We start from the raw sequence: 142,326 nt of genomic DNA on the forward strand, positions 1-142,326 counted from the left end.
AACGAAGAGTAGCCCCTAGAGAAAGCCCGCGCGCAGCAACGAAGACCCAATGCAGCCAAAAATAAAGAAATAAACAAATAAATTTATAAAAAAATAAAAATAACGAGTCCCTAAAAATCCATGAGGTACAACAACCCAATAGAAAATGGATAAAGGAAACAGAAAATTCCCAGAAAACAAGAACTGCAAATACCTTTAAATCTATGAAAAGATGCCCAAGTTCACGACTAATAAGAGAAATACACATTATAATTACACCCGATTGGCAAACATCCAAAGGCTTGACAATCTGCTCAGTGAGGCTGTGAACCAGCTGCACTCTCATACGTGGCCGGGGGCAATGCGAATGGTACAACTCTCACCCCCACTTGCCCTTTCTCCCTGCTTTCTTACCTCCACAGGCTTTTGTTCAAGCTGTTCCCTCCAACTGGGATGCCCTTCCCTCTCACTTGGGAAAGTCCAAAGTCCAAATCCTGCCTCAATTACTCCTACTGATCCTTTTGAAGGCAATCAATTCTTCAGAGAAGTCGGCCACACCCACGGCTTCAGTGGCCACACCCACGGCTTCAGTTGCCACCTCTGATGGCCCCCAAATCCATCCGCTGAAACTCAGATCTAGTCCCCAAACTGTTCACTCAAACAACACATACCAGACCGTGGATATCTAACAGGCATCAAAAATGTAACACATCTGGGGACTTCCCTGGTGGCGCAGTGGTTAAGAATCCGCCTGCCAGTGCAGGGGACACGGGTTCGATCCCTGGTCCGGGAAGATCCCACATGCCGCGGAGCAACTAAGCCCGTGCGCCACGACTACTGAGCCTGCGCTCTAGGGCCCGCGAGCCACAACTACTGAGCCCGTGCTCCGCAGCAAGAGAAGCCACTGCAATGAGAAGCCCATGCACCACAACAAAGAGTAGCCCCTGCTTGCCCAAACTAGAGAAAGCCCATGCGCAGCAATGAAGACCCAACACAGCCAAAAATAAATAAATAAATAAATAAATAGATAGATAGATAGATAGATAGATAGATAGATAGTGTAACATGTCTGAAAACCAACTCCTGATTTTGCCCCATGCCTGCTCCTAACGGAGTATTTCCCCTGTCAATGACAACTCCATCCTTCCAGCAGCTCAGGCTAGAAACCCACGGGTCAGCCAGGACTCCTCTCTATTTTTCATGCGCTGTATCCGATTTCTCAGCAAATCCTGGTGTCTTTACCTTCAAAATCAATTCAAAATAGAACCCCCCCCCCACTTCCTCTTTTACCACCTTGGTCTGACCCTCTCTCATCACTACCTGGACTCTTGCAGTAGCCTTTCCACTGGCTTTTCTGCTTCCTCTCTCCCACCCCCAACCCCCACACACAGTTTGTTCTCTCTCCACAGAGAGCAGCCGGATTCTAAAATATAATTTAAATAATGTGACTCCCCTACTTAAAATCCTTTTATGGCTCCCCATGGATCTTAGAATAAAAACCAAACATCTCAGCCTGGCTTACAATGCCCTGCTTGATATGGCCTCGGATCTCATCTCCCAGTGCTCTCCCTTCCTCACTCCTCTCCAACTACACAGACATCTGTGCTCTTCCCAAACATTTCAAGAACTTCCAGCCTCAAGGCTTTGCCCCTGATGTTCCCTTTGTCTGAAGCTTTCCCCTCATGTTACACATGGTTTGCTTCCTCACTTTTCACAGGCTACCTCCTCAGAGAGTCATTCCCTGACTACTTCACATGGGGTATCAGGGGAGGTCTCTCTGAGGTGAGGCAAACAATAAATCAGAAGGAAAAGATCTGATGGAAGAGCGTTCTTAACTATTGCAAGGGCAGTAGTCTCCTTGCTATGTTCTTTGCTATGTTCCCAGTGCCCTGCACTTAGTAGGCATTCAATAAATCTTTTTCAAATGAGCAAATTTGGAGGATTTGAGGACAGGATATGTGATACAGAATTTGGGATAAGGTGATAAAGGCATTTTGTGTTAAATACCTTTGCTGTAACATCACCTTCTCAGGGAGGCCTTCCTTGACCATACTATCTAAAAATGCAACCTGTCCCCAACGGATTTCCCTTTACCTTGTTCTATTTTTCTCCACAGCATTTAGCAGTTATCACATATATACGACATATTTACATATATATTTAATTGTATATTCACATATGAATATAGACTATACACAATGTATTTAATATGACATTTATTATATACAGATGTAACTTTTTTTTTTTTTTGGCCACAGCACATGGCTTGTGGGATCTTAGTTCCCCGACCAGGGATTGAACCCTGGCCCTTGTCAGTGAAAGCGTGGAGTCCTAACCACTGGACCGCCAGGGAATTCCCTACAGATGTAAATTATTTACATATTGACACTGGCTATCATGTTATGTAAACTATGTAGTATTAACATGTACATTTTATTAGACACAATTTATATTATATTCACATGTATCTAATATAATTTTTATTTATTTGTTACATTTATGGTCTTGTCTCTCGCTAGTCTGTCAGCTCCATGAGGGCAAGGAAGAATCCCTAGCACCTGGCCCACAGCTTGAGCTCCAAAATGTCAAATGAATGAACTCCTTTGGCCACCTGAGCCTCAGCTTTCCCCTCTGTAGGATGGGTGTGCCTTTCCATCTGGAGGTTACCCCCATGTTCCGATCCCTTTTCCTACACCTCCCCCCCGCCCCAGAGGGCTGCTCCCGGAACTCCACAGCCCAGGTTTACATTTTCCCATACCCTGGGCGTTCATGCCCACCACGTGCACTAGGCGCCGGCCCGACCGGACTACCACCCCCAGCATGCCTCGCGCGTTCGGGAAGTGCCACAACCCATAGGGGTATCTGGGTCTGACAAGGGCCCTGATGGCGCAGGAGCAAGGGGGCGAGCCCCTCTAGCTAAGCATCTGTGGTACGTCCCAAACAGGGGGCCCTCCAAGGCCCCGCGCTTCCGAGCTCCGCGGAAACTCTGGCTCTTCTTGTACGACGGAGGTGGTTTGCTCTTCCGTTGCCCCGTGGCTTCGGCTCATCTCCAGCAGGAAGGAGAGGCTTCCGCCCGGCACAGGGGGTGAGCTGGAGCACGGTACCCCCAACCCCCTGGACAGCATTTGAGGGAGGGGGCTCAATTTTGGGGATCCCCGAATGGGCATATTTAGAGGCTCTGAGCCCGGTGTGGCATTTAGAGGTGGCTGTTTTTGAGGGGACCCTTAGCAAGTGGCATTTAGGGACTCCGGGGTGGGACTTGGGAGTCTGTTTTAAGGAGCGTCCCTCGGAGGCAGGGTTTATACCCCTTGGAGGCCCCTTGGAGACAGGGTTTAGGGGGATGTTTGGGGAGACCCTTAGGGTTCGTGTATGAATACTCTGTCCACGAGGCAGGATTTGGTGTGCTTCCCCAGGGTAAAGGCAAAGTTTGAGGTTCCAGAACTCAAGGCGGAATTTTGGAATTCAGGAAAGGTCCTGGTGACGGTGGGAACGTTTGGGACCGACGTGGCATGTGGACGTATCGAATGGCCTTTGTGACCTCTGGTTCTATTATGATGTCTCACCGCGCTTGGGTATAAAAGGCGGAGAGACTAGACACATCTGGGCCCACAAGTTTTTTTAGGAAGCATGTGGGAGTAACACATCCTAGGTTCTAGGTTCTTCCCGAGGGGACAGTGTGCCACGGGGCCTTCATAGACCATGGATTTATTCGTCATTCGTGAGGAGGTGGGCTGTTGTGGAAGACCATTTTTTGCCTTTTTGTAAGTGTCAGCGTATGAATTATTCATGAGGGGGTGGATCAGCGTGCTGAGGGGGTGTGCTGAAAGGGGCGTTCTGCAGTCTGCCGGGCAAATTAGATCTCATTTATTAAGCGTAAAGGTGAGTAGCACCCCGAGTTTTCTGTGGCTTTTCTAGGGGCGTTGTGCATAATTCATGAGGAGCGTAGCTTTTACGGCTTCATCTGCATGATCCGCTGTTAGCTTTCCCTTAGAGGTTTCAGGATTTAAATTTTGCGTCTCAGCGAAGGGACGAGGCCTCGCTCATTGTTCATTCCTTACGGCCCAGTAATCCCAGATTATCAGCAAAGGCTCTAGATTCAAGTCCCATCGATCCTTGCCAGCTGTGTGATCTTTGGCAGATTTTTCTGTGAGCCTGAAAAAATGAGTAGGAGCATAATGATGATCAGATTAGTTTACACTCATTTAGCACTTTATTAGCCCGTTTAATCCCCACAACAATTATAGGTGGTAGGTTATTATCGTCCCATTTTATAGATGAGGAAACTGGGACACCGGGAGACTAAGTAATTTGCCTAAGGTTACTCAGTCAGTGAGTCTGAGTCTACAGTCCAGAGTCTGTAGTCTTAATCAAATGTCATAATGTCTGTCTCCCATCCACCCAATTCAATGGTACTACTACTACTGTTAGTCATATAGCACCGCGTGCCAGGCACTGTTCTGAGACCTTTCTACATATTTATTCATTTAAACTTCATCACAAGGTAGGTTACTATTGTTCTCATTTTATGGGTGGGGAAACAGTGGCTCAGAGAAGTGAAGTGTCTGGTCCCAAGTCACACAGCTAGCCATCGGTGGATGGAAATGATTTTTGTGAGGGTTTAAGAACTCTCTAAGGAGGTCACCTTTGAGCTGAGACCTGAACGACAAGAAGGAACCGATTTCCTGCTCTGCATTCCTGAGACCAGTGGCGCAGTGCATGGAAAGGACACACCACAGGAACCACCACATAGTGGGCGATCAGTTAATGTGATCTATTATTATTATTTGACAGAATCGTACTGGGTGCTTATCGTGTGCCTGGGGCTTTGGTATACAGTCGTATCTCTGGTGACCTGGTAGTCTGTCCTACCTATTTAATGGACATTGGTGGCCTTAGCACTCTGTTTTCCAGTGTAATTCTGGAAGGGTGTTTCAAGGCACTATTTTTTAGATAATGTCCGAAGTTGGGGGTTTCTCTAGTGGCTGGGTACACCCTCACCCATAAGTAATTTTATATTAATATAAAATATATTTACAAATCACCTTTAAATTAATATAATACTTAAAAATTTAACAGTGCCCTGTGCCAGCACTGCTCTGAGCTCATTCCATAGTTCATATTCTCTGGTTTTCACAGTGACACATTTTGCCTTTACGATGTAGATGGGTTCTACTACTATCCCCATTTTACAGTTGTAGAAACTGAGGCACCTGCCAACAGTATGTGGTAAACCTGGATTTGGTTGGACCAAGGCAGCCCTGGTTCACGTGCAGTTAGTTAAGGGTGGGGAGGAGGCAGCTGCACTTCCCTTGGGTTTCCCCTGTGTTTCTGCAGCACCTTTCATTATTCATGAACGGGAAGGGGTGACCAAGTTGCCTCGCCTGGAGTACCATAATCCCTACTTGCTGGAGAGGGCTGTCTTGAGTGTATCTGTCCATGCATCTCATGCATAATTCATGAGTAACTGGGTGGGACCTTTCTTGACCTCTCTGAGTTTCCAGGTTGGGCTGCTGCAGCATCACTATTCATTATTCATGAGCTGGGGGAGTGTGTTTTCCCTGTGTTAGCCCTATTTCCCTGCTTACTGGGTATTAGATGCAGTAATGGGCGGACCTGTCTCTTTTGTTCTTGCCCACTGGGCCTCATGCATTACTCATGATAGGATGTGGCCTCGGTCTCCTTGGCTTCCAGGCTGCTGCAAGGTCATTCATTATTCATGAGCATTGGGGTGTGGCTTCCATGTTTTAACATTGGCTTTCTGGTTGCAGGGTGTTAGTCAACCAGCTACCTGGCCTCGTGCATAATTCACGGTCAGGAAGTGTGGACTTGATGTCCTTTCTTGGTTTCCATGGTAGCCTGGCTGTAACAATGTATTCATTATTCACCTTCCATGGGCGTGCCCTCTATGTCGTTTTACCTGTTTTCCTAGTTACTGCCACAGTAGCCACCAGGTGGAGCTATTCGCCTTCGAAGGAGTCACAGACACGCAGGGCCCGTCATGTATGATTCATGAACGGGCGCGGCCTGCCTGCATCCGGGTTTCTGGGGGTGGGGCCCAAGGTTTTGTTCCGGCCCTGGGCTCAGCAGCAGCCATCTTGTGTCAGCGGCGGCTGAGGGGAAGGAGGTGGCAGGGACGAGCACAGCCACTACGGCCTGGGGAGGAGAAGGCGGCGACGGCGATCCTAGGCGGCCCAGGCGGCAGGGAGGAGGAGGAGGAGAAGGAGGAGGGTGGCGGCCGGGCTTGGCTTCGGCTCCTAGAGGAGTTGGCGGCGGCGCGACCCGGGGAACCGGCATTGGTAACAAACGGCCTTTCTAAGCGCCGGGGCAGGGGCTTCGGGAAGCATTGGAGGGTCTTGGGCCGGCGCAGGGCCAAGCTGACGTTGGGGCGGGCGGTGATGACTCGGACGCAGAGATCGTTGGAGAGAAGGGGGGGTAGATCTTGGGGCGGGGCCGACATTTCCCATCCGGGACCAGCCCAGTCCCTCGGGCTCCAAAATCTGACCTTAGGGTCAGACCCCCAGAATCTGCTTTTAGAGACTCAGGCCAGCGTTCCTAGTCAGTGACCTGACCCCATCCTGAGCTTTGCATCGCAGATCGGAACTTCCCCCAATCAGCAATAGAGACTTACGGGATCGACATTCCTGGTCAAAGCCTCCTACCAGTGTATGTCATTAAAGACCTTCCCCAGAATCTCTCTTCATTCACTCCTAGTTCCTCAGTATTTGCCGTCGCAGCTTTCAAGAGGGGCCAGACCTCAGGGAGGGTCCATTTGGCTTCATTTTAAGTCTTTTCTAGCATCTTCCTTCAGAACCTGCCCCCCCAACACACACACACACACACACACACACACACACACACACACACACACACACACACACACACACACACACACACTCTCTCTCTCTCTCTTTCTCTCTCTCTCTCTCCCCCCCCCCCCGCCCTTCTCTCTCTCTCTCTCTCTCTCTCTCTCTCTCTCTCTCTCTCTCTCTCTGCCTTCAGAGCTTTCAAGGGGTCTAGACCCTGTGAAAGGCCATTTGCGCTTGGCCTCCATGTCAGAGAGCACTCCCCCACATCTCAGAGGTCTCCCAACCCACCTTGGCCCAGCATCTTCCTTCCAAAACCCCTCCGGGCCAGCATTTCTATTCAGAGGTTTCCACTTAGCGCTCACCTTTAAAGACTCCTTTAATTCCTAGAATCTGCCCTTAGAGACTTCCTTTACTTTAAGAGAATGCACCCTTTTTTATGGTCCCAGTATTCTCTTCAGAGAGTACCTCTTGCAGGCCTCAGCATCTCCCCCATCAGACACTCATAACCCCCAGTATCTTCCCTCAGAGCCTCCCAGGGGACCAGACACCAGGGAGGAACTGTTTGGACATATAATCCTCCATCAGAGATCTCTCTGCCAGCATCTGCCCTTGAAGACCCTGTTGGCTCCTAGCCCCTTCCATCAGAGTCTTGCCTCTCAAATCCCACCCTTCACTCAGCCTCTGCCTTCAAAAGCCAACCAGGGTTCCAGCTTCTCTCACAGATCCCTTAACCTCACATCAGGCCTAAGAATCTGCCCTCGGAGCCTTTCAGGATTCCAGCATCTTCAGTCAGGCTTTCAGCTTCGTAGGACCCCAACATCATTGTCAGTTGTCCCTTCCCACAACAGGTCCAATTCTCCATCAGAGTAGGAAACCCCTTTCTCTGCATCTACTCTCCGAGCCTCCATGGGGTCCCACATAATTGGTCATAGAAACCCAACCCCACCTGGGGACCTAGCCAGTATCTGCTTACTGAAGTTTTTAGGGCCAGAACTGTCTGGGCTCAGCCTCCCCTTTCCACTCCTCAGAGCAGCTGCAGTACCTAGCACGTACCAATCAGAGATCAACACAAGACCTTTGTACTCCATTAGAAATCCCTCCACGACCCCACCCCGGGCCTCAGCGTCCACCCTCATAGCCTCCTGGGACTCTGACAGAAATGTCAGAGACACCTTTTCCCTGCAAGTCCCAGTTATTTTTGGTCAAAGATTTCCCTCTGCCACCAGTGGAGACCCCCCAGGGCCCCAGCATCGTCCTGATGGAGAACACCCCCACCCCCAGACCCCAGCGTCTTCCCACAGCCTCCTTGGGCTGCAGAGTCCCCCACCCATTCCCTGTGCAGCCGCTGGGGCCTCCGGTGCAACTTCCTGGCCCTTTCCTAAAAGCTCCTTTTCCAAGGACCCAGATATGAGTCTTAACAACCTTGCCCAGCACCACCCCTCCTGCCCCCCAGGGCTTCTAACATCCCCTTTCCCATCTCCCTCTGAGCCTCCAAGGGCTCAGACAACCATCTCCTGACTCTTTTATATTCCCAGGGACTTCTCAGTTAATCCCTCTTTGGAGGCTTGACAGGCCCCAGCATCCTGTGCCCTAGCTTCTCTCCATCCTGATAACTTGACCCTGTGTCTACCCTCTCTCAAACCTGCTCCAGGACTCCTACCTCAAACCTTCTTCTCTGGTTTGGGTGGTAGACAATGCTCAGGCTTCAAAATCAGCAGATTGGAGACCTCAGGCAAGTTCTGAAACTCTCTAAGCCTCAGTTCAACTTTGCTGAACAATTGATAGTATATGTGTTCTAATTGGGGCCTGAGCATGTGTTGACAGAGAAAGGTTTCGAATTTATGCTGGGGGAGGATCTTAGCTCCTCTCTGGGGTTTCTGCCCCAGACCCCTTCTGCTTGCCTTGAGACTGGCCTGTTCCAAATCTCTGCGATTGAAATCCACTCTCAGACCATCAACCAAAGCCTGCTTAGACCCTTGCTGCCAGCATTAGGGGTCCAGATGTCAAAGGTCCAGATAGCAGAGATCTCTCTGGTTCTGGATCATCTCTGATTTCGGAAGTGGGAAGATGGTGTGCCCCAAACAACCAAATCAGTGACAAGGCAAGGCGATAACTAAGTAGTGGAGGCCTCTGCAGGTGCCCAGGGAGGAGCTTATGTCCTTAAGTCGCTGAGTTCTGACCACAGACCTTGACTTTTTTAACCTCCCTAGCAGCCCCTTGAGGATATTTCCATTTGCCCCTGCTTTGGGGGAAAGAAAAAGGGGGGCTCAGAGGAAATGAGATACCTGTCGCGCATCAGGAAGTCAGTAAATGGAAAAATATGATTTGCCTTGGTCTCCCCACTAACTCACCAAGCCTCTTCTACCCAAGTTGGTTCTTAGCGTTCCCAGCAGTTCAGCTAGATGACTTGGACCTAGCCAGCCTCCTGCCTCCTGGGTACCCCTCCCTCAACCCTCATCTCTTAGCCCTGTGGGCTGGGCCCTGAGCTGGGTCCTGACTCTGTTCCCCCAGGAGGCATTGGCAAGCAGTCCAGCACCAGCTGCATGACTCTGGGCAAGTGACTGGAGTTCTCTGAGCCTTTGTTTTCTTATTTGTGACATGGGTATAAGGTTATCTGGTTCATGGGCATTGTTAGGATTATACAAAGCCCTTTACTCTGAGATTGACAGGCAGTAAGCTCTTGGTAGATGGTAGGGAGCTCCTGTCATCTTGTTTAGTGCTAGCATGTGACAAGCGCCAAGATGGAATCTTAGGTACAGTGGGGGTACTTGGTGTGATTGGGTGTCAGAAAAGGCTCAGTGTAGGAGAACAGAGGCTCAGAGGAGCATTGGGGGTGAGGGGGAGTGATTGGGGGCCCTGTCGTCTCCAGTGTCTGGATCCAGTCACCACCCCCCCCCAATTTCACTTCCACAGCAGCCTGCATTGTTCTGTCTCTGCGACCTAGTCCTCATGAGCTCAGGATTTTCCATTTGTCTGGCAAGGACACTCGGCCCTGCCTTGCAGGGTCAGGACCATTGAGGGGATGAAACGCCATAACATCAGGAAGCAGCCTGGGCCTCAGGGTCAGCAGATCCCCAGGTGGTTCCAGCTTGGCCACTCTCTTTGTGGGAACCTCGGTCAAGTCACCAAACTTCCCTGAGTGAACTTCTTTTCCTCCAGTATGAGTTGTGAGTGTTACTGATAGTAGTCCAAACCCCACAGGGGTGCCCTGAGGACAGAGTGAGGCACAGATCGTAAAGTGATCTGTGTTTGACATTTGGCCCAGGGAGGACTCCTAATAAATATTCGTTTATCATTATTGTTGACCTGTTTAAGGGACTCCACACGCAGACAAGGCTTGGGAAGTGTGTGTTTTCTCTCTCCCTGCGACCTCTTTTATTGGTCCTGGGTGTTTTCCCCTCCCAGAGCTGGGGGTGGTGGGGAGCGGGTTGGACTTTGTGAAACTCTGCTCCGTGAGCCCCTCTGGGAACTGAGTTCTCGGCACAGTATCTCCTGCCGTCATGCCACCCTGATGGATGTCCAAGCCGCGTTTCCCTCTCGAACCCCTGTCACTGGGGTTAAGGAGGTTAAGGGAGAGGAGAAGGGCTGCTTGCTATTGCCTACCTGCTCTGTAACAGGCTCTCTGGTCTGTGGTATATCCCGTCACCTCAGCAGCTCCATGGAGTAGGTAGGTGGTATTCTCACCCCTGTTTTACAGGCAAGGGAACCGAGCCCATAGGGGTTAAATGATGACTGTCAAGGAGTGGCAGGGTCTGACCTGAAGCTACATCCTTTCTCTGACTTCCCCACAAGTACATTCTTTTCACTCCTTTCCCCCCACAGGATTGGAGTCTCTCCCTCATTATGCTGGGCTGGGGAGAAAGGCGAATGGCCTAATGGTTAGCAGCATGGATTGCAAGCCAGACCACCTGGGTTCAGATCTTAGCTCTGACAGCTGTGTGACCCTGGGCAAGTCACCTCACCTCTCTGTACCTGTCTCCTTTTCTGTAAAATGGGGATATTAGCCCTTACGTCTTCCCTTTCCCCACAATTACCACTAACCAACAGGAACACCCACGTGCCCTAGGCTCACCTCTGATCTCTTTTTTTCCTTCCAGATGTCCGGCTCGCCGCTGTCCAAGAAACGTCGCGTGTCCGGGCCTGATCCAAAGCCGGGTTCTAACTGTTCCCCTGCCCACTCCGTGTTGTCCGAAGTGCCCTCGGTGCCAACCAACGTGAGTGTCTTCTTCCTGGAGACTGGCAGGCGGGGTGGTGGGTGGGAAAGTCTTCTGTATCGCTGTCCCATCTGTCCCTCCCCTCCTCCTGCATGTCTCCCTGAACCCGTTCTTCCCCTCCATCTCTAGGGAATGGCGAAGAACGGCAGTGAAGCAGACATAGATGAGGGACTTTACTCCCGGCAGCTGTAAGTGGGGCCGAGGTTGGACTGTGAGGTGGGAGGGGGCACTGAGTGGATGGGGTCAGAAGGGCCTGGCCCTGACCCGAGACGCCCCCTAACCTGGCAGGTATGTGTTGGGCCACGAGGCAATGAAGCGGCTCCAGACATCCAGCGTACTGGTATCAGGCCTGCGGGGCCTGGGCGTGGAGATTGCTAAGAACATCATCCTTGGTGGGGTCAAGGCCGTCACTCTGCATGACCAGGGCACTGCCCAGTGGGCCGACCTCTCCTCCCAGGTACCTCTTCCCATCGCCCTTCTCTGCCGAGACCCCATCCCCCGGGCTACACAGCCAGTTCATTTCTTTCCTCATTCCCCTTTGCAGTTCTACCTGCGGGAGGAGGACATTGGGAAAAACCGGGCTGAGGTCTCCCAGCCCCACCTGGCTGAGCTCAACAGCTACGTGCCTGTCAGCGCCTATACTGGACCCCTCGTAGAGGACTTCCTCAGTGACTTCCAGGTACCTTGGGCCACCGCCCGACCTTCTGCCCAGTTCTCTCAGAGCCCATCTCTGGTTTATTCATTTGATCAATATTTAATGGGCTAGCCCGGGTGCCAGGTTTCATGCTGAGGCTGCAGCTAGGGGATGCGGGCAGGCTTTAGACGCTGGACCTGCCTCTTCAGGGGGAAGATATGAGCCAGCAGACAGGACAGCATAGTGCATAGACTGGAGCCAAACTGCCTTGGCACAAGTCTCTCATTGTACTAGTGTGACCTTGGGCAGGTCACTGAGTCTCCTGTGCCTGCCTTTTGTCTGTTTGTAGACACGGGAATGGTAGTAATGCCGACTTCATAAAGATTTTGTGAGGGCTAAGCACTTAGAATAGCAGCTGTTTTTTTGTTAAATAAAAACCCTGGGCTGGAAAGATGAGCTGTGGGAGCTGAGATTGTGCCCTGGGGTGTCCCAGCAAGCCAGGACACTGCTGCCGAACCCTGATGTAGCTGTGGGAGCTCACCCTGATGGAATGGGTGGGCCTTCAGGCAGAGAGCAAAGTCCCAAGGATCATGGCTGAGCAGGTGTTGTCTTGAGAATTGGGAGCAAGTGGGTGTGGTAGGAGTGAGCTCAGACTTTGGCTGAGGACGAAGTTTTACTTCTGTGCCTCGCAGGGCATGGCAGGGTTGTAGGCAGGCAGCAGTGGGTGTTGGCAAATGAAGGAGTCAGCTGTTGTCCAAACTCTGTCCTCCCAGCTGCCTCTTTACCTTGCCTGCCATGATTTAGGGATTCACATTTCCCTTCACTGAGTTTCGCCTGGGCTGAATCTGATACATGGTAGATACTTTGTATTTGTGATAGAGAGCTGAACCAGCAAAGCCATAAGGACTCCCTGAGGCCTCGCACCAGCCTTCCTCCACCATCTCCCCCTTTCCCCTTTCCCCTGGTGCTGGGCCCTCGCCTGAGCTGCCACCTCTCCACAGGTGGTGGTCCTCACCAACACCCCCCTGGAGGACCAGCTGCGGGTGGGTGAGTTCTGTCACAGCCATGGCATCAAGCTGGTGGTGGCAGACACGCGGGGCCTGTTTGGGTGAGTGCCCCCACCCTTTTCCCCTGACCCCTGCCATGCCCAGGAAAAGACCCCCAACCTCTGACTGCCCTCAGCCCCCCTCAGCCCCTTGGGTTTTGGATATTGTGTCTTTACCTCACCCCATGTAGCATGAGTGCCATCTGATTCCCAGCAGTGATGGGCTGAACTTGCTCAGCAAGTACTTGCTGCATCTTGAGGGACACGTGGGGTCCCTGAGCGCATGGGACTCGAGCATCAGCCCTGTTGCTTCCCTCTACAGGCAGCTTTTCTGTGACTTTGGAGAGGAAATGATCCTCACAGATTCCAATGGGGAGCAGCCGCTCAGTGCTATGATTTCTATGGTCACCAAGGTGAGGAGGGCAGCCTCAGGGGTCCTGGCAGGCAGATGGGCAGCAGGCTTTCCTGTCTGCTCCTGGTACCCTGGGCCTGCCTCTGAGGTACTCCTCCTTTAACCAGGACAACCCCGGTGTGGTTACCTGTCTGGATGAGGCCCGGCATGGCTTTGAGAGTGGCGACTTTGTCTCCTTTTCGGAAGTACAGGGCATGATTGAACTCAACGGAAGTCAGCCCATGGAAATCAAAGTCCTGGGTGAGCTAGGGCCATGGGGAATCAGGGGAGATAGGAGGTGTTTCCCTGGACTCTGCGTGAGGAGAGACACATCCTGGGTGTCTGAGATGAACCAGAGACAGAGTCCCCTGTGGTCCACCCAGAGCTGGGGACATGGGGGAGAAGTGCTGTCTCGTGTTTGAGCTGTTCCTAGAAGAGGCTCCTGGTATCTGCACTGAGGGGGAAAAGATCTCTGGTGTTTGAACAAAGCAGATCAGAGGATCCACTCGTGTCTGACTGGATTCGGACAGGGAGCAGAGAATGTCTTCTAGTGTAGACTTGGGGTCAGGGACACAGGGTCCCATGGGCTCTAAGCTGGGCTAGAGGGTAGATGGTTTGTGAAGTTCGAGTGGAATCGATTACTCCTGGTGTCTGGGCTGGGTCAGGGATGGATTTTTCCTCATCTTGTGGGTGTTGTGGGTTTTAGGGAGGGTGGGTAGCCTGACAGTTTCCCTGCCTACCCTAGGTCCTTACACCTTTAGCATCTGTGACACCTCCAGCTTCTCTGATTATATCCGTGGAGGCATCGTCAGCCAGGTCAAAGTACCCAAGAAGATCAGCTTTGTGAGTGTGGGGAGTAGTGGGCTCTGGGGGTGGTGCCAGGCATTTCCAGGTCCTCCATTCTACTCTTCTGGTTCTGATGCTCTGCCCCCGACAGAAATCCTTGCTGGCCTCCCTGGCAGAGCCTGACTTCGTGATGACGGACTTCGCCAAGTTTTCCCGCCCCACCCAGCTGCACATTGGCTTCCAGGCCCTGCACCAGTTCTGTGCTCAGCATGGCCGGCCCCCTCGGCCCCGCAATGAGGTGGGTAGGTGGGTGAGCCAGCCAGGGCAGATGACCTTGGCATCGAAGGCCCACAGTGCCTCTCTACCTAGCCCCCCCCACCCCCCACAGTGGCCTCACAGGCACGCTCTTGGTTCCTTCTGCCTCACCAGGAGGATGCCACAGAGCTGGTGACCTTGGCCCAGGCTGTGAATGCTCAAGCCCTGCCAGCGGTGCAGCAGGACAGCCTGGATGAGGACCTCATTCGAAAGCTGGCATATGTGGCTGCTGGGGATCTGGCACCCATAAATGCCTTCATCGGGGGTCTAGCTGCCCAGGAGGTCATGAAGGTCAGCACAGATAGAGAAGGACAGGGTTGGGGTGGGCCAGACACCTCCCTGATTCCATCGCTTGTCCATCTGTGTCAGGCCCCAGTTAACCACTCACCACTTCCCCTGTCCTGCCCAATCCCCAGGCTTGCTCCGGGAAGTTTATGCCCATCATGCAGTGGCTGTACTTTGATGCACTGGAGTGTCTCCCCGAGGACAAAGAGGCTCTCACGGAGGACAAGTGCCTCCCGGTATGTGAGTGGGGCCCTGGGGGAGATGTCATTGGGGGCATTTCTGGTGAGGCCTCTCTCTGACCCTTCTCCCTTTGCATTCCTCAGTGCCAGAACCGTTATGATGGGCAGGTAGCTGTATTTGGCTCATACCTGCAAGAGAAGTTGGGCAAGCAGAAGTACTTCCTGGTGAGTGATCCACTGGGACAGCCACTTTCTTCATCTCCTGTGGCCTCTGGCTACCTCTTACGGGGTCTCCTTCTGCCTCCTGCGGGCGGGTCTTTTGGTTCTTATATTTCTACCGCATGACTTTTGCCATTTTCTTTTATCTTGAGGGAAAGCCTGGTGTGCCCTTCTGTTTCCACCATCTTGTGCCTCCTCCCTCAGATGCCTGAGTTATTTCTCATAGCCCTGGCACTTGAGGATGTGGCACTAGACACACCTCTCCCCTCTCTTGCTGTCTTCAATGGGAGTGAGAGTGAGGAGTGATGAGTGACTTCACACTGACCTGCATCACCCTGACTAGCCTCTGTCTCTCTTCTTGGCTGTCTTCTAGGTGGGTGCAGGGGCCATTGGCTGTGAACTGCTCAAGAACTTTGCCATGATTGGGCTGGGCTGTGGGGAGGGAGGAGAAATTGTCGTCACAGACATGGACACCATTGAGAAGTCAAATCTGAACAGACAGTTTCTGTTCCGGCCCTGGGACGTCACGGTGAGAGCGGTGGGGGTAGGAGGTGGGACTTTGTCATCTTGTTTTCCTCTTTTGTTCTCATTCTTCTTGGAAAAGGGGCTTTACCACCTTTTTCTTTCCTTCAGCTTCTCTCTGTCACTCGTTCAACAAACATTGAGTACCCTTCCATCGAATCTACCGTTTTTTATCTCCTTTTATTTTTTTCTTTTTCCTTGACTTCTTATGAGTGCTGGTTGGGACAGTGTGTTGGGGGTCCCAAGTTCAATGATTCACTAGCCCCCTAGAACTCAGCAGTACTCAGCATGTAGTTGTACTCACAGTTAACGATTTCTTCCGGCAAAAGGATGCATAACAAAATTAGCAAAGGGAAGTGGCTCATGGGGCGAAGTCTGGGGGAGACCAGGCACAAGTTTCCAAGACTCCTCTCCCAGTGGAGTCGCACAGGACATGCGTAATTCCCCTAGTAGCGAGTTGCAACAACACGTGAAATGTTGCCAACCAGGGAAGCTCGTTAGAGACACAGTACCCAGGGTTTTTACTGTGGGCTGGTCACATAGGCACCCTCTGCTGGGAATGTCCCCAAATTCCAGACTCCCAGAAGGAGAGCAGGAGTTCAGCATAAACCACAGGGTTTGCATAAGCAGTCTAGGCACAGTGAGCAGCCCTTACCAGGTACTGAATGGCAAGAACCCTCCAGAAATCCAGGTTCCCAGACTCCAGCCAAGGGCCAACCTGGCCAGCAGGCCTCTTTCCTAGGAGAGCACTTGTGCTAGGTTCACTCTTCTCTGCACAGATAGAAGCTGGGTTATACGGTGATCTAGTTAGGAAGCCTTCTGTAGGGAACTGTCATTGTTGCCTGGCCAGGATCGATTCCCCTTTTGTTCATTTATTCACCAAGTAGTTATTGAGTAGGTTCTGTTCTAGGTACTTGCAGTACACCAAGGAAACGAAGATTTTAGTGGGCGGGGACAGACAGTAAACAGTAAGCACAGTACAATAGCGAAGTTTATAGTTAACGTCCATAAGTGCTGTGCAGAGGGAACAACAAAAACAAGATGAAGGAAGTGGGCAGGCCAGGGAGATTGGTTTGCAGTTTTGATTACAGTGGTTAAGAAAGGGCTCATTTCTGCCGACTTGGAGGGCGTGAGGGAGTAGAGTCCCTTCTTCTGGGGAAGAGTGCTCCAGGCCAAGATCCTAAGGTGGGAGGGTAATAGGAGATGAGCTAGAGGAAATGGGGGCCAACTCATTTTGCCTTCAGTGGAGGTGGGAGCCAAGGGAGGGTTTTCAGCAGAGGAGGGACGTGACCTGATTTGGACTTTGAAAGGATCCTCCTTGTCTATGTGCTAAGATTCTGTTTTGTTTGGGGGGAATGTTCCCCAGCCCTGGGTGCCGTTAACTGAAAGAACAATGGAAGTTGGGTAGGCAGAAGAACATATGGCTGGCCTATTGTCTCCAGCCTGTCTGTGCACTGCTTCCCTTTTCACTGAGCCCCTGCCATATCCGTCACAGCCCTAGCCATGTGGTACTGTCACGGACTGTCTCCTGCCAAACCAGGGAGCCTCCTGAACTCAGGGCTTGGTTCTTCCCAGCATTAAATAAGCCAGCCTTCAGGAGGACAGCTCTGTGGAGGTTCGCTGGTGCATGCATAAATAACTGAGTTCTGTTCCCCCATTCCTACCCTTGCCCCCCGCAGAAGTTAAAGTCTGACACAGCTGCTGCAGCTGTGCGCCAGATGAATCCGCACATCCGAGTGACAAGCCACCAGAACCGTGTAGGCCCTGACACCGAGCGCATCTATGATGACGATTTCTTCCAAAACTTGGATGGTGTGGCCAATGCCCTGGATAATGTGGATGCCCGTGAGTTTGGAGGCGGGTGAGGAGGTCAAGGGCCAAGTTGCGTGGGTACATGTGTGTGTGTGTGTGTGTGTGTGTCTCTTGGAGGTGCCTGTCTTCCCGTCTCCTGATGTTCATTTCCTGGCACTCACGTTTTGTCGTGACCCCCCCACCCCCCAGGCATGTACATGGACCGCCGCTGCGTGTACTACCGTAAGCCACTGCTGGAGTCAGGCACACTGGGCACCAAGGGCAATGTGCAGGTGGTGATCCCCTTCCTGACAGAATCATACAGCTCCAGCCAGGACCCGCCTGAAAAGTCCATCCCCATCTGCACACTGAAGAACTTCCCCAATGCCATCGAGCACACCCTGCAGGTGATCAGCGTGAGGGGAGAGGGCAGGGGGCAGGCACCCGGCCTCGCGGCCGCTGGCCCCTGTGCTTTTTCTTTAAACCTTCCTCTCTTACTTTCTATCGTGCAACCTTGGTTTCTAGAATGATTCATTCTTTTTTTTTTTTTAACTTTTGTTTTGAAAACTTTTCACCGTTTAGACAGATACAGAGAATAGTGTGGGGAACACTCAAATACTCTTAGATTTAACATTTGTTAACGTTTTGCCACATTCTCTTCTTAGATTCATGTGGCTTTTTCTTCTTTGGGTGAAGTATATCGTGGCCATCACAATGCTTCACTCTCTGCTTCTTCAAAGGGAGGTTATATTTGCACGTAACAGGGTCGCAACCTCAGCACTGGTGACAGTTGGGGCCCGATATCTCTTTGTCATGGGGGCATCCTGAGCACTGTAGGATGTTTAGCAGAATCCCTGGCTTCTACCCACTAGATGCCAATAGCACCCCCTTCCATTTGTGGCAACTAAAAATGGTCTTCAGACATTGCTGGATGTCCCCTGGGGGCAAAATCTTTCCCAGGTGAGAACTGCCCCCAGGTAAGAACTGCCGTGTCTAACCAAAACACCACCTTCATGCTGAACAAAGTTAATGGTTATTCTTACTGTCTCTCCTAGTTACTTATTTGTCTCTAATACTCAGTCCATATACAGGTTTCCCCTGCTGTTGCTCAAAATGGGTTTAACAGCTGGTTTTCCAGGTTGATTTTGTTTGCGTGATGCATATACATACAGAATACAGAACAGTGCACATATTATCTGGCTGAGTTTTTTACAAAGGGAACATATCTAGGTTGTCCAGCACCTAGGCCTACAGACCAGAACCTAAGGATAACCATTGTGTTATCAGATGATTCTTATTACAGTCTTTGAGAGCAAACCATTCAGAATGTTTAGTAAAAGTATGGGGGGGTGGGAACAAAATAGGGAGGGGGAAAAAACCAGTTCCCTCTATCACTTTCCCTTCTGCCCCTGCAGTTCCAGACTGGGTGTCTTTGTATTTGTGCACCCACCACAGACTCACTAGGGCATGAGTGACCTTGGACTTAGCCTCTCCATGCCTCTGATGAAATGGAGGTGACCGTAGTATATACTTCATGGGGTTGTAAAGCATTTAGCATTCACTATGTATCTGGTGCTGTTTTAAATAAACTTTAAATATATACATACTTGCAACCCGTGAGGTACATATTACTGTTACAGTATCTGTTTCGGAAAGGAGGGCACAGAGTTAAGTGTTACTGTGTGTCCCTGAAGTCGCAAAGCTAGATACTGTGTAGCAGAGCTGGTTTTGATCTCTAACATCTATATGCTCCAAACCCCCTCACCAATGACAGCACTTACTGTTCTAGGAGTTCTCAGAGGGCAGAGCCTCTGTCCAGTTTGCTGCTGAGTCCTCAGGGCCTGTATAGGATCGTAATTTTAAATATGTAATGTAATTTAAAAATACACATAATTGAATTGTTTCTTTTTTATTGAGGCATGACATACCTCACGTAAGGTACACAGAACTTAATTTTTTTCACGCATTCACTAGTGTAACCGCTGTCCAGATCAAGTTCATTGGTTTTTCAAATTGAGGTGCTGGGGGTGGTGGAGTGGGGAAGGTTGGGAACAGTGGTTGCGGGGCTTACCTTCTCCCAGAGCAGCTTTGTTCATCCTGTTTGATTTGTTCACTGATGGTCTTTCTAATGCCTCCAGAAGCCCATTTTGTCAACCATCGCCCCCTGTAATCTGTTTGTTCTGTCTGCAGTGGGCTAGAGACGAGTTTGAAGGCCTCTTCAAGCAGCCGGCAGAAAACGTCAACCAGTACCTCACGTAAGTAACCAAATGCCCCCTCACCCCACCCCCTGCCCTCCAGCCAGGGCATCCTGTCTGCTTTCCTCACCAGTGTGACACCCAGCACCAGGCACACTTCGCAAATGAGTCAGTGAATGCTGGGGCCTCATTCCACTGGGGGTCAGGACTAGCTTTCCGTGGAGAAAGTAGGGTTGCCCTGGAGCCCACTCTTGGGGCCGCTGTGTAATCCTGCCCCTTTGACCCCTCCAATTCCTGATAGAGACCCCAAGTTTGTGGAGCGGACCCTGCGGCTGGCGGGCACCCAACCCCTGGAGGTGCTGGAGGCCGTGCAGCGCAGCCTGGTGCTGCAGCGGCCACAGACCTGGGCCGACTGTGTGGCCTGGGCCTGCCACCACTGGCACACCCAGTACTCTAACAACATCCGGCAGCTGCTGCACAACTTCCCTCCCGACCAGGTAACGCCCACTTGCCAGGTCCATTTGGCGGGATGCGTTTCCAAGAAACAGGAGCCTGCTGTGAGTTCTCCGTGTGGCTCCTCTCGGTCATTAGTCCAGCTGTGGCAGATGCCCCAAGGCATGGGGGTCTCACACGAATGATTAAACTTGACCTATTTTTGCTGTTCCCTTTCCTTTGAGCAAGAGACTTCATTTCTGTTTCCCTTACCTGTGGTGTGGGCTGACTCACCCACCTCCCAGGACTGTAAGGATCATAGTGGAGAAATTTTGGAGTTAAGAGCTCAGGAATCAGTGGGGGTTCAAGTCCCAGCTCCATTTGCACTTGGGCAAGTCACATACCTTCTGTCTGTACTTCAGTTTCCTTATCAGTAGAGATAACAATAATCTACCTCATGAGGGTTTTTGTGAGGATTTATTGGTATTTATTAATATTAACTTAGTACAGTGCCTAGCAATTCATAAGAGTTTGTTAAATGGCTGTGTGGCTTGCACAGAGTGAGTGCCAGGAGTTTTTTTCAGTGAGGCGCCCCTGTTTCATTCAGCCTGGCATCAGCACTTCCATCTACAGGACCCTACAGTCTGGGTTGTTCACGATCGATTCTAGCCCCTTGCGCATGCCGAGCCAGGAATAGTGAGTCAGGGCACATCCAGGGCCAAGGTGAGAAGTTAGAATTGTTAGAGAGGCCTCCAATCTCAGGTCCTGCTCCTCAAAATTCTCTCTACTTCCTTAGCTCACAAGCTCGGGAGCTCCATTCTGGTCTGGGCCCAAACGCTGTCCACACCCGCTCACCTTTGATGTCAACAATGTAAGTCTCCTCCTTGGGGCCTCCTAGGGTCAGGTGGAGGGTGCATGGGTGGGAAGGAGGCTGAGACTCCCCAGGCGAGGGTGGACGTGCTCACCCTTCTGGGCCCTGCCTTCTCCCAGCCTCTGCATCTGGACTACGTGATGGCTGCTGCCAACCTGTTTGCCCAGACCTACGGGCTGACAGGCTCTCAGGACCGAGCTGCCGTGGCAACAGTTCTACAGTCTGTGCAGGTCCCCGAGTTTACCCCCAAGTCCGGCGTCAAGATCCACGTCTCTGACCAGGAGCTACAGAGCGCCAATGCCTCTGTTGGTGAGGATGTTTGGCCAGTCGGCCAGGAGACACCACCCCAACTTGTCCCCTGCCCAGTCCAGCCTTCTCTGCCCCTGGCACTGCTCTGCAACCCCTGGCCTAAGGCTTCCCCACACCTTCCTTTGAGCCTCCCTTGCTCTGAAATGAGGGTCGGTTGGGTTAAATTCTATCCCTTCTGCCTCCTCCTCCCCACTCTCTGGCCCTCAGGAGAACTAGCTGTTTGTTTCTCTTGCTCTGTGTGTGTTTCCCTTGGAAAGAACAACTTTTCTCTGTTTCTTCTTGATCTGTTTATCTGGAGGGTGTGATTTCCACCAGTGGTCTCGCTCCCTTGGTATCTGCCCCATCTTCCCACCGCCATGTTCCTCTGTGTGCATCTTTGCCATGGTATTGCTCTCCACAGTTTTCCTCATCTCCCTCTCCATATCTCCGCCCCAGTTCCCCATCTCTCTCCATCTCTTTCCCCCAGCTCATGCTGTATATCAGGGGTAAAGGGCCAAACAGTGACTCTTCTAGGCTTGCAGGCCATATAGTGTCTGCAGTTATCACCTCTGCAATTGAAGCACAAAAGCAGCCATACACAACATACAAATGAATGAATGTGGCTGTTTTTATTTTCTCCCATGTCCCCATCTTCCTCCCCAAATATATATCCGTCATGTTCCTCTCTGTGTATTTCCTCCATCTTGTTCCTCATATACATGCACACGTATGTATCTGTGTGTAATATGTATAAAATGTATATAAAACGTATGCAAGGTGTATGTAAAATGTATATAAACATTGTGTGTGTATATATATATATATATATATATATACACACACACACACATACACATACACAGCGTATATAGGGTATATATAAGTTGTATCTATCATGTGTATAAAATTTTTTCTCACCTATCTCATCCTCTGTATATGCCCCTATTCTCCACTCTTCATATATTCTGTCCCCCAATATCTTAACCTCTATATCCACATCTGCATATTTCTCCCAACTTCCCCTCTATATATCTTCCCCTGCCTTTTTTCCCTGTATCCTCTTATGTCCCCCCACTTCTCTCTGCATCATTCTTCCTGAGATCTACAGCTCTCCCATCCTGATCTGTCCATCCCTACTTTCTCCTAATGTCTTCATTTTCAGTTCCTTAGAGTCTCTAGAGATACCTCTCTCTTGATATACCTGCCCCCTGCCCCCTGCCCCCCGTCTTACTCAGGTTTGTACTCTGTTGTCCTGCTCTCTCTCTCCCCATTGCTCCTCCTCTCTCCCAGGATGTCTTTCCTTTTCAAATCCTTTATCTACCTAAACACCTTTTGCCCCACCTGGGCTTCTGTTTCTACCTCAGACCCTGGCCTGGGGTCTAAAGGGTTGACGGTGTCCCTCTCTCCCTGCAGATGACAGTCGTCTGGAGGAGCTCAAGGCCACGCTGCCCAGTCCAGAAAAGCTCCCTGGGTTCAAGATGTACCCCATTGACTTCGAGAAGGTGCTGGGTGGGGGCCCTGGGCAGGCAGTGGGGATGGGCTAAGCACAGATGGGCTGGACAGAACAGGTTCTGGGGATCTAGAGGCAGCCCCAGGCCTTTGTGGGATTGGATCACAGGCCTGCTACGTGGCCCTGAACGAATAGATGTTCCCAGCCATGCCTTTGTGATCTGAGAGCCCAGCAGGTAATTGCAGTGGACGATACTTGTGTCCCCGGAGGCCAGGAATCCTCTTCCTCCTCTGATCCTCTCCTTATTGTCTCCCCACCCTCCTCCCTTAACCTCTCACTCATAAAAGGATGATGACAGCAACTTCCATATGGATTTCATTGTGGCTGCATCCAACCTCCGGGCAGAGAACTATGACATTCCCCCTTCAGACCGTCACAAGGTGAGGGAAATCTAGACTTGACGTTTCACCCCCTCCCAGGCTGCAGTTGCCCACATTCTATCCCTTCTGTAGAATATGAGCTTCTTCTACCCTTAACTTCCTTCCTTGATCCTTTCCTTCCTTACAGAGCAAGCTGATTGCAGGAAAGATCATCCCAGCCATTGCCACGACCACAGCAGCCGTGGTTGGCCTTGTGTGTCTAGAGCTGTACAAGGTGGTGCAGGGGCACCAACAGCTTGACTCCTATAAGAATGGTTTCCTCAATTTGGCCCTGCCTTTCTTTGGCTTCTCTGAACCCCTGGCAGCACCCCATCATCAGGTGAGGGCCTGCATCAGGGGAAGTGGATTTGTGGGTGGGTGTTTCTCTGTAGAGCTGGCTCTAGTTTGCTTCATAGCCTGTCACCAGGAGAGGGTTTCTGTCAGTGTGTACCTGTTCCTTTTGTGTATCCCCTTGTTCATTTATTCACTCATCATATTTTTTTTTTTTTAGTATTTTCTATGTGCTACGTACCGGTCTGATTCTGCTTGTGGAAGCCCTCAGAAAAGATATTTGAATATTAGATTATGATTAGTAACTGCACAATAGTAGCACCCAAAATTTATTGGGTGCTTAGTATGCTAAGTGCTTTTGCTTGCTTCTTCATTCACTCAGATATTTACTGAGCACCTACTGCGTGCTAGGTACTCTTACAGGTGCTAAGGTTATATTCTTGAAATAGAGTAACACAATAAATGATTTTGGAACCCCAGAAAAAGAACAGGATAAGGAGAACTTGAGAGTACCAGGTGGTGAGGGGATGGGTTTGTTTGGGATTTTAGATGTGGGATAATCAGGAGTGGCCTTACAGAGAAGATGACATGTGAGTCCAGACTTGGAGGAGGTGAGGAGACAGGCCATGAAGGATTTTCCAGGAAGGCATTCCAGACAGAGGGGCCAGTCTCTGCGAGGGTACTGAGGTAGGAGTGTGCCTGGCATGTTTGAGGAAGAAGTCGTTAGAGCAGAGTGAGTGAGAGGATGAGGGGATAGGAAATGAGGAGAAGAGAATAGGATTCCAGTGACTTAAGACCTTATCTCCATTATCATAAGGGTTTCAGTCTTTACTCAAGGCAAGACAAAAGGCATGAGAAAGTTTTGGACAGAAGAGGCTTGTGATCTGACTTAGCATGTCTGCATGAGTGGAGGGGGAGACTGATGGGGCTGCGCCCTCTGGTGGCCCCCATCCCATTGGCCTGCTCCTTGTTCCACAGTACTATAACCAAGAGTGGACGTTGTGGGATCGCTTTGAAGTACAGGGGCTGCAGTCTAATGGTGAGGAGATGACCCTCAAACAGTTCCTTCACTACTTCAAGGTGAGACCCCTTTCTCTCTCTCACCCCACTGGGGGCGGAGTGTGCAGGTGACTGGCTGGCCTGTCCACCCCCGTGACACTGCTGTCCTGCCCCTTCTCCTCCAGACAGAGCATAAGCTGGAGATCACCATGCTGTCCCAGGGCGTGTCTATGCTCTACTCCTTTTTCATGCCAGCCGCCAAGCTCAAGGAACGGTTGGATCAGCCGTGAGTTGGGTAGTGGGGAGCCTCAACTTGCAGCTGTCCCACTCCTGCTCACTGCCCTTCACCTCCTCTGCCCTCAGCTACCTGCCCCTCTTCACTTACTTTTTGCCTCCCTGACCCTCTGCTCCCCCGCCCCCAGGATGACAGAGATCGTAAGCCGTGTGTCGAAGCGAAAGCTGGGCCGCCATGTGCGGGCCCTGGTGCTTGAGCTGTGCTGCAACGACGAGAGCGGTGAGGACGTTGAGGTCCCCTATGTACGATACACCATCCGCTGACCCCTGTCCTCTCCTACAGACTGACCCCAGGCCCCCTCTCCAGACCCCTTCCAGCACAGGGCTCCCATTTGGCCTCTGTCATTCCCTCCTCGTCCCTCTATCTGAACCCCTCTTGCCACTGCTTCCTACCTTGTTTGGGACATGAATCCTAATAAAGCGTTATAAACCCAGATGTGACATAGCTGCTGGTTCCAGGGAAAGAAGGGACTTCCTGGAGCTGTCTGGTTCAGATAGTAACCAGAAGGGCTCAGCCTCACCCCAGTTGCCAGCTTCCTGGGCAGAGAAAATGTGGGAACTGTCATGTCTTCCTCCTGCCCTTCCTGCTTAGGAAGAAATGGAGGCAGTAGTGAAGCTGTGGAGAGCAGGTACCTAGGTCCTTGTGACTTCACTGGAGGTGGGTTCAAATTCACTTTCTCCATCTCTAGCTCCTAACTCCCTGCCATATTGATTTTGAAAGGTAGTTAAGAGTAGTGTTTGAGCAAGTCCTTTAACTTCTCTAACCTTGTCCCCCCTCTGTGAAGGGAAAAGTTATGGCAACCAGTCGGCCAGGGCTTGGTCACTGTGGCTTATGTCCTTGGGGCACATCCCTTCCCGCCTGGACCGAGGCACTCAGACCCTGGACAAGCCTTTAGCATCATGGTTCCCAGTGCTAGGAACGCCTGTGGTGCCCTTAGTTCAACTTCCCTGCTGCAGAGGGGCCTCAACAGCTCTGCTGGACTGAGGAATGCCAGTGTTTGTGCACACTTTGCAGTACTGATGAAAATATTTGGCTGAGAACATCTGTAAAGGAAAAGCCTCTTTCCTGTCCCTCGGGCCTGGTCTGCTTGTCCTGAGGCCTCCCACCTGTGAGAAGAGAGCGGCTGTGGGTTGTTGATTGGTTGGAGCAGGCAGTAGGAGGCTCACCACAAGCCCCACCAGGACGGCAGAACTGCCCGCACTGCGTCTTTGGTCTCGGCTGAGCACTTCAGACAGTTGAAAGCACCAATCGGACTGGCCACCTGGTGCCTGAGGAAGCCACTCATACCTCTGTCCTTCACCCAGCCAGACTCCAACTTTTTCCATTTAGAAACAGACCCCTCATTCCTTCACTCTAACCCAAGTATTGGGAATCACACAAACTGGCCTGACCCTGACCTGTCACCCATCACAGCCTGTTCCCACATCTGCTGCTTCCTGGGCCAGTTCCAGACTCCAGGCACAGCATATGCCCTTGCCCCACCTCCCTCTGGTTACTTTTTTTTTTTTTTTGGCCGCGTTGGGTCTTCGTTGCTGCGTGCGGTCTAGTTGCGGCGAGCGGGGGCTTCTCTTGTTGCGGAGCACAGGCTCCAGGCACGCGGGCTTCAGTAGTTGTGGCGCACAGGCTCAATAGTTGTGGCTCACAAGCTCTAGAGCAGGCTCAGTAGTTGTGGCGCACGGGCTTAGTTGCTCCGCGGCATGTGGGATCTTCCTGGACCAGGGCTCGAACCCGTGTCCCCTGCGTTGGCAGGTGGATTCTTAACCACTGAGCCACCAGGGAAGTCCTTTTCTGGTTACTTGTTTTTTCTTGGCCTATTCTGTTTGGGTGACCTCATCCTTCTATACTTCCTTTCATTCTCTGCCAGGACATTAGGGACTGAAGTGCTTTATCTCTGGCATCCATTTAGTGGTGATGCTAGCTATCTAGGTCAAGTGGAGAGGTTTTCCCACCACAGGTACTTTTTCCATTATTGCTGCTCTAGAGTACCCCCAAACTCTGCACCTCTGTCCACTGTTTCCACCATTTCCACCTCAGCATCTGAGGCTTGCACACAAACTTGATTTCTCTGCCTCTACTATCCTGGGGCCTTCATGGGTACTCTAGACCTTGTTCACTGTATCCCCCCGCCCCCCACCATTACACCTCCTGACTCCAGACATTGCTGTCCCTTTCTTCACCACCACAGCTCCTGGATCCCCTTGCTACCTAATTTGCATAAGGTTTGAGAACAGCTTCTTCATCAAGAACCCATGTTTTCTGGTTGCATCTTAGTTCCCCACACATGCCATTTTACTTCTCTATCATTTTTGTCTACCATTATAACACCAGGGCTCAGTGGGCAAGGGTTGGGTCACTGCACTGAGCCCCCTGCACACAGCAGGCACAAAGGACAGAGTGGAACAAGGTTGCTTCCTCTTGTTTCTGCCTAGAACTATTTACCATCAGGCATTCAACAAACATTTGTTGACTGCTTACTGTGTGTCAGGCTCTATTGTAGGTGTTGGAGACAGCAACAGATAAAAAAGATCCCTGTCCTGGGGTGGGTTGTGTGTGTGTGTGTGCATGCGCGTGTGCGCATACTTACGTTTTGCTAGGGCAAGACCCAGAATAGACAATAAACATAGTAAGTAAATTGTATGTTAGAAGTTGATCAGTGCAGTTCAGAAGATCTGTAAAGCCAGGTCTGGGGAATGATGGGGGGGGGTGCAGGTAGGCATTTTTAAATAGGGGAGTCAGGGAAGGCTTCATGAAGAAGGTGACATTGAAACAAGGACTTGGAAAAAGATGAGGCAAGTGGATATCTGGGGAAAGAGCATTCCAGGCAAAGGGAACAGCAAGTGCAAAGTCCCTGAGGCTGGACTGTGCCTGCTTTATTCAGGAACAGCTGGGATACTAGTACGACTGGAGCCGAGTGAGAAGGCTAAGAGATGAGCTTTGGGAAGTGATGGACGCGATCATCTATGACGAGGTGGACTCTTGTCTTTGTCAAATATTTCCACTCCCGACATGCTCCGGTAAATCCTCGTTAATATGAACTGGTATGACCAAGGGTACCATAAGGGGAAGCCCAGAAGAGGTGGGGAAGCTGTCTTTGGACTGGGGTGCCGTGTAAAGATGTTCCAGATGGCTTGCCGGACGGAGTCTGCTGCCATTTAAACTGGGCTTGGTGATAGTGTAGGAGTTTTGCAGGCAGAGACGGGTGAGGGATTAGGTCGGTTTGTCAGTGCTTGACACACAACAGGCGCCCAATAAATAAAATGAAAACCGGAGAGCCCAGGAGGTGGGGCAGGGGGAACCATGGGCGGGGCTCCGGCGGGCCAGAAGAGGTAGTTGAGAGGTGGCAGTAAAACCCAATTTAGGGTGCAAATCCTCGCGTGAGGCGGAAAAGAGCACCCCTTCCAACCCAAAGTCCCAAGCATGCGTAGTAATGCACTCGCCCCTGTAAAGGTCCGTCTTTCCCTTCAGCCTAGGCTCCACCCCGTGAGCTTCGCTGATGGAGATGGGAGGGGTTAAAGGCGAGACGAAATTCGATTGAACGATCTTTTGACCAATCACCTTGCGAGGCATTCGACCCATTGTAAGAGAACAAAAAGGAGGCCCCGCCCCCTCGACGGTGAAACCAATGAAAACCTGGCAGAGGCGTGGCCGGGACCGCGAAATCACGCCTCTCCAGCCAGGCCACGCCCTTTATTCTTGCTCTGCCTCACCCCAGGGAGCAAATCCGATTGGATGGGCGACAAACTCAAAGGGCGGGGCCGCACACATTCACAGTGGGAAAGAGCTCGCGGTCGGGGAGGAGCAGCTGGGCGGGGCTAGACTCTGTCCTATCTAAGGTGGTAGAGGCCAGTGATTCTCCAGGCCGCTTCTCCTAGAAAAGTCATCTTCTCGCGAACCTTTAAAGTCCCTGCCTCCGGAGGCACCTCAAGGGACTAGGACTGACTGCCTCATCTTTTTCCTCCTTCCAAAAGTCCCGTTTGCTATCATGGGGATGTACCAAGTGAGACGGAGTAGGGGGACCGAGTGGTGACCGGCACGCTGGTCACTGGCTGCTGCCCACTTCAGCGTTAGCAAACTTCTAGCAAGATCGGAACTGAGTACTAAACAACCTCTACACTTCCCCCCGGGCACCATTCCAGGGCCGGCACCACATTCCCCAGTGGGCGCGCAATGGCCGCGCCCCCTCCCGCTGCGGACGGGTCTTTTGGTACATGCAGTCCGAGGTGAGTCCCCTCCTTCCCACTTCACCCTTTCCAGCGCGTGCGTGCGCATGCGCGGAGCGCGGCGCGCGCAGCGGCTGGGCCGTTGGCTGTTCGGCTCTGGGATCCGCCGCGTCTCCGCGAGCAGTCGGCTCTGAACCGCGAGCCGCCGTGAGCTCTCGGATTCTAGCCGGCGCCAGCGAGCCCAGGGGCATCGCCCGCAGCGGCCAAGCTCATGGCCGGCTAAGCGGGACGCCGCCTCCGCCTCAGCCACCGCCGCCGCCGCCGCCTCCTCCTCCTCAGCCGGCGGCGGCCCGGGCCCAGCAGCCATGGCCGAAGACTACTGGGACGGGCGCCTGCGGCGAACAGGAGGAGAAGGAGGTCGCGCGGCCTCAGCCCGGGCCGCCGCCCCAGGCGCCGCCGCGCCGGCCCCGCGGCGTTGAGGTTGCTCGCGCGCCCCCGCCGGTGAGCGCGTCCACGAGGCGTGGGGTGGGGGCTGCCCTTCCTCCTACAGAACCAACCCAGACCCCGGGCGTTGCCGGGCTGCACTGCTGGCATGTGTCCCCTCCCCCAGCGAGTTTCCCAGAATGCGCCGGGCCGGGGGTCATTTGGGGCCTCCCTGACCTTGGCCCCGCCCTGGGCCTGGTCTGGGAGCTGGGGATGGGAAGTACTGTGGGTGCTAATGGGGAGCAGGGTAATCGAAGGACCAGAGGGTGTGTAAATGGGTGGCAGAGTGGTGAAAGACTCGAGGTTTGCTAACGGGGGCCTGAGCTGTGGAGGGGTCGGAGCATGTGGTAATAAGTCTTACCGCTGTGTAAGGTTTTGAGGCCCAGTGTGTGCTAACGGAGGGGCGGTGCAGGGCGATGGAGGGACCTGAGGATGTATAACAAGGGAGAGGACGTCGGAGGAGTGCTGAGATATGCAGATGGGGTTATAGCTGTAGAAAAGCCCCGTGTGTGTTACTCGGGGGATAAGGTGGTAGAGGTACCAGAAGGTGTGCCAGTAGGATCGGGGTTCTGAGGCCCTGTGTGTGGTAAGGGGGGGGGGGTCAGGATGGTGTTAATATTGTGTATTTGTCCATGACGGACTGCGGGGTGTGAGGGTCCAGAGTGTGCTCATGGAGGACAGGGTAGTGGAAGAACTCCAGTGTTGAGAGGGTACTAATGGGGGTCATAGCTCTCGAGGGTATGTGCATATGGTAATAAAGGTCTGGGTAGTATGAGGCCCAGTATGTGCTAATGGGGGCAGAGTAGTGGAAGACCTGAGCCTGTGCTAATGGGGGCAGAGTAGTGGAAGACCTGAGCCTGTGCTAATGGGTATCAGAGTTGTGGATATATGTGTGTGGGGGTTGGGGGGTTGGTGGTGAGGGAAGTATCTAAGCACTGTAAGAGGTTCAGTGTATTAAGCATCAAGATGGTGTGAGATCAGTGTGTGTGGGTCCATGAGGTCAAGGGATGTGAGACTCTAGGACACCCTAAGAAGGAGCAGGGTAATATATGAAGTTCTAGTGACTACTAATGTGGATTTAGAGGCATGGAGGCGCTTAAATGTGTGCCAGTGGGGGGAGAATCAGAGCAGTATGAGGTCTGGAATATACTAATGAGCGTCTGAACATTGTGAAGACAGTGTGTTCTTGGGGGACTGAGGTGCGTTGAGGTTCCAGGAATGCTAATGGAGGGTAGAGCTGTGGAGGGGATCTTGTGTACAATAAGGAAGATCAGGGCTGTGAAGGGATCCAGTTGTCAACCGACAGGGGTTATAGCTGTGGAGGAGTTGAAGCAAAGAGAAATGAAGGACAGGAACGTGTGACGGTCTAGGTGTGCTAAAGTGGATTAGCGCCATGGAGAGGTGAAGTGTGTTAATGGGGTTCTGGGCTGAATGAAGATCTGTGTGCGCTAATGAGGGTCAGGCCATTATAGAACAGCGTGTTTGTGTGTCCCTGGGGACTAGGGCTGAGTACAGGTTCAGGGTGTGGTAATGGGGAGGCACTGTGAGGCCCGGTGTGTGCTAATAGGGGTCAGGGTGAAGTGAAGGTCCAGCCTGTGCTGATGGGATATGGCGGGACAGGGTAGTGGGAGGACCAGAATATGTGTTAGTGATGATCATAGCTGTGGAGGGATCTGCGTGTGGGCAAAACCAGGTCAGGGATCTGCAAGATTCACTTTGTGTTCATGGGATTCAGGGTAGTGTGAAGGTCCAGTGAGTGCTAATGTGGGTTACCCTCTACTGCTGTAGAGGGTCCCAAGTGCATGTTAATAGGGGTCGGAATCATGTTGGGGGAACAGTGAGTGCTGTGGAGAAGATAACAGGCAGCATGTGGTGCTAAGAGTTAATTTAGAGGGGCCAGTGGTGTGCTAACAGAGCTTAGTGCTCTGTTGAGGCTTTGTGTGCTGATGGGGGTTAGAGATAAATAGGGAAATTGCGGTGCCGCTGGCAGTTACAATGCAGAGAAGCCTTCTTGAGGGTCCAGTGTGTACTGAAGGAAGCAGGACACTGTGAGAGTCCAGTGTGTGCTTATGAGATGTGCCTGAACAGAATGAGGATGGTATGTTCCTGTGGGAGTTAGTAGAGTGTGATGACTGTGTCCTCAGTGGTTGGTGTGATGTGAGGTGGTGAGTATTCTTGGGTGTGGAAGTATTCTGAGGATGGAAGCATCCCCTCAGGGGGTCAAGACGGACATGTGCCCTTTTCTGAGTGGGGTTGTGTATCCAGTTTCTTGCTCCTTCAGTATTCTAAAACCTAAAAATCTCAGAAAACTGAAATGATATTTAAAAGTTTTACTGCAGATTAATGTTCAAGTGTCTCTGTTCACAGGGCCTTGTCCAGGGTCCCCCTGCTGGGGGCGTTGCATGATACACAGATTTTGTACCCTATCTTCCTAAAATCCCCCCAAAACTGAACTCTGGAATATGTCCAGCCCTTGGGGTTACCACTTAGAGGTCATGGACCCATGGCTCCTTCGGGTTCCTTCCTCATCCTCCGTTCAGCCCTACTTACAGTCCCCCCAGCTCCCCCATTCCCTGCCACAACAGGCAAAGCGGCTGGGTATCCATGCCATATGGACGTATGGAAAACAGTCTTTGGGGGCTGGCCATGCTTCATCTTCCTCAGCCTCAGGTCCAGTGTTCAGCCTCCTGGGTCAGGATTTTTTTTGTTATTGTTATCTTGGGTTCTTTGGATGGACTTCATCCTCTTTACTGGGTCTTTCTGCTAGGCTGGCCCCTCTACCCCTTCTGGGGGTGATGAGCTCAGGCAGGCAGAAGTGGGGTATGGGGACCGCTAGGGTAGGCACCTGAATTAAAGGTAACAGATGACCCACTTCTCTCTTTCGAATCCAGCCCCAGCCTCATCCTCAACCTCCTATCTAGCTCCACTTCCCTTGGGCCCAGGGCCATCTTAGGCCCTGCTGTGAGTCCAGATGGTTCCTGGGCCAGGTCTTTCCCCCTCCTTGCTGGCCCAGAGCCCAGGAGGAAGCAGAAGAAGGCCGGCCTAAGCCTTTTGGTGGCCCCGTTCCCTCTAGCAGCCCCATCTTCTTGCTGATAACCAGTGTCCCTGGGCCACCTTGTCTGGGGTTGTTCATGAGTAGCAGGGACTCACCCTGCTCACCCTGACAGATGTTGGTCCTAGGCCCTTAGCCCCCTGCTTCATTAATTTCTGCTATAAGCACTTTTTGAGCATCTACTCTGTGTCAGTCACTGTTCCAGGTCCTCAGGATACAGCTGTGACCTAAACAGACATAAATCTACCCTGGCGGAGCTGATCTTCTAGTTATGGTGGTGAGGAGACAGACGGTAAAGAATAAAGAAACCAATAACTAGATGGTGTCATTTCTGAGGAGGTGATAAGTGCTGGGGGGGTAATTGGCAAGGTGAGGGGGCTCAGAATGGTTGCAATTTTAAATAGGGTTATTCATGGTTATCTGTGAAAAAGGTCATATTTGAGCAATGGCCTGAAGGGGATGAGGGAGTGAGCTATTTTGAAATCTAGGGGAAGGGTCTTCTAAGTACCAGGAACAGCCACTGCAAAGGCCCTGAGGTGGGGCTTTTGGGTGCGGTTGCAGAACAGCAACTAGCAACGAGGGGGCGGTGAGGCCAGAGAGGTAATGGTGTGAATGGGGGCCTTGTGGGCCACATTAAGGACTGAGACGTTTATTTGGGGTGATAAGGGACATGTGGTACGTTCTCAAGTAGAGGAGAAATGTGACTTGGCTTGTAAAAATCTGGTAAAATCTGGGTTCAACCTGATGGAACCTTTCCAGCAGCTCTCAGGACAGCTGGTAGACTCAGATCCCTTCACAACCCCACCCAGTGGTTGGGTCTGGGCAGGACTCTCCCTGCACCCCTCACCTGGGTAGCCCAGTGGGGTAGTCCTCTAGCCACCTTGACCATGGCTGCTGAGGGAGGCGGGAGGGTCCTTGTGGTCACGGGGAGCGTTCCACCTTGGCAGTTGGGGGTGATGTGGGCTGGTGCCAGTGGAACATGCCATTCTGTGGGCGTGCCCGGGGCCGTGTCAGTGGATCCGGCGTCCTGGGCGAGCCCCCCGCCACACCAGTGGCTGGGTCCATCAGTGCTGCTGCACCCGAGAATGCCTGCTGTGGAGCCCTCTGCTCCCACAGTGAGGGTACCCCCATAGAAGCCAACACGCCACCAGTTGGGCCCTTTCCCTCAGCCAGCCACCCAAGCCTCAGTACCCAGGTGGGCTCCTTAGGAGCAGGGTGCCCTGGGGCTGGTCATCGTAGGTGGCAGGCACTGACAAGGGTCTCCATCCATGCCAGGTTTCCAGGAATCCTGAGTGGTCCCAGGACTCCACAGTGGTTGGGTGGGCACTGACACAGGTTCATGTTAGTGCACCTCACTGGGTTGTCATGGGTTTTAGGGGGCCCATGGGTGTCAGGCAGATGCTAATGTGGGACCCATTCGCATCCATACCCCCTGCGCAGGTCGCCATGGATCGGATGAAGAAGATCAAACGGCAGCTGTCAATGACACTCCGAGGGGGCCGAGGTGTAGATAAGACCAATGGTGCCCCTGAACAGATAGGCCTGGATGAGAGTGGTGGTGGCGGCGGCAGTGACCTTGGAGAGGGCCCCACACATGCTGCCCCTGGGGAACCTCGCTCTGGACGGGGCCCACTCAGCTCTGCACCAGGTGGGTCCACTGACCATTCCCACTCCCAGACTGGTCCCAGGGGTGCTGCCTTCCAACCGAGTTCCTCTTAAACTTGCGTTATTTTCATTTTCCTTTCTCCATTTTCTCCCTCATCTCTGCCATCCTCTCTCAACACCCTCTCTCTATTGTCCATCTATGTCCCTTTCCTTGGCTTTGTGCCCAGGCCTCAGCGGGGAGGAAGGGTGCCCCGCCTGCCACAGCTGCCCCAAGCCTCCCTCTGCCCTTCTCCTGCGCTCTGTGACGGCCCCCTCAGGCCTCCTGGCACCTGCCTGCCCTAGGCCTGCCTTCCCAGGGCATTTGGCTACTTCTGCTGCTGCCTGCCCACTGGCTCTGGGCCAGCCGCAGTTTCAGCTCGCCGCTGACGCGGGGTGCTCCACTAGGTGACTATTGCCCTCCCAGTTCAACCTGTCTTGACCTGTGTGAACCTCCCTGGGCCTTCCCACCCTCTCCCTGAGGGACTCCAGGCTGCTCTGGGGGCCATGTGCATACGTGTGTGATGAGGGAATGTGTTACGGGAGGGTGGGCGGATTTGTCCTGGGGCTTTTGAGCCCACCCGGCCTGCCCTCCCCCTGTCCCCACTACCAGAGATTGTACATGAGGACTTGAAGATGGGGTCTGACGGGGAAAGTGACCAGGCTTCAGCCACGTCCTCGGATGAGGTGCAGTCACCAGTGAGGGTGCGCATGCGCAACCATCCCCCACGCAAGATCTCCACTGAGGTGCTGAACCCCCTGTCCGGGCAGTGGCGGGGCTGGAAAAGAGGGTCGGACCTGGGGTGTTGGAGCTCATGGTCCTGTTTCTCCCCCATCTTGCCTGCTAGGACATCAACAAGCGCCTATCACTACCAGCCGACATCCGGCTGCCCGAGGGCTACCTTGAGAAGCTGACCCTCAATAGCCCCATCTTCGACAAGCCCCTCAGCCGCCGCCTCCGCCGTGTCAGCCTGGTGAGCATCTTCTCTTCCTGTCTCCTCCTCTTCCTCCTCCCAGTCCCTTCCCCTGAGCTTACTTCAGCCTGCCTCCTTTGCCCCACAGTCTGAGATTGGCTTTGGGAAACTGGAGACCTACATCAAGCTGGACAAGCTGGGAGAGGTGAGAGACAGCCAGGAGGCCCATGGTAGGGCTGGGGGTCAGTGGGAACTCCCTGCAGCTTCATAGCTCGTCTCCTGTCACTCTTTCTCACATTCCAGGGTACCTATGCCACCGTCTACAAAGGCAAAAGCAAGCTCACAGACAACCTCGTGGCACTCAAGGAGATCAGACTGGAACACGAAGAGGGGGCACCCTGCACCGCCATCCGAGAAGGTACAGGCCCCATCCCATCTGCCCCAGGCTTCCCGGGCTCTCCCCATGGTGTGCGCGTGCACGCACACACACGCACACACATACCCATAGTGAGGACAGGGACTAGGGGTTCTGGGACTTCCCTCCTGATGTTCTGGGCTTCATGAGAAAGTGCCCATCACCCACATATCCAGATAATAAATCAGGGTAACCAGGAATCTTCCTGTGTGGAGAAGAGGCAGGTGAATTGTAAAGCAGGGTGCTTGCTTTGGTTCTGAGAATATCCCTGAAAGTGCTCACCAGTTTACTTGACACAATAGTTTCTAGTCAGAATTTCACATGGAATGAATCTGAATTGCATAGTAATTGAGTGTGCAAACTCATTTTCACACGAAGCTGCAGGTCTGTGTACTGAGGATTGGAGCAAGGGCGCTTTCCAGAAACCAAAAACTGGTTGTGAAAATCTAGTGTCACATAAGCCTGGGGCTGCAGTCCCAGGTTCTTGCTCTGTGCTCTTCTCTGAGCCTTAGTTTCCACATCTGGAACTTGGGGACACACCTTCTTCCTGGTATCAGGTGGGTTAGAGCCGGTGGCTGTGAGCCACCACCCCAAGCCACCTGGGCTCGACCCGGTCTAGTCCTCTTCCTTGCCTCTGTTCTGAGGGTGGGCCCTGACTCTTCCCCTGTCCCACCCCCCTGCTTCCTGCAGTGTCCCTGCTCAAGGACCTCAAACACGCCAACATCGTCACGCTACACGACATCATTCACACAGAGAAGTCCCTCACCCTTGTCTTTGAGTACCTGGTAAGGTTGGGTGGCAGTGGGTCCCGGGGGGAGGTGGGGAGATGGCCAGGAGCCACAGGATGTGACCCTCTTTCCTCTACCTGCTCTTTTTTCCTCAGGACAAGGACCTGAAGCAGTACCTGGATGACTGTGGGAACGTCATCAACATGCACAACGTGAAAGTGGGTGTGGGGCAGGAAGCAGGGGCACAAGGGGGCCCCCCACTCACCCACTCCATCCCACAAATCTCCCAGAAACAGACTTTTCCCGTTTGGCTTTTTTGCTGGGAGCCCTTGGAGGGCATTGGGACCCTATCCTCTTTTGTGAGACAAGGCTCTGGGCTCAGTGCCTGTCTTTGGGAGGGGGAGCAGTGCCTGCTGGGGGTCAGGCTGCTGGATACTCTTTGACCTCTGCCTGCCGTTCCTGGGTCCCCAGCTGTTCCTGTTCCAGCTGCTCCGTGGCCTGGCCTACTGCCACCGGCAGAAGGTGCTACACCGAGACCTCAAGCCCCAGAACCTGCTCATCAATGAGAGAGGAGAGCTCAAGCTGGCCGACTTTGGTACCCCTGGCCTCTGCCTTCTTCCCAGTGATCCCCCAGCCTTACTCTCCCAGCCTCCCCCTTCCCCACAACCACCTAGTCTCAGTCCCTCCCCTTCAGCCCCTCCAGGCTTTGCTTAGGATGCCCTCAGTCCTAACTGCATTCTCCCCCAGACTGCCCACAACCTCCTCAATCCCAGCTGCCCCTTCTCTCCACCTACCAGGCCTGGCCCGGGCCAAGTCAATTCCAACGAAGACCTACTCCAATGAGGTGGTAACACTGTGGTACCGGCCCCCCGACATCCTGCTCGGGTCCACAGACTACTCCACTCAGATTGACATGTGGTGAGGACAGGTCGAAGTGTGGCAGGGGCCATGCGGTGAAGGGGGGGTGGCTTGGTCACAACAGCCAACCGGCCAACTACCTCCGTATTCACTGTGCCCTCCCTGCCCAGGGGTGTGGGCTGCATCTTCTATGAGATGGCCACAGGCCGGCCCCTCTTCCCGGGCTCCACGGTGGAGGAACAGCTGCACTTCATCTTCCGCATCTTAGGTGAGGAGGCATGAGCCCTAGGAGCTGTGGGGACATGCAGGGAGGCCCTGTGAGATGTTTAGGATAACTCCACTTCCCCGCCAGGAACCCCAACTGAGGAGACATGGCCGGGCATCCTGTCCAATGAAGAGTTCAAGACATACAACTACCCCAAGTACCGAGCTGAGGCCCTTTTGAGCCATGCACCCCGGTGAGGCTGGTGGGTGGGTGGGTGTTAGGGACCAGAGTACCCAAACTGAGTTTAAAACAGGTCCCCTTGTCCTTGTGGTAGACTTGACAGCGACGGGGCTGACCTCCTCACCAAGCTGCTGCAGGTGAGACCATCTTCCTGGGCCAGCCTTGGGGCCTAGCGGATTCCAGGTGTGGGGAAACAGGGAGCTACAGGGGCAGGGTCTGGGGCGGGGAGGAAGAGAAGCCTACTTGTTTAAAGTGTCGGGGAAGAAGAGAAGCCTACTTGTTTAAAGTGTCAATACTCCCCCATCCCAACACACACACTCAGTTTGAAGGTCGCAATCGGATCTCCGCAGAAGATGCCATGAAACACCCATTCTTCCTCAGTCTGGGGGAACGGATCCACAAACTTCCTGACAGTGAGTGGAGCTGGGGAATGGACCGGCTGGTGGGGGGCTTCGGGGAAGAGGACTGCTGCAGATAGCTGGGCAGGTTGTGTTGGGCTCTGGCTCTGCCACCTCGGGTGGGGTGGGGTGGGGTGGGGGGTATGCCCTTGTTCACGTGTGTGATGTGTTGTTTATTACAGAAGAGTTTTTTAGTTTTCAGTTCCTTTTACCTTTCATGGAAATTTTCAAACGTACGTAAAAACCGATGGAACATCACTTTACCTTTTAAAAAAAAGTAAATGGGGGCTTCCCTGGTGGCGCAGTGGTTGAGAGTCTGCCTGCCAGTGCAGGGGACACGGGTTCGAGCCCTGGTCTGGGAGGATCCCACATGCCGCGGAGCAACTAGGCCCGTGAGCCACAATTACTGAGCCTGCGCGTCTGGAGCCTGTGCTCCGCAACGGGAGAGGCCGCAATAGTGGGAGGCCCGCGCACCGCGATGAGGAGTGGCCCCCACTTGCCACGGCTGGAGAGAGCCCTCACACAGAAACGAAGACCCAACACAGCCATAAAAAAAAAAAAAAAAAGTAAATGTTGTGAAATAGATACTGAGAAATGACAGATCATAAGCATATAGCACAATGAATTTTTACAAACTAAACACCCGTGTAACCGGCATACAGGTTGAGAAATAGGATGTGAGAAGCTCCCCTAAAGTGCCCTCTTTTCTCCTTCAGTTATTCCTGGCATCCCCTCTTAGAGTTGCCACTAGTTTGACTTCTAAAGCATAGATACGCTTTCCCTGTCCTTGTACCCTACAGAAATGGAGTCACATGGCGTGTTCCGTTATGTCTGACTTTTTAAAACTTTTTAATATGGACATTTTAAAGTTAGATATATTTATATATTAGACCAAATAATATGGTGAGTCCCCAGGTACTCCAACAAGTGATCAACTCATGGCCAGTCTGGTTTTATCTATAATCACTGATTATTTTGAATCAAGTCCCAGATACATCATTCATCTATAAACAATTTCAGCATGTATCTCTGAAATATTTTCTTAAGCATAACAATAATACCATTATCACGCTAAAATTTGATTGGATTAATCTCAATCAAATCCCAAACACCATCCATTGTCTAGACTTTACAGGTGGTAATCGCAATATCACTGTCGCACTTGACAAAGTTAATTTCTTGGTGTCATGTAATAGTCTGTATTCCATTTTCCCTGGTTGTAGCTGGTTTGTGTGTGGGATTATTTGACGGATGAAAGTCAAGGCTCGCAAAGAAAAGGCAACTTTTTCTAATTTCCCTGATGGGGCCACATGGGAGGTGGTCCTAGGTGGCCTCATGGGTCATGCTCCACTCCTGTCTCTCCTCCACCCACAGCTACTTCCATATTTGCACTAAAGGAGATCCAGCTACAAAAGGAGGCCAGCATTCGGTCTTCGTCAATGCCTGACTCAGGTAAGGGTACGTGTGGCCCTCACCCTCTTCCCTGCCCCGTCCACCTACCTGCTTGCTCACCAACAGCCATCTGCTCTGCTTTCCCCTGCAGGCAGGCCAGCTTTCCGAGTGGTGGACACCGAGTTCTAAGCCACAGACCGAGGCCCCAGCAGGCAGCAGCTGGAGGGATGCCATACCCCTCACAGGGCAGCCCCCAACTGCATCATCCTCCCTGCTTGCTGCCTGCCTACCTGCCTGACTCATGCTCGCCTGCCCACATGTCCCTTGCTGCCTGTCTGAACACCCGACCATTGGCCTGTCGGCCCACCCATTGGCCTGTCTGCTGGGTGCTAACAAAGTTCTCATCACTCCTTCGCCTGGTCTGTCTGTCTGTCTGTCTGTGTGTGTCTCTCTCTTTCTGTCTCGGTAGTTGCCGGCGGACAGCATGGCCATGCCAGCCTCCCACACTGAGGCCAGGCCTATACCCCTCCCCATCATACCCCCCCCATCCCCCCGCCGCAGGACCACTACCCCACGGCAAGCCAGGGGTCTGGAGCTAGCCCAGGCTGGGGATCTCGACTCAGACAAGACACGGTGATGCCTTGGGTCTGAGGCTCCCCTGTCTGCTTTCCTGCCTGCCCCACCTGCCTCATGTTGTGTGGGCCTTTTTCTTTTTGTTTGTTTCATTCATTGTTGTTTTTTAATTATTTTAAATGAGGTTTTCATTTTTTAAATGCAATATCTCTGTATACAGGCTGGCTGGGCCCCACCCACTGTGTGGCCCTCCCACAGTATTTTGTGCAATGAAGCCCCGCTCCCAGCCTTTCCATGGCAGGGACACAACCCCTATCCAAAAGCCTGACCATCACCAGACCCTGGGGTCAGCTAAGGGAAAGCATGCCTCAACCACTCGCCTTCCGACCCCCACCTGCCATCCCCAGCTGCAGGGGGACTTGGGGACTACTGGAGACTCTCTGGGAGATGGATGAGGTGGGGGGCCCCCACTCTTTCCCTCCTGCAGTCCCATAGCAGGGGCCTCCTTCTCAGGGTCTCCCTAGCCCAGCCCTCCTGCCTCCGTCCCACTCGGTGCTGTTGAGTAGGGGCCCTGCCAGGAACTGACCAACTCAGCGAGGAGCCATAGTGTGTATATGTGCACAGGCAGGGACAGAGGGGCACATGGGGGGGGTGCCCAGGCGTTACCCCCTAACCCCTGGGGAAGATGAGGCAGGGCAGGGACAGTCTCTGGGGTCAGTCTCCAGATGGGTGGTTACCTCCCCTTCACTCTAAACCCTGGGGCCCTCAAATGGGGTGGGAGGGCAGGGGCCTTCCTAGGGGGGTTTGGGAGGGGTGGGTTCTTGAATGCACCATAATCGCTGTATGAAATATTAAAAAGTCTAAAGTGAAAAACCTGATTGTAAATCCCTGTGGGGGTGGGCTCAACCCACGGTGAGTACTGGGACCTTGGAGAATTCATACCTGGTCCCCATCGTCTAGAAGAGCACTGGGAGTGGGCCAGAGACGCTTCAGGACTATGAAAAAGGCATCTGAGGGGTTGCAACGCAACGGTGGAACATCGAGTTGAAGCAGGCAGGGCGGGCTGTATAGAGCATAGGCTAACGATCAAGCGGAGAGAGGAGTTAGATTTACCTGAGAATATGCGGAAGCCAGATAGAGGGTAGACTGGTGGGTGTAGAGAGGCTGTTTGTTTGAAAGACACTTGGAAGGCCCAGTAAAACGAGTTGGGGAGGTGAGGCAGAGAGGCCCAGTATGACCAAGACATGTCTGGCTGGGAGCATGAGAAAGGCCAGTTGGAGAGGGAATATGAGAGGAGGGTAGGTTTTGAACCACTGAGTAGATAGGGGAATCCTTTTAATACATGGATCAAATTCAGGAGTAGGGCCATTGATGGAATTGGATGTTTAGATTACTGGTGTCTAGGAAGTAATGGAAACCATGGACATGTATGAGATTACCCTGGGAAGAATGCAGTGGTTTGTGAGAGGCTAGAGGTCAAGAGACACAGCCTGGGACTTGGTCTCAAGTCGAGGCTTCGATTTCCTCTGTCCTGGAAGTTCTAGCCCCTGTCCACCATCTTGGGCAAAGCCTAGGATAGACTTCCAGGCAGAAGAGGTGGGGTGGGCAGGGCCAGGCAAATGCTACAGGAGATGCAAGCTTAAGTGACTGGTTACTGAAGTCTAGCGGTGGCAGTGGCCGATGGACCTCTACTGTGTCCCTGTAAGCACCTTGGTGATAGCTTGCGGCCTTATAGTTCCATGATGGCTGCCATGTCCCCAAAGACGGGAAAGCAAGCAGGGAAAACATCACCCTCCCTACCTGACCGCTTCCTTGTAACAGGGCTGAAACTTCCACAAGTTCCTCAGCAGACTTCTTACGCCATCCTTTGGCTAGAATCAGTTGACATGGCCACCTCTGGCAGCAAGGGAGGTGGGGAAAACGAAGACCTTGCAAAAGGGGACAAGATTGCCAGGCCGGACTAGAATTCACCCAACTGCTCTGGGAAGTGGTAGGGTCCTTGGTGTGGGCAGATGTTGGTTTCTGGAAAATGGAGAAATCGAGTTTAGGCCTAGGGAGGGAGGCCTCTTGTTGGATTGTAGGAAGGACGGGCTACCAATTAAATGGGGAGGGGGAGTTTGCAGAGGGGCAATAAGAGGCAATTCAGAGAATCTGCCAAGCTTCAGCTGGGCCTGAAGAGCAGCTATCTGCCATGTGCCAGACTGAACTCGAATGCCACTTTGGGGATCCCCAGGTGAAAGGGCTGCTCCCTTTCCTCCCTCAAAGTTTGCACAACTGAGTTGTGACCCCCTCACCTGTGCCAGGTCTGAGCTGCAGGCTGGAATCACAGTAATATACAATCCCTGCCCTGCAGAAGTTAACCGAAAACAGGTAAATCATAAGATCATGTGTATGGGTGGTAGTGGCGTTTGAAATTGTGCAGGGAAAGGGTATTCTGGACCTGTGTGTGCCTGGGCCTAGAGGTGTGGAAAGGCAAGGTGTGTTTTTGCCTGTGGGTATGGGTGGTGATAGTGAAGGAAATCACTGAAACAGACCCAGAATCGTGAGCCTGTCTTGGGGAGTTTGTAATATGGTCAAGTGGGGACAGCCAATAGGCAGGTAGATGTAGAGAGCCAAAGAGGGAAATTTTAGTTATCACCAACATGTAGGGCTGGGAGCCCTAGCAGAGAAAAGGCTGGCATAGTCTAGTGCACTGGTTATCAGCAGGAGATAATCTCCCCCACCCCCAGAGGACGTCTGGCAGCGTCTGGAGACACTTTTGGTTGTGCCAACTGGTGGATGCTAGCGGGTAGAGGCCAGGGATGCAGCTAAACATCCTACAATGCTTCCTACAACAGAGAAATGTCAATAGTGCCTAAGTTGAAAAAACCCTGGCGTAGTGGACTGGTTCTCAAACTTCTGGTCTCAGGATCCCTTTATATTCTTAAGAATTGAGGACATCCAAAGAGCTTTTGCTTATGTCATGCAGCCTCTGGAAAATTCCACTGCACATGCAAGAGAGAATGACCATGAAAAAGTATTGTTGTGAATAGTTTTGACTTTGTGAACCCCCTGAAAGGGTTTCCTGAACCGGTAGAAAGCCTAGGACCACAGTTTGAGAATCTCTGGCCTGGTGGTTTAAGGTGCCAACTCTGGAACTGGAATTCCTGAGTTCGAACCACAGCTCCACTACTTACTAGGTGGGGCAAAGTGAATTAACGTTTCTGGTGCTCAGCATCCCCATTGTTGCCCATAGGCAATCTGCTGCCTAAGACTACTATTTACGTGCAATAAAACACCTAAATAGGGCCAACTATTATTAGTACTGCAACTCCAACAAATATACCTGGCCTGGGGCTGACTTGCCTTCAACACGTTTATCAAGAGAATAAATCTAGTTCACGCAGGGAGGAGGCCCGAAGGGCTGGGTGGCGCCCTGTAAGTGGTGACCTCTTTTGCATTAGGTTTTGATGGAGGAGAAGGGAAGGGTAGTGCAATGAAAGAAGGGTATTCTGGTCAGGCTAGCAAAAACGCCGCTCCCAGGATAGGGGCCCGTGGTCCCCAGCAGAGCATGGGACCGAGAAGACCTGGAACCTTTGCGTTCCCCTGAGCGCTCCCCAATACATGTCCTCGTCCACGCCGGGGACCTCTACCTGCACCTTCCACAGAACCGTCTGCCCCGACTCAACATGGCGTTAGAATCCCACAAGACACCTTTGTCTTTAGTTTCCAACTGGAGGCTTTACCCCGCCTATTCGTCACAGAGATCACCGCCCAAGGTCCGATGCCCGCCTAGCCCCTCGACGCGTCCGAGCGAGGGGTCCCTTTTCAAAATGGCAGTAGACCCCCGGCTGTTTGGGGGGCTCTGTTTCCGTTTCCGGGACCAGAAGCCGGAAGTAGCAGTTGAGGGGCCTCTACCTATCCCCAGCTGCGGTGACTGTGAGAGGAGGGCGAAAGGCCATGGCGGCGGTCGCAGAGAGTCCGGCGGCTGCGGCTGCGGCCGAGGACCGAGAGCCACAGCGTGAAGCGGTGCCGGGTCTGGAGAGCCAGCGGCGCCAGGTCGAGAACGGCGAGAATGGGCGAGGGCCTCCGCTGCGGGCGGGCGAAAGCTGGTGAGGCGGAGCTGCGAACGGAGCCTCGGCTTGGGGGGACGATGGGGGCGTTGGGGACGGTGGGGGACGGGGCGGCGAAGGTCCGCAGGAGAGGTGCCTTGGGGCGGGGGAGTGGCCTGTGAGACTGAGGACAAGAGAGGCGGGGAAGTGCCTTGTCTGGGAAAGAGGCGGGGCCTGGCCTGTGTGGCCCAGAGGCGGGGCCGGGCCTGTGTGGTGGAGCTTGCGGCCTGAGAACCGGAGGCGGTTTGTTGTGGAGAGGCAGGGGGGCGGATTTTTTTTTTTAAACATCTTCATTGGAGTATAATTGCTTTCAATGGTGTGTTAGTTTCTGCTTTATAACAAAGTGAATCAGCTATACGTATACATATATCCCCATATGTCCTCCCTCTTGCGTCTCCCTCCCACCCACCCTATCCCACCGCTCTAGGTGGTCACAAAGCACAGAGCTGATGTCCCTGTGCTATTCGGCTGCTTCCCACTAGCTACCTATTTTACGTTTGGTAGTGTATATATGTCCATGCCACTCTCTCACTTCGTCCCAGCTTACCCGTCCATTCTCTCGTAGGTCTGCGTCTTTATTGCCATCTTGCCCCTAGGTTCTTCATGACCATCTTTTTGTTTGTTTGTTTTTTAGATTCCATATATATGTGTTAGCATACAGTATTTGTTTTTCTCTTTCCGACTTACTTCACTCTGTATGACAGACTCTAGGTCCATCCACCTCACTACAAATAACTCAGTTTCATTTCTTTTTATGGCTGAGTAATATTCCATTGTATATATGTGCCACTTCTTCTTTATCCATTCATCTGTCTATGGACACTTAGGTTGCTTCCATGTCCTGGCTATTGTAAGTAGAGCTGCAGTGAACATTGGGGTGCATGTGCTTTTTTGAATTATGGCTTTCTCTGGGTATATGCCCAGTAGTGGGATTGCTGGGTTGTATGGTAGTTCTATTTTTAGTTTTTGGTTTTGTTTTTTATTTATTTTTGGCTGTGTTGGGTCTTCCTTTCTGTGCGAGGGCTTTCCTCTAGTTGCTGCAAGCGGGGGCCACTCTTCATCGCGGTGCGCAGGCCTCTCACTATCGTGGCCTCTCTTGTTGTGGAGCACAGGCTCCAGACGCGCAGGCTCAGTAGTTGTGGCTCACGGGCCCAGTTGCTCCGCGGCATGTGGGATCTTCCCACACCAGGGCTCGAACCCGTGTTCCCTGCATTGGCAGGCAGATTCTCAACCGCTGCGCCACCAGGGAAGCCCTATTTTTAGTTTTTTAAGGAACCTCCATACTGTTCTCCATAGTGGCTATATCAATTTACATTCAGGGGGCCGGGTCTTGAGAAGAAAGGGCCACGGCGGCGGGGTCAGGCTCGCGTGGTGGAACCAAGAACCTGGGAAGGAGGCTGTCTCAGCAACAGAGCGGGACAGCATGGTCTGCGCGACGTAACGTAGCATTTGGAGGCGGCCCGCAGTGCTCCGCTGCGCCTGACAACGGAGGCGAGGCGGGTGACGTCAGGCGGAAGAGCGAAATCGGAGCCGAAAGGCTGTGGGGGCGGGGGTAGTCGGAGCCTGCGTGATGGAGGGAGCTGGAGCCTGGGAACGAGGCTTGTGACGTAGGCCGAGGGGCGTGTCCTGGGGCCGAGGAAAGACTGCAGAGGGGAGGTGGTGCCTTGTGAAGCAGAAAATGGCGCCTGCGAATGAGCAAAGTTTGTGACGCGGCGAGGTTTTTGCCTCTGGCCGAGCCCTTCTTCCCAGGACGGGAGAAAGTGCAGGTGATTGGCACGGGAGGGGCCTTCGATGTTACATTTGTTTTCTGTTTTAGTACTGCTTTGTTTTTGTAATCAGGAACAAATAGCTTTTTAAAATGTCAATGCGTATCTTGATAAATCGGCTTGTTTAATTGATTTGCTAACCAGTGCTTGAAATGTACTGTTCCTGGGTTCATTTTATTTCTCGCCGAGTTGCATCTCGTTTTTTAAGTTGTGAAATACGTAAGACCTGTAAAGATTATATGAAACGTTTACGTAGCCCAGGTTGATGGACATTCTATAAAAATAAACGGCCTGTGCTCTTCAAAAATTTCAAGGTCGTGAGAGACAAAGGATGAAGAACTGTTCCAGACTGAAGAAATTAACGGGATTTAACGAGTCATGATAACTAAATGCAAAGTGTGATCCTGGGTTGGATCCCGGAGCAGAAAAAATAAATTATTTAAAAATCAGTTTTTTCTCATAAAATGAATTTTCTCTCTTTTACTGTAAAAGATATGAATGGGGAAATTGGTAAAATTTTACTAAGGTCTGAAGATTAGCTATTAGTACTGCTAATTTCTTGCTTTTGATAACTGTATTGTGAGTATGAAAGAGAATATCTTTGTTTTTAGGAAATACATGCCGAAATATTTAGGGGTAAAGAACCATCGTGTAAGCAAGCTTACTCTGAAATCGCTGAAAGAATGGCATATATAAAAACGTATTTAAAGAAATAATCGAGCAAATGGGTAAAATTTTAAATTTGAAGAATCTGGATGAAGGGCACACGGGAATTCTTTGTATTATTTTTGCGATTTTTCAGAGTCAATTTCAAAGTAAAAAATTTAAAGAATAATAAAAAAATTGTGAATTAACCAACTAGGTTAAGATTCAGACCGTTACCTTAAGAAATCCTTCTGTGCCCCTCCCAGATGAAGGTCCCCCTCCCTGCCACGGGAAGTTATTACCCTGAATTTTTAATTTCGTTAACGTTTCCCCACCATTGTATGCATCTCTAAATAGTATTTGTGGTCTCAGCTTTTATTTTATTGAGGATATATATGAAATCAGACTGGACGTACATGGTGTGCCCTTTGCATCATGTCAGGTGGGTACTCGGTATCCACATGACGTCATTGGTGACGTTAGCCTTGATCACTTGGTGAAGGTATCTGCTGGGTTTCTCCACTGCAGGTACTATTTTCCTCTTTCCGTACACAGTAATTCTTTTTAAAAATAATTTATGTCCATCCTTTCCTCAAAATGTTTTAACAGTCTTCCTATTTTATTCAATGTAAATGCTAAAATTCTTACAATGACTTGCAAGGCTTTAGGATTGCGAGGCTGGTCCCTGGCTCTGATCTTCTCCCATGCTCTTCTGATTTCCCTCCCCCTCACTTTCCCCATCCGGCCATATTGGACTCTTGCTGTTCCTCGAACGCCTCAAGCATGCTCTCACCTGAGAGCCTTTAGGAGTGAGGTTTGCTCATTTTACAGAGTTCTTTAATCACAGTACTCGCGAAATATATATTCCTGTTACTGGAGAGACAAGTTGAGATTCCCCAAATCGGAAATATGGAACTGAGCAATTTGTTTTACCATTACACTATAGCTCTCCAGCAAGGCAAAACCTCAATCCATCCTGAGAATAAACAACAATAACAGGAACATTTTTATAGCCCATTTGGAGGTGTTCAGAAGGGCGGGGGGGGACTTTGGTTTCTGCCCCATCCTACCTTTACAGCCTTGTGACAATACCCTTTAAAATTATTCCACCAGTACCAGGTTTCCTCTTGGGGTGTTGAAAATGTTTTGGAAGTAGATAGAGGTTGTGGTTGCACAACGCTGAATGTACTAAATGCCATTGAATTGTTCACTTTTTAAATGGTTAATTTTATGTCATGTGAATAAAAAATTATGCTCTGTCAATAAAAAAAATTTATCCCATCGATGTTGGTTCAGTATTGAAGCCAGTTTATCTCTGCTTTTGTGGATAATATCATGCAGCATTTTTCCTTAGCTCCATTTTTTAATGCTTATCTAGAGCAGAGCACCTCAAGATTCTTTAATTTGCTGTCTGTTTTATAGGGGTTTGCTGCAGTGGTCAGGAAATTTGTGCTTATAAAGCATTTCAAAGTCATGGACTAACCCCAAGTCATATACCTAATATCCATATTAATATTTGCACCTTCTATCTTTTGTCAGCTGGCAGATCTGGGTGGGGGCATTTAATTAATTTGGCCATCTAAACTGATTTAATTTCTAGGAGAAGCTTAAATTTTAAGAGAAAATTCAAATCTGTGATAGTTTAGCCTCCTCGGCAAATTTTCGAGGATGAACCATCTAAAACAATTAAATCTGGGATAGCTGAAGGAGTCTCTAGGTCTGTGCAGGGTGTGGATAGTTTCCTAACAGAGGTAAGCAAGCATGAGGTTCTCTTTGTTCAGGTTAAGGAAGGTGGGTGGCTGGGTTCAGTGTTGCAGAATCGACTGTGATGTGTGAAGGGGAAGCAACGTCTCACTGGAGCTTAAGAGACTAGCCTAGAAATGTTGAGGGTTTTCTGTCAATGGAGAAGTCTGCACAGCACGGGGAACCGTTACCTTTAATGAAGACCCTAGAACTAAACCGACTGAAATTTTCACACGTTTGGTTGGCGATTGCTGCTATAGCTCTTACACAAGGTAAATATGCTTTGGCCACTGGATCTAATGAAAGACTGAAATAAACAATAGGCCTCTGACAATTCCCCTGTAATTGAGTCGGCACCCCTAGTACCTGTTCAGACTTTTTGTGAACCAAAAAGGGAAAGGGGTTTGTGAGTCTAGCGTCCTGGAGGGGGGATCTTTTGGTAGACAGTTACTGTACTAGTCTTTGTTGCTTGAACATGAGTATGCTTTTTAGCTTGAAAAGTACGCAGTTATTGAAAGATATTTATATTAGTATATCTAATTATATATAATTAACAATAACTAATCTAGGAAGATAAACTTTCTTTTTGGTTTGTCATTTTTAAAAATATCAAGTTTGAAAAATGAAAGCTTTTCTGAAATTTTCAAGTTAATTAAAATTGGGGGAATTTTGGATAAACCTAATGATGCTATTGTCATTCCTTTTATAGGGCAAAGGAGCAGATCTTTGTGGTATCTCCCAGAGATAGTTTAGACAGAAAAGAACATCTTAACAGTGTTGTTATTCTGACTTTGGCCTGAATTTGCGAAAGACGAAGAATAGTTGTTTTTTAACAAGATACAAATTGAAGTAAAGACAAGAAATATTTATAGTCAACCTCGTAAAACACAGTGATAAACAACAAAGATTATTAGGAGCTTAACTTTTTTTTAAAGCAAGAATTCTTTTTAAAAAATGAGCTAAGGAGATGTCAGAAGGTACCAAGAGTTAACAGTAATTTGGTGACAGAAAAAGGAACTTCCAATCTGGGCATAAATTAATGTAGTCATTTTACAGAAAAGGGCCCAAATTCTAATTTTTCTCCTTTGGTACATTATTCATGTAACAATTTACAGAAAGGATTTATTTATATGCGTGCCTTCTTATTTATGTATGTAGGCTTATACAGATATATAAATAATGAATTTAGAACAAGGTAATAGCACATTTACCATCTGAATAAGCTAACAACCTTTTAATAAAACAAGTAGGAAACCATCTCTTAGTTTATATCCATATTTCTATTTCTCTGTAATTATTATACCTAGTGTAATGATTAACCAGAATAACCGATATTTTCTCCAGACACAAGAGAAATCTAGAGGACAGACAATATTTTTAGTAATTTCTTTCCGTAAGCACATATTTCATATCATTTTAACAAATTTGAGGAAACACAAACATAAGTGACTTTAGGAAGATCCATTTTATTTCTGTATACTAGCAACAAGAAATTAGAAAGTTAAAATTTAAAAGATACCATTTACAGTAGCAACCAAAAAAAATTGAAGTGTAGGAGTAAATGTAACAATGTGGGTGCTTTTTCATTAGACAGTGACAACTCTGTCATGACTGCCACCTGAGCTGACAGATTATGAACCATCCCAATTCAGAGATGTTAAAGTTTTTGTGTCTTTGAATTGAAAAAACATGGTAGTGATACTTTGTGAAAATTTATGTGAAACTTCAGTCTTCTATGACGGCTTTAGAAATCCAGGTTGTAGCCAGGTCTGGAGGTTTTGCTTACCACTCTAAAAAGTGATTTTAGTGTTAATCTTCCTTAAAAATCTGCTTTTAAAAAAACCCATTGAGCTGTGGCTCCTTTTGCTTCGAAGCTCCCATTAACAATAAACTAGCTTTACTGAGTGAATTAACCTCATAGACCATCAATGGAGGCAATTAAAACCTTGAAGGGGAGGTGAAGGTGCAAGTGGCAGAGGGTAAGGTCCGTGATGGGGTTTTCTAGATGAGTGATGGGAAGTGTCTGTGGCTTGAGCCACCGGGGTGGGGAGGGTGTGTGTCCCTGGCATGAATGAAATACGGGGTCTGGGGGGGGTGTCACTGCAACCCCCAAAATAAATAAATGAATAAAAAACAACCCACAGAAAAGTTTGCCTATTTGGGCAACATGTGACTATTCCAGGGTTCTTCTATCTCTCCATCCCCCTACCTTTCTGATCCTTTTTTAAACAAAGAAAAGTTGCCATTTTAAGGAATCCAATTTATAGAGTTAAATCGCTGGAAAACTAATGTTTACGTATTTTTCAGCAGTTTTGTAATTTTTTAAAAAAGTGTTTATTTGAGGCTGTTAAATACTTGGGACAGCCTTTTATGTGTCAAAAATTCCATAGCAGGGACTTCCCTGGCGGTCCAGTGATTAAGACTCCACACTTCCACTGCAGCGGGCAAGGTTCGATCCCTGGTCTGGGAACTAAGATCCTGTATGCCACTGGTGGGCGCAGCCAGAAAAAAAGAAAAAAAAAATTCCATAGCAGAGCAGGTTTGTGTTGGGGTTGGAGGGGGGAACGAGGATTATGTGTACATGAACTTTTTTGTCTAAGCCCTGGGATCGGAACAGTAACAGCTAATGTTCATTTAGCACTTATTATATGTCAAGTATTTTGCAGACTTCAGAATTTCTCATGACATTTTACAACGGCAGATTTCAACAGTCCTAAATGTTTATCCTAGTAGTGCATATAAAAGTCTCCTTTAAAAGAGAACAGGTCAAACTGCACTTAAAGGTGGTTCAGGTGGTAAATTTTATATGTTTTTCACCACAGTTTTACACAAAGAGTGAGCTAGTCACCATACACTTAGAAATTTACTCTAAAGCCAAAATAAATCCTAAATAAAAAATTATTTTAAAGATGGCAGTATACAGTTTTTGAAGGAAAACTTTATGATTCTTTTAGCAGTTGAAATTCTTTTTGATTTCTGAGCGGGTTTTCAGAATTTAACAATCCATTTCTTAGCTGAAGATTTTTGTATCCTTTACAAACACTGCACATTTAACAAATGGCTGAAGTCTTACAACATTAGCTGCAAATAGCAGTTATTTTGAACCTAATTTGACTGTGTTACCCCACAGACTAATACAAGTGAATGATTGTTTATTCCATAATAAAGTCTCCTGTTTTCTGGCACCATGGGTATGGGTATGGGTTTTTTTTTTCCCCCTTGGTTTTTTTTTTTTTTTTTTTTTTTGCCGTTATTGAGCACACTTTCTGTTTTTAATCAAATCTCTTTTAGTATCTTAAGAAGTTAAGCATTCTGTCCGAGTCTGGTTTTCACTGAATACATTTTGCTTCTAATTTATTTTTATATGATGCTGAAAATTTTTTTAAATGTTGAATTCTGGGAAGAATTTCTTTTTTTAATCGGAAAAATAGTTGGCGTATAGCGCTGTTATTAGTTTCAGGTGTTCATGAAACTTGTCATCTTGACTTGTAAACACGTGTTGATACTTTTAGTCTAATAACCGTGTGAAGTGGTACCACTAACCCCCAGATAGCTGTGTGACACCCCTGTCACCTGTCTGGTCCAGGTTCCTCGTGGAGCGGCACTGGTACAAGCAGTGGGAAGTACACGTGCAGGGAGGAGGCCGGGACCCCAGCACCTTCCCTGGCTGCATCAACAATGCTGAGCTCTTTGAAGGTACCAGGCTTCTGCCTCCCCACATCAGCCTAGCCTGGACTTCTTGTCATCTTTGTCCCAGCAAATGATCATGAGCCCCTTTTCTGTGCTAGGTCATTGGTGAGATGGCCAGAGTGACTCATCACTTTCCTTCCCTGATTGTTCCTCTGCCACCTCCCCCCGCCCTCCTGCAGACCAGGTAAACTGGCGCCTCAAGAAGGGACTGGTGGAAGGTGAGGACTATGTGCTGCTCCCAGCGGCTGCTTGGCATTACCTGGTCAGCTGGTATGGTCTAGAGCATGGCCAGCCTCCCATTGAACGCAAGGTATAGTGGGTGGAGAGGGTGCTGGGGGGCGGCTTTTATAGTGGGGGAGCGTAGGAGGAAGGCCTCATAGGCCCAGGATGGGTCCAGACCTGTGTGTTCACGTATGCTGTATCCATACACCTGGGTCTGCCCTCTCCTCCTCTCCCAGGTCATTAGACGGTATCTTGCTGTGTCCCCTGCATTTGCTCGCCTGTGCGTGCTCCCCTCACAGAGCCTCGTACGTGTGTCTATGCCATGTGTGTTTGTCTGTGTGGATGTTCCTCTGATCTCAGAGGTCGTCGTTCCTGTGTCCGTGTGTGTGTTGGGTGGGTACACCTGTGTGTGCATCCTTCCCTCCTTCCAGGTCGTGGAGCTGTCCAGCATCCAGAAGGTTGAAGTGTATCCAGTAGAACTGCTGCTCATCCAGCACAGTGATATGGACACAGCTCACACCGCTCAATTCAACCACTCAGATTCTATTGGTGAGTCTAAGGGTCGCGGAATAAGTTGGCATTCCCAGCCACGGTCACAGCTCGGTGACCTAAGGAGTCTGATGCCAAGATGGATGGATCCTCCAGGGTTCCAGGAAGACCTTGAATGTGCTCCATCACCCTCCACAGACCTAGTTCTGCGCACCGCTCAAGAGCAGTTTCTGGTGAGCCCCCAGGAAGAGACACGGCTGTGGATCAAGAACGCGGAGGGCTCTTTTGAGAGGTTGTGCAACACACGTGTCACGGTGCTTGACGCCGCTCTCCAGACTGGGCAGGTAAGGGTGGGGAGGGCTTCTTGGCCCACCACCCGTGCTCAGGTTGGGGGAAGTGAGGGCTAGGTGTCCGTGGGCCCTCCATGAATGCCTTTCCTGATCTTTACTCCTCTTCCTCCAACCCAGGTGGTCATCATGGAGACCCGAAACAAGGATGGCACTTGGCCCAGCGCACAGCTGCCCGCCACGTGAGCCCTTGGGGTTTCCAGTCCAGAGTGGGATCCCACAGTAGGCAGAACAACTGAGCCCAAGAGCACATTCCACCCACAAGTAGTAGGTCCTCAGCTGATAAGAGTTTCTCATCCGTCCCAGGAGCAGCGCGTCGGAGGAGGATGAGGACTTCCAGGGCCAGCCGGGCATCTGTGGTCTCACCAATCTGGGCAACACGTGCTTCATGAACTCGGCCCTGCAGGTTGAGCCATTAGGTCTAGGTCTGGCACTGCGCAGGGATGGATTTGAGCATTGGAGATTGGGGACAGAGCTAGGGGGGTACTGCAGGGCAAGGGGTCAGGTTGGAAGCTGGGGCCCCACAGTCTGGCTCGACATGCCCACGTTACTTTCTGAAACGTTAATGCCTCTTCCTTCCACTTGCTCCCTGCTTTCCCTTGTCTTCTCTCCTTCGTCACCACATTCTTCCTTCTCCTGAAATACTGCTCTCTTCTCTCCCCTACTCCCCTGCCCCTTCTCTTTCTTTCCCCTTCCTCCTCCCTCCTGTCTCCCTTTCCTCTGTCCCCACCTTGGTTACCTCTCTCTCCTCTTCATGCACCTGGCCCCTGCCTTCTGCAGTGCCTCAGCAATGTGCCACAGCTCACCAACTACTTCCTCAAAAACCGCTACCTGGAGGAGCTCAACTTCTGCAACCCGCTGGGCATGAAGGGGGAGATTGCAGAGGCCTATGCGGACCTGGTGAAGCAGGCGTGGTCCGGCCACCACCGCTCCATCGTGCCCCACGTGTTCAAGGTGTGGCTCAGCCCTGGCCGGCTCCTCTGCGCCCCCATCCCCCAACTCCCTCACGCTCTGACGGCCCTGCCCATCTTCTCAGACCAAGGTCGGCCACTTTGCGTCCCAGTTTCTGGGCTACCAGCAGCATGACTCACAGGAGCTGCTGTCGTTTCTCCTGGATGGGCTGCACGAGGACCTCAATCGTGTTAAGAAGAAGGAATATGTGGAACTGTGCGATGCTGCTGGGAGGCCAGATCAGGTGGGTGCTCCTGGAAGACCCCCATCCTGAGAGCCTCATTAAAGCCACTAGGGCCTCTGCCTCAGGAATTTTCTGGCCTCCCTGGAGTATCCCGCACACCACCATTTTCTATTAAGCTCCTCTTCCCTGACCTCAGTCCCAACCTTGGCTCCAACGCCACAACTGCCCTCACACCCAACCCAGAGTTAACCCCCACCTGGTCTCCTGCCCCAAATAACCCCTGGCCCTGACAGTGAACGCAGTCTCCAGATAGCCCTCGCTGTAACTCTGCCTCTGGACTTTACTGGTGGCCCTAACCTTAACTTTAATCCCATGCGCATCCACCCCACACCATGGTTCTCCCCGGCCCTGGGCAAGCCTCACCACCCACCACGGCACTCAACAGGAGGTTGCTCGGGAGGCCTGGCAGAACCACAGACGGCGGAACGATTCTGTGATTGTGGACACTTTCCATGGCCTCTTCAAGTCCACGGTGGTGTGCCCTGATTGTGGCAACGTGTCTGTGACCTTCGACCCCTTCTGCTACCTCAGTGTCCCACTGCCTGTGACCCACAAGAGGGTCATGGAGGTCTTCTTTGTCTCCATGGACCCCCGCCGCAAGCCAGAGCAGGTATGGGGGGAATGGGGACAGGGGACGTAATGAGGGACATGTAGTCAGAGTTCGTTTGATTACTCTGCCGTACCTCAGGGTTTCCTTCCCTAGCTCACCACACATCCTTCTGCTCTTTTGTGGATACCGTTCCTCCCTCAGCACCGGCTCGTGGTCCCCAAGAGAGGCAAGATCTCGGATCTGTGTGTGGCTCTGGCCAAACACACTGGTGTCTCGCCAGAAAGGGTGAGGCTCTGCAGATAGAAGGAGGGTGGGATTCAGGGGCAGGGGGGCAGAGAGAGGCAGAAGGGCCTGGGGGAGACCTGGCAGACTGACCGGTCCCCTCTCCGCATCCCATTCTCAGATGATGGTGGCCGATGTCTTCAGTCACCGCTTCTATAAGATCTACCAGCTGGAGGAGTCTCTGAGCAGCATCTTGGACCGAGATGATATCTTCATGTGAGTGAGAGGACCAGGGGAGATGAGGGCTTCTCAGCAACCTCCTCCATTAACCACCTTTCCTCTCCCTTCCTCGGCCTGATTCACAGGGCACCTGCGCAGCTCGGGGCTTCGGCCATGTGTCTTAGTGGGGCAGGGGGCTAGGGGCTGTCAGTGAGTGGGGCGACACATCCTTATACAGGGCGTCCTTGGGTGTTTTCCTCCTTGTTATGTGAGGGAGGCTCCTGTTTCTTTATTTTATTCAGCACTTAACTAGTACCTCGTATGTACCAGATGCTGATCTGCACTCCTTACTCACATTGCAGGCCTCAAAAACCAAGTGATTTTTGAAATGGGGAACACTAAGATGCTTTCTGAGCATAAGAACATTCAGAGCAAGTTTGAAATCTTCGGGTAACTAAAACAGAAGGTGCTTTATGAGTAGAAAAGTTTTTGTAAACCAAGCAGTTTAGTTTTCCAAAAAGAAAATGGTTTTAGATCCCTGTGTCACAAAAAATTTTTGTTAACTCCCTCAGTGCTCTGATAACACCGAAGTACTTCATCTAACATCACATAAACAAAGGGCTGTGTAAATCATCCAACAGTTTGTAAAATGCAGAACCCTGGGTGACTCTTTGGACCCTTTTAAAAATATTTTCAGGCTGTGAGTGGTGAGTGGCTGGAGCAACTGGGGTAGAGTCCTCGAATCCCTCCTGGGTGTCCTGATCAGGTGTGACCTGATGTCCATCCCCCACAGATACGAGGTGTCAGGCAGGGCTGCTATTGGCGAGAACTCCAGAGAGGACGTTGTGCTTCCTATCTACCTGCGGGAGCGCACCCCAGCCCGGGACTACAACAATTCTTACTATGGCCTGATGCTCTTTGGGCACCCGCTCCTGGTGTCGGTGCCCCGGGACCGGCTCTCCTGGGACGCCCTGTATCACATCCTGCTGTACCGCCTCTCGTGAGTCTGCCCTTTGGGATCAGGCAGGGAGGTGGGGTCAGAACTCAGACCCGGGCGTCTAGCTGCTTAGTTGCCACCTCCCGTCTGCATCCAGAAGACAGCTCAAACTTAACATGGCCAGAGAGGAACTTGTAGGCTTTTTTCTTTCTCTAAATTTCTGACTTTGCTACCACTTCTCCTAGGTGCTGGGGATACACAGAGGTGAACAAGACAGACAAAATACAGACTTCATCTTGTACTTAATTGTCTCTTCCTTGGAGAGGCTTGGTTGTTTGTGTTTTTACTGATAGATTTTCATCGTGCTTAAAATCCAGAGTCCTTACCAAGGCAAACAACAGTGCGCTATCTGGCTTCACCTCTCTCTCATGTTGCACTTACAAGTGCTCCTCAGAGGCCTTCCCTGATGGAAATTTACAGCTGATCGTGGGCCTGTTTACCAGTGGCTTATCATACTTAAGATCCACGCTCCTTAACTGTGGCGCACAAGATCCTACATTGTCAGGCCGCCTCTTCCCGTGTCCCTCTGGCATCTCCTGAGACCTTCCGGGCTCCTCCTTAAGAACTGTTAGTGTGTGGGTTTACCAGTGGCTTCCCATCATAAGCAAAGTAGGATTCTGGACTCTGTCCTCTCTGCCCTCGGGTCCCTCCTTGAGAGTCTCCTCTGCTCTGTCGGCAGACGCTATGTGACCAGACCCAGCTCGGATGACGAGGATGATGGGGATGAGAAAGGTGAGGAAGAGAAAGGAGAGAGGATCAGCAAGGATGAGGGTCTGTACAAGCAGTCCCATGGCCTGAGGAAGGGTCAGGGGGTCTGGGGTCGGTCTGGCCCACACAGGGTCCACATGGATGTGTATTGCAGCTCAACCCCCTGGGGCTCACACATTTCCACCTCTGACATCCTCTCCTGTCCCAGCAGACCTGGAGGATAAGGACAACCTCCCTAAGCCTGGACATGTGGCTGGGGGCAGCTCCCAAGACCCTGGGCCGGAGCAGGCTGGGCCCAGCTCTGGAGTCGCGGGCGGGAGCCGGGCCCCCGTGGACAACTCCCCTGGACCATCTCACTGGCCCCAGAGAGCACGGCGCAAGCACCTCTTCACCCTGCAGACAGTGAATTCCAATGGGACCAGCGACCGCTCGACCTTCAACGAGGATACCCATGGTGTCTCCTTCAGCTGTGAGCCAGGGTTGGGGAGGCGGGAGGGGGGGTTTCCTTGGCAGCAGGGCCCATGACCACCTCCCCTCGCCCCCAGCCCAGCCGTACATTGCCATCGACTGGGAGCCAGAGATGAAGAAGCGTTACTATGACGAGGTGGAGGCCGAGGTAAGCGAGATCCTGGGGATGGGAGGCACTTTCACCTTGTGCCACACACACCCTCCCCCACCTCCGCCGAGCCGAGCCGTGGCCGCAGAGCTCCCAGGGCCTCGGATTCCTAGCTTCAAAGTCCGTGCTCTTAACCACTCGGCATGCGTCTTCCACCCCCACTCCTTTTTATCTCCCCCCCAACCCCCGTCCTCATACCTGGCTGTCCACTCCCCCGACCTAGGGCTACGTGAAGCATGACTGCGTTGGGTACGTGCTGAAGAAGGCTCCGGTGCGGCTGCAGGAGTGCATCGAGCTCTTCACCACCACTGAGACCCTGGAGAAGGAAAACCCCTGGTGAGGGACCAGAACGGGGTCTCTGGGGGTGCAGTTGGGTGGGACCACCTCCCCCAGTCCGTCACCACTAAATACACCTCCTTCCCCCTCCCCCTCACTCGAAGCCTTCCTGCCACTCTGGCCACCAACACCCCAAGCCTATTCCTACCTCAGAGCCTTTGCCTGGGCTGTTCCTTCTCCCAGGGTCGTTCTTCCTCTTGTTATCTACAGGATTTGACCTCCATTTTGCTCAGGTCTCTGAGCAAATGTCACCTTATCAGAGAGACCTTCTCTTACTCTTCTGTTAAAAGCCACTCCTCCCCCAGCCATCAGCTCCCTCCATTCCCTCTCTCTAGCTCTGTAACGCCACTTGATGTCACATCCTAGATCCCCTTTTGCATCGTTTTTTGTCTTTTCTGTTAGAGTGAACCCCTTAAGGGGGAAGACTTTTAAGTTCACTGTGTGTCTCTTCTCACTGATTATAATGGTGTGGGCTGTGCAGTAGATACTCGTTAGATCCTTGCAGAATAAACAAAACAGAAAAAGAGAACCAAAAAAGACAAAACCAGTCTCAAAAATAAGAGCGGCATCTCCATGGAGCAGGAAGGGAATAGAAGTACAAAGTAGTGCCAAAGGACTCAACAGTAGACCGTCAGTAAATACCTGGCGAGTGAGTCAGTGAATAAAATAGAAGAGAGAAAACTGGAGTGAGAGAGGCAGGCTTTAAAAGAAGACTAGTGTCTCACAGACCGGAAGCCAAACAAAAACACACGCCAGTACAAAAGTGTATACAGTGGGGAGTTGGTAAGTACTTGGCAGGATTTTAACGTGTCAAGAGAGCAAACTGGAGTAACAGGCAGGCTAGGAGTAAGAGCAGCATCTCTGGACGAGACGTGGCCCACGAAGGCCGCACGGCACAAGGAGCATGCGGTAGGTGCTCAGAAAGTGTCTGTGTCCCGACTCGGGCTCCATCTCTAGGTACTGCCCCAATTGCAAGCAGCACCAGCTGGCCACCAAGAAGCTGGACCTGTGGATGCTGCCGGAGACGCTCATCATCCACCTGAAGCGCTTTTCCTACACCAAGTTCTCCCGCGAGAAGCTGGATACCCTTGTGGAGTTTCCTATCCGGTCCGGGGCCCAGGGAGGCTGGCTGTGGGGGGAAGGCAGGCAATGGGGAAGGGGGCGCCAGCAGTGTTATCCCTCTCCCCACCCACAGGGACCTGGACTTCTCCAAGTTTGTCATCAAGCCGCAGAACGAGTCGGCCCCAGAGCTGTACAAATATGATCTCATCGCAGTTTCCAACCATTACGGGGGCCTGCGGGATGGACACTGTATGTGCCAGGCCGTGGCAGGGCCGTGTGCCGGGGGGTCAGGATGTCCCCAGTGGGTGTCCCCAGATGTGTGAATGGGTGGCGAGGTCATCAGGGTGGGAGGAGTGAGAGAGCGAACGTGGTCGCCTCTTAGGGGCAGGAGGGTGGGTGAGGACAGCTTCCCCTCTCTTATAGATACGACATTTGCCTGCAACAAGGACAGCGGTCAATGGCACTATTTCGATGACAACAGTGTCTCACCTGTGACTGAGAATCAGATTGAGGTGTGATTTCCATCCTCCCTTCTCCCGACACCCTCCTCCCCGATCCACACTGACTCCTGTCCTCTCCTCGCAGTCCAAGGCAGCCTATGTCCTCTTCTACCAACGCCAGGATGTGGCACGTCGCCTGCAACCCCAGCCCAGCTTATCTGACTCCCCAGCATCCCCAGCCTGTGGTACCCCAGCCAACTTTGAGTTCATGGATATAAACTGAGGGGCCCTGGCCCTGCCACAGGGAAGGAAGCCATGTCTGCTCTCTTCCTTCCTGGCTCCAGCCCTGTCCTCTTACCTGTGTTAGGTGCCCCATGCCAGACGCCACAGGCTTAGTCGTGGCTACTGTTCTCCTGTGCTGCTATATTGCTTTCTCCTGGGGAAGAAGAGGTATGTCTCCTTCCGGCAGTGTGTTCCCGACCTGTGTTTGCCCCTTAGAGCATTAACCCTCCCTTCTATTCTCTATTTATGGTTGTCCCCTTCCCTCTTGTCCTCAACCTGGGGTGAACTGAGGGGGTGGTGGTGGGGTGCACCTGAACACAGAGTGTATTTTCTTATTGAGACTCTGTACTTTCCGCTGTGTACATATAAAAGTGCCAGTGTGTTCCTTGGCAGTGTGGGGTTTTTTCTTTTCACATGATTACCAAGCACCAGTTCTGTGCCTGTGTGCTTCCTGAATGCCAGGTGTGTGATGGTTGCTGCTCTGAGTGCACTATCTGTGTGCCAGGTACTATTCTAAGTGCTTCTGAAGCACCATCTGCGCACCAGACACGATTCTCAGCACCAACTGCATGCCCAGTGTTTTCCAAAGCATTTTGGAAATATTGACTCATAATCCTCACAACAGTCTCACACAGGAGTTGTCATCGCCAATTTCAGATGGGGAAACAGATACAGAGGTCAAGTAATTGCTTGAGTTAGGTCCAGAGGTCAGTACACCTTATCAGTTACACTGGAGTAGTCCCGGAGGGGACGTTTGACCTCCCTGGACCCAGGATGGAAATCTTTGTGGACATGACCTGCACTACAGGTGATGTGGGAAAGGTGTGCCTGGAACAGACAGGCATCCGTGTGGGCAAATGGGTGGTTTCCGGACATAAAAGATACTAACCAGACCACCTCGCAGGCCCCCAGTAGTGTCCTCTGAGGAGTGGGTACATCTGGCCCAAGCCAGCCAAACTGACAGGACAGATGTGCCGTGTTTGTGTCGCCCCTATGCCTAGCCTCCCGCCATGACTGCAGCTCCCCCACCAGGCAGGGTCCCTTCAGCCTCATGCCACAGAAGAGTGAGGTGGTGCACCTAGCACAGAATGGGTGCAGCCTAGTGTGTCTGAGCATAAGATGCCACCTAAGCACTGCACAGCCCCCACCTGAGCCGTCCCATAGGCACCAGCTCTCACCTCTGAGAAACAGGGCTCCTGTGGGGACAACCTTGGGGCAGCGTGGAGTGGACAGATGTGCAGTATCCGGACGTAGACAAGCACCCCAACCCTTCACACTGAGGAAGGGAATCCTGATCAGGACGGCTGAGAGACCAATCCCACGGGAAGGGCCTCCTCATTCCCCTCAGCCTGCTGCCTTTGCACTGGACCTGGCAGGCTCCCCCCGCCCCCACCTCCAGCTTTATCACCCACAAATCTCCGGTCGTGCTGTTGACACAGGCAAGAATCGAGGTAGTCGCTGTGAGCTCAAACTGACTTAAGCGCAAAGCACAGAAATACTAGTCAAAGGTATGACTGGATCCAGGAACTCATAAGCTGTTGTTTAATCCTCACGAAGACTATATGGTTTAAGCACTATTACCCCATTTTGCAGATGAGGAAGCAGGCGTAAAGAGCTGGTTCAAAATAAGACCTCATTAGCTATGAGTAATCAATCAGTCCTGGGCAAAAATTCACCTACAATGAATTCACTCAAAATAACTTACCGGGTTTAACCAAAGACGTTTCGAAAAGACAACACGCCTAAGAATCAGGAAAAGTAAGAGGCAACAGACACAGTTACATGGAGACACCTCATACTAGAATCCTCAGACATCAATGTAAAACAGTTTTGCTTGCTCTGGCCATGGAAATAGAGATGATTACACATGAACAAGAAATTTAAAACTTTTAAAAATGAAAATGAGTTGAGAAAGAACCAAGCAGAAGTGATAGATCTGAGATAGATAATAACAAAGTTTGAGAAGTCAATGGATGACTTTAGCAACACATCAGACATAGCCGAGGAGGGACTCTGTGAATTGGATACAGTTTAAAGTGTACTAAGTAATGCACTTCTAGAAGATTTTAAGATAGACTAATACTACATTTCGATAAATTAAGGGTATAAAAACTAAAGAATAGAAAAGTATAAATTTCAAACAAGAGGAAGGGAAATAGATGAATAATCCAAAAGAAGGCAAGAAGAAAGGAACATGGAACAAGGTGGATGGATAGCACATATGCAACCACTTGCAAATAGTCTGCTCTGCCCTCTCCAGTTCAAGGGAGGGGACTGGGAATGAGGCTGCTGCTTCCAGACCGCAACTGCCACCGTCCCAGGGAGAAGGTGGGGCGAGGGTGAGGAAGAATGCCACAGAACTTTCCCACGACTTTGAAGATGTCTTTTTCTTGATTGGGCACTTGCTCTGTTGCTATAAACCTGTGACTGTTTCCAGAGTACTGACACAATTGGTTCTGACAATTCAGCTTGCTTTCTTTTTTCTTTTCTTTTTAAATTTAATTTTATGTTTTCGTTGGGGAACACAAGCTTGGAGCTTCCTAGTCTGCCATTATGCTGATGTCACTCCCTTTGTGTATTATGTGTTTTTTTTTTAATAGGAAATTTATTGATAGAAATCTCATGTTTTTTCATTAGATTGCACATCATTTACTACTTGTTTTTTATTTATTTTTTAAAATTAATTTGTTTACTTATTTTAATTTTTTTTGGCTGTGTTGGGTCTTCATTGCTGGGTGCGGGCTTTCTCTAGTTGCGGCAAGAGGGGACTAACTACTCTTCACTGTGGTGCACGGGCTTCTCATTGCAGTGGCTTCTCTTGTTGTGGAGCACGGGCTCTAGGCTCGCGGGCTTCACTAGTTGCAGCAGATGGGCTCAGCAGTTGTGGCTCATGGGCTCTAGAGCCCAGGCTCAGTAGTTGTGGTGCACGGGCTTAGTTGCTCTGTGGCATGTGGGATCTTCCCGGACCAGGGCTCGAACCCGTGTCCCCTGCATTGGCAGGCGGATTCTTAACCACTGCGCCACCAGGGAAGTCCCTGAATTAGGTATTTTTAAATGATTCCACTTTATCTCTTTTGTTTGCCTGTTAGCTCTAACTCTTAGTTTTATTTACTGATTGCTTTAGGGTTTATATTTATTATACATCTTTAACTTATCAAAGTCTACCTTCAAGTGATATATACTACTTCACATATAGTATAAGAACTTCACAATAGTGTGCTTCCATTTCCCCCTGCTCAGCCTTTATGCTATTGTTATCATGCATTTTACTTTAACGTATGTTATAAATCCCAAAATACATTGTTATTTTTATTTTTTAAAAAAGTATTTATTTATTTTTTAATTTATATTTGGTTGCACCGGGTCTTAGTTGCGGCATGTGGGCTCCTTAGTGTGGCCTGCGAACTTTTAGTTGCAGCATGCATGTGGGATCTAGTCCCCTGGTCAGGGATCGAACCCGGACCCCCTGCATTGGGAGTGTGGAGTCTTAACCACTGTGCCACCAGGGAAGTCCCTGTTATTTTTATTTAAGCAGTCAATTACTTCAAAGAGATTTAAATAATAAGAAAAGGAATCATATATGTTTACCCACATAGTTGCCATTCCCAGTGCTCTTCATTCCTTTGTGTAGGTCCTGATTTCCATCTGGTATCATTTGCCTTCTTTCTTTAACATTTCTTATAGCGCAGGTCTGCTGGTGATGAATCCTCTGTTTTTGTATGTCTGAAAAAGTCTGTATTTCACCTTATTTTTTGAAAGATATTTTCGTGGGTCTAGAATGTTAGGTCAACTGTTTCTATTTCTTCCGGTACTTTAAAGACATTCCTCCACTATCGTCTTCCTTGCATTGTTTCCTATGAGAAATCTGCTCTCATCCTTCTCTTCGTCCCCCTGTGCATAGTCCTTTTTTCCCTCTGGCTGCTTTGAAGATTTTCTCTTCAGCACTGGTTTTGAAAAAATTGATTATGATATGCCTTGGTGTAGTTTCTTTTTTTTCTTCTTCCAGTTTTATCGAGATATAATTGACATACAGCACTGTGTAAGTTTAAGGTGTACAACATAATGATTTGACTTACATACATTATGAAATGGTTACCACAATGTTTAGTGAATATCCATCATCTCATATAGATACAAAATTAAAGAAATAGAAAAAAATTTTTTTCCCAGTGATGAGAACTCTTAGGATTTACTGTCTTAACAACTTTCATATATAACATACAGCAGTGTTAATTATATGATGTTGTGTATTACATTCCTAGTAGTTACCTTAGAACTGGAAGTTTGTACCTTTTGACTGCCTTCATCCAATTATCTTTCCCACCATCCTCCTGCCTCTGGGAACCACAAATCTGAACTCTTTTTCTATAAGTTTGTCTCTTTGTTTTTGAAGTATAATTGACCTTCAACACTATGTTAGTTCCTAGTACACAGCATAGAGATTCAATTTTTCTATACATTTCAAAATGATCACCAAGATAAGTCTAGTTACTGTCACCATACAAAGATATTACATAATTATTGTCTATATTCCCCACACTGTACATTTCATACCCATGACTCACTTATTTTGTAACTGAAAGTATGTACCTCTTAACCTCCCTCACCTATTTCTCTCCTCCTCACCTCCCCTCCTCCCTGGCAACCACCTGTTTGTTCTGTTTATGTTTAGTTATGTTTGTTCATTTGTTTTGTTTTTTAGATTCCACATATAAGTGAAATCATACAGTATTTGTCTTTGTCTGACTTATTTCACTTAGCATAATGCCCTCCAAGTCCATTCATGTTGTCACAAACGGCAAGATTTCATTCTTTTTTATGGCTGAGTAATATTCCATTGTGTATATATATACACCACATCTTTATCCATTCATCTGTTGATGGGCACTTAGGTTGCTTCCATATCTTGGCTATTGTAAATAATGCTGCAGTGACCATAAGAGTACACATATCTTTTCAAATTAGTGTTTTCATTTTCTTTGGATAAATACCCAGGAGTGGAATTGCTGGATCATATGGTAGTTGTATTTTTAATTTTTTTAGGAATCTCCATACTGTTTTCCATACTAGCTGCACCAACTTATATTCCCACCAACAGTGCACAGAGGTTTCCTTTTCTCCACATCCTCACCAACACTTGTTATTTGTTGTCTTTTTGGTAATAGTCATTCTGACATGTATGAGGTGATATCTCATTGCGATTTTGATTTGCATCCCCCTGATGATTAGTAATGTTGAACATCGTTCATGTATGTGCCTGTTGGCCATGTATGTTTTCTTTGAAAAAATGTCTATTCAGGTCCTCTGCCCATTTTTTTAATCAGGTTGTTTGTTTTTTTTTAACGTTGAGTTGTATGAGTTCTTTATATATTTTGGATAGTAACCCCTTACCAGGTATATTGTTTGCAAATATCTTCTCCCATTCAGTAGGCAGCTTTTTGTTTTGTTGATAGCTTCTTGCCTTGGTGTCATTTCCTCATGTTTCTTATGCTTGGGGTTCCTTGAGCTTCTTGGATCTGCAGGTTTCTAGTGTTCATCAGATTTGGAAAAATTTTGGCAAGTGTTTCTTTCTTTCTTTCTGAAGCTCCCCTCTCTCTTCTTCTTTATGGACTCCAATTACTCATATATTAGGCTGCTTGAAGTTGTCTCACAGCTCACTGATGCTCTTTTCTTTTTTTTTTTTTTTTGATTCTTTTTTTCCTATGTACTTCATTTTCAATAGTTTCTATTGCTGTGACTTCAAGTTGACTAGTTATTTTCTTCTTCAATGTCTAATGTGCTGTTAATCCTATCTGGTGTATTTTTCAACTGGGGCATTGTAGCTGTTCAATTTGGGTCTTCTTTATATCTTCAATGTCTCTACTTAACTTTGAACATATGGCATACAATAATAACAATAACTGTGTTAATGTCCTTTTCTGCTAATTCTAACGTCTGTATCAGTTCTGAATCAGTTTTGATTGATTACGCTCCTTATTATGGGTCATGTTTCCCTGAAAAGGCATTTCTGATACTCTTTGGTTGGATCTCAGACATTGTAAATTTTATCTTACTAGTAGCTGGATATTTTTGTATTCCTACAAATCTCCTAGAGCTTTATTCTTGGATGCATCTAATTTTCTTAGAAATAGTTTCATCCTTTCAAGTCTTGCTTTTATGATGTTAGGCAGTTCCAAAGAAGTGTTTAATCTAGGGTTAATTATTCCCCACCACTGAGGCAAGATCTTCCTGAGTCTTCTATCCAATTACCAGTGTTTCCAGTCTTCCTGGTTGGATCAGCCACTGGAACCACCCTGTGTGAGTGCCAGGCCTTGTTCCCTATAACCCTTTTGAATGGCTCTTTCCCCAGTCTTGGGCAGTTTCCTCACACAGATGCACTGCTTGATATTCTGTTGATTGCTCCAGGAAGACCCTCTGCAGATCACCAGAGTTCTCTCTGCAGCTCTCTCCTCTCTGGTACTCTGTCCTAAGGACTCCAGCTGTTCTGGTCTCCACAGACTCTCAACTATGTCTCTTCAACTCAAGGGCTCCGCCAGGCTCTGCCTGGGTTCCCCTCCCTGAGCAGTGGCCTGGACAATCCCTCCAGGCAGTAAGCTGGGGAATTCACCTCATCTGCTTCCTGTTTCTCAGGGGTCACTGTCCTTCATTTCCATTGTCCATTGTTTTAAAAACTGTTGTTTCACATATTTTGTCTAGTTGTATTGTTGTTTCAGGCAAGAAGGTGAGTCTTGTCTCTGTTGCTTCATCTTGGCTGGAAGCAGAAGTGCTCTCCCACAACTTTGTAAAACTTGCTGTTTAGCTGTTCTTTTTCTCACTTCTTGAGGTGAAGGCTTAGTTCATTAATTATTCTAACTTTTTGCCTTGATATGTTTGTACTCCTAGATAATAAAAAACAGAAATATGGATTGTAAAAACCCCATGTAAATAGACTTATTACTTTTGACACTGTTGGATTCTTTAAATTCTTTAAATAAAAAAAGTAACACATTTGTGAAATGCTTACAGGTTTTTTGGTGCCATCATAGATCTCACCTTGAAAAAAGTTTCCTTAACAACTGGAAAAAAATGTATATAAACATGGGTATCTCTATATTTTAAAAACTTACTGTACCTTTAAAAAATTGTACACTCTTTCTGTGTGGAAAGGGGATAGCAGAGAGAGCAATCTGGAAGTTAAAAAAGAAATATGGAAGGTAGAAGAAAGCAAGGAGAAGAGGGAATAGAAAAATAGGAAAAATTAGTAGCACATGGATGAGGTTTACAGAAATGGCATGTAACCCTCACTGTTTCTAGATCTTCAGTTATAGTTTCCATAGACTGCAATGCATGGCTGGTCATGGTCCACTTGCATTCACCAGCCACCCCACTGAGCAGACCACTGCCTGTGTTAGCTACTCTATAAAATGGTAAAAACAGTATGTAAATACACTGTAGAAGAAGACTTAATTGTGAATATAGTTTTTTGGTATTTTTAAGAATGAACAATGTCTGAAGTCAGGGCTCCAAGGGAGCATCCTCTTTTTTTTCTACTGCCGTGTAAGATCCCTGTCCTATTCTCTGAGCAGCTCTAAAATCTTGTTTCTTTCCATTCTAGAACCTAACAAAATCTTGGATTTGGTTTGCTCTAGCAGTTACAGTCACTGAGGCGCTTTTCTCTCTCTCCTTCCCTCAGTTAATAGGTTTCCTGTGCCCAGTTGGAAATGGGGCAGGTTGCAGAGGACCTTTCCTCTTTCCAAACGGAGACCATGCTGAAAGCAGCAGATTTTGTGTCCATTTGGTATCACTGCTACCTCTTCCCAAGCTCCTGTCCCTGTCATCAGCTGACCCTTTCTTTCTGTGATGTATGAATAGGGCTATGAGTTTCAGTGAAGGTAAAATATGTGTTTTCAAATAAAATCTGTTTTTGAATCTATCCTGGGGACAAAAATACTTTCATAATTATTAAAAACTGTGTACTGGTCTGTCATAAAAAACAACAATATGTATAGGACTTCAGAAATTACAAAAAAGCTTCCAGAAACATTCTCATTTGCCCTCTGTGTAACACCGTGGGACGTGGTATTATCATTGCTATGTTGTAGATGATGGAGCTGCCGCTGAGGCAGGTAGGCATTTTGCCCTTGCCCAAGGTCATATAGCAAATAAGCGGTATCTTTTAGCCAAGTCTTAGCTCTACAGCCCCACTCTTTCTACTACTTTATTCCTTCTAACATGTGCCAAAAAGCATTTTTATTTGTTTAAAGAAAAATAAAGTACTTTCACTCCTCCTAATGAATTTTTTAAAATATTTATTTATTTGGCTGTACCGGGTCTTAGTTGCGGCAGGCGGGATCTTCATTGCAGCATCCTTGTTGCAGCATGCGGGATCCTTAGTTGTGGCATGCGGGATCTAGTTCCCTGACCAGGGATCGAACCACCCAGGCCCCCTGCATTGGGAGCATGGAATCTTAACCACTGGACCACCAGGGAAGTCCCCTCCTAATGAATTTGAACATGTGTAAGCTTTTTAAAAAATAGAAATGTGTTGGGAATTCCCTGGTGGTCCAGTGGTTAGGACTCCGTGCTTCCACTGCCGGGGCACGGGTTCCATCCCTGGTTGGGGAACTAAAATCCCCGCAAGCCGCATGGCATGGCCAAAAAACAAAAGGAAATGTATTCCTATGATTTGAAAGAATGAGCCATGTTAGTAAGGCCAGCTCTTTAGAGAGCAGTTAATTATTTTAGACCATCTCATTCCCTAGCTTTATCTCTTTGTGCCCTGCCATGGTGGGGTTAATGCCATCCTGGTTAGTGAAGGGCTGTCCATCATAGGGTGGGCAAGGGAGGATGTCTCAGGTTCAGGGGATTTGCTACTTTTTTAGTGGTTCTGGCATGAGGTTTGAAAGTGAGCAGTTTAAGCATTCCCCCCAACCCCCCGCCAGATTTCAGCTATTTGTGGTAGCTCTTTGTTTTAACCCAGTATCAAAAAAAGAAGAGGGTGGTTATTTTGTTGCTCAAGCAGAGACTGAACATCACCTGCTTTGACTGCTACAGTGTAATTCATCCATGTCTCCATCCCTATCTTTGGCATGTTCTGAGGACTCCCATCGTGGAACCACACAGGGCTGCTTCTCCATTTTTACAGGATACAGAAATACTGGAAGCTTCAAATTGTGCTGTTGTATTCAGGTGAAGTAATTTTATTCACAGGAAAACAAGTTAAAGATTATTTTGTGTTTTTGGAGAATGGAGAGTTTATAATAACCATAATCCAAAGTTTACATCTTTTCTGATGCTAAAACTCAGCAGAAAACTCCAGAAGAAATTGTTTTGTTAGAGATAGGACAGGGAACTGCCCAAGGGAGTTAGACATATCAAGTAGGCTACTTTTATTGAATGTATTGAATTAGATGACAAGGAAATGTATTAAGTGCATATATATTACCTGTCACTGACTACATCTGAAGCTCTAAATCTCTTAGCAAAGAGATCTGAGCATGCAGGGAAAGTGAGTGCTGAACCAAGCTGGTGTGTGTGTGGTGGTGTGTGTTCTGAGGGCTTTTTAAAAATTTTATTTATTTTTCCTTAGTTTTATTGAGATCTAATTTACATAGAACATTGTATTAGTTTTAGGTGTACAACATGATGATTTGATATACATATATATTATGAAATGATCACCACAAGTTAACACCTCTCACCTCACATACTGAGATCTTTTTTATTGAGTTATAATTAACATAAAATATTATATTTCAGGTGTACAACATAGTGATTTGATATTTTATGCATTATGAAATGACCACCACAATAAGTCCAGTTACCACCCATTACCATACAAAGCTGTTACAGTACTGTTGACTATATTCCCTATGTGTACCTTATATACCTGTGAGTTATTTATCTTATAGCTGGAAGTTTGTACCTCTTAATCCTCTTCACCTATTTCCTCTGTACCCCCAACCCTTCCTCTGTGGCAACCACCAGTTTGTTTTGAGATCTTTTTGAAGGAAGAATAGATATCTTTAATTTCTTATTGCAATGCTGGGATGTTTCTTATTTTTCCCATGGTATCCTTCTAACACCCCTCCTTATCCCCTCCCCCACTTTTCCTCCAACACTTTCCTAAAGCAGAATTTGTGGAAAACCTATTCTGGTTTATTTATTTATTTATTTAATTTATTTTTGGCTGCGTTGGGTCTTCGTTGCTGCGAGCGGACTTTCTCTAGTTGCCACGAGTGGGGGCTACTCTTGGTTGTGGCTCGCGGGCTCTAGAGTGCAGGCTCAGTAGTTGTGGTGCACGGGCTTAGTTGCTCCACGGCATGTGAGATCTTCCTGGACCAAGGCTCGAACCCGTGTCCCCTGCATTGGCAGGCGGATTCTTAACCACTGAGTCACCAGGGAAGCCCCCTATTCTGTTTTTAAGTTAGAATTTTATAAGCCAGCCCCTTAGGTGATAGCATTCCCAAAAAATCAGGAGTTATGTGTCTATTTTGGAAGTACAATTTTTAAAACTGCAGCGATCACTTATTAGCATCACTGAAAGCATAGAATCAAAAGGTGATATTTGCACTTTTAAAGCATTATTAGATGATAAAATTAGAGATAAAGGAATAATTCACATTCCAGAGCTCGGTAATGTCTTCACAATAGTGCTTTCTGTATGATAGACATCACTCTCCAATGTCAAAGGGGGCCTCCTTCACCAGAAGTTAGCATTTTCTGGGGGTCTCTTCCATGCCATCTTACTCTAGGGACAAGGAGTGCACTTGGGGTCTAGTCAGAAGCCTGGTCCTAACTCCCATCTCAGGCTTTGACCTCGTTTTCTACAGCTGCAACCATAGTATGTTGGGTGAGGCTCTGGATACAGAACTCTTGCAGCTCTGCGTTTCCATGGTTCCAAGAGCACAGAAGAAATAACAGCATAACCTAAATTTTGTTGGAATACGTTGCTTGACTGTGTTTAGCCTGTGTGTGTGTGTGCACACATGCACACACATGTCTGAGTATTCTAGGAATAATATAATTATAGTGGATGAATTCCTGAGCAATGATGAGCAATAATGGGGAACAGTATGGCTGACTATCTCTATGATAACCTCAATTAACTATGTGTATGCATATTTTACTTATTTTGGTAATTTGTATTTTATTTAATTAATTTATTATTTATTTATTTATTTGGCTGCACTGGGTCTTAGTTGCGGCAGGCGGGATCTTCGTTGCCACATGCGGGATCTTCAGTTGCTGCATGCGGGATCCTTAGTTGCGGCATGCGAACTCCTAGTTGCGGCATACGGGATCTAGTTCCCTGACCAGGGATCGAACCCGGGCCCCCTGCATTGGGAGTGCGGAATCTTAGCCACTGGGCCACCAGGCAAGTCCAGTAATTTGTGTTTTAAAGTATAAATAATTTTATGTTCATGATTGTGCATTTGTGACCATCAGTTACTTGTGATTGCAGCGATTATTGGCCATTATTTCTGCTGTGGAATTGTAAGAGCTGTGGAGGAGGTGGGTAGAGGAGACACAGGGAGAGAGATGACTCATTTTAACCTTTTCTGGAGCAAACAGGTGATCACATCAGAAAAAGATGCTTTTTAGTATTTATTTCCCCTTCCCCCTACCCCCAAACACCTTTATCAGTGATGTATGACTGCCTTTCTGCATTGACTTTGTTCTTCAACCACTGCCTTCAAGCTGGTGCTTCTTTTCAAGTGCCTTGTAGACTTGAGAGCACTTTGCATTTAAGTGAGTCTGAGGCAATCTTTTCAGCAGAGATGCTCAGTTATCATATGCTTCTTGGGGACAACTCTTTGAAGTCCTCATTTGCTAAAGTCTCATCATGAGAATTTAAGGACTGCTACAGAGCATCTTCGTTAGACTTATTAAGCCACATGGCTGAGGGAATTCCCTGGCGGTCCAGTGGTTAGGACTCCGTGCTTCCACTGCAGGGGGCACAGGTTCCATCCCTGGTCGGGGAACTAAGATCCCACATGCCATGCACGTGGCCAGAAAAAAAAAAAAAAGAGAAGGGTTCACAGAAGGCAGGAGTCCCTCTGTGACCCATGTTGGTCCTAGGAAGCATGGTTTTATTTTGTTTCTGTGTTGCTGAGGACCAGGAGTTGAGTGGCCTGAACTGTTGTCACAGAGGTGATGGTTTCTTAGAGGTTCTTTTCATATAACACCTGAACAACCATGAAGAAAATGCTAATTAGCTGCTCTCCAAAAATATTTTCAAAAAATGATGCTTTGCCAAGGCATGGAAACAACACAAGTGCCCATCAATAGACGATTGGTTTAAGAAGATGTGGTATATATATATAATGGAATATTACTCAGCCATAAAAAGAATGAAATAATGCCATTTGTAGCAACATGGATGCACCTAGAGAATATCATACTAAGTGAAGAAAGTCAGACAGAGAAAGAAAAATATTATATGATATCATTTAGGGACTTCCTAGGTGGTCCAGGGGTTAAGACTCAGCGCTTCCAATGCAGGGGACGTCTGTTCAATCCCTGGTCAGGGAACTGGGGAACTATGATCCCGCGTGCCGTGCAGTGTGGCCAAAAAATTAAAAAAAAAATTTAAATATATGATATCATTTATATGTGGAATCTAAAAAATGATACAAATGAAATTATTTACAAAACAGAAACAGACTCACAGACATAGAAAACAAACTTATGGTTACCAAAGGGGAAAGGGAGGGAGAGGAGGGATAAATTAGGAGTTTGGGATTAGCAGATACAAACCACTATACATAAAATAGATAAGCAACAAGGATTTACTGTATAGCACAGGGAACTATATTCAATATATTGTAATAACCTATAATGGAAAATAAAAATAATCTGAAAAAATATATATATAACTGAATCACTTTGCCGTATACTAGAAACTAATACAATATTGCAAACCAACTATACTTCAATTTTTAAAAATGCTGCTTTGGGTTTGAATGCCCCATCATACATTTCTTTTCATCAAGAAACCCTAGGCTTTTCCATTTTAAACCTCCCATAATTCCCAAAGCAAGACAACCAGTCTTCATTAGTCTCAAAGGTTAGCAGAGCTTTTCCTCACAGAGAGCTATGGACGCTGAAGGGTTCAAAAGCAATTATAACGTATTCAAGACTCTCTTCCTTATGGTTCCAGCAAATATCTCTGCCGTCTGTCTGCCTGCTTTTTCTGTCATTGCTGAAATTCTGACACCATGCTCATGGTCAAAGCCACTCCTGTGGCTATTCGAATTTATTTCCTGCTTTTCTCATTCTCTTTCTGTTTTTCATGCTGCTATCAAAATCACCTAGTTATTCACAGTAATTCTCTTAGTGAGAATCAATAAGAGGTTTTGATTCTCAAGACATATAACCTGATTTTTCTGACATATTTTTCCTTGTCCTTGTTACTGTACTTAGACCCAGAGAAGTAACATTTTCTTCTGCATTTGTAAAACTCTCTACTTTTTCCCCCAAAGATATTTCACCACAGTTGACTATTTTAACTGATAACATGTAGCATGTACCATGCACTCCTTTCCTTAGTCCTTGAAAATAATTTTCAGCTTTTGTTCTGCTATATCGTTATTCCCAGATACTTTTTTGGCAGTACAGTGTAGTAACTTGCTACTCTTTTAAAGGCCACAGTAATTTTTTTTTTCTTTTTCTTTTTCTTTTTTATTTATTTTTTATACAGCAGGTTCTTATTAGTTACCTGTTTTATACATATTAGTGTATATATGTCAATCACAATCTCCCAATTCATCCCACCACCACCCCCTCCCCCTGCTTTCCCCCCTTGGTGTCCATACGTTTGTTCTCTACATCTGTGTCTCTATTTCTGCCTTGCAAACCGGTTCATCTGTACCATTTTTCTAGATTCCACAAATGTGCATTAATATACAATATTTGTTTTTCTCTTTCTGACTTACTTCACTCTGTATGACAGACTCTAGGTCCATCCACATCTCTACAAATGACCCAATTTCGTTCCTTTTTATGGCTGAGTAATATTCCATTGTATATATGTACCACATCTTCTTTATACATTTGTCTTTCGATGAGGTTGCTTCCATGAGTGGGCTCTTGTAAATAGTGTTGCAAGGGCCACAGTAATTTTAAAAATCCAAAACTTTCTTTTTACCACTTAAAAAATCCTAATGCACCCAACAAGGATTTTGAAATGGCCAGGGAACAGTTCGTGATACACAAAGGATATCTCTGTTTCTTAGCAAAGTGATAGAACATAAACACCTGCAACTCAACAGACTTGTGAGATACTTTCTTAATTGTGAAATAACGTTTAAATTATATTGATTTAGTGTTATTTTTTGCATTCAAAATCTCTGAAAAATTAATAATCCAAGTGTGGTATGAAGGGTACCATTTTATTAATTAGATTAGTGGGCTGCCAGAGCCGAATATTCCCCACTTTACCAGGCACAAGGGCTTCCTGTAGAATTCTACTAGACCAAGACAGGCCTTTCCTCTGAGCAATAGTGATAAAGTTGTCTAAATATGTGAACTGCAGTGTTTTTGTTTTCTTCAAGTAAAAAGTTGAAAGATGTGTTGGAGGATTTTGCGAGCAGACTTTTTGTTTCTTAATGACTATTTTGCCTCACAGAGAGACTGAGTGACTTGGCTGCTCTCAGAGGTGGCAGAGGCCCACTTGGGGGGTTACAGCCCTCATTTGCTGGGCTTGGGGCAAATATTCAATGAATATTGTTTAGTAATGAGTGTTAGTACAGTTGCAACATTTTTATACGTTTTAAGGTTGGCCCTTTGAACATTTGGATTTCATAGAATATATTAAAATGGTTTAAAACTCTATGGAGGGACTTTCCTGGTGGCACAGTGGTTAAGACTCTGTGCTCCCAGCGCAGGGGGCCCGGGTTCGATCCCTCGTCAGGGAACTAGATCCTACATGCATGCCGCAACCAAGAGTTCGCATGCCACAAATAAGGAGCTGGCGAACTGCAACGAAGGAGCCCGCCTGCTGCAACTAAGACCTGGTGCAACCAAATAAATAAATAAATATTAAAATAAAACTCTATGGAGTAAATATCTACCCCTTCCCCCATTTTTGACACTATAGTGAGATATTTTGAATTGCAAAGTCCCATAATGGCCCTTCTTTTTACTTATAACATTGTATAATTATGTAACAATGGGAAAGTGTTCAGAATAAGTCCTTCCTTTTATGTTTTTATGTTGTGTGAACACTATGGAATAAATCGATTTCTGTTGTCATTGCCATAGGTTATTCTTATCACATGTGGTTTTTCCAGTTACTATGCACATAGCATAATTTAAACCATTCAAGCACTGGAGTCAAGAGAACTGGTCTGAGTTCCAGCTTACTAAGCAGGTGGTGCTCAAAACACAGCCATGGGCAAAGGGCCGCAGAAGTCCATTCTCTGAAGTTGGTGTGTGATGTGTTAATTTATAGCCTAATTCTCCTGTTGACTTCTCAATTCACTGCATCATAAAGATTTTAGCTATAGCTAAAAAAGAAAAAAAGAAATCCAGAGACTGATACTTTCCTCATAATTTCCAGAGTTTTAACATGCAGGGTATATATAAAAAGTATATATATTTGGATTTCATATTATATCTGTTCCATATGACACATATAACATGCATATGTGACACATATACATAGAAAACATATTCATATGATAAAACTGTGGTACAGACTTCAGTAATTCATGTACAACCATCACTACTTTTGCCATATCCATATACCAAATGAACGTTTTTACCTAATATGTTTTTTTAAATCTTTATTGAAGTATAGTTGATTTACAATGTTGAGTTAGTTTCTCGTGTACAGCAAAGTGATTTAGTTTCATATATATATATATATATATATATATATATTCTTTTCATGTTCTTTTCCATTATGGTTTATTACAGGATATTGAATATACTTCCCTGTGCTATATAGTAGGACCTTGTTGTTTATCTATTTTATATATAGTAGTGTGTATCTGCTAATCCCAAACTCCTAATTTATCCCTCCCCCACCCCTTTTCCCCTTTGGTAACCATAAGTTTGTTTTCTATGTCTGTGAGTCTGTTTCTGTTTTGTAAATAAGTTCGTGTCATATTTTAGATTCCACATATAAGTGATATCATATGATATTTGTCTTTGTCTTACTTACTTCACTTAGTATGATAATCTATAGGTCCATCCATGTTGCTGCCAATGGCATTATTTCATTCTTTTTTATGGCTGAGTAGTGTTCCATTGTATATATGTACCACGTCTTCTTTATCCATTCATCTGTCAAGGGAATTTAAATTGCTTCCATGTCTTGGCTATTGTAAATAGTGCTGCTATGAACATTGGGGTGCATGTATCTTTTGAATTATATGCCCAGGAATGGGATTGCCGGATCACATGGCAACTCTGTTTTTAGTTTTTTGAGGAACCTCCATACTGTTTTCCATAGTGGCTGCACCAATTTACATTCCCACCAACAGTGTAGGAGCCCTAATATGTTTCTTTTTTTTTTATTATTAAGATACCATATAATCCACCATTTTATTTATTTATTTTTTATTTATTTATGGCTGTGTTGGGTCTTCGTTTCTGTGCGAGGGCTTTCTCTAGTTGCTGCAAGCGGGGGCCACTCCTCATCGCGGCGCGCGGGCCTCTCACTATCGCGGCCTCTCTTGTTGCGGAGCACAGGCACCAGACGCGCAGGCTCAGTAATTGTGGCTCATGGGCCCAGTTGCTCCGCGGCATGTGGGATCCTCCCAGACCAGGGCTCGAACCCGCGTCCCCTGCATTGGCAGGCAGATTCTCAACCACTGCACCACCAAGGAAGCCCCCTAATATGTTTCTTTAAATTGATGCACATTTCAAAATTTAAATAAAATGATGCTCAGTCCTAAGTGCAGGGTGCATTTATCACTGGTGGTGATTATGGACACAGCACTAAATAACAGAGAATCAATCACAAGTGAGAGAGATGGCCCCTTCCCCAGGTTCTTTCAGCCTCTGTAGGTATCACAGATAGAAAGTCTCAGTTTGGAACTTTGGACAAAACAAGTACATCTTTTGACAACAGAAGAGTAAGTCTCAGACCCAGAGCCTCCACCGAACAGTAGGATTTAGCTAAAATTCAGTAATGCTACTTTGTTTTCATTGTACTGACCCCAGTATATAAAAGGGGGGGGAAAAAGCAATAACATAGAAAAAAAAGTTTTGTGATCACATTCTCCTTTATTTATTTATTTATTTATTTTATTTTGGACGGGCTGTGTGGCCTGCAGGGTCTTAGTTCCCCGACCAAGTACTGAACCCAGCCCCCGCAGTGAAGGCGCCGAGTCCTAATCACTGGACCACCAGGGAATTCCTAACATTCTCCTTTAAGAACATAAATTGTTAAAGTTAATTTTATTTAAAAAGACATAAGTGAACATGTGAGAATTTACCATGTTAGTACTACTTTAATTTAATCTAAGCAATTCATAATTATTATAGGGATTTTTCAAATAGCCATGCTGGAACTCAGAAAAGAAATAGGAACACCAGGTAAAGAAGCCAGGTCTTTCTAGTATTTTGCTTTTTACTCAAATATTGAGACTATTTTACATAACTAATTATAAGTTGCTATATAACTATGGTTATGGCAATTATAAGTTTGATTAATGTGTAGGATCAAAAACTGCAAATACAATAAGCTTTTGGTTCTCTTGCTAATCCTCCTTCACAAACCCAGATATACATCTGAATATGCAACAGGCACGGATTGGGTGACAGCCTCAGAACAGAGATTGGGAGCAAGAGGGCAGCCAGGCACAAAGGAGAAGCCATTCCAAACGGGGCACCAGCCTGCAGGCAAACGGAGCCCTTCATGCATGCGCGCTGTGAGGAGACTGTGGTCTATATATACAGTCATTGCATGACAGCAACTGCCAGGGCTACCTACTGGTGTTGGTGACATTCCAGAGCGTTCTATTGGTGTTGGTGACATTCCAGAGCGCTCCATGCAGTCTCACTTGTGGGGCATGCATTTTCCATAAGAGTGAGACACTTCATCTATTTGCCTGCTTTCAGATGGTGTTTAACTCTCTGCTTTAACTTGAAAGGGGAAAAGAATCGCTACCAAAAGTGTAAGAATGTATTGTTGTAGTTGTCGATGTTTGCTCCAGCAACTATAGCTTGTGAAAGGGGCCCAACTCCATGGAAGAAAGGGACATTATAAGTCCCAACTCCATGACTGAGACTTTGGGCAAGTTGCCTTACATTTGGGTGTCTCCATTTCCTGACCTGTAAGATGGGTTCAATAATACATACCCATCTGACTTAGGTTGTTGTTGACCTAATTAATCTCCGAATACCCTTTTCACTGTAAAATGTCTGTGATCTGCGTTCTAAGATTACACAGATGAACTAATTTCCTTTCATTGGGGTATTTTCCTAGGAAAATGGTTATGGTTTCCTGTCTTCCCTTTTGGAATCTCTTAAGTAACACTCCACGTCTAAGCTCCTGGTGGTGATTTCTGACACACGCAGCAGTGAGCGGTAGCTTGCAGTGAGCAGCGTCTGGGAGCGAGACTTTAGTTCTCTGACCGGGAATCGAACCCTGGTTGCCCGGGTGGAAACCAGGAATCTTAACTGCTAGACCACAGGGCCAGCAGCCAGAATCTAAATCCCCAGTCCCTGTCTACCTTGAAAGGAGGGATCTGACAAGGAGACAGAAGGTATAGAGGAAAGTAAAGTGCTTATTAGGAAAGAAGAGTACATGCAGAAAGATACATGGGCGAACTCAGTGAGAGAGTCCTGAGAGTCGCACCTTTGGGAAGTTTAAATCCTTTATAAGGGGGCAGTCTTCTGGGTCTTTGTCTTCTTCTTGACCAGTCGTATTTCTTTGACTCCATGGCTAATTTGTCTCAGGACCCTCCCCTGGGTGCGAATGCACCCCTCAGTCAAGATGGTGTCGGTGGCATTCCATTGCAAAGGCGTCTGGGAGGGAAAATAGCAAGACTCATTATGGTCTGGCATCCCCTGCCTTTTTGACCCCATGGAGGCTTTCTGCATATGTGTAGTGTTTCCCTTGCCCCAAGGATGAGAAGTGTATGACCTCTTGATCTTTTAACAAGGTTTAGTCCCTCTCTGTTCCTGCCATAGAAGTGTCCAATGTCCGGCTATTTGCCCTATTCCTGTTGTTGTTTCTTACATCGAAGTGCAGATCTTGAAATGCAGACAGGAGGCTGGTAGTGAATGTCCGGCCTGGAGCCCATCTATTTGTCATCCCAGGAAGTGTGAACAGGAGGCCAGTTGTAAACTTCTAGCCTGGAGCCCATCTATCTCCTGCCTCAGTGGGCTCACAATGACTAATGTCCTGCCGAGTTCCATAGTCCACACAGGTGGCATCCAGGCGATGTGACTCTGGGAGGTGATGTGGGAAACTGTAAGATAAGGTGACACCGGGAAGATATTTTATCAAAACGCCAAAGTGTGAGAAAGCATATCCTCCTTCGCATTTCAACACATTTATGTCACTTGGGTGACAGCTCTTAAGCAGCAGTGCACTGGCAGCTGCTAAGCTGGCTTGTCACATGTCCACGGATTCAGCCGGAAAAGAGACAGTGAACCCAAACTCACTCAGGCAGTGTAGTCCTTACAGAGACAGCAAAAGTAAGACCAGCGTGATGTCAGCTCCCATGTCCTTAGTCCCACAGTTTGACACTGAACCAGAAGGGCCAGATGACAGGCCGTGGGTCGCTCTGTCATTGAAGAACCAACTTTAAACCACAGCCAAGCAATTTTGTAGACTTTACACAGAAGCCTGCAGCTGTACCCTAAGTGTGATCAAGGTGGGAATTCCAGCTGCACCAGAGCCAGGGAGGCAGATGGAAAATTGCCTCTTGGCGGCTCCTCCTCAGGCTGCTTGTCTTGTCATGTCCCAGGGAAAATCCCAGGACATTCTGCCAAGACTCATTTCAGACTTCAGCCAAACCTTGGCCCATGCGGGCTCCATGGAGATGTGCAAGGTCACCGCCACGGCAGAGCCATTCCCCTACACCTGCACTGCCTGACCTTTCATGGATCCAGCTAGCTAAGAATTCTTTTTATTTTATTTTTTCTATTTTTTGGCCGCGCTGTGGCGCGGCCTGTGGGATCTTAGTTCTCCGACCAGGTATGGAACCTGCGCCCTTTGCAATGGAAGCGCAGCATCTTAACCATTGGACCACCAGGGAAGTCCCTAAGAATTATTTTTAGAAGCACAGGCCATCCCATCAGATGCCCCGTCAGTCATTGTACTGATAGGGGCTTGGACAAAAACCCTTTCTATGTGTTTTGAGTGAAATCAGATGAGAGTGACTGTGGCTACGACTCCCAGTAGAACAATCACACCTGCCTGGAGGACAGACTGCAGCCAGGATCTTGATCCAGAGCCAAGCCAGCCAAATATGTCATTTAATCCAGATGCAGCAAGAGGTGTTGGCAACTGCACACACCCTGACTTAGTGGCCAGCAGGAAGTCCAGGGTGATGGGATTGTCCATCCCCAGTCACGCTAGAGAGTGTAGACTGGTTCATGTGTGGCAGGCAAGTATAGGCTTGATGTCCATGTCAGAAGTGGTACCCTACTGGGCCATAAACTGTAGCAGAAGTGTATCATTTATTACGACAGGAGTAAACCAGTTTTATGTCCCTTATGATAGAAACTCAACCGAATTAAACAGTTCCTACCTCAGCCAGCTCAGCCCCCTGCCACAGCCTGCTCAGGGGGAACTAGATTCTACTAATAGGTTTGTAGCGACCTCAGCAGCAGCATTTTGTTGCCTTGGGGTCCAGGACAAGGTTACCACAGCATTCGGAAATGATAGGACAGGTCAGGGCTCCTGCAGGCAAGAGCCAAGAGAGCCTAATGGTGCCCCCCACCCATGCCAACCCCTGGGTCTAAGGTGTTGCTTTCCCACCAGCCCAGGTTGTCACTCTCCTTTTGTGGTCATGTGATGGGTACCCCCAGTCTCCGAAGCGCCCACATCTTCTAATCTCCCCATGTCTTCCCCACACTGTGCGTCTAGGCTCATCCTAAGATGGCCCAGTGGTTTCCTTCTTTGTATACCTTGTGCCCTCCTAGATCATCTTCCGCCTCCGGACGTGTGCACCCCTCCAGGACCAACTTAGAAATTGTCACCTCATACCTATGATCATCATTAACCCAGAGTGAAGAGAAACACCAAGTTAGTAGCTCCAACCTCCCATCTCTTCTGGGCCACTTGCCAAGTCCCGGGTTCTTGCAGGTCGGTGTGGAAGGGAACAGGCAGAATGAAAAGGACTACTTGGGTGGTTTGGGTCTCTTACAGTCAGTCTGGGCCTCTTTCCCTTCCCCCGAACTTCATAATTAAAACATTTTCTCCAAATGGGAAGTTCTCTTGTGGAGAATTGCCACATCTAGAGCTCATACTGCCTGTTTTTTGGGTTTTTAAAAAATTTTTTTGCCGCGCAGCACGGCTTGCAGGATCTTAGTTCCCTGACCAGGGGAACTGGTCCCTGCAGTGGAAGCAGGGAGTCCTAACCACTGGACCACCAGGAAGTTCCAAATACTGCCTGTTTTAAATGTATGCGCCACTGGAAACTGAGCCCTGCTGGCCCACTTATCTTTTTTTAAAATTAATTTTTATTGGAGGAGAGTTGATTTACAGTGTTGTGTTAGTTTCTGCTGTACAGCAAAGTGAATCAGTTATACATATACATATATCCACTCTTCTTTTTTTTTTTTGGCTGCGTCAGGTCTTATTTTCGGCACACGGGATCTTTCGTTGAGGTGTGCGGGCTCTTCGTTGCAGTGCATGGGCTTCTCTCTAGTTGTGGCACGTGGGCTCCAGAGCAGGCAGGCTCAGTAGTTGTGGCACGCGGGCTCTCTAGTTGTAGTGCACAGGCTCAGTAGTTGTGGCACACGGGCTTAGTTAACCCGCGGCATGTGGGATCTTAGTTCCCTGACCAGGGATCGAACTCACGTTCCCTGCACTGGGAGGTGGATTCTTAAGCACTGGACCACCAGGGAAGTCCCTATCCACTCTTTATTAGATTCTATTCCCATATAGGTCATTACAGAGTATTGAGTAGAGTTCCCTGCACTATACAGTAGGTTCTTATTCGTTATCTATTTTATATATAGTAGTGTGTATATGTCAATCTCCCAATTTATCTCTACCCCTGCCTTCCCCCTTGGTAACCATAAGTTTCTTTTCTACATCTGTGACTGTATTTCTGTTTTGTAAATAGGTTCATTTGTACCATTTTTAAAGATTCCACATATAAGCAATATCGTATGATATTTGTCTTTGTCTGACTTCACTCATTATGACAGTCTGTAAGTCTATCCATGTCGCTGCAAATGGCATTATTTCATTCTTTTTTATGGCTGAGTAATATTCTATTGTATATATGTACCACATTCTTTTTAAATTAAATGAGTCTTTCTATTTAGACTCATTTATTTTATTTTATTTATATTTTCACTCTTTTTTTAAACATCTTAATTGGAGTATAACTGCTTTACAATGTTGTGTTAATTTCTGCTGTATAACAAAGTGAATCAGCTATACATATACATATATCCTCATATCTCCTCCCTCTTGCACTTCCCTCCCACCCTCCTTATCCCACCCCTCTAGGTGGTCACAAAGTGCCGAGCTGATCTCCCTGAGCTATGCGGCTGCTTCCCACTAGCTATCTGTTCTACATTTGGTAGTGTATATAAGTCAATGCTACTCTCTCACTTCGTCCCAGCTTACCCTTCCCCCTCCCTGGGTCCTCAAGTCCATTCTCTACCTCTGCATCTTTATTCCTGTCCTGCCCCTAGGTTCATGAGAACAATTTTTTTTTTTAGATTCCATATACATGTGTTAGCATACGCTATTAGTTCTTCTTTTTCTGACTTACTTCACTCTGTATGACAAACTCCAGGTCCATCCACCTCACTACAAATAACTCAAATTTCATTTCTTTTTATGGCTGAGAAATATTCCATTGTATATATGTGCCACATCTTCTTTATCCTTTCATCTGTTGATGGACACTTAGGTTGCTTCCATGTCCTGGCTATTGTAAATAGTGCTGCAATGGCCATTGTGGTACATGCCTCTTTTTGAATAATGGTTTTCTCAGGCTATATGCCCTGTAGTGGGATTGCTGGGTCGTATGGTAGTCCTATTTTTAGTCTTTTAAGGAACCTCCATACTGTTCTCCCTAGTGGCTGTATCAATTTGCATTCCCACCAACAGTGCAAGAGGGTTCCCTTTTCTCCACACCCTCTCCAGCATTTATTGTTTGTAGATTTTTGATGATGGCCATTCTGACCGGTGTGAGGAGATACCTCATTGTAGTTTTGATTTGCATTTCTCTAATGATTAGTGATGTTGAGCATTCTTTCATGTGTTTGTTGGCAATCTTTACATCTTCTTTTGAGAAATGTCTATATAGGTCTTCTGCCCATTTTTGGATTGGGTTGTTTGTTTTTTTGATATTGAGCTGCATGGGCTGCTTATATATTTTGGAGATTAATCCTTTGTCAGTTGCTTCATTTGCAAATATTTTCTCCCATTCTGAGGGTTGTCTTTTCTTCTTGCTTATGGTTTCCTTTGCTGTGCAAAAGCTTTTAAGTTTCATTAGGTCCCATTTGTTTATTTTTGTTTTTATTTCCATTTTTCTAGGAGGTGGGTCAGAAAGGATCTTGCTGTGATTTATGTCATAGAGTGTTCTGCCTATGTTTTCCTCTAAGAGTTTTACAGTGTCTGGCCTTACATTTAGGTCTTTAATCCATTTTGAGTTTATTTTTGTATACAGTGTTAGGGAGTATTCTAATTTCATTCTTTCACATGTAGCTGTCCAGTTTTCCCAGCACCACTTATTGAAGAGGCTGTCTTTTCTCCATGGTATATTCTTGCCTCCTTTATCAAAGATAAGGTGACCATAGGTGTGTGGGTTTATCTCTGGGTTTCTATCCTGTTCCATTGATCTGTATTTCTGTTTTTGTGCCAGTACCATATTGTCTTGATTACTGTAGCTTTGTAGTATAGTCTGAAGTCAAGGAGCCTGATTTCTCCAGCTACATTTTCCCTTCTCAAGACTGCTTTGGCTCTTCGGGGTCTTTTGTGTTTCCATACAAATTGTGCAATTTTTTGTTCTAGTTCTGTGAAAAATGCCATTGGTAGTTTGATAGGGATTGCATTGAATCTGTAGATTGCTTTGGGTAGTAGAGTCATTTTCACAGTGTTGATTCTTCCAGTCCAAGAACATGGTATATCTCTCCATCTGTTTGTATCATCTTTAATTTCTTTCATCAGTGTCTTATAGTTTTCTGCATACAGGTCTTTTGTCTCCTTAGGTAGGTTTATTCCTAAGTATTTTATTCCTTTTGTTGCAGTGGTAATTGGGAGTGTTTCCTTAATTTCTCTTTCAGATTTTTCATCATTAGTGTATAGGAATGCAAGTGATTTCTGTGCATTAATTTTGTATCCTGCTACTTTACCAAATTCATTGATTAGCTCTAGTAGTTTTCTGGTAGAGTCTTTAGGGTTCACTATGTATAGTATCAAGTCATCTGCAAACAGTGACAGTTTTACTTCTTCTTTTCCGATTTGGATTCCTTTTATTTCTTTTTCTTCTCTGATTGCTGTGGCTAAAACTTCCAAAAGCATGTTGAATAATAGTGGTGAGAGTGGGCAACCTTGTCTTGTTCCTGATCTTAGTGGAAATGGTTTCAGATTTTCATCATTGAGAATGGTCTTGGCTGTGGGTTTGTCATTTAAGGCCTTTATTATGTTGAGGTAGGTTCCCTATATGCCTACTCTCTGGAGAGTTTTTATCATAAATGGGTGTTGAATTTTGTCAAAAACTTTTTCTGCATCTATTGAGATGATCATATGGTTTTATCCTTCAGTTTGTTAATATGGTGTATCACATTGATTGATATGTGTATATTGAAGACTCCTTGCATTCCTGGGATAAACCCCACTTGATCATGGTGTATGATCATTTTAATGTGTTGTTGGATTCTGTTTGCTAGTATTTTGTTGAGGATTTTTGCATCTATGTTCATCAGTGATATTGGCCGGTAGTTTTCTTTTGTTGTGACATCTTTGTCTGGTTTTGGTATCAGAGGGATGGTGGCCTGGTAGAAAGAGTTTGGGAGTGTTCCTCCCTCTGCTATATTTTGGAAGAGTTTGAGAAGGATAGGTGTTAGCTCTTCTCTAAATATTTGATAGAATTCGCCTGTGAAGCCATCTGGTCCTGGGCTTTTGTTGGTTGGAAGATTTTTAATCACAGTTTCAATTTCAGTGCTTGTGATTGGGGGTCTGTTTATATTTTCTAATTCTTCGTGGTTCAGTCTCAGAAGGTTGTGCTTTTCTATGAATTTGTCCTTTTCTTCCAGGTTCTCCATTTTATTGGCATATAGTTGCTTGTAGTAATCTCTCATGATCCTTTGTATTTCTTCAGTGTCAGTTGTTACTTCTCCTTTTTCATTTCTAATTTTGTTGATTTGAGTCTTCTCCTTTTTTTCTTGATGAGTTTGGCTAATGTTTTATCAATTTTGTTTATCTTCTCAAAGAACCAGCTTTTAGTTTTATTGATCTTAGCTATTGTTTCCTTCATTTCTTATTCATTTATTTCTGATCTGATCTTCATAATTTTTTTCCTTCTGCTAACTTTCGGGTTTTTTTGGTTCTTCTTTCTCTAATTGCTTTAGGTGTAAGATTAGGTTGTTTATTTGAGATGTTTCTTGTTTCTTGAGGTAGGATTGTATTGCTATAAACTTCCCTCTTAGAATTGCTTTTGCTGCATCCCATAGGTTTTTTTTTTTTTAATTTTTTGTTTTTTTTTAATGATATTCTTGTCTGCTTACATTCTTTTTATTTATGTATGTATGTATGGCTGTGTTGAGTCTTCGTTTCTGTGCGAGGGCTTTCTCCAGTTGTGGCAAGCGGGGGCCACTCTTCATCGCGGTGCGCGGGCCTCTCACTATCGCGGCCTCTCGTTGCGGAGCACAGGCTCCAGACGCGCAGGCTCAGTAATTGTGGCTCACGGGCCGAGTCCCTCCGCGGCATGTGGGATCCTCCCAGACCAGGGCTCGAACCCACGCCTCCTGCATTGGCAGGCAGTTTCTCAACCACTGCGCCACCAGGGAAGCCCCATCCCATAGGTTTTGGGTTGTCGTGTTTTCATTGTCATTTGTTTCTAGGTATTTTTTGATTTCCCCTTTGATTTCTTCAGTGATCTCTTGGTTATTTACTAGTATTGTTTAGCCTCCATGTGTTTGTATTTTTTACAGATTTTTTCCTGTAATTGATATCTAGTCTCATAGCGCTGTGGTCAGAAAAGATACTTGATACGATTTCAATTTTCTTGAATTTACCACGGCTTGATTTGTGACCCAAGATATGATCTATCCTGGAGAATGTTCCATGAGCACTTGAGAAGAAAGTGTATTCTGTTGTTTTTGGATGTAATGTCCTATAAATATCAATTAAGTCCATCTTGTTTAACCTGTCATTTTAAGCTTGTGTTTCCTTATTTATTTTCATTTTGGATGATCTGTCCGTTGGTGAAAGTGGGGTGTTAAAGTCCCCTACTATGATTGTGTTACTGTTGATTTCCCTTTTTATGACTGTTAGCATTTGCCTTATGTATTGAGGTGCTCCTATGTTGGGTGCATAAATATTTACAATTGTTATATCTTCTTCTTGGATTGATCCCTTGATCATTATGTAGTGTCCTTCTTTGTCTCTTGTAATAGTCTTTATTTTAAAGTCTATTTTGTCTGACATAAGAATTGCTACTCCCGCTTTCTTTTGATTTCCATTTGCATGGAATATCTTTTTCCATCCCCTCACTTTCAGTCTGTATGTGTCCCTAGGTCTGAAGTGGGTCTCTTGTAGACAGCATATATACGGATCTTGTATCCATTCAGCCAGTCTATGTCTTTTGGTTGGAGCATTTAATCCATTTACATTTAAGGTAATTATCGATATGTATGTTCCTATTACCATTTTCTTAATTGTTTTGGGTTTGTTATTGTAGGTCTTTTCCTTCTCTTGTGTTTCCTGCCTAGAGAAGTTCCTTTAGGATTTGTTGTAAAGCTGGTTTGGTGGTGCTGAATTCTGTTAGCTTTTGCTTGTCTGTAAAGGTTTTAATTTCTCCATTGAACCTGAATGAGATCCTTGCTGGGTCGAGTAATCTTGGTTGTAGGTTTTTCCCTTTCATCACTTTAAATATGTCCTGCCACTCCCTTCTGGCTTGCAGAGTTTCTGCTGAAAGATCAGCTGTTAATCTCATGGGGATTCCCTTGTATGTTATTTGTTACTTTTCCCTTGCTGCTTTTAATATTTTTCTTTGTATTTAATTTTTGATAGTTTGATTAATATGTGTCAACATGTTTCTCCTTGGATTTATCCTGTATGGGACTCTGTATTTCCAGGGCTTGATCGACTATTTCCTTTCCCATATTAGGGAAGTTTTCAACTATAATCTCTTCAAATATTTTCTCAGTCCCTTTCTTTTTCTCTTCTTCTGGGACCCCTATAATTCAAATGTTGGTGTGTTTAATGTTGTCCCATAGGTCTCTGAGACTGTCCTCAATTATTTTCGTTCTTTTTTCTTTATTCTGCTCTGCAGTAGTTTATTTCCATTATTTTATCTTCCAGGTCACTTACCACATGGCTGCTGAATCAACTAGCCCTGAAAATGCATGGCACTGGAGCGTGGGGTCCATACCCACCATTGCTGGCAGTCAGAGAGTGCGAGAGAGGGTCAGGAGCGGCAATGCAGTGTCCTAAGGCGTTTTTATATTTCTTAAGACTTTACTGTTGTCATTTTCTATATTTTATTGAACTTGTTATATATTCAGTACTTTTCAATTCATTGCAGTCATTATTTCTTCTATTGCTCAAACTGTCCAGTTTAGAAGGAGCCAGTTGGAACGCTTTCACATTGGCTTCTGTCTTTTTTCTTTTATTATTGAAATTTTCAGATAGATTTAAAGTAGAAAATAGTAAAACACACACACACACACAAAAACCGTGCATGGCTCTATTCCTAAGCTTCAACAATTAATACCATTTTGCCAATTTTGTTTGCTCTTTTCTCCTCACCCACTTTTTTCACTGGGGCATATTAAAGCAATCCCAGCCATCCTGTCATTGCACAGATAAATACCTCATTCTGTATCCCTAACTCATAGGTACATTATATAAGGAACCACAGGGCCATTATATTTACTTAATAAGATTAACAATAATTCTTTATATTATCTAATACTCAGTCCATATTCAAATTTCCATGATTGTCTTTAAACTATCTATTTACAGTAGCTTTGTTAAATCTATATCCAAAGGTCATTTATTGCTACTGGATGTTTTTCTCTTGAGTCTCCTTTCCTGTAAATCCACTATACACCCCTACCCCCCAATTTTAAAGACCATTGATTTATTGGAGAAACTAAATCATTTGTCTGATTGACAAATGGATTTAGATGATTGCTTCTTTTTTTAAATAATTTTTTTAAAATATCTTTTATTTTATTATTTATTTATTTTGGCTGTGTTGGGTTTTCGTTGCTGTGGGCAGGCTTTCTCTAGTTGCGGCAAGTGGGGGCTGCTCTTCATTGTGGTGCACGGGCTTCTCATTGTGGTGGCTCCTCTAGTTGCAGAGCACGGGCTCTAGGCACGTGGGCTTCAGTAGTTGTGGCACGCAGGCTCAGTAGTTGTGGCTCGTGGGCTCTAGAGCGCAGGCTCAGTAGTTGTGGCGCACGGGCTTAGCTGCTCCGCGGCATGTAGGATCTTCCTGGACCAGGGCTCGAGCCCGCGTCCCCTGCATTGGCAGGTGGACTCTCAACCACTGCGCCACCAGGGAAGTCCTGATGATTGCTTCTTTAAGGTGGTTTTTATTGTGTTTTCCCCTCCCCATGTTTCCTGTTCACTGGCATTTAGAGCTAGAGGCTTGAGTAGATTCAGTTTAATTATTTTTTAAGGGAAAGAATCATTTCATGCAGTGTTATGCACTTTCTTTTGCATTTCATCATGTGTGATTTTATCTTTTTAACTGATGCTGGGATTGATTTGTGTTTGTTGGTGACCTCAGCCTGATCCCTCCATTGTAGCATTTCCTACCAGCCTTTCTCCTGTTGATTTTAGCAGCCACTGAAGATAATTGTCTAAATTCATTATTTCAGTAGTGGTTGGAAAGTAGTGGTCTAATTCTAGCAATCAGTCTGCATTCATTAGCTGGGATTATTTTATAAAGGAGACCTTTTCCTTCCAGCTACTATTTTCATCCTGAAATATGTTTCATGAAAAGAAAGTCAGGATTTACAAACAGAAATAGACTCACAGACATAGAAAACAAACTTATGGTTACCAAAGGGGATAGCAGGGTTGGGGGGAGGGAGAGATAAATTCGGAGTTTGGGATTAATGTATGCATACTACTATATATAAAATAGGTAAGCAACAAGGACCTACTGTGTAGCACAGGGAACCATACTCAATATCTTATAATAACCTATAATGGAAAAGAATCTGAAAAATTATGTATATAATATATATATATACACATACACATGTGTGTGTAAATGAATCGCTTTGCCATACTCTTGAAACTAACACAATATTGTAAATTAACTATAATTCAGTTAAAAAAAAGAGTTAATGTTAAAAAACAAAAGGATACTTTTTTATCATTTATTAATTTTCAGAGAATTGGTTTCCTAGAGACCTTCATTGTTTAATATCATTAGGAATTCATGGATTTTTATGTATTTAATGTGTATCCATTGTGATTAAAAAATGTTTTTTTACTGTAGTTGGTTTACAATATTGTGTTAGTTTCATGTACAGCAAAGTGACTCAGTTACATTTTTTTCAGATTATTTTCCATTATAGGTTATTACAAGATATTGAATATAGTTCCCTGTGCTATACAGTAAATCCTTGTTACTTATCTATTTTATATATAGTAGTGTGTATCTATTAGTCCCATACTCCTAATTTATCCCTCTTCCCCCCCCCCCTTCCCCCTATGATAATTATAAGTTTGTTTTCTATGTCTGTGAGTCTGTTTCTGGGTTTGTTTTTTAAAATTTATTTATTTTTATTTATTTTTGGCTGCATTGGATCTTTGTTGCTGAGTGCAGGCTTTCTCTACTTGCGGCGAGCGGGGGCTACTCTTTGTTGCAGTGTGCGGGCTTCTCATTGCGGTGGCTTCTCTTGTTGTGGAGCACGGGCTCTAGGCGAGCGGGCTTCAGTAGTTGTGGCTCGCGGGCTCTAGAGCACAGGCTCAGTAGTCAGAAACAGGGAAGCCATGTTTCTGTTTTGTAAATAGATTCATTTGTATTATTTTTTAGATTCCACCTACAAGTGATATCATATGATATTTGTCTTTCTCTGTCTGACTTACTTCACTTAGTATGATATTCTCTAGGTCCATCCATGTTGCTGTTGCAGTATTTCATTTTCTGAGCCTGGGTAGTATTCCACTGTATATAAATACCACATCTCTTAAGCCAGTAGTCTGTTGATGGACACTTGGGTTGCTTCCATGTCTTGGCTATTGTAAATAGTGCTGATATAAGCATTGGGGTGCATATATTTTTTTGAATTAGAGTTTTCATCTTTTCCAGATATATGCCCAGGAGTGGGATTGCTGGATCATAAGGTAGTTCTATTTTTAGTTTTTTAAGGAACCTCTGTACTGTTTTCCATAGTGGCACCAATTTACACTCCCACCAACTGTATAGGAGGGTTCCCTTTTCTCCACACCCTCTCCAGTATTGATTATTTGTAGCATTGTGATTTTTTTGATGCTCAAATTGTGCCATTTTATTTATTTATTAAAACATTTTTTAAATTTTAATTTTAATTAATTAATTAATTTATTTGGCTGTTTTGGGTCTTCGTTGCTGCACTCGGGCTTTCTCTAGTTGTGGCTAGTCGGGGGCTACTCTTCGTTGTGGTGCATGGGCTTCTTATTGCACTGGCTTCTCTTGTTATGGAGCACAGGCTCTAGGCACGTGGGTATCAGTAGTTGTGGCATGTGGGCTCAGCAGTTGTGGCTCGCGGACTCTAGAGAGCAGGCTCAGTAGTCATGGCGCACGGGCTCAGTTGCTCCGTGGCATGTGGGATCTTCCCGGACCAGGGCTCGAACCCGTGTTCCCTGCATTGGCAGGTGGATTCTTAACCACCGTGCCACCAGGGAAGTCCTTTATATATATTTTTTTAAATTAATCTTTTTTGGAGTATAGTTGCTTTACAATGTTGTGTTAGTTTCTACTGTACAGCAAAGTGAATCAGCTGTATGTATACATATATCCCCTCTCTTTTGGATTTCCTTCCCATTTAGGTCACCACAGAGTGTTGAGTAGAGTTCCCTGAGCTATACAGTAGGTTCTCATTAGTTACCTATTTTATACATAGTATCAGTAGTGTATATATGTCAATCCCAATCTCCCAGTTCATCCCACCCTCTTGGTGTCCATACATTTGTTCTCTACATCTGTGTCTCTATTTCTGCTTTGCAAATAAGATCATCTATACCATTTTTCTCAATTCCACATATATGTGTTAATATAGGATATTTGTTTTTCTCCTTCAGACTTACTTCACTCTGTATGACAATCTCTAGGTCCATCCACATCTCTACAAATGACCCAGTTTGCTCCTTTTTATGGCTGAGTAATATTCCGCTGTATATATGTACCACATCTTCTTTATCCATTCCTCTGTTGATGGACATTTAGGTTGCTTCCATATCCTGGCTACTGTAAATAGTGCTGCAATGAACATTGGGGTGCATGTATTTTTTAAATTATGGAAGTTCTCTGGGTATATGCCCAGTAGTGGGATTGCTGGGTCATATGTTAGTTCTATTTTTTAGTTTTTTAAGGAACCTCCAGACTGTTCTCTATAGTGTCCGTATCAATTTACATTCCCACCAACAGGGCAAGAGGGTTTCCTTTTCTCCACACCCTCTCCAGCATTTATTGTTTGTAGATTTTTTTTTATGATGGCCATTTTGACTTGTGTGAGATGATACTTCATTGTAGTTTTGATTTGCATTTCTCTAATACTTAGTGATGTTGAGCACCTTTTCATGTGTTTGTTTTTTTTTTTAATTTTATTTATGGCTGTGTTGGGTCTTTGTTTCTGTGCGAGGGCTTTCTCTAGTTGCGGCAAGTGGGGGCCACTCTTCATCGCAGTGCGTGGGCCTCTATTGCAGCCTCTCTTGCTGCGGAGCACAGGCTCCAGATGCGCAGGCTCAGCAGCTGTGGCTCACAGGCCTAGCTGCTCCGCGGCATGTGGGATCTTCCCAGACCAGGGCTCGAACCCGTGTCCCCTGCATTGGCAGGCAGATTCTCAACCACTGCGCCACCAGGGAAGCCCTTCATGTGTTTTTTGACCATCTGTATGTCTTCTTTGGAGAAATGTCTGTTTAGGTCTTCTGCCCATTTTTTGATTGGGTTGTTTGTTTGTTTTTTTTGGTATTTAGCTGCATGAGCTGTTTTGTATATTTTGGAGATTAATCCTTTGTACGTTGCTTTGTTTGTGAATATTTTCTCCCATTCTGAAGGTTGTCCTTTTGTCCTATTTATGGTTTCCTTTGCTGGGCAAAAGCTTTTAAGTTTGATTAGGTCCCATTTGTTTATTTTTGTTTTTATTTTCATCACTCTAGGCGGTGGGTCAAAAAAGACCTTGCTGCATTTTACATCAAGCAGTGTTCTGCCTATGTTTTCCTCTAAGAGTTTTACAGTGTCTGGCCTTACATTCAGGTCTTTAATCCATTTTGAGTTTATTTTTGTGTAAGGTGTTAGGGAGTTTTCTAATTTCATTGTTTTACATGTAGCTGTCCAGTTTTCCCAGCACCACTTATTGAAGAGGCTGTGTTTTCTCCATTGTGTATTCTTACCTCCTTTGTCATAGATTAGGTGACCATAGGTGTGTGGGTTTATCTCTGGGCTTTCTATCCTGTTTCATTGATCTATATTTCTGTTTTTGTGCCAATACCATACTGTCTTGATTACTGTAGCTTTGTAGTATAGTCTGAAGTCAGCAAGCCTGACTCCGCCAGCTCTATTTTTCTTTCTCAAAATTGCTTTGGCTATTCAGGTTTTTTTGTGTTTCCATACAAATTGTAAACTTTTCTGTTGTAGTTCTTTGAAAAATTCCATTGGTAGTTTGATAGAGATTGCATTGAATGTGTAGATTACTATGGGTATGATAGTCATTCTCTCAATATATATTTTTTAACATCTTTATTGGAGTATAATTGCTTTACAATGGTCTGTTAGTTTCTGCTTTATAACAAAGTGAATCAGCTATACATATACCTATATCCCCATATCTCCTCCCTCTTGCGTCTCCCTCCCTCCCACCCTCCCTATCCCACCCCTCTAGGTGGTCACAAAACACTGAGCTGATCTCCCTGTGCTATGTGGCTGCTTCCCACTAGCTATCTATTTTACATTCGGTAGTGTATATATGTCCATGCCACTCTCTTACTTCATTCCAGCTTACCCTTCCCCCTCCCCGTGTCCTCAAGTCCATTCTCTACATCTGCATGTTTATTCCTGTCCTGCCCTTAGGTTCATCAGAACCATTTTCTTTTTTAGCTTCCATGTATATGTGTTAGCATACAGTATTTGTTTTTCTCTTTCTGACTTCAGTCTGTATGTATATGTACCACGTTTTCTTTATCCATTCCTTCGTCGATGGGCATTTAGGTTGCTTCCATGTCCTGGCTACTGTAAATACCACTTATCTTTTATTTTTAGTTTTTTCTTTCATAAGTCCATTTTATTTTTTAATGGCATTCGCCCCTGAAATGTTCAGTGTATGGCCCCCAACCCAGTGATGTTTGCTAAAAGGTGGCACCATTTGGTGGTGACCGGGTGTATTTGGGGAATCCAAAATGTAGCACCACCCATCTAGGAGTCCTTGGATAGCATGTCCCCTCCTGACGTACAGACAAAGGGTGGCAGTGCCATGCCCTAAAAACACACCTACTGCAGTTGGTGCCCAGCCAACCTCATGCGACAGGAGGGAAGGGGCCTGGAGGGTCTATTGTCAAGATGGGCCAGGTCCAGTGCCCTGAAGCTCTCCTTGCCACCCAACTGTGTAACTGGCAGTCTCAGCACATTGGCCAGGCTTCTTTGGCTTTGTGTGCTGAAATCACCAGGTCTTGCTCTGGGGCCCAGTCCTGAACTATAGCAGAGTTACTGTACCCTGTGCAGCACTGTGTCCAGGCACCCATGGTCCTTACCTGGGCAGTGTGGGGCTAACCAGCTTGTTGATCCATTGCTGCAAATCCCGAAAGGGTCCCATTCCATGGACATCCACCACATGGGTCACAAACAGGGCTGTGGGTCTTGTGCGATCTGCTGCCATAATGTTTGTTCCCATGAAGGCTGGTCATCCAGTGGCCTTGATACCAGGCTACTGTCCATGAGTCCAGGGCAAGCTCCACAGCCTGCAACTCTGTCCATTGAGCGCAGTTCCCCTCTCCATGCACAGGTTTTCTTTTAACTTTTAATTTTGAAATAATAATAAATTCACATGAACTTGCAAAAAAAGTACAAAGGGGTTCCTGCACAAAAAAAAAGTACAAAGGGATTGCATGTATCTTTTACCCAGCTTTCCCATAACTATAGTACAATATCAAAATGAGGAAATTGACATTGGTACAATCCACTGACTTATTCATATTTCACAAGCTTTACATGCCGTGTGTGTGTGTGTGTGTGTGTGTGTGTGTGTGTAGTGCTGTGCAGTTCTATCATATGTGTAGATTCATGTAACCACTACACAGACACAGAACAGTTCCATCAGCACAAAGAGCCCTGTTCTGTGCCTTTATAGTCCCCCACCCCCCTCCCTGTCCCCTTGGCAACGACTAATCTTTTCTCCATTTCTATAATTGTGTTATTGCAAGAATGTTACATAAATAGAACCAAACAATATTAAACCTGTTGAGATTGGCTTTTTTCACTCATTACAGTTCCTTTGAGATCCAACTAAGTTGTTTCGTGTGTCAATGGTTTATTCCTTTTATTTATTTATTTATTTTATAATATTTATTTATTTATTTATTTAGGTTGCACCAGGTCTTAGTTGCAGCATGCGGGATCTTTAGTTGCAGCATGCAGGATCTTTAGTGGTGGCATTTGGACTTCTTAGCTGTGGCATGTGGACTTCTCAGTTGTGGAATGAGGACTTCTCAGCTGCGGCACGTAAACACTTAGTTGCAGTATGCACGCAGGATCTAGTTCCCAGACCAGGGATGGAACTGGGCCCCCAGCATTGGGAGCATGTAGTCTTACTCACTGGACCACCAAGGAAGTCCCAGTTTATTCCTTTTAATTGCTAAGTATATTCCATCATATGGATGTTACCACCATTTGTTTAACCATTCATTCACTGAAGGATATCTTGGATAATTCCAGTTTTAGGTATTATGAATAAAGCTGTTAAGACCGTTTCATATACAGGTTTTGGAGTGAACATAAGTTTTCATTTCTCTGGGATAAATGCCCAGGAATGCAATGCTGGGTCATATAGTAGTTGCAGGTTTAGTTTTATTTTTTTAATTTTTAAAAATAAATTTATTTATTTATCTTTGGCTGCATTGGGTCCTCACTGCTGTGCTCGGGCTTTCTCTAGTTGCAGCGAGTGGGGGCTACTCTTCATTGTGGTGCGTGGGCTTCTCACTGTGGTGGCTTCTCTTGTTGTGGAGCATGGGTTCTAGGCATGTGGGCTTCAGTAGTTGTGACATGCAGGCTCAGTAGTTGTGGCTCTTGGGCTCTAGAGCGCAGGCTCAGTAGTTGTGGCGCATAGGCTTAGTTGCTCCGTGGCATGTGGGATCTTCCCGGCCCAGGGATCGAACCCATGTCCCCTGCATTGGCAGGTGGATTCTAAACCACTGCGCCACCAGGGAAGTCCGTATGTTTAGTTTTATAAGAAACTGCCAAACTCAAATTATTTTCCAAAGTAGCTGTACCATTTGAAATTCTCTCCAGCAATGTGTAGGTGATCTCTGCATCCTCTCCAGTGTTTAGTGTTGTAACTATTTTTTATTTTAGCCATTTTGATAGTTGCGTAGGTGTATCTCACTGCGGTTTTCATTTGCATTTCCCTGATGGTTAATGATGTCCAACATCATTATTTGCCATCTGTATATCCTCTTTGGTAAAATGTCTCTTCATGTCTTCTGCCCATTTTCTAATTGGATTTTTTTGGTTTTCACTGTTGAGTTTTGAGTGTTCTTTACATATTTTAGATACAAGTCCTTTGTCAGATATACATCTTGCAATTATTTTCTCCCAGTATGTAGCTTGTGTTTTCATTCTCTTAACAGAGTCCCTCCCAAGGCGAAAATTTTTAATTTTGATGAAACCCAATTAGTCACATTTCCCTTTTATGGATTGCTTTTGGCATCATGTATAAGAACTCTTTGTCTAGCCTGATGTCCTGAAGATTTTCTCCTATGTTTTCTTTTAAAAGTTTTAAAGTTTTATGTTTTACATTTAAGTCCGTGATCCATTTCGAGTTAATTTTGTGTAAGGTGTGAGGTTCCAGGTTTTTTCCCATTGATATCCACTTGCTCCAGCGCCATTTGTTGACCAGGCTGTCCTTCTCCTGTTGAATTGCTTTCACTTCCTTGACAAAAGTCAATTGGGCGTACTTGTGTGGGTCTCTGTCTGGACTCTCCATTCTGTTCCATTGATCTATTTGCCTCTGCCAGTACCACACTCTCTTGATCCCCGTAGCTCTATAGTAAGCCTTAATATCAGGTGGAGTGGTTCCTCCTGCTTTTTTTCTTTTTCCAAAATTGTTTTAGCTATTTTAGCCTTTGCTTTTCCATATAAATTTTAGAAAAAGCTTATCTATATCGATGACATTTTCATAGTAATTGCATTAACCTATAGATCCGTTTGGGGGGAATTGACATTTCTTACCACGTTGAGTCTTCCAATCCATAACACGATGTATCTTTCCAGTTATTTAGAGCTCCTCTGATTTCCGTCATCAGTATTTTGTAATTTTTAGCATACAGACCCTGTACATGTTTTGTTAACTATATACCTAAGTATTTAATTTTTTTTGGAGCAATTGTTTATGGTATTGTGTTTTTACCTTTGATTACAATTAGTATATAGAAATGCCATTTGTGTGTTCATGTGTGTGTTTTCCAATAAAACTTTATTTACAAAAAGATGGGACTTCCCTGGCAGTCCAGTGGTTAAGACTCTGTGCTTCCATTGCAGGGGGCACGGGTTCGATCCCTGGTTGGGGAACTAAGATCCCATATGCCATGCAGCATGGCAAAAAAAACCAAACAATTTTATTTACAAAAAGAGACAGTGGCCCGTATTTGGTCACGGGCCACAGTTTGCCAGCCCTTACTCTAAGATATATTCAGAGTTTCTTCTCAAAGGCAGATTTCCATTATTAGTAAATTAACAAAAAGAGACAATTGTCTTTTACATTTAAAAAACTTTCTAATGTATAAATCTCATTAGTAATATTACTATGTGCCTGTGGCCTACAGGCACATAGGCTAATGCATATCTCCGTGGTTAAGCCATATACATTTTGAATCCCTTTTATACTGAAAATAATCTCTTTGATTTATTTTTCCCTGGATGAAATATTTAGACAGATCATGCATGGCCAGAAATGTAAGTAGCTTCTCTGTCTTTGTTACTGTGATGTTGTGATTTATAATAAGAAATATACATTTGGTCTTTACCCCCCAGTTTCTGGCACAGAGCTCCCAAAACCCTTGTAATTTCTTTGTTTGTTTTTGAAGGTTTTTTTAAAAATTAATTAATTCATTTTTGGCTGCATTGGGTCTTCGTTGCTGCACGCGGGCTTCCTCTAGTTGTGGCGAGCGGGGGCTACTCTTCATTGTGGTGTGTGGGCTTCTCATTTCTGTGGCTTCTCTTGTTGTGGAGCACGGGCTCTAGGCATGAGGGCTTCAGTAGTTGTGGTGCACAGGATCAGTAGTTGTGGCTCGCAGGCTCCAGAGCGCAGGCTCAGTAGTTGTGGCGCATGGGCTTAGTTGCTCTGCGGCATGTGGGATCTTCCTGGACCAGGGCTTGAACCCGTGTCCCCTGCATTGGCAGGCGGATTCTTAACCACTGCGCCACCAGGGAAGTCCCCTTGTAGTTTCTTAAGTGATAAGAGCACAGGAGAATCTTTTCTTCTAATATTTGGTCTTTCACCCTGGTTCCTGACACGGAGCTCCTAAATCCTTTGGAATTTCTAATGAGGTGGCTCTGGGTGGGCTCCTGGATGGTCACCAGAAAGACCAAACCATGATTAGAAGCTTGGCATTTTCAGCCCCAACCCCCATCCTCCAGAGAGGGGAGAGGGCTGGAAATGGAGTTAATGATCAGTCATGCCTACGTGAGGAAGCCTCCATAAAATCCCAATAGCATGGAGTTCTGGGAGCTTCCAGATGGGCGAACCATCCACATACCAGGAGGGTGATGCACCCCAGCTCCATGGGGATGAAACTCCTGTGCTCAGGACCCTCCCAGACCTCGCCCTGTGTGTCTCTTCATCTGGCTGTTCATCTGTATCCTTTATCATATCGTTTAATAAACTGATAAACGTGAGTGTTTCCCTGAGTTCTGTGAGCCTCTTTAGTGAATCCAAGGGGGAAGAGGTCGTGGGAATCTCCCATGTGTAGCTGAGTCAGACAGAAGTGGTGGGTAACCTGGGGACCTACTACTTTCGATTGGCATCTGAAGTTGTGAGGGCAGTCTCATGGGACTGAGCCCTTAACCCATGGGATCTGATGTGATCTCCAGGTAGATGTGTGTGTCAGAATTAAGTCGTAAGACACCCAGCTGGTGTCACAGAGAATTGCTTGGTGGGGGAAAAACCTCCACACATCTGGTGACCAGAATTATCAGAAGTGGGAATTCCCTGGCGGTCCAGTGGTTAGGACTCTGCGCTTTCACTAACAAGGGCCCGGGTTCAATCTCTGGTCGGGGAGCTAAGATCCTGCAAGCCACACAGACAAAAAAAAAAAGAAAGTTATCAGAAGTGGTGTTCTGTATGAAAGTAAAGGAGAAATGTAGGAGGAGAACTTAGATTTTCCTTAACACAGGTACACATAGGAAGTTTATCAGTCCCGACATTCACCTTCTTGCTCTCTTATTAGGCCACCTCTCACCTGATCCTTTGGGAGAAAAGGGTTTCCTGGGTCTTTTCTTGTCTGCACTACTTAGTGTTTTGGGGTTGCTGGTTTCTCCATCACCTTGTCTTGGATCTATTATGCAAAAGAAAAGCCAGGGAACTCACCACCATGTCATTCCTTGAGTCTCGAGACACTAGCCAGTCTGCTGTCTTTTCTCCACCTTTCAGAGTCTTCCAGAGTCTTGTTTATATACAATATCCAGGTTTTTAGCTGTATTTAGTGGTAGAAATAGGGAGAAGCATGTCCACTCCATCATCTCCAGGAACCAGAAATCTGGTTGTTAGAGTTTGTCAAATCCTGTTTTGGGGTTTTTTTTTCCCCATCAATTGATATGATCATATAATTTTTCTTGATATGGTGGCTGACATTGCTTGATTTTTGAACATTGAACCAGCCTTTCATACCTGGAATAAATCTCACTTGGTTGTGGTGTATAATTCTTTTTTAAAAAAAATAAATTTATTTATTTTATTTTTGGCTGCATTGGGTCTTCGTTGCTACGCACGGGCTTTTCTCTAGTTGAGGTGAGCGGGGGCTACTGTTCGTTGCGGTGTGCAGGCTTCTCATTGCGGTGGCTTCTCTTGTTGCGGAGCACGGGCTGTAGGCGCACGGGCTTCAGTAGTTGTGGCACACGGGCTCAGTAGTTGTGGCTCGCGGGCTCTAGAGAGCAGGCTCAGTAGTTGTGGCACACGGGCTTAGTTGCTCTGCAGCATGTGGGATCTTCCTGGACCAGGGCTTGAACCTGTGTCCCCTGCATTGGCAGGTGGATTCTTAACCACTGTGCCACCAGGGAAGCCCCAACTGTGGTGTATAATTCTTTATAAACATTGCAATATTTGATTTGCTAATGTTTTGTTGAATTTCTGTGGATAAGTTCAAGAGAGGTAGCAATCTGTATTTTTCTTTTCCTTGTTGTCCTTTTTTTCTGGTTTTGATAGCAAGGTAAAACTGGCCTCATAAAATGAGTTGGGAAGTGTTCTCTTATCTGGAAGAGATTTTATAAGATTGGTTCTAATTTCTCTTTAAAACATTTGGTAGAATTCTTAAGGGAAAACATCTGGGCCTGGAGATTTCCATTTTGAGGGCTAAAAATAACAAATTCAATCTCTCTGATGGTTATAGAACTATTTAGATGAGTTGGGTAGTTTGTGGTTTTGGAGTATTCAGTGCATTTCTTCTAAGTTGTTGAGTTTATGAGCCTACAGTTGTTCATAGTATTATTATCTTATAATCCTTTTAACAGTTACAGGATCTGTAGAGATAATTCCGTCTTATTCCCGATATTGGTGATTTGTATCATCTCTCTTTTTGTCTTTCTAGAGGTTTTTCAATTTTATCAATCTTTTCAAAGATCTATCTTTTTATTTCATTGATTTTATCATTTTTCTGTTTTCAATTTTATTGATTTTTGCTCTTATTTTTATTATTTCCTTCCTTCTGCTTGCTTTGGATCTATTTTTGTTCTTCTTTTTCTAGTTTCTTGGGGTAGGAACTTTGATTATTGATTTGAGAACTTTCCTCTTTTCTAATGTAAGCATCTAGCGCTGTGACTATCTCTCTCAGCACTGCTTTAGTGCACTGCACGTATTTTGATGTTGTATTTTCTCTTTTCTTTCAGTTCTATGTATTTGTAAAAATTTCCTTTTGACTTCCATTTTGACCCATAGATGATTGAGAAGCATGTTTTTAACTAAGTGTTTTAGAGGTTTTCCTGTTGTCTCTTTTTATTGATTTCTAGTTTGATTCCATATGGTCAAGACCATATGATATATGTATATGCTATATGCAACAAATTCTTCTAAATTTGTTGAGATTTGTTTTATGGCTCAGGTAATGGTCCATCTTGGTAAATATGTTCCATGGGCACTTGAAAAGAATGTATATTCTGTTATTGTTGGGTTGAATGTTTTATAAGTATCAATTAGATTCTGTTGATCAGTGGTGGTGTTCAGTTCTTCTTTATTATTGCTGAATTTCTCTCCACTAGTTCTATTAATTGCTGAAGTCCTCAATTATAATTGTGGATTTATCTATTTCTCCTTTCAGCCCCATCAGTTTTTGCTTCATGTATCCTGAAGCTATTTTCTTTAGTGCAGACACATTTAGGATTGCTATGTCTTCTTGGTGGACTGATTCTTTTATCATTATGCAAAGTTTCTCTTTGTCTCTAAGTTTATTTGCTCTCAAGTCTACTTTTTAAAAAATGTATGTTTGCATTGCTTATCTTTTTCCTTTCTTTCTTTCTTTTTTTCTTTTTTCTTTTCTTTTGGCTACACTGCATGGCAGGCGGATCTTAGTTCCCTGACCAGGGATCGAACCTGTGCCCCCTGCTGTGGAAGTGCAGAGTCTTAACCACTGGACCACCAGGGAAGTCCCTGAAGTGAATTTCTTGTAGACAGCATATAGTTGGGTTGTGTTTTCTATTCACTCTGCCAATCTCTGGTATATTTGGACCATTTAAACTTAAAGTAATTAATGAGATATGTTTGGGTTTATGTCTCCCATTTTATTATTTGTTTTCTATTTGTTCCCTCTGATTCTTATTCTTCTGTTTCTTTCTTCTTGCCTTCCTTTGGGTACATAAGCATTTTTTAGAATTCCATTTTTATTTATTTACATTATTTTTGAGTATGTCTCTTGTGTGGTTTTCTTAGTGGTTGCTCTAGGTATTACAATGTGCAGGTGTAACTTATCACAGTCTACTGATAGCAATGTTTTACCACTTTGATTGAAGTGGAGAAAACTTATTTCACTTTAGGTCCCTTTATCCTTCTGACTTTTAAAACATAATTGTCCGAAGTGTTTCCTCTATATACACTGAGCTCCATATCAGATGTTGTTATTATTTTTGCTTAAATCATCAAATATAGTTTAAAAAGCTCATGAGGAGAAAGACATTCACTCCATGTTAACCCATTCTGTGGTTCTTTTTTTGCTTCATGAAGCCTTTGTCTGTTATTATTTTATTTTTGTTTGGAGAACTTCCTTTAGCCCTTCTTGAAGGGTAGATCTACTAGCAACAAATTGTTTTACTTTTCTTTCATCTGAGAATGTCTTTATTTCCTTTTCATTCCTGAAGGATAATTTTGCCCAATATAGAATTCTCAATTGACAGCTTTTTTTCTTTCAGTACTTGAAAAATGTGCCATGTCCTTTAGTCTCTGATTTCAGACGAGAAATTCACTGTTATTCTAATCAGTGTTCTCCTATACATAATGTGTCATTTTCCTCTAGTTGATTTCAAGTTTTTTTCTTTGTTTTCAGTTTTCAAAAGCTTAATTATGATGTATTGGCATGGCTTTCTTTTGGTTTCTCCTACTGTGGTTTTCTCAGCTTCTTAAATCTGTAGGTTTGTGTCTCTTGACAAATTTGGGAAGGTTTCAACCATTATTTCTTCAAATACTTTTTCATCACTACTCTCTTTCTCCTCTACTTCTGGCAGTCTAATTATATGAATCTTAGATCTTTGTTATTGCCATATAGGCCCCTGAGACTCTATTCACCTTTTTTTTCTTCAGTGTATTTTCTCTCTGTTGTTCAGATTGGGTAATTTCTATTGTTTATCTTCAAGGTCACTTCTCCTCTGTCAAATTCATCCTGCCATTGATCTTTTCTGCCTGAGTTTTAAATTTTGCTTATATTTTTCAGTTCTATCTTTCCATTTGGTTCTTATTTTATATCTTATATTTGGTGAGAATTTCTATTTCTTCATTTGTTTCAAGTTTATTTGTAATTCCTTGTTAAATCATTTTTATAATAACTACTTTAAAATCCTTCTCAGATAGTTCCAATATCTGATTAATCTTGGTATTGGCTTCTATTGATTGTCTTTTCATTCACATTGTGATTTTTCTGGCTTTTGGTATGACCCCTGATTTTTTATTGTATCCCGCACATTTTGTCTATCATGTCAGGAGACTCAGGATCCTATTTAAATCTTCTGTTTTAGCAGTCATTCTGTCTAGGTTTATCATATAGGTCCTGACCTTTTGGGGCTGTGGTTCCAATGATAATTTAGTTTTCAGAGACCTTGCAATGTCATTCTGGTCTGCTTTGTTTGCCTGGTACCACTGGAGCACCACATCAGTCTTTGTTGGTGCCAGGGGTGGATGTTGATTTCCTGGTTCTGTCTGGTGCCCATGGGTGTGGGATGGAAAATGTGGGACTGGGAGGTGGGAGCACTTTTTTTGGTTTCCTAGTGCCTCCTGCCACATCTGTGCTGGTGCTACCCTCAGGGATTCAGGGCCCTTTCCTTGGTCTGCATGCTCCATGCTAAGTTTCAAATGGTTGTTTTGTTTTGTTTTGTTTTGGTGGTTGCATTGCTGCAAGTGTCCCAGCATGCCCTATAAGACTCTAATTTAGCTGATCTGTCCATGAATCAGGTCCAGTTATCAGGAATCTTGATGTGTCAAGAGAAGTGACATGTGCAAAGCCACAGGAGGGGTGGGGTGGTGGTGGTGGTGGTGGGGACTGTGGCCTAGTGGCAACTTCTTTTTCCTACAGGCTCCAGTCTGCATAATTGTCAGTCACTGACACTTGTAGTTCAAAAGCCTCATTAGGTCTGACTGGCCTAAGTGGGATGGCAGTCTGTTGAATTTTTTTAAAAGCACTTCCATCTCTATTAGGTTTTTGTTTAATACAATGATCAGCCACCCCTCCCCCATCTTGTGTTATTTTAGTGACACCATATGGCTGTGGAAGCCAGGTGGGCTCCTGGTTGTGTCTTATTCTACTGCTACTGTTTTAGTTGTGGCCATTTCTCCACTGGAAACATTCCATAAAATCAAGAGAAGTATTACGCCTACTTAAAACATCTGTTATTCCAGTACTTTTAGCAGCATCCATTAGAACCATTTGGGTGTATGTCCATCAAGTAAAACATAACACAGTTTGACCAGATATCAACTGTGATGAGGCACCACTGATAACCAGAAAGTGTGTCACAGATCTGATGTTAATCTATTAGGAGAGGGTGGGGCCAATGCCCAGTATAATGGGGGCTCTTTAATCACAAGACTTTGCCAGAAGTTATAAGTTTGGCAAGCAGTCCCCTATTTTGTAAGACACTTCTAAACTTGGTTTCCAGAGGGACTGAGTGTTGTAAATCCACCCACATAAGTCCAAGAAACTTTACTTGGCAAGCAGGACTCTGGATGTTGTTGGAGTTGATCAGCTACCCCTGCTGGTAAAGATGAGATGACATCATAGTCAGGGCTGCTGACACTAAGGCTTTTGACTTGCTAACCAACAGGACATCATCTATATAGTGAAAGCTTTGGACCTCATAAGGTAGAGGTAGTTGCACTAAATCATGACTCATCCACTGGTGACAAATTGTAGGGGGAGGGCAGAGTTTGTCCCATGAGTGCTTTTTACATGTGGCAGTGCCCTGAAAAGAGAAAAAGCATGAACTGCCAGATCCCAGGGGGTTTCCTCATAACCCCTAACTTGGCCTACATTGCCCTTATGTCTTTTCTCCAAAGAGGCATCATGACTTTACCTGCCCCACGTTGGGTGTCAATTTGTCAAGTGGTCAAGCAGTCCCTAAGTGGCAGTGAAGTTGGCTTGTCATATTTCCATAGATTCAGCTGCTAAGGAGACAATGAACCATAAGGATTTATTATTTACATAGACAGTAAAAGCAAGGTCGGTACTGTGTGACACTGAACCAGAGGGGCCAGGTGACAGAAAGCATGCATGGTGGGTCACTCTGTCATTGAGAACCCTTCTCTAACCTACACACAAGCAGTTGTATGACTTACACAGAAGCCTGCAGCTGTACCCTAAGGGGAGGCAGCAAAGCAGAAAATCCCATGCCTTACCCAATCCGGGGGGGACAGATGAGAAATGGCTTTGTGGGAACCTTTGGCAAGATAGCAAGACTTCCGGAAGATAGGGAGGCAGATGAGGAACATCCTGTAACAGCCCCTCACAAGACTGCCCCGTTCCAGGGGAACATCACAGGGCATTCTTCCAGAACTCGGGTGACTGCAATCAGACCTTGACTACATGACCTATGTGGAGAAAAGCAAGGTGGCCAGGACACCATGTTCGAGCCATTTGCCTACAATTTATACATGAACATTCAGGCCTTGTAGCTTAGAAACTTACTAGCATTTTATAGGAAATGACTAGTGAATAGAGAATTTTAAGCAGTACCCTTACCTATAAGGTTGTCTCATTCAATCTTGGTTAATATGGTTCAAATAGAAAATATTTTGTTAAAAATATCAGAACAGGGAATTCCCTGGTGGTCCAGTGGTTAGGACTCCATGCCTCCACTGCAGGGGGCCTGGGTTTGATCCCTGGTTAGAGAACTAAGATCCCACATGCCACCAAATATACCAAAACAAAACAAAATGTGACCAAAACCAAAACAAACACACACACACGAAACAAAACAAACAAAAAGATTTAAAAAATTAGAACATGAAAATGAATGTTTTCTTATTATTCATGTGCCATTGTTACAACTTTGGAATTCCCCTAATAAAAATGTAGAAGCAAATAGGTAAAATCAGATAAAAGCTAAATAAGGATTTTAGTATTATGATAAGAGGATAAATGTAAGGCAAAGTATTTATGCTTTTGGATAGAATAATCTTATACATTTAAATTTAAAGGTCCTTTGTATTCTGACATTTATCTTGTACAGTTTCTGTGTATTCATGGTCACTTTTTGTAAACCCTTGAGTGGTGTAAATAAAACAGTTTTCTGTTGCCAGAGACTTATATTTAAATCAATATTACTATCCAAACATCTAAATTTCTTTTAACACATGGTTACCTGTTTATTTCTTCTATATTCTTCTATGTAGGGTAAATTCAGCTCACCTCCTCAGGTTTTAAATTAAACTGAATTAAAAAAAAACCTTTGTGGGCTTCTGGTGGTGCAGTGGTTGAGAATCTGCCTGCCAATGCAGGGGACACGGGTTCAAGCCCTGGTCTGGGAAGATCCCACATGCCGCGGAGCAACTGGGCCCGTGAGCCACAACTACTGAGCCTGCACGTCTGGAGCCTGTGCTCCGCAACAGGAGAGGCCGCGATAGTGAAGAGGCCCGCACACCGCGATGAAGAGTGGCCCCCGCTTGCTGCAACTAGAGAAAGCCCTCGCACAGAAACGAAGACCCAACACAGACAAAAATATTAATTAATTAATTAATTAATTTAAAAAAATGACACCTTGCACTTGAAAGAGTTATGAAAATTATATAAAGAAAATAACATATGCAAACTAGTATATATAGAATGGGTAAACAGCAAGGTCCTCCTGTATAGCACAGGGAACTATATTCAATATCTTGTGATAAACCATAATGGAAAAGAATACAAAAAAGAATGTGTGTGTGTTTATATATACATATATACACATATATATGTTTAACTGAATCACTTTGTAGTACAGCAGAAATTAACACAGTATTGTAAATCAACTATACTTCAATTAAAAAAAAGAGAAAAAAGGGATTTCCCTGGCTGTCCAGTGGTTAAGACTCCATGTTCCCAATGCAGGGGGCACAGGTTCGATCCCTGGTCGGGGAACTAAGATCCCACATGCCACACGGCTCGGCCAAAAAAAAAAAAAGAAAGAAACAATAACAATACTTTAACTTAATAAGTTTAAACTTGGTGTGTAATAATATAGGGGATACAATGTTATATGTCAGACATGTTTCAAAAAAATATAGGAAACAGTGAGAGGCAGATGAGAGTGGGCACTTGTTTAGGGTGTGGCCCAACTCAGAGGCAACAGGCAACACTGCACTCCACCAGCTGTAGGCCCTGGCACCCCACAGCCTCAGCTCTCAGTGTCACTCCAGAGAAGCTGGAACACTCTTAGCATTGAATCCATGAGTTCTTCCTCCTGCTGCCCCAGGAAGATACTTGTTCAAAGCCCTTCCCATAGGTGTCAGCAGGATACAATTTGTGTTTGGAGGACCATCAGATATTCAGACTATGATGTTTGGGACCAAAGCAGTCAAATACTTAAGAGTAAGATAATTTCAGTCGAAAGTGTTTTAGAGAACCATGTAAATGAAAGTTTCAGTTAAGGGGAGGATGGGGGAATCATACCTTTTATATGCATGTGAATGCATATAATGCATGGGAATTAATGCATGCAAATCTCTCATACTGTGATACAAAGCCCAAAATAGAAGAGGGGTCCCCACTCCTGAGACCTGCCTTAGGTACAGGAATCTATAACAATTATAAGGATAATGAACACTATTACTAAGAAAAGCCTGTAATGAAAAACTGAGCCCATCTAAACCTGCAGAATCAGAGTGATTTGGGTCACTTTTTTACTTTCAGCTTTTACTTTCAGCTTTTACAGTAACGCAATGTCATTCAAGTGTCATCTCTAGTCATGACTTCCCCTGATGTTCCAGAAAGGGTTGCTTATTGCCAATAATTAGAGAAATGTAATAAATGCCTCTACAAATAATTTTGCAAATACATTTAACAATGCCAAGTGTTGGTGAGAATATGGAGCAGTTGGAGTTCTCACACACTGCTGGTGAAAGTACAAATTGGTACAGCAACTATGGAGAACTATTTGGCATTATCTACTAAATTTTAACATATGCATACCCTGTTTCCCAGCTATTCCACTCCTAGGCATCTACCCAGCAGAAATGCATTCATATGCACACCAAAAGTCATGTAGATGAGTGTTTACATCAATGTTCTTTGTTGAAATAAGAACCTGGAAACAACACAAATGTCCGTGATGATACAATGGTTAAATTATGATATATTCACACAATGAAATACTAGACTGTGACTAAAAGAACAAACCATAGGTATATGAAACAACATGGATGAATCTCATAACATGATGTTGAGTGAAAGACGTCAGACACCAAACAGTACATCCAATACGATTCCAATTATTAAAGTTCAAGCACAGACAAAACAAACGTATGGTGTAACAAGTCAGGATAGTGGTTACTTTGAGGAGGCAGGAGGATAGTGCTTGGAAAGGCACAAAGGGAGTTCCTGGGGGTGCTGATAAGGTTCTATTTCTTTTTTTAATTTTTATTTACTTTTAAAAATTTTATTGGAGTATAGTTGATTTACAGTGTTGTGTTTCAGGTGTACAACATAGTGATTCAGTTATACATATACATATATTCATTCTTTTTCAGCTTCTTTTCCCATATAGATTATTACAAAATATTGAGTAGAGTTCCCTGTGCTATACAGTAAGTCCTTGTTGGTTATCTATTTTACATATAGTAGTGTGTGTATGTTAATCCCAAGCTCCTAATTTATCACTCCTTGCCATGTTTCCCCTTTGGTAACCATAAGTTTGGTTTTGAAATTTGTGAGTCTGTTTCTGTTTTATAAATAAGTTCATCTGCATCATTTTAAACAATTAGATTCCATATATGAGTGATATCATGTGATATTTGTCTTTCTTTGACTTCATTTAGTAGGATAATCTCTAGGTCCATCCACGTTGTGTAAATGGCATTATTTCATTCTTTTTTATGGCTGAGTAATATTCCATTGTGTATTTGTACCACATCTTCTTTATCCATTCCTCTGTCGATGGACATTTAGGTTGCTTCCATGTCTTGGCTATTGTAAATACTGCTTCAGTGAACATTGGAGTGCATGTATCTTTTCAAATTATGGTTTTCTCCGGATATGTGCCCAGGAGTGGGATTGCTGGATCATATGGTAGTTCTATTTTTAGTTTTTTAAGGAACCTCCATACTGTTCTCCATAGTGGTTGTACCAATTTCATTCCCATCAACAGTGCAAGAGGGTTCCCTTTTCTCCACACCCTCTCCAGCATTTATTGTTTGTAGATTTTTTGATGATGGCCATTCTGACCGGTGTGAGGTGATATCTCGTTGTAGTTTTGATTTGCAATTCTCTGATAATTAGTGATGTTGAGCATCTTTTCATGTGCTTTTTGGCCATCTGTGTGTCTTCTTTGCAGAGATGTCTATTTAGATCTTCTGCCCATTTTTAGATTGGGCTGTTTGTTTTTTTGACATAGAGCTGCATGAGCTGTTTGTATATTTTGGAGATTAATCCCTTGTTGGTTGCTTCATTTGCAAATATTTTCTCCCATTCTCTGGGTTGTCTTTTCGTTTTGTTTATGGTTTCCCTTGCTGTGCAAAAATTTTAAGTTTAATTAGGTCCAATTTGTTTATTTTTGTTTTTATTTTCATTACTCTAAGAGGTGGATCAAAAAAGATCTTGCTGAGATTTATGTCAAAGAATGTTCTGCCTATGTTTTCCTCTAAGAATTTTATAGTGTCTGGCCTTACCTTTAGGCCTTTGATCCATTTTGAGTTTATTTCTGTGTATGGTTTTAGAGAATGTTCTAATCTCATTGTTTTACATGTAGCTGTCCAGTTTTCCCAGCACCACTTATTGAAGAGACTGTCTTTTCTCCATTGTATATCCTTGCCTCCTTTGTCATAGATTAATTGACCATAGGTGTGTGGGTTTACTTCTGGGCTTTCTATCCTGCTCCATTGATCTATATTTCTGTTTTTGTGCCAGTACCATGCTACTTTGATGACTGTAGCTTTGAAGTATAGTTTGAAGTCAGGGAGCCTGATTCCTCCAGCTCCATTTTTCTTTCTCAGGATAGCTTTGGCTACTCGGGGTATATTGTGTTTCCATACAAATTAAAAAAATTTTTTTTCTAGTTCTGTGAAAAATGCCATTGGTAAATTTGATAGGGATTATGTTGAATCTGTAGATTGCTTTGGGTAGTATAGTCATTTTCACAATATTGATTCTTCCAATCCAAGAACAAGGTATATCTTTCCATCAGGGTTCTATTTCTTGACCTGGGTATAATTACATGTGTGTATGTATTCATTTTGGAATAATCCAGTCAGCTATATGCTTAGGATGTGTGCATTTTTCTGATAAAAGCTTCTATGAAAGTTTTAAAAAATCAATTGAAAGAATAAAACATGAATAAAACATCATGTCATGGAAAAATACACTTTATTATTGATAACCTAACCAGACACAAGCTATCACTAATGTTAAATGAAAAAAAAGTGCACAACCTAAAAGTTGAGAATTATGTTTTATCTAGCAGACTTACTGTGGACTATAGCCTGGGCTACAGCAACTCAGATAGCTCTGAGGCACTGGTCCAAAGAGGTTAATGAGGATCCAGGATATATGAGTGTTTTGCTGAAAAAAAAATGTAGTTGAACATAAAATGATTACTGCAAATCACAAAAAACAGACATATGCAGTTAATGATTTTGGTGCTTTTCTATATGTGGGAAGATACAAGAGTCTGGGCTCATTAAAATCATTCCTTAGATATGTATCTCAACTGTCTAGGGCCAGTATCCTGTTTTTCTCCATCCTGAATTCCCCTCAGGGGGCACTGTGTGTGTTTGTCTGGGGGGGGGGCTGCAGTGGCTGATGGCTTGATGGCCGCAACACCCTTTGTTTACTGAAATGGCAGGCAACATTCTTTGTCCATGCCAATCCTTCTAGGTGCCCTTTTGAATGCTTTTTCTTTGCCTTCAGGCTTTGTTCTCAGTCATCATTTCTTCTCACTCCACACGCTCTATACTGATGTCACTGTTCCCATGCCTTCAGTTGCCATGTTAACGCAGAGTGCTCTCATGTTGCTATTTCATACTTTTCTCCCTCAAGCTCAAAAGAAGCATTTCAGAAAGGGTTCCTTGGAACATGAGTCCTGCAAGATACTCTGTGGGAAGAAAGCCAGGTCCATGGTCAAATGATTTTGGGAAATGCCTTTGCTCTTAGAAATTCACAATATGCATTAGCGTATTAAAGACTCTGTACCTGTTTAACTTTGTGTAACCAAACGTTCCCCCTAACTTCTTTTACATGGAGTCCCTGCTCTTTCATTTTTCGGTTAACGTTTGCTAATGCCCTAGAGAACTATCATTTTTTAGGGCAACTGCTTTGGGAAATGTGGACATTAACCCATTTATCCAACTATCTGATGGATGTCTCTATTTGGATGTCACACAGATGCAACAAACTCATCTTGCTCAAAACAGATCTCATACTATCCTTCATTTCTTAGAGGTAATCAGTTATCAGATCCCAGGATTATATTCTTCAAATCTCACTCAACATCCCCAATCCTCACTGTTTCTACTTCAGGCCATTATTACATTTTCTACCTGGACTATTGCAGTAGTCTCCTAAATGTCTCTCTTATCCCACTCTTTCTCTTTCCTTGAATTCATACCTCACACTGCCACCAAACTGATCGTCTGAAAACATACAGTGATTATGTTATTCCCACTAGTTAAAACTGAGGATTATTTCTTCATTTGCTTCAGTGAAAAGCTTGCATTCCTTAGTGGGGCCGGCAGGGTGCCTTCCTTCTCTTCCTCTGTACCATGTACAGATCACAGAAGGCAACAAATCATTTCCCACCCTCTGCTCCCTCTGCCTAGAATTTCTATATCATCCTTACAGATTAGTAGAGTCAGAACTGGGTTCCAATTCCCACTTTACACCTTACTAGCTCTGTGACCTTGCACAAGGTACTTTAACACTATGGGCCTAATTTTCCTCATCTGTAAATTGGGGATCATCATAGGCTCAGTGCTTAGCAAAACAAAACCAAACAAAACCAAAAACCCCAAAATATACTTCATACATTTTATTTTTATTTATTTAAAAAATATATTTTATTTATTTATTTATTTGGCTGTGTCGCGTCTTAGTTTTGGCACGCAGGATCTTCGTTGCTGCATGCAGGATCTTTCATTGCTGCATGCGGGCTCTTGTTGAGGCGCATGGGCTTCTCTAGTTGCAGCGTGTGGGCTTCTCTCTAGTTGTGGTGCACGGGCTCCAGAGCGCGCGGAATCAGTAGTTGTGGTGCACAGGCTTAGTTGCCTCGTGGCATGTGGTATCTTAGTTCCCCGACCAGGGATCAAACCCACGTCCCCTGCATTGGAAGGCAGATTCTTAACCACTGGACCACTAGGGAAGCCCCTACTTCATACATTTAAAAAAAAAATAAAGCTGTGACAACTTTATGTTTTAAGACCCAATTTTTTTTAGTGGCAATTTTGAAGGATCTTTATTCAAGATTGCCTAGCAAGCTGGTATCATTTTACCTTTAGTAGTTGCTATCTCTTTTTCCTCTCCCAGCTATATTGAGATATAATTGACATAACAGTGTAATAACATCACATAACAATGTGTTATTTGATACATTTATAAATTGCAAAATGATTAGCAACATAGCATTAGCTACTACCACTATTCCATTACATAATTACCATTTCTTTTTTTGTGATGAGAACATTTAAGGTGTACTCTCTTAGCAACATTCAAGTATATGATATAGTACCATTAGTGGGATAATGTATCATTAGAATCACCATGCTGTATATTAGATCCCAGAACTTGTTCATCTTATAACTGGAAGTTTGTGCCCTTTGACTAATGTCTCCCCATTTTCCCCACCCCCTGATAACCACAACTCTACTCTCTGCTCCTCTGAGTTCAACTTTTTTAGATTTCACATACAAGTGAGATCATGCAGTATTTGCTCTCTCTCTCTCAGACCCAATGTGTTGCATATAGCCTTTATTTTAACTTTGAATCTAGCATTTAACCAGTAGTTACACACCTCAAGCTAGGCTCACCCATGACACTGCTTCTCCAGCAACCTAACCAGCAGCCCTAAGCCCACTGAGCTTCAAGCTTTTCAAGGAGGCCCAGGCCTTACAGGGGCCTCTCAGCCTGATGACGCCTTAGAGAAGGTGTGTTATGTCACCATAACACCAGTGGTTGCACTCGAGAAGAGGCCAGTGTGGGTGCCACCATCTTGCTTGAGGGAGGAAGGATGCTGAGTGGTGCACACCAGAGCTGTGGGGACTGTTTTGTTAGTTTAAAGCATCTGTCTACAAACTTCAGTCTTCAGTGAGCACTCTAGAAAATTGTCAGCTTCCTAGATGGAGCCAATGGGGATCAGGATTGTTGTGCAAAGTTTAAGAACATGGTCTGATTTCCTGTCACCTTACTGACATCCTCTCCTCCAACCTGTCTTCCCACTCACTTCCTTCAAGACATGTTGGCCTCCTTGCCACGTGCCCTTAATACCCGGGGGCACCCAGTAATTTCCCACCTCAAGCCTCTGTGTTTGACTTTCCCTCTGCTTGGTACACTCTTCCTCTGGTTGCCCACGTGGCTGGCTGCTCCCTCATGCTCTGCTTAAAGGTCACCTTTGCAGAGAGGCCTTCCTTGACCTTCTTTCTCCAAGTCAGAAAACCACCATCCTGAATTTTAAAAAGATAGCTTTTCATGTGTGTGTGTGTTTGTGTGTGTGTGTGTGTGTGTGTGTGTGTGTGTGTGTGAATTTTTTGCCCTTAATTACTTTCTGTCCACCTATTTGTTTACCTGCTTATTTCTTGTCTTTCCCACTCATATGTAAGCTTTATGTGGGTAGGGATTTTTCTCTGTTCTCTTTCACTACTGTATAACCAGCTCCTAGCACACAACAAATAAATAGGTAAAGTACTGGGGGATGGTGTGGAGTTTGTCTTCACTGGGCATTAGCAGAATCTCGGGGGGTTCAGAATGGGTTACTAGCCTGGAGTTACCTTCCTGCTGCTGAAGACAATCTCAAGTCCTCCCCCACTGTGCCCCCAGTGTATGTCCAGTCTCACGGATGACAAATATCAGTGGGCAAGGACACCAAGATCATGATCCTCACCTCCTGAGACTCTTGTTTCTTCCTCAAGGTATTTATGAGGGTCCTGGGTGATGGTGGTGAATGCTGGTCATTCAGGCAGAGGCCCACCCATTCTGTCCTGGGTAGGCCGTGAGAATGTGCGTTCATGTCTAAGAGCTGAAACTCGCGTCCCTCAGGGTCCAGCATGGGAATCACAGCCAGAACAGGTTGGAGAGACCATAGGCCTGCTGGTCCTGCAGGAGTGAGGAGGGCCACCTGGGAGGCTGTGGAGGAGAGACGAGGTGGGAAGGATGGTGTCTGAAGGTGAAGGGGGATGTCTGAGGGAAGAGGCCTAAGGATATTTGTGCCCTGATGCCTATGTCCCTACTATTGTTTTCCCTTCCCCTTCAGTGGGCCCCCAGCTGTCTTCCCCACACCTAACTCTCTGTGCCCATGGGTACCACGTCTCTCCCCTCAATGTGCACCATCTGTCTGGGCAGACTGGAGGAGACCACTTCCCACCTTTTGTCCACTAACACCACATCTACCTGAGCCTGACGCATGGACCCGAGGATAGGAGATGAGGGCTTGGAGCCTCATGACAAAGTTATCCAGCAGTGGGTGATGGGCCAGCGGGAGAGGGTCAGAAGAAATGCTTCTGTGTCAGGCTGCCTTGCTCTTCACCTCAGAAGCGGGCCAGATGGCCACGTGGAGGTTCAGACAGGGTCAAGAGTGACAGATGGAGACTAATTTTTACCAGTCAAGGCAAGGGTGGGTCTGAAAGTGGAGTCAGCTGGGAGACTCCCCTTGGTGTGTGGGCACCCAGTCGGTTGAGGGCTGCAAGCTTGGGCTTGGTGATCAGTTTGGGGACTTAACATTGCACCTAGGCCTGGGATTTGGGGCCTTGCTTGGAATAAAGCAGCTTAAGTCCCCAGGCTGGAATTTAGCTAGAGTGAAACGCCTAGCAACAAGCCAGCCCCTTAGCTACAGCAAGGACACTGGCAATGCAGGCCTGGAACCTCTCCCTTGGAATCCTTGGCAAGCAGCACTGAGGCCTAGAGATCATGGTCAGAGACGGAACGCTTAGTGGAGAATGGGTGTCATGGAGACTGGGGCTTGCACCCAGGCCTGGCAGGGTGGGGTGAGGAAGATTAGATTCAGTCACAGAGCATTTGGGGGAGAGGGAGTTCACTCACATTTGGGATGGGCGTGGCTAAAAGGAACCACCTCTCTGGAGGGCTGACAGGAGATGGCTGTGCTCAAGAAGAGGCCTTAGTGTGGGTACCACCAGCTTGCTTGAGGTTTAGGGAGGAAGGATGCTAAACGGTGCACAGCAGAGCTATGAGGACTGCTGTGTTGGTTTAAAGTATCCATCTAAAACCTTCAGTCCTCAGTGAGTACTCTAGAAAATTGTCAGCTTCCCAGATGGAGCCTACGGGGATCAGGATTGTTTTGCTAAGTTTAAGAACATGGTTAACTTAAAATCTCAGTGTCAGACTACACTTTTATTTTTTATTTATTAAAATTACTGGACTGAATGTCAATATTATGACATAGTATGAGTGTGTTTCGTGTTTGGTAATTGCAATCATTGTTGCTTTTGTTGTGGTCATCCATTTACAATGCTTGGTGTCAGTTTATTTATCTCTTGTAAAAATAAAATACAGTGTGTGTGTGGTGTGTGTGAAAAAAAACTAGGAAAATAAATAAATAAAAAAATGCTAAAACAAAAAAAAGAATAAATTGGATTCTTCATTCCCTTCTGGAAAAAGGGTTGGGAACTAATATTTTTTGAGCACCCATTAGCATCCATGGTTTGAGCAACCATGCTGGGAATTTTATATATGTTATTGCATTCATTCTTACGGGACAGGGATAAAAGAAAATATATTGAATTCTAAGAGATTGCAGGTGTTTTCCTCCCCCATTTCTAAAGAGGAAGGCTGCTGCCTTGGTTAAGGAGCTACCTTTGTAGTGCAGGATCCAGGTGTTCCCAAATGAAAAGAAAATCAAGAGATGAAGAGACTCATCTACATCCTTGGCACATTGATATTTTGTGCCAAATAGTTCTTTGTTTTGGAGGCTGACCTATGCACTGTAGGATGTTTAGCAACATCCCTGGCCCCCACTTGGGAATCACATGTTTAAGGGTTGAGACTTGGAGGTGAGAAAGGAGCTAGACTAGAGAGGTGGTGGAGTGGGCGTTGAGGACAATTTTGGGGGGTAGAAAGAGAAAAAGGAGAATTTTTTGAGTCACTACTACAGACTGAGGATGACAGAATCCCCCAAAGGATTTTTTGAGAAGTTATTTATTAAGAGTGAATTTTCCCCTTTATAATTTTCTTGAAAGTTTGGATCAGGATTTGAGTTGCTCTGAATTGTGATTTTTATATGGTTGTTGCTTTCTTTGAATATGATTCTGTGTTGAAACTGGACCACATGGTAGGTGTTCGCGTAGATTTTATATGGTTTACACTCATAACAGTCTTTTAAATTCACACTATCCCCATTTTTATAGATGATGCCCTAATCTCTCTGAAAGGTAAGATTTCACCTTGTACCATTCTTCCTTCCTCTTCCCTTTGCCTTCACAGAGAGGACCATGTTTCATTTTCTCAAGATTTTAAAAAGACTAGTATGAAAAAACACCTGTTTTTCCTCTTTTAAAATGGTGTCATAGCTTACATTCGGAGGTAATTTAACATCTAACCCTCATATGATTCAGAAAGGTATGTCTGCAAGTTTCTTATTGTTGCTATAACAAATAACTACAAATTCAGTGGCTTAAAACAATACAAACATTATCTTACAGTTCTGGAGATCCACAATCAGTCTCAGTGGGCTAAAATCAAGGCGTCGACAAGGCTGCATCCCTTCTGGAGACTCTAAGGGAGAATCCATTTCCTTGCCTTTTCCAGCTTCTAGAGACTGTGTGCATTCTTGACTCATGACCCTGCATCACTTCAACCTCTGTTTCTTTCATCATATGTACTTTTCTCTTTGACCTGCCTGCCTCCTTCTTAATAAGGACACTTCTGATCACTTTGTGAACCCACCTGAATAATCCAGGACGATCTCTCCATTTCAAGGTAATTAATCACATCTGCAAAGTCCCTCCTGCCATGTAAAAGAGCATATTTACAGGTTCCAGAGACTGGGATGTGGGCATCTTTGGGGCCATTATTCTGCCTTCCCCAGCAAGGGTGTAAGACCTTGCGGTATGTATGGTCTCATTCTGACAACGTGCTTGAATTGTTCCATCTTGACTTGATTTTTTTTAATATGAAATTCTTAGGCTTAGCTGACATTTAATTTTCACATTAGAAAAGGGATAAGGATTAATCAAATTATAATAATATTGATGGAGATGCTGATAAGAGTTTTAAATACTAACTCAAATTCCTCTTTAATTTCATTCCTAGTATCTAATTACTAGGCCCGTCAAGAAGAAGAAAGTTGTGGCTACAGCACATTCAATGGTCTTCCTGAAACATACAGCATGTCTAATAGTTAAATAGGTGGGATAAATCCTCTTTCAACAGATTCAAAAGTATCACCTGCCCAGCACAGTGCCTGACACAGAGTAGTGGTCCATGAATGTTGCTTAAATAATTAAAAGACCGCACAGTCACATCAGGTTTAATTGATGTTGAAATATGTTGGTGAGAGATGATACCAAAAGCTGTTATGTCATTTGTTATATATTTGGACATAATGCAATTTGACCTGCACTGCCTAACTTCTGGTGAAGCTCATGGGTTGGGTACATTAGTGTTACTGTGATTTCATTTCACTTCTTCCTTGTCAATATACTCAAACTAGTTTCTCCGAGGCCTCTTCTCCTTAACTCACTTTTCTGTTGTGCTTGATGAAGTGAATAATCATAGGCTTCAAAACTTGCCTTGAACTTGGAAGTTCAGCCATGGGCTGGAGGGAGATAGTGTACGAGTTAAGAGCGTGGACTTGGCAGTCAGACTGATGATGTATTTAAATGCTACCTCTGCCACTTGCTGAGAAGCTGCAGGCCCATCCTGAGCCTCAGTTTTCTCACCTGAAAGTGATGATAATAGTGCCTGTTGAATCATAGGGTTGTGGAGAGGATTCAAGGAGAGCCATGTGAAATGCAGAGTCAGTGCCTGGCTCACAATGACCACTTAGTAAATAAAAGCTAATATTTGTCAGATTGAATTATTACCTATTAACCAGTAAGACTGTAAAACGGGCGTTCTGTACTTTCCTGTGTCCATGACTATTTTGAGGAGAATTTTGGGGAAGAACCTATCCCTCCTCCTGGAGGAGAGTGGGAGAGCGAATGCTTAATGGTCGGAGGATTTTTTTTGAAGTGATCAAAATATATTGTACCTAGATAGAGGTGGTGGTTGCACAACATTGTGAATGTATTAAATGCCACTGAATTGTATACTTTAAAATGGTTAAAATGGTGAGTTTAATGGTATGTGTATTTTGCCACAATTAAAAAAAAATCTCAATGTCAGACTACATTTTTATTATTTATTTATTAAAATTTATTTATTTATTTTTGGCTGCATTGGGTCTTCGTTGCTGTGTGCGGGCTTTCTCTAGTAGCAGTGCACGGGGGCTACTCTTCGTTGCTGTGCGTGGGATTCTCACTGTGGTGGCTTCTCTTGTTGCGGAGCACGGGCTGTAGGCATGTGGGCTTCAGTAGTTGTGGCACACAGGCTTGGTAGTTGTGGCTCGCGGGCTCCAGAGTGCAGGCTCAGTAGTTGTGGCGCAGGGGCTTAGTTGCTCTGTGGCATGTGGGATCTTCCCGGACCAGGGCTCAAACCTGTGTCCCCCTTCATTGGCAGGAGGATTCTTAACCACTGCGCCACCAGGGAAGTCCCAGAATGCCACAGACTCTTACTGTTCTTACCCAGTTTTACTAGATTTTCTTTCTTTCTCTTTCTTTCTTTCTTTCTTCTTTCTTTCTTTCTTTCTTTCTTTCTTTCTTTCTTTCTTTCTTTCTTTCTTTCTTTCTTTCTTTCTTTCTTTCTTTCTTTCTTTCTTTCTTTCTTTCTTTCTTTCTTTCTTTCTTTCTTTTCTACACCATGTGGCACGCAGGATCTTAGTTCCCACATTGGAAGCACTGGAAGCACAGATTCTTAACCACTGGACCACCAGGGAAGTCCTAGATTTTCTTGAATAAATAGTTCTTCATTTGCTGTATGCTCTTAGGACAATTTGCAGAGACTTTAACTGGTTGCTTTCTTAAAAAGAAATTTCACCAACTTTATTAGTTTTGTTGGAAGGGGGTCCATGGAACATCTCACTCTACCACCCTGGAACTCTCCATATATATATTTAACTGACCCAGCTTCAGTAACTGAAAGACTACTATTAACTATCAATAATACTGTATTGCATATTTGAAAGTTACTAAGAGAGTAGATCTTAAAAGTTCTCATCACTAGAAAAAATATCCGTGAGTACGTATGATGACAGATGTTAACTAGACTTGTGGCCATCATTTTGTAATATATACAAATATCAAATCATTATATTGTACACCTGAAACTAATATAATGTATGTCAATTATACCTCAATAAAGTTAAAAAGAAAAAGACCATCCTTTTCCCACTGCACTGTACTGTGACTGTGACCTTTGTCATAAATCAGGTGGTGAATTTAAATAAATAAATAAGTAAGTAAGTAAGTAAATAAATATATATATATTTGTTCTGGACTCTCCATTTTGTTCTGTTGGTCTACCTGTTTATCCTCACACCTATGTCACATTGTCTTAGATCCTGGAGCTTTTTAACAAGGCTTGAAATCAGGTAGTGTAAGTCCTCCAACTTTTTCTTCTTTTTCCTCTTCTCCTCCTCATCCCTCAAGACTGGACTTAGCTATGGTGTTTTTACCATGTACAACTTTTAAACATTTTTATGTCATTGAATATATGTCTTTCTCTTTATGGTTTCTAGATTTTGAGTCACTGTTAGGAAACTTTTCGTCAGTCCCAGGTTATAAAGGAGTTCACTGCCTTTCCTTTGTGTATGTGTATGTGTGTGTGGTTTTATTTTATACGTTTAGATCTCTGATCCATATAGGATCTGTCTTTTTTTTTTTTTAATATAAATTATTTTATTGCAGTAATGTAGATTAGAACTTAAAACAAGCTTCCTCACTTTAATTTTTATTTATTTATTTATTTACTTCTGGCTGTGTTGGGTCTTCGTTTCTGTGCGAGGGCTTTCTCTAGTTGCGGCGAGCGGGGGCCACTCTTCATCGCGGTGCGCGGGCCTCTCACTATCGCGGCCTCTCTTGTTGCGGAGCACAGGCTCCAGACGCGCAGGCTCAGTAGTTGTGGCTCACGGGCCCAGTTGCTCCGCGGCATGTGGGATCTTCCCAGACCAGGGCTCGAGCCCGTGTCCCCTGCATTGGCAGGCAGATTCTCAACCACTGCGCCACCAGGGAAGCCCCGGATCTGTCTTAATATACAGTGTGAGGAATGGGTCTAGTTTAATTTTCTTTTCCACTTTGCTATCTTTTGTCCTAATACCACCTATCAACTGTGTTCATCTTTTTTACCACTGATTTGAGATGACAGCTGTACCATAATTTCCCTTGTGCACTTGGGTCTGTTTCTATATTTTCTATTCAATTTCACTAGTCTGTGTGCCAGTACCACATGTTTTAATTATAGAGACTTTATAGTAAGATTTAATATCTGGAAGAGTTTGTCCCTCCTCAAGGTTCCTCTCCCCACCCCCAGATTTGTTGAGATATAATTGACACATAACATTGTATACATTTAAGGTGTACAATGTGATGATTTGATATATGTATATATTGCAAAATTATTACCACCATAAGGTTAGTTAAGAAGTCCATCACCTCACAGAGTTACCTTTTTTTTTTTATGGTGAGAATGTTAAGATCTACCCTCTTATTAACTTTCAAGTGTACAGTACAGTATTGTTAACTATAGTCACCATGCTGCACAGTAGCTCCCCAGAACTTATTCATCTTATAACTGGAAGTTTATAGCCTTTGACCAACATCTCCCCATTTCCTCCCAAGCCCCAGGTAACCATCCTTCTACTCTCTGTTTCTCTGAGTCTGTCTTTTTTAGATTCCACATATAAGGGATATCATACAGTATTTGTCTTTCTCTGACTTATTTCACTTAGCATAATGCCCTCAAGTTCCATCCAAGTTGTCATAAACAGCAAGATTTCCTTCTTTCTCATGGCAAATATATATATATATATATATATATATATATATATATATATATATATATATATATATTTTCCCCTCCCTTTATTCCTTTGTCAGTGAACACTTAGGTTGTTTCCATGTCTTCACTATTGTGACTAATGCTATGGAGGTTCCTCAAGAAATTAAAAATAGAACTACCATATGATCTAGCAGTCCTGCTTCTGGGCATATATCTGAAAGAAATGAAATCACTCTCTTGAAGAGATACCTGCACCCCATGTTCACTGCAGCATTATTCACAATACCCAAGTCATGGTTCCTTTTTTTCAGGGGTTTCCTGGATACTCTTACTTCTATATTCTTTCATATTAACTTTATAATCAACCTGTTTAGCTCCAGGAAGACATATGATATTTTAATTGGGATCATCTTAAATTTAAAATGAACCTAAAGACAGTGAAACCTTTATGATGTTAGTTATTCTTTCCATTTGTATTTCCATTTGTTCAAATCTAGTTGTGTGTTTTTCAGGAGTGTTTTGTAGTTTTCCTATTAAATATATGCCTAGGATTTTATTCTGTTTTGTTTTATTGCTGTTGTTCATTTCACCAAAAAGGATATACAGTTGGAAAACAGCCACAAGAAAATATGATCATTAGCCATTCGTGGACTACAAATTGAAACCAAAATGAGAAACCAGTACACACCTATCAGAATGGCTGAAATAAAATATAGTGATAACACTAAATACTGGCAGTACATAGAAACTGGATCAGTCATATATTGCTAATGGGAATGTAAAATGGTACAGCCTTTCTGGAAAATAGTTTGGCTGTTTCTTATAAAACTAAACATAATCCAGCAATTTCGTTATTGGGCATTTATTCCAGAGAAATGAAAATTTACTTTCACACAAAAACCTGTACATGAATGTTCACAGAAGTTTTATTCAGAATAGCCCCAAACTGAAAACCACCCAACTATCTTTTGACATTAAGGATGAATGTTTAAGCAAACTCTGGTACATCCATACTTTGGAATATTGCTCAGCAATAAAAAGGAACAAACAACTGATACATACAACAACTTGGATGGATTTCAATGGAATTATGCTGAATGAAAAAAGACAATCTTGGGACTTCCCTGGTGGTCCAGTGGCTAAGACTCTGTGGTTCCAATGCAGGGGACCTGGGTTTGATCCCTGGTGAGGGAACTAGATCCCATATGCTGCCACCAAGAGTTTGCATGCTGCAACTGAAGATCCCACACATGGCAACAAAGATCCTGCCTGCAGCAACTAAGACTCAGAGCAGGCAAATAAAAAAAAAATAAATAAATATTAAAAAACAAAAAGAGAAAGAAAAAAGGCAATCTCAAAAAGTCACATACTGTATGATTATATTTATGCAATAAGCTGGAAATAACATAGAGATTAGGCGTTGCCAGGGCTTCAAGTGGTGGGGAAGGTGGGTGTTTATTCTGGCTATAAAGGGGTAGTACGGAGAAGCTTTGTGGGGATGGAACACTTTTCTCTCACTCTCTCTCTCTCTTTTTAGTATTTATTTACTTATTTATTTATTTATTTATTTTGGCTGCGCTGGGTCTTAGTTGTGGCATGCAGGATCTTCGTTGAAGCATGCGGGATCTTTTGTTGAGGCATGCAGACTCTTAGTTGCCACATGCATGCGGGATCTAGTTCCCGGACTAGGGATTGAACCCGGGCCCCCTGCAATGGGAGCATGGAGTATTACCCAGTGTACCACCAGGGAAGTCCCGTAACAGTTCTGTATATTGATTATGGTAGTGGTTACATGCAGTAAAATTGAATGGAACTAAACACACACAAATGGGTGCACTTAAAGCTGGTGAAATCTGAATAAGCTCTGTGGATTATACCAATGTCAATTTCCTGGTTTCGATATTGTACTATAGCTATGCAAGATGTTAGCACTTGGGGAATCTACTGAAGCATCCACAGGACCTCCCTGTACAATTTTTGTTATCACTTCTTGTGACTCTATCATTATTTTAAAATAAAAAGCTAAAAATTCAAAATAAAGTAATGGATTATAACCTATTGAATAAAATAGGAAACCATGCATCCACACCGATATGGATAAATGAATGAATAAATTGAAATTTTGATGAAGAATGAGATATATACATAGTATCAAACTACCTCCTCACTATATACTCATTAATTACAAAAGGAAAACCATAACTTTATAGTAGAGAAACCTAGCAGACACCATCTTAATCAAGGAATCAAAGTGAACATTCTCAGTATTGATAGGGTGAAATGAAAAGGACACAGCGTTGCCTCTGTGATATTCCTATCTAAGGTACAAAATCTGAATCTAACCATGAGGAAACATCAGACAAATCCAAACTGAGAGACATTCTACAAAATAACTGGCCTGTAATCTTTAAACGTATCAAGGCCATGAACGTCAAGGAAAGCTTGTGGAAATTGTTTCAGACTGAAGGAGATTAAAGAGACAGGATAACTAAATGCAATATGTGATTCTGAACTGGATGGACCCTTTTGCTAGAAAGGACATTATTGAGACAAGTGGTAAAACTTGAATGGGGTCTGAGGATTAGATGGTAGTAACATATTCATGGCATGTCCTGATTTTGATGCTGTGTTTTGGTTATATAGGAGAATGTCCTCATTTGTAGGAAATACTCATTAAAGTACCCAGGAATGATGAAGTATCGAGTCAGCACCTTAATCTAAAATGGTCCAGCAAGAAAAGTTCTGTGTACTGTACTTGTAACTTTTCTAAGTTTGAGATTTTTTTCAAAATAAAATATTTTTAAAACATCAAGCAAGATTGTCTTGCCAAAAATGCAGGCATTTTTTTAATTAGAAAAATTACCTAGTGGAATCTGTAAGATAAAGCTAAATCAAAATAGGAAAAATTGTTGCCTTAAAAACTTACTTAAAAAAAAAAGACAATTCAAGAAGATGGGGGAAAAAAGAAAGCAGAAGGAATAAATAGATAAAAGCATAGATGACAGTATAAGATTGAAAAAAATGATACACTAAATAAATTTTCTTTTGGATAATAAATATAGATAGACTAGTTTTAACAAATACAGTGAGTAAGAAGTACAAGAGAAATAATGAGAATTGCAAGTGATATTAAAAGAATCATAGGACACTACTTTTTTCAATACCATCCAAATAAACTTGGCAATCTAAATGAAATTTGTGTTTTTAGGAAGATATAAATGGACAAAATTGACTCTGGGATAGAGAGAAAATCGAATACACCATTTACAATAGAACAAATAGAATGAAAATTAAAAGTTACCCTCCTAAACTGTGCCAGACCCAAAGGAAATCCTAGGGGAATTCTACCAGTGCTCCTTCGACTTTCCCACAGCTTAGAAAGAAAAGGGAAAACTTTTCAATTCTTTTCATTTACTTATTTTTAATATTTATTTATTTGGCCGCATCAGGTCTTAGTTGCCACAGGTGGTCTTTTAGTTGCAGCATGCGGGATCTAGTTCCCTGACCAGGGATTGAACTGAGACCGCTCCATTGGGAGCGCAGTCTTAGCCACTGGACCACCAGGGAAGTCCCTCAATTCTTTTTTTTTTTTTAAAACATCTTTATTGGAGTATAATTGCTTTACAATGGTGTGTCAGTTTCTGCTTTATAACAAAGTGAATCAGTTATACATATACATATGTTCCCATATCTCTTCCCTCTTGCATCTCCCTCCCTCCCACCCTCCCTATCCCACCCCTCTGGGTGGTCACAAACCATCGAGCTGATCTCCCTGTGCTATGCGGCTGCTTCCCACTAGCTATCTATTTTACATTTGGTAGTGTATATATGTCCATGCCACTCTCTCACCCTGTCACATCTTACCCCTCCCCCGCCCCATATCCTCAAGTCCATTCTCTAGTAGGTCTGTGTCTTTATTCCCGTCTTGCCACTAGGTTCTTCATGACCTTTTTTTTCCCCCTTAGATTCCATATATATGTGTTAGCATACTGTATTTGTTTTTCTCTTTCTAAATTACTTCACTATGTATGACAGACTCTAACTCCATCCACCTCACTACAAATACCTCCATTTCATTTCTTTTTATGGCTGAGTAATATTCCATTGTTTATATGTGCCACTTCTTTATCCATTCATCCGATGATGGACACTTAGGTTGCTTCCATGTCCTGGCTATTGTAAATAGAGCTGCAATGAACATTTTGGTACATTACTCTTTCTGAATTATGGTTTTCTCAGGGTATATGCCCAGTAGTGGGATTGCTGGGTTGTATGGTAGTTCTATTTTTAGTTTTTTAAGGAACCTCCACACTGTTCTCCATAGTGGCTGTATCAATTTACATTCCCACCAACAGTGCAAGAGTGTTCCCTTTTCTCCACACCCTCTCCAGCATTTACTGTTTCTAGATTTTTTGATGATGACCATTCTGACCGGTGTGAGATGATATCTCATTGTAGTTTTGATTTGCATTTCTCCAATGATTAATGATGTTGAGCATTCTTTCATGTGTCTGTTGGCAATCTGTATATCTTCTTTGGAGAAATGTCTATTTAGGTCTTCTGCTCATTTTTGGATTGGGTTGTTTGTTTTTCTGTTATTGGGCTGCATGAGTTGCTTGTAAATCTTGGAGATTAATCCTTTGTCAGTTGCTTCATTTGCAAATATTTTCTCCCATTCTGAGGGTTGTCTTTTCGGCTTGTTTATGGTTTCCTTTGCTGTGCAAAAGCTTTTAAGTTTCATTAGGTCCCATTTGTTTATTTGTGTTTTTATTTCCATTTCTCTAGGAGCTGGGTCAAAAAGGATCTTGCTGTGATTTACGTCATAGAGTGTTCTGCCTATGTTTTCCTCTAAGAGTTTGATAGTGTCTGGCCTTACACTTAGGTCTTTAATCCATTTTGAGTTTATTTTTGTGTATGGTGTCAGGGAGTGTTCTAATTTCATACTTTTACATGTACCTGTCCAATTTTCCCAGCACCACTTATTGAAGAGGCTGTCTTTTCTCCACTGTATATGCTTGCCTCCTTTATCAAAGATAAGGTGACCATATGTGCGTGGGTTTATCTCTGGGCTTTCTATCCTGTTCCATTGATCTATATTTCTGTTTTTGTGCCAGTACAATACTGTCTTGATTACTGTAGCTTTGTAATATAGTCTGAAGTCAGGGAGCCTGATTCCTCCAGCTCCATTTTTCATTCTCAAGATTGCTTTGGCTATTCGGGGTCTTTTGTGTCTCCATACAAATTGTGAAATTTTTTGTTCTAGTTCTGTGAAAAATTCCAGTGGTAGTTTGATAGGGATTGCATTGAATCTGTAGATTGCTTTGGGTAGTAGAGTCATTTTCACAGTGTTGATTCTTCCAGTCCAAGAACATGGTATATCTCTCCATCTATTTGTATCATCTTTGATTTCTTTCATCATTGTCTTATAATTTTCTGCATACAGGTCTTTTGTCTCCTTAGGTAGGTTTATTCCTAGATATTTTATTCTTTTTGTTGCAATGGTAAACAGGAGTGTTTTCTTAATTTCACTTTCAGATTTTTCATCATTAGCGTATAGGAATGCAAGAGATTTCTGTGCATTAATTTTGTATCCTGCTACTTTACCAAATTCATTGATTAGCTCTAGTAGTTTTCTGGTAGCATCTTTAGGATTCTCTATGTATAGTATCATGTCATCTGCAAACAGTGCCAGCTTTACTTCTTCTTTTCCGATTTGGATTCCTTTTATTTCTTTTTCTTCTCTGATGGCTGTGGCTAACACTTCCAAAACTATGTTGAATAATAGTGGTGAGTGTGGGCAACCTTGTCTTGTTCCTGATCTTAGTGGAAATGGTTTCAGTTTTTCACCATTGAGGACAATGTTGGCTGTGGGTTTGTCATATATGGCCTTTATTATGTTGAGGAAAGTGCCCTCTATGCCTACTTTCTGCAGGGCTTTTATCATAAATGGGTGTTGAATTTTGTCAAAAGCTTTCTCTGCATCTACTGAGATGATCATATGGTTTTTCTCCTTCAATTTGTTAATATGATGTATCACGTTGACTGATTTGCATATATTGAAGAATCCTTGCATTCCTGGAAAAAACCCCATTTGATCATGGTGTATGATCCTTTTAATGTGCTGTTGGATTCTGTTTGCCAGTATTTTGTTGAGGATTTTTGCATCTATGTTCATCAGTGATATTGGCCTGTAGTTTTCTTTCTTTGTGACATATTTTTCTGGTTTTGGTATCAGAGTGATGGTGGCCTTGTAGAATGCGTTGGGGAGTGTTCCTCCCTCTGCAATATTGTGGAAGAGTTTGAGAAGGATAGGTGTTAGCTCTTCTCTAAATGTTTGATAGAATTCGCCTGTGAAGCCATCTGGTCCTGGGCTTTTGAGATGTTTCCTGTTTCTTGATGTAGGCTTGTATTGCTATAAACTTCCCTCTTAGAACTGCTTTTGCTGCATCCCATAGGTTTTGGGTCGTCTTGTCTCCATTGTCATTTGTTTCTAGGTATTTTTTGATTTCCCCTTTGATTTCTTCAGTGATCACTTCGTTATTAAATAGTGTATTGTGTAGCCTCCATGTGTTCGTATTTTTTACAGATCTTTTCCTGTAATTGATATCCAGTCTCATAGCATTATGGTCGGAAAAGATACTTGATACGATTTCAATTTTCTTAAATTTACCAAGGCTTGATTTGTGACCCAAGATATGATCTATCCTGGAGAATGTTCCATGAGCACTTGAGAAAAATGTGTATTCCTTTGTTTTTGGCTGGAATGTCCTATAAATATCAATTAAGTCCATCTTGTTTAATGTATCATTTAAAGCTTGTGTTTCCTTATTTATTTTCATTTTGGATGATCTGTCCATTGGTGAAAGTGGGTGGGGTGTTAAAGTCCCCTACTATGATTGTGTTATTGTTGATTTCCCCTTTTATGGCTGTTAGTATTTGCCTTATGTATTGAGGTGCTCCTATGTTGGGTGCATAAATATTTACAATTGTTATACCTTCTTCTTGGATCGATCCTTTGATCATTATATAGTGTCCTTCTTTGTCTCTTGTGATAGTCTTTATTTTAAAGTCTATTTTGTCTGATATGAGAATTGCTACTCCAGCTTTCTTTTGATTTCCATTTGCATGGAATATCTTTTTCCATCCCCTCACTTTCAGTCTGTATGTGTCCCTAGGTCTGAAGTGGGTCTCTTGTAGACAGCATATATATGGGTCTTGTTTTTGTATCCATTCAGCCAGTCTATGTCTTTTGGTTGGAGCATTTAATCCATTTATATTTAAGGTAATTATCGATATGTATGTTCCTATTCCCATTTTCTTAAATGTTTTGGGTTTGTTATTGTAGGTCTTTTCCTTCTCTTGTGTTTCTTGCCTAGAGAAGTTCCTTTAGCATTTGTTGTAAAGCTGGTTTGGTGGTGCTGAACTCTCTCAGCTTTTGCTTGTCTGTAAAGGTTTTAATTTCTCCATCAAATCTGAATGAGATCCTTGCTGGGTAGAGTAATCTTGGTTGTAGGTTTTTCTCCTTCATCACTCTAAATATATCCTGCCACTCCCTTCTGGCTTGCAGAGTTTCTGCTGAAAGATCAGCTGTTAACCTTATGGGGATTCCCTTGTGTTATTTGTTGTTTTTCCCTTGCTGCTTTTAATATGTTTTCTTTATATTTAATTTTTGATAGTTTGATTAATATGTGTCTTGGCGTGTTTCTCCTTGAATTTATCCTGTATGGGACTCTCTGTGCTTCCAGGACTTGATTAACTATTTCCTTTCCCATATTAGGGAAGTTTTCAACTATAATCTCTTCAAATATTTTCTCAGTCCCCTTCTTTTTCTCTTCTTCTTCTGGGACCCCTATAATTTGAATGTTGGTGCGTTTAATGTTGTCCCAGAGGTCTCTGAGACTGTCCTCAGTTCTTTTCATTCTTTTTTCTTTATTCTGCTCTGCAGTAGTTATTTCCACTATTTTATCTTCCAGGTCACTTATCCGTTCTTCTGCCTCAGTTATTCTGCTATTGATCCCTTCTAGAGTATTTTTAATTTCATTTATTGTGTTTTTCATCGTTGCTTGGTTCCTCTTTAGTTCTTCTACATCCTTGTTAAATGTTTCTTGCATTTTGTCTATTCTATTTCCAAAATTTTGGATCATCTTTACTATCATTATTCTGAATTCTTTTTCAGGTAGACTGACTATTTCCTCTTCATTATTTAGGTCTGGTGTGTTTTGACCCTGCTCCTTCACCTGCTGTGTGGTTTTTTGTCTTCTCATTTTGCTTATCTTACTGTGTTTGGGGTCTCCTTTTCACAGGCTGCAGGTTCGTAGTTCCCGTTGTTTTTGGTATCTGTCCCCAGTGGCTAAGGTTGGTTCAGTGGGTTGTGTAGGCTTCCTGGTGGAGGGGACTAGTGCCTGTGTTCTGGTGGATGAGGTTGGATCTTGTCTTTCTGGTGGGCACGTCAATGTCTGCTGGTGTGTTTTGGGGTGTCTGTGGCCTTATTATGATTTTAGGCAGCCTCTCTGCTAATGGATGGGGCTGTGTTCCTGTCTTGCTAGTTGTTTGGCATAGGGTGTCCAGCACTGTAGCTTGCTGGTCGTTGAGTGAAGCTGGGTCTTGATGTTGAGATGGAGATCTCTGAGAGATTTTCGCTGTTTGGTATTACGTGGAACTGGGAGGTCCTTTGTGGACCAGTGTCCTGAAGTTGGCTCTCCCACCTCAGAGACACAGCCCTGATGCCTGGCTGGAGCACCAAGAGCCTTTCATCCACACAGCTCACAATAAAAGTGAGAAAAAATAGAAAGAAAGAAAGAAAGAAAGAGGATAAAATAAAATAAAGCTATTATAATAAAAAATAAGAAAAAAATTATTAAGAAAATTTTTTTTTAATTTTTAAAAATAAATTTATTAATTTTTTATAATAAAAAATAAAAAAATTATTAAGTAACAAATTTATTAAGAAAAATTTTTTAATTTTTTAAAATAAAAATATGAAAAAACTTATTAAGAAAAAAATTTTTAATTTTTAAAAATAGAAAATAAAGAAATAATTATTAAGAAAACATTTATTAAGAAAAAAAAATTTTTGAGTACAAAAAAAAAAAAAAACAACGGATGGACCGAACCCTAGGACAAATGCTGAAAGCAAAGCTATATAAAATCTCACCCAGAAGCATACACATATACACTCACAAAAAAAGGAAAAGGGGAAAAATTAATATATCCTGCTCCCAAAGTCCACCTCCTGAATTTGGGATGATTCGTTGTCTATTCAGGTATTCCACAGATGCAGGTACATCAAGTTGTTTGTGGAGCTTTAATCCACTGCTTCTGAGGCTGCTGGGAGAGATTTCCCTTTCTCTTCTTTGTTCATACAGCTCCCGGGGTTCAGCTTTGGATTTGGACCGGCCTCTGCATGTAGGTCGCCTGAGGGCATCTGTTCTTCGCTCAGACAGGACGGGGTTAAAGGAGCAGCTGATTCGGGGGCTCTGGCTCACTCAGGCCGGGGGGAGGGAGGGGTACGGATGCGGGACGAGCCTGCGGCGGCAGAGGCCGGCACAATGTTGTAGCAGCCTGAGGTGCACCGTGCGTTCTCCCAGCGAAGTTGTCCCTGGATCACAGGAGCTTGGCAGTGGCGGGCTGCACAGGCTCCCGGGAGGGGCGGTGTGGAGAGTGACCTGTGCTCGCACACAGGCTTCTTGGTGACGGCAGCAGCAGCCTTAGCGTCTCATGCCCGTCTCTGGGGTCCGCGCTGATAGCCACGGCTCGCGCCCGTCTCTGGAGCTCGTTTAGGCGGCGCTCTGAATCCCCTCTCCTTGCGCACCACGAAACAAATAGGCAAGAAAAAGTCTCTTGCCTCTTCGGCAGCTGCAGACTTTTTCCCGAACTCCCTCCCGGCTAGCTGTGGCGCGCTAACCCCTTCAGGCTGTGTTCACGCCGCCAACCCCAGTCCTCTCCTGGGGATCCGACCGAAGCCCGAGCCTCAGCTCACAGCCCCCGCCCACCCCGGCGGGTGAGCAGACAAGCCTCTTGGGCTGGTGAGTGCTGGTCTGCACAGATCCTCCATGCGGGAATCTCTCCGCTTTGCCCTCCGCACCCCTGTGGCTGCGCTCAACCCCGTGGCTCCAAAGCTTCCCCCCTCCGCCACCCGCAGTCTCCGCCCGCGAAGGGGCTTCCTAGCGTGTGGAAACCTTTCCTCCTTCACAGCTCCCTCCCACTGGTGCAGGTCCCGTCCCTATTCTTTTGTCTCTGTTATTTCTTTTTTCTTTTGCTCTACCCAAGTACGTGGGGAGATTCTTGCCTTTTGGGAGGTCTGACATTTTCTGCCAGCGTTCAGTGGGTGTTCTGTAGGAGCAGTTCCACGTGTAGATGTATTTCTAATGTATCTGTGGGAAAGAAGGTGATCTCCGCGTCTTACTCTTCCGCCATCTTGCCCAGATCCCCCCTCAATTCTTTTTTAATTGAATGTAACACTGATCCAAACTTATCAAAAGTAGAGGAAAAAAAGTGGGAAGGTAACTAACTACAAATTTCATTTATGTATATCAGTTCATAAATCATACATGAAACAATGTGAAAAATACTGCAGAACAAAAGAATAATTCAGCATAAACAAGTGGGAGTTTTTTTTCTAGGGATGCCAGGAGAGTCAGATGGAAGGAAATCTATTACTGTAAATCATTATACTGATTGATATTAGGAGAAAATTGGATTATCTCCCAGATGTAAAACATATGAGATAAAAAAACCAATGATCAGGACTTCCCTGGTGGTGCAGTGGTTGAGAATCCACCTGCCAATGCAGGGAACATGGGTTCGAACCTTGGTCCAGGAAGATCCCACATGCCGTGGAGCAACTGAGCCAGTGTGCCACAACTACTGAGCCTGCGCTCTAGAGCCCGTGAGCCACAACTACTGAGCCCACGAAGCCACAACTACTGAAGCCCACATGCCTAGAGCCCATGCTCCGCAATAAGAGAAGCCACCGCAATTAGAAACCTGCGCGCTGAAACAGAGTAGCCCCGCCCCCGCTCGCCGCAACTAGAGAAAGCCCAAGCAGCAGCGAAGACCCAACGCAGCCAAAGATAAATAAATAAATAAATAAATAAATAAATAAATAAATAAATAAAATAAAATAAAACTCAGAGGAAAACATAGAGGTTTAAAAAAAAAACCAATGATCATTCCAAATAAAAACTCATAATACACTAAGAATTGTTGGCTATTTGTTTAACTTGATAAAACCAATAATCAGCATCATATTAATGGTGGGACCACAAAAGCTGTTCCATTAAAGTCAGGAAAAAGATGAAATTGGTCCCTGTCAGGACCTGACATGTCTTAGTTAGCCAATGATGGTTAAGAAATTAGAGACTGAAACTAGAGGGACAAATATTGGAGAGGAAAAAATATATAACTTTTTTGAAAAGATAGGTGCCCTGCACATACCAAAACTCTGTGAAAATGAAGAATGTGAAAAACAATAAATGTAAAAAGCTAAAAGAAAATTTAGAATGATAATTATATAAATTTGGGGACAAGGGGTCTTGCCACGTTATTCTTTATAAAGGAAAAGATGGCCATATCTCAACTAGGAGTACTTATAATATGGCAAAAGAAGCCAAGGAAATAATAAAACTATATCAGTGACCTGACACAATTCCAATCATTCACCCCACAGATCTCTAATCACTCACCCCAGAGACCCCCTTCACTAACCTCACATAATCTCCATCACGCACACCATAGACTCCATTACTGACCCCACAGATCTCCATAACTTGGCTTACTGAACCCCAGCCCCCCATCACTAACCCAAGGGGTCATTCCTGGTAAAAGCCAGTATCTAGGTGAGTTCTTGTAACAAAGACCCCTTCTGCTGCTTTTTATCTGTCCCCTTCTCTCAGTCCTCACCTATTTGCCACCACTGTGCATCCTCATTAGCAGCTGTGAAGTCAGTTTCCCATGGCCAACAAGGGCGCCTTTGTGACCACAGGGATTTTGCTCCTGGGGGCTCTTCAGTTGCCGCGGGCACTCAGTGGTGTTCCCCACAGCATTGTGTTCCCAGCGAGTGGCAGATTGGATCTGTCCCTCTGGCAGAGGAGCTGGCCTCTCTCTGGTGGCCTGTCCTTGTACCCTTGGGATGGGACAGCAGGAAGCGGGTCAGCTTTTAGGAGTTTTGGAACTGCCTCGCAGACTGTAAATTTGGAGCAATCTCTCTTCCTGTTTATATAGTTAAATATAGATATAAAAACATAACATTACATAGATTAAATTAATCACATAGATATTGCATAAAGATGTTTTAGCTATGTGATTTATGTAAGGTGTAAAAATAGTTTTCATGAAAATTGTTGAAACTTGTGCTGGTTATATGACAGGTCACTGTACTTTTTAATTACCTTTTGTCCATGTTTAAGTTTCTATAATAAAACTTAAAAAAAAATCATTATTTTGGGACTTCCCTGGTGGCGCAGTGGTTAAGAATCCGCCTGCCAATGCAGGGCACACGGGTTCAAGCCGTGGTCTGGGAAGAACCCACATGCCGTGGAGCAACTAAGCCCATGTGTCACAACTACTGAGCCTGCGCTCTAGAGCCCGGGAGCCACAACTACTACTGAAACCCTTGTGCCTAGAGCCCGCGCTCTGCAACAAGAGAAGCCACCACAATGAGAAGCCCGCGCACCGCATTGAAGAGTAGCCCCGCCCGCCCCCCCACCCCGCTCACCACAACTAGAGAAAGCCCACGTGCAGCAACAAAAATCCAATGCAGCCATAAATAAATAAATAAAAATCATTATTTTGAGAACTGTAATGATAATAAACATGCCTCTGTTACCCAAAGCAAGTTCATGTGCTCTATGCACAGTGAGGCCAAACAAACTGAAAAGTTAGAGTTTGGAGCAGAGAAAGATTCATTGCAGGCCAAGCAAGGAGAATGCGTGGCTCATGATCAAAAAACGCAAAGTCCCCAATGGTTTTTGGGGAGAAGTTTTTAAATAGGCAAAATTTGGGGTGAGGGCTGCAGGGTGTGTGACTTTCTTGTGATTGGTTGGTGGTGAGGTAACAGGGTGGTGCTCCGGAGATCTCGTGCTCAGCCTGAAGTTACCATCCTCCACCTGGTTGGGGGCCTTAGTTCCTGAGGAAGAACTCAAAGATATTGTTATGTATATTCCCTGAGCAGGAACCAGGACCCTGCTTTAATCACTGCACTATTGTTTCTTGACTGCTCCTCCTTTGTTTCTGCATTCCCTCTCTTCCCTAATTAGTAACTGTTTGAATCTGCCCTTTGGAACTCAGGGAAGGTGTAGGAGGCTGAGTGAAGCCTATTTCCTACAAACAAGAAACTGGGGAAACGGAAAGGATTTGTACCCTGGAGGGCCCCACAAGTTCCTGCTCAGTTTCACCTCTTCTCCCTGCTTTTTAAATTGTACTTTTTAATATGTACTTTTCCCCCTTTTCATCCTTACTTTTAGTCCAACTCCAGGCACACTCCTTAAAGCATTGTGTCCTTTATGTCTAGTGACATATAGAATATATATTTCACCATCAGTTAATATTTGTAAGTACATAGGGTGAATTGAAACCGCACAGCTCAGATGGGATTTGAACCCAGCCAAAACTCAGATTGGGACTCGAACCCACTGTCTCTTAATTGAAATCACTCACCTGGTCTCAGGACTTAATCTAGCTTAGGTTCTTTATGTCTTGTCAGAGAAAGAATTCAGTGAGAGACAAAGTGATAGGTTAAGAAGTGGATTTACTTAGAGAGATACACATTCCATAGACAGAATGCGGTCCGTCTCAAAAGGCAAGAGCATCCCCAAAATAAGGGGTGGTTAGTTTCTATGGGCTGAGTAATTTCATAGACAAATGAGTAGGAGGATTATTCCAACTATTTTGGGGAAGGGGGTGGGGATTTCCAGGATTTGGCCACCACCTACTTTTTGGCCTTGGAACTGTCATGGCGCTGGTAGGTGTGTTATTTAGCATATGCTAATGTATTACAATGAGTGTATAATGAGGCTCAAGGTCTACTGGAAGTTGAATCTTCTGCCATCTTGGACCTAATCAGTTCTAATCAGTTTATGTTGTACCCTCAATGACTATGTCATTCTTTTAAAGGTTGTGCCTTGCCCCCTTCCCTCCTGTTTCAGAATCAGCCACTATATTTCACCATTATGCAACTAAATCCTCTTATGACCACTAAATGTCTTCATCTTAAGACTCAGAAAGATGCCCATATATCTAAATATCTATATCTAGATATAAAAGTTATTCTATATATTTCCATATGTGTATATTCATATATATTTTATTTATAAGAAATACATTTGTGTTACACACACATATATGTATATATATGTGTGTGCATATATATATGTATTTTATATATATATATAAAATTGAAACTGAGCAGAACCCTATGGGGCCCTCCTGGGCACAAAAACCTTTCTGTGTTCCTCATTTTCTCATTTGTAGGAAATAGGCTTTATTCCACCACCTCCCTTACCTTCCCTGAGTGTCAGATTGTTACCAAGGCTCTTGCTCCATAATCATACCCCTGCCCCTCCCTCGAATGGAAACCAATTGCTCTTATCTAAGTTTCAAGAGGAAGCTGCAAAGAGAAAAACAACTGGTTAGAACCAACTAGGCCCAAGATGGCAGATTTGACTTCTAGTAGGCCTTGAGTCTCACTATATGTTCATTGTAACACAATAGCAGGCTAAATGACAAACCCACCAGTGCCATGACAGTTGACAATTGCCATGACAACAATCAGAAAAGCCCATACAAGGACTGAAAAGGAGTATTGCCTCAGTTCCTGTCCAAACCACACCCCTGTTCTCAGATAAGTCACGAATATTCCTCCCTCTTTCCAATTCCCTCCCTTTTACCTCAACCCTCCTATATATATGGTGTCTCCACCCAAATTGGGTTGAGAAGTTGATTTGCAAACTAGGTTTCTGCTTCTCCATTCTTTGGCCATTGAATAAAGCTTGTGCTGTTCCAGTCTCAGCATCAGTTTCGTGATTGGCTGTGCGAATCTGATCGGAAAAAGAATCTCCCTGGCCCAGACAAGGCATCTCGGCTGGGGCTAGGACTCTGGTGCGGGTCTGGTCGACCAGTTCGGTAATGAGATCCCACAGGTTAAGGGCTCAGTCCTGCAAGACTACCCTCTCCGCCCTCACTTCAGATGCCAGATTGTCACCTATACTTCTGACCAGTTTCCATGAAGCAGAAATTTGATTAATTCACAGAACTCAGAGAAACATTTTACTTACTACATTACAGGTTTATTATAAAAGAATATAACCTAGGAACAGCCAGATGGAAGAGATGCATAGGGCAAGATGTCTGGGAAGGGGGAGCGGAGCTTCCATGCCCTCTCTAGGTGCACCACTCTCCCCACATCTTCACATGTTCACCAAACTGGAAGCTTTTTATTTCCCCTTCTTACCTGAAGGATAGTTTCACTAGATAAAGAATTTGCACTTGACAACTCTTTTCTCTCAGTACTTTAAAAAATATTATGTCACTAGTGAGAAATCTACTGTCATTTTTTTCAGTCTTTTTCTTTTTTGCATTTAAAAAAATTGAGATATAATTGACATATAACATTGTGTAAGTTTAAGGTGTACAATGTGTTGATTTGATGTGTTTATATACTGCAAAATGATTATCACCATATCATTAGCTAACACCTCTATCCTGTCACAAATTACAGTTTCTTTTTTGTGGTGAGAACAATTAAGATTTGCTCTCTAGGCAACTTTCAAGTATATGATACATTATCACTAGCTATATTCACCATGCTGTGTATTAGATCTCCTTTATTTATCTATTACTTGCAAGTTTGTACCCTTAAACAGTATCTCTGCAATTTCCCCACCCAATCTGCTGTCATTTAAATTGGTGTTCCCCTAGAGATAATGCTTTATTTCTCTCTGGCTGCTAAAAGGGAGCAGATTTTGCCACCCCAAACATGCCTCTTCAGCATATTATTATTTATTTTTTTAATTAATTAATTACTTTAAAATTTATTTTTGGCTGCATTGGGTCTTCGTTGCTGCACGCAGGCTTTTCTCTAGTTGCAGCGAGTCGGGACTACTCTGGTTGTGGTGCGCGGGCTTCTCATTGCAGTGGCTTCTCTTGTTGCGGAGCATGGGCTCTAGGTGCACGGGCTTCCATAGTTGTGGCACATGGGCTCAGTAGTTGTGGCTTGAGGCCTCTAGAGCGCAGGCTCAGTAGTTGTGGTGCACAGGCTTAGTTGCTCTGCAGCATGTGGGATCTTCCCGGACCAGGGCTCGAACCCATGTCCCCTGCACTGACAGGTGGATTCGTAACCACTGAGCCACCAGGGAAGCCCTGGCATATTATTTTAAGCTGCTTATTTTTAAAAAGACAGCAGCCCTGAGAGAAGCTCTGAAAACTGAGTAGAAGTTACCCTTTTGTAAGAGACCTTTACATTTATAAGGGAAATCTCCATTTGTTAGGTGTCTCCCTTCTGTACCAGGAAGAGAAACATGATTTTAAATCTCTAGAACTTCTTATCAATGGAGAAGGCAACAACTTAAATCTACATAACAACCTTACCCCTGTTTACTGTGCTTTTCCTGGTCACCTCCCATAACTGACTTCCCTCCCACCCCCTCCAACATTTTCTTCCACCTTTAGCTGGAAGATAGTATTTAAGGTGATGGCGTTGGCCATTTCAGAGAGTTACTCAGTTTTCCTGGGTATCTCCCATGTATACAGGAGGTATACATGTTATTAAACTTTTGTTTGTTTTTCTCCTGTTAATCTGTCTTATGTCAATTTAACTATTAGACCAACCAAAGAACCTAGAGGAAAGAAGGGAAAATTACCCCACCCCTTCACTGTTTTCAAGTTATTTTCATTGTCTTAGTTTTCAAAAGTTTAATTATGATATATATGTATTTTAAATTTTATTTATTTATTTGGCTGCATTGGGTCTTAGTTGTGGCATGTGGTATCTTTCATTGTGGCGAGTGGGCTCCAGAGCATGCAGGCTCAGTAGTTGCAGCGAGTGGGCTCAGTAATTGTGGCACGTGGGCTTAGTTGCCCCACAGCATGTGGGATCTTAGTTCCCCAACCAAGGATCGAACCCGTGACCCCTGCATTGCAAGATGAATTCTTAACCACTGGACCACCAGGGAAGTCCCCCTAATTATGATATATTTTGACATGAATTTCTTTGGGTTCATCATATTGAGATTCCCTCAGCTTCTTGGATCTGTAGGTTTGTGTCTTTTGCCAAATTTGGAACATTTCATTAATTATTCAAATACTCATTTGGTCTCAGGGTCTTTCTCTTATCTTCCTGGGAATTCCATAATATGAATGCTGGGCTTTTTGTTATTGTCTTACAGGTCTATGAGACTCTGTTTAATATTTTCTGTCAATTTTCTCTCTGTTGTTCAGATTGGGTAAGTTCTATTGATCTGTCTTCAAGTTTACTGATTCTACCTTCTGTCACCTCTGCTCTACTAGTGAGCCCATCCAGTGAGGTTTTTATTTCTGTCATTGCCCTTTTTGGTTCTATAATATCCATTTGGGGTTTTAAAAAAATAACTTCTTTGCTGAGATTCTTCTCATTTTTCATTTGTTCCAAGAGAATTTGTAGAGTTTGTAATTGATTGTTGAAACATTTTTATATTGGGTGCTTTACAATCTTGTCAGATAATTTGAACATGTGAGTCATCTCAGTGTTGGCATCCGTTGATTGTCTTTTCTCATTCAAGTTGTTATTTACTTGGTTCTTGATGTGACAAATGATTTTCTATTGTATTCCAGGCCTTTGTCTATGATGTTAGGAGACTATGGGTCCTATGAAAATCTTTCATTTTAGCAGTCAGTCACCCTGTTTAGGTTTGGCATGAAAGTTTCGGCCTAATTTTGGTGCTGTGGTTCCAATGGCAGTTTAATCTTCTGAGCCTTTGTGGTGTTATTTTTATCTGCTTGGACTATCTGGTGCCTCTGGGGCTCTCACTTGCCTTTGCTGGTGCTGCTTAAGGGTGAGAAGGATTTCTACAGGCCAGGCCTCTGGGTGTTCCTCAGTGGTAGAGGGATGTGATGAGCTCCACTGACCAGTGCCTTCTGGCTGCCCAGGTGTCTCTGTGCAGCCAGAAGGGGAATCTCAGGTCAAAGTGGCATCCTGGGTCAGGATGATTGCTGTGGCTAGGTCCCTCTTGCTGGTTCTGCCCCTCTTGCCTGCCTGGCGACTCTGGACAGGGGAGAGGTTTTCCAAGTCTGGTCGACTGGTTGGATCCTTCTTTCTAGTTTCACCCACCAGCATCATGTTTCCTGTTGGGAGAAGGGAATCTCAGGCCTCTTGGGCCTTCAAGGTAAAAGAAGTTTCCAGCCTGGCCTCTTGCTGTGGCTGCATCTCTCCAGCAGTTCCCCCCTGCCTGGTTCTTTCAACTTGACCACCATCAATGGCATATTGCCTAGAATTGTGCCATTTGATATTGGAGACACCAGCCACGTGTGGCTACTGAGCACTTGAAATGAGGCTAATGAGACTGAGAATTGATTTAAAATTTTATTCATTTTAATTAACTAAAAATTTAAAATAGATACTCAAGTGGAAGATCCAGTGCTTCAATAAAATGCAATACAATTTTGGATTAAAAGATCTGAAATGATGTCTTGTCCCCATTGACCACGTATTGAGAGTCACAACCTTTCCCTGGCAAACCTTTCAAATACCTAGCTGCCATCTGAAAGAAAAACTGTTCTAAATGTAATGTTATACATTTTGGTAATATTAGACATTTATTCTGTTAAAAAAATACTCAATTCAGTTATTGGAAAACTTTTAAAGTATGTTTGAAACAACCTGTGAATATTAATCTACATTTTCTTTTTTAAAAAAGATTATTTATTTGGCTGTGCCGGGTTTTAGTTGCAGCATGTGGGACCTAGTTCCCTGATCAGGGATTGAACCCGGGCCCCTTGCATTGGAAGTATGGAGTCTTAACCACTGGGCCACCAGGGAAGTCCTTAATCTACATTTTCATCTGTAAATTTTATGAAGTCTACATATAAATCAAGTATTTTGATGAAAATTTAGCATTCAAATTGAGATGTGTTGTAAGTATAAAATACACATCTGATTTCACAGGCTTACTACAACAAAAAGAATGCCAAATATCTCATTAATAATTTAAAAAATTGATTACATGTTGAAATGATAATGTTTTGGATATGTAGTTTAAATATATTATTAAAGTTAATTTCATTTGTTTCTTTTTCTTTAATGTGTCATCTGTCTGCAGCACCGCATGCTAAGTTTCCTCCTCCTTTTCCACCTGTGTTGGAAATTGAGGCTGATGCTCTGTTTGTTTGTTTGTTTTAGTTTGGTTTTTTGGCCACGCTGAGCGGCTTGCAGGATCTTAGTTCCCTGACCAGGGATTGAACCCGGGACACGGCAGTGAAAGCACCAAGTCCTAAACGCTGGACCACCAGGGTAATCCCCAGGCTGCTGCTCTGTGTCAAAGTGATTTAGATTCTCCAGGCAGGAGTAAGAATTTTCATTCTTTTTTTTTTTTAACACCTTTATTGGAGTATAATTGCTTTACAATGGTGTGTTAGTTTCTGCTTTATAACAAAGTGAATCAGCTATACATATACATACAATTTGGAACAGCAAAGTTATTTCTACATAGTAACAGAGATGTTCACATTTCATTAGTCAGGGAGACTAAAGTCTGCCTCCCACACAGAGCCATTGGCCAGCTGCACCACCTGCCCAAAGCAACCTCAAGCCTTTGCTCCCACCCACTTCCACTTCCCTCACACAGCTGTGTCATCTATCTGCACCCCCGCAGGCTATGCACTGCCCCCTCCCTGCACTGGACAATGAGGACCTCACTGATTTACAGACCAGGAAGCCTCATATACCTAGGGAAGCCAGAGCCCCATTCTTACTCAGCCATTGGTTAACTGTGCCTTTTGTCTACAGCCTCTCAGGTGCCACTTTGGCTGCCTTCTTTCACATGGCCGTGGGGGTTACTACCTAGCATCAGTTTACTATAGGCTGAAGAAGCTAAAGCCCAATTTCTGCAGTCATTGGCTAACTATTTTTCTGTAGCAACTCAGGCTAGACCCTGCCTCTCTCACTCTGCACATAGCAACAGGGGCTTCTCCCTAGTAACAGGCTGCTGCTTCATCCCATTGGCCACCGGAAACTAGATCCCACCTTTCGTACACAGCCATTGGCCAGCTGTACCATCTATCTACAACCCCTCAGACTTGGTCTAGACAAGAGAGCTCAAATTGCTGGCTTCCATTAACTCTTCCACCACCACTGCTCATATGGTAGGACCTTGAATTTGGTCATTTGTTATCTGACCAACCATCAACGACTCTCTTGTCAAAATCTAAAATTCAGGCTCCTGTAATAACACTTCTACTACCTTTGGACCAAATTTCAACCCTATCAGTATTGCTCTAGTCTGACCTGTAATCTACAGCTCTGATAATTCTTCCACCATCAATGCCTTTCTCGTATCTTTTAGCATTCAGCCTTTAATTAACTATTCCTCCATCAATGTCTCTCTGATCTGGAGCTTGAACCCAGGCCTGTTAATTTTTCCACCATCAATGCATACTAGGACTGATCTCAAACTCGACATCTGTGAACCTTCCAACATTAATGACCTTGATAAAGTCCATCTGATAAAGACCACAAGGGTCACATCCATAGTTGGACAGAAATGGGTTTTTTTTAAAACAAGTTTTTTTAAAATTTATTTATTTATTTATTTTCAGCTGCGTTGGGTCTTCGTTGCTGCATGTGGGCTTTCTCTAGTTGCGGCAAGCAGGGGCTACTCTTCATTGCAGTGCGCGAGCTTCACATTGCAGTAGCTTCTCCTGTTGTGCAGCACGGGCTCTAGGCTCACGGGCTTCAGTAGTTGTAGCACGCGGGCTCAGCAGTTGTGGCTTGCGGGCTCTAGAGGGCAGGCTTGGTAGTTGTGGCACACGGGTTTAGTTGCTCCGCAGCGTGTGGGATCTTCCCGGACCTGGGCTCAAACCCATGTCCCCTGCATTGGTAGGTGGATTCTTAACCACTGTGCCACCAGGGGAGCCCAGAAATGGGTTTTAACTTGCTGCAGCAAGGGAGACCACACACTGTAGGAATTGTGGAGGATCTCACTTAGGGTGGCCAACTTGTTTTAGTTTTGCCTGGGACTTTCCTGATTTTAGCACTGAAGTTCCCTTGTTCCAATAAACCCCTCAGTCCTGGGCAAACAGGTATGGTTGATCACCCTAGTCTCACCAATCAAAGGAAGAAATAGAATTATGGTAAGTCCCCTACATACGAACAAGTTCCATTCTGAGAGCGCGTTTGTAAGTCCAATTTGTTCGTAAGCCCAACAAAGTTAGCCTAGGTACCCAACTAACACAATTGGCTATATAGGACAGTACGGTAATAGCTTTATAATACTTCTCACACAAATAATACATAAAAAACAAACATAAAAAATAAAGAAAACATTTTTAATCTTACAGTACAGTACCTTGAAAAGTACAGTAGTACAGTACAACAGCTGGCATACAGGGCCTGGCATCAAGTGAACAGCAAGAAGAGTTACTGACTGGAGGAGGGAGAGGAGGTGGGAGATGGTAGAGCTGAAGGATCGTCAGCAATGGGAGACGGAGGGCAAACTGCAATTTCACTCACGCCTGACATTCATGGCACAGGTTCTGGTTCCTTGCTGGATTCAGTTCTATCTAGCCTCTTTTTTCGTCACAGATGGCATGGTAGCACTGGATTGCATTCTGAACGGCTGCTGCAAGCTTCGTGTACTGTTCTACGTTCGGGTTCTGTGCCTCAAAAACTAACAGTGCCTCCTCAAATAAAGAAAATCCCCTTGCCATTTCCTGCATCGTGAATCTCTTCGGTTCTTCAGTAGTACCAACTACATCACCGCTGCTTTTACACTTGCTTCCGGACATCCTGGGCTTGAAATAAAGATACTGTACTCCTGTACTGTATACAGTATGGTACTGTAAAGTACATAAAAGCACAACCACTTATAGAGGATGCACACACATGACAATGTACACCAGACATGTGAGCTAATTTACGTGATTGGACATGTGAACGCACGTCAACATCTTCGAAAGTTCGCAACCTGAAGGTTGTATGCAGG

The 142,326-nt window shown here is 45.0% G+C and overlaps 4 protein-coding genes across 26 annotated transcripts in view; all 4 read left to right on the plus strand.

Annotated features, from left to right (window-relative positions):
* The first annotated feature begins 2,829 nt into the window (after window positions 1-2,829).
* UBA1 (ubiquitin like modifier activating enzyme 1) lies at window positions 2,830-24,839 on the plus strand. 2 transcript variants are annotated; one of them, XM_082446369.1, is made up of 26 exons: window positions 2,830-3,064; window positions 10,883-10,999; window positions 11,129-11,187; window positions 11,288-11,456; window positions 11,544-11,678; window positions 12,635-12,741; window positions 13,001-13,091; window positions 13,198-13,330; window positions 13,815-13,912; window positions 14,007-14,153; window positions 14,285-14,461; window positions 14,587-14,691; window positions 14,779-14,859; window positions 15,227-15,382; window positions 17,055-17,220; window positions 17,377-17,573; window positions 19,357-19,421; window positions 19,663-19,858; window positions 20,590-20,664; window positions 20,784-20,973; window positions 22,366-22,454; window positions 22,750-22,842; window positions 22,970-23,161; window positions 24,091-24,192; window positions 24,297-24,397; window positions 24,534-24,839. In XM_082446369.1, exons 2-26 carry the CDS (start codon window positions 10,883-10,885, stop codon window positions 24,667-24,669), a joined length of 3,177 nt encoding a protein of 1,058 aa, XP_082302495.1. In that variant the 5' UTR covers window positions 2,830-3,064; the 3' UTR covers window positions 24,670-24,839. The 2 variants fall into 2 exon arrangements, with proteins under 2 accessions (XP_082302495.1, XP_082302494.1); XM_082446368.1 differs by lacking the exon at window positions 2,830-3,064 and adding an exon at window positions 6,050-6,275.
* Window positions 24,840-28,211: 3,372 nt separating this feature from the next.
* CDK16 (cyclin dependent kinase 16) lies at window positions 28,212-39,305 on the plus strand. Of its 5 annotated transcripts, none has more exons than XM_082446562.1 (16): window positions 28,212-28,626; window positions 33,542-33,749; window positions 34,356-34,489; window positions 34,591-34,716; window positions 34,805-34,861; window positions 34,960-35,074; window positions 35,762-35,856; window positions 35,955-36,017; window positions 36,271-36,394; window positions 36,597-36,717; window positions 36,828-36,925; window positions 37,010-37,115; window positions 37,197-37,239; window positions 37,425-37,515; window positions 38,875-38,952; window positions 39,044-39,305. In XM_082446562.1, exons 1-16 carry the CDS (start codon window positions 28,615-28,617, stop codon window positions 39,079-39,081), a joined length of 1,509 nt encoding a protein of 502 aa, XP_082302688.1. In that variant the 5' UTR covers window positions 28,212-28,614; the 3' UTR covers window positions 39,082-39,305. The 5 variants fall into 5 exon arrangements, with proteins under 5 accessions (XP_082302688.1, XP_082302691.1, XP_082302690.1 ...); XM_082446565.1 differs by having other exon boundaries at window positions 28,230-28,626; window positions 34,356-34,447; XM_082446566.1 differs by lacking the exon at window positions 28,212-28,626 and adding an exon at window positions 28,665-29,067.
* Window positions 39,306-43,335: 4,030 nt separating this feature from the next.
* USP11 (ubiquitin specific peptidase 11) lies at window positions 43,336-105,452 on the plus strand. 18 transcript variants are annotated; one of them, XR_014258758.1, is made up of 23 exons: window positions 43,374-43,556; window positions 51,297-51,406; window positions 51,580-51,710; window positions 52,054-52,171; window positions 52,310-52,455; window positions 52,579-52,640; window positions 52,765-52,864; window positions 53,239-53,412; window positions 53,495-53,653; window positions 54,039-54,263; window positions 54,405-54,488; window positions 54,607-54,701; window positions 55,438-55,644; window positions 56,321-56,373; window positions 56,561-56,818; window positions 56,895-56,965; window positions 57,189-57,301; window positions 58,259-58,408; window positions 58,497-58,612; window positions 58,787-58,875; window positions 70,266-70,638; window positions 80,173-80,275; window positions 86,741-105,452. XR_014258758.1 is itself a non-coding variant. In XM_082446392.1 (22 exons), the coding sequence occupies exons 1-22, from the start codon at window positions 43,405-43,407 to the stop codon at window positions 59,084-59,086; spliced, it is 2,862 nt and encodes a 953-aa protein (XP_082302518.1). In that variant the 5' UTR covers window positions 43,336-43,404; the 3' UTR covers window positions 59,087-59,470. The 18 variants fall into 18 exon arrangements, 14 of the variants coding, with proteins under 14 accessions (XP_082302518.1, XP_082302519.1, XP_082302507.1 ...); XR_014258760.1 differs by lacking the exon at window positions 80,173-80,275 and having other exon boundaries at window positions 70,266-70,441; window positions 86,741-96,761; window positions 105,109-105,452; XM_082446392.1 differs by lacking the exons at window positions 70,266-70,638; window positions 80,173-80,275; window positions 86,741-105,452 and adding exons at window positions 51,859-51,927; window positions 58,949-59,470 and having other exon boundaries at window positions 43,336-43,556; window positions 52,268-52,455.
* A 30,223-nt stretch (window positions 105,453-135,675) lies between these two features.
* ZNF157 (zinc finger protein 157) overlaps window positions 135,676-142,326 on the plus strand; it is a 51,790-nt gene continuing 45,139 nt past the window's right edge. Inside the window, exon 1 of the mRNA XM_082446599.1 lies at window positions 135,676-139,691. The gene's annotated coding sequence lies outside the window, so the exon portion shown is untranslated. The remainder of the gene's footprint in view (window positions 139,692-142,326) is intronic.

Source organism: Balaenoptera physalus (assembly GCF_965194825.1).
Source record: "Balaenoptera physalus genome assembly, chromosome: X".
Taxonomy (NCBI): Eukaryota; Metazoa; Chordata; class Mammalia; order Artiodactyla; family Balaenopteridae; genus Balaenoptera; species Balaenoptera physalus.

Bases quoted from the DNA above. Each gene is read 5' to 3' on its own strand.
- UBA1 (XM_082446369.1), top strand. From the start codon at position 10,883: ATGTCCGGCTCGCCGCTGTCCAAGAAACGTCGCGTGTCCGGGCCTGAT. The intron at 14,154-14,284 runs GTGGGTAGGTGG...CTGCCTCACCAG, and splicing joins CCCCTCGGCCCCGCAATGAG to GAGGATGCCACAGAGCTGGT. The intron at 20,665-20,783 runs GTAAGTCTCCTC...GCCTTCTCCCAG, and splicing joins TCACCTTTGATGTCAACAAT to CCTCTGCATCTGGACTACGT.
- CDK16 (XM_082446562.1), top strand. The intron at 36,018-36,270 runs GTGGGTGTGGGG...CTGGGTCCCCAG, and splicing joins TCAACATGCACAACGTGAAA to CTGTTCCTGTTCCAGCTGCT. The intron at 36,718-36,827 runs GTGAGGACAGGT...CTCCCTGCCCAG, and splicing joins TCCACTCAGATTGACATGTG to GGGTGTGGGCTGCATCTTCT.
- USP11 (XM_082446392.1), top strand. From the start codon at position 43,405: ATGGCGGCGGTCGCAGAGAGTCCGGCGGCTGCGGCTGCGGCCGAGGAC. The intron at 51,928-52,053 runs GTACGTGTGTCT...CCCTCCTTCCAG, and splicing joins TGCTCCCCTCACAGAGCCTC to GTCGTGGAGCTGTCCAGCAT. The intron at 56,819-56,894 runs GTGAGCCAGGGT...CCTCGCCCCCAG, and splicing joins CCATGGTGTCTCCTTCAGCT to CCCAGCCGTACATTGCCATC.